This window comes from Lonchura striata, chromosome 19 (assembly GCF_050655825.1).
Source record: "Lonchura striata isolate lonStrDom1 chromosome 19, ASM5065582v1, whole genome shotgun sequence".
NCBI lineage: Eukaryota > Metazoa > Chordata > Aves > Passeriformes > Estrildidae > Lonchura > Lonchura striata.
Window position 1 is genome coordinate 5,548,629 of NC_140721.1, and position 122,062 is coordinate 5,670,690.

Sequence of the window (122,062 nt, forward strand, 5' to 3'; positions counted from 1 at the left end):
TTGTCAGGGCAGCCATCCCAAGGGTCCAGCGACGCCAGGCACACAAAAGCCTGTCCTGAGCCCCAGCAATCCCTGGCTGCCGGGGCTCCTTCCTGCCGCCCCTCAGCCCCAGCACGGCACCTCGCAGCCGCTGTCCTTGTCGCCAGGGCTCCTGGCAGCCTCCAGCTGTGCCAGCCTGGGAGGAGATGCCGGGCCCGGCCTGGGGGCTCCCCTCACCCCGCACTCCTCAAATGGGCGATGCCTGAGGGGAGGGATTCTCCTCGGTGACAATCTGCGTCCCCTCCGCGCACGGGATGCGGCTGGTGTCACCCTGGCGCTGGCAGAGCATCCTCGCGGCAGCGGCGTTCCCTGCTGGGAGCAATCCCGTGATTCAGGAAAGATTCCTACAAACCATTTTATGCACGCACGATGGAGTGCCATAAATAATTACAGGAGCTTGCCTCGCTCCCCGACAGCAGCAGCTGTCTCCAAAGCGAAGGGAGGAAGGAGTTTCATCACAGCCGGGAATCGCGGGGATTGTGGATTTAAATAAAGGAGGGGGAGTGGGGAAGTTCAAATCGCCCGAAGAAAAATTAATTCTCGTTGCATTCAGGGCAATGTTGGGTACCTGAGCTGGGTTTTGGTCGGGAAAAGATGAAGTCTTGCTGCCAGCAGGGATCTGAGCCACCATGGTGGAATCAGCACCTTTCTACCCCAATATAAGTGCTGACATTAATTCTGTGCTTGGCAGCCAGAAGCAGCACCAGACCTGGGAGCTGAGCTTCACGGCTGTCACAACAGAGAAAAGCAAATCCTCTGGAATTTCTCCTTTAACCGATGGCAGGAAAAGTTTTGTCTGATTGCTTTGACCTTTGTGCTCACCAGGCTGGGCTTCCAAGGGGGGATCCACAAACCCAGTTTATTCCTTGCAAGTTTCCTGCTCTTCCCTTTCCCTGCCTGGAAACAAGACACGAGGAAAACAACCTCACTCCTCACACTTCCCCCAGGCAGCTGCAGATGTGAAATATTTGTAATTAAGAATTGATCCATGGCCTGGGATGCTGAATCGAGATGGGGATGAAGGGACAAGGAATTTTGTCAGGGAGGTGTTTTGGTGTCCTGCTGTGCTGGGAGGATGTCGGGGGCACGGTGGGGAGCACACGGCCGCATTCCCGATGCCCTGAACCCGCAGGTGAACTGGGAGTGCCTCTCCCATGGGACAACCCAGGAAAAACCTCACTTGTCAGTTCTCAGTGCACAGAACCCGGGCGCTGCCAAAGCCGGACATCACCCGGAGCCAGAGACCCCCGGGGAGCACCGGGATGGGAAAACGCTGCGGTTCCAGCGCTTTTCCATCCCCTCCGAAAGGAATCCGGCCCCGCTCGGGGAAAGGACGGGATCGTGCCGCCACCCAGCGGTGTCCGGCGGGGACACCGGGAACAGCGGGCAGGGACACCGGGAACAGCGGGAAGAGACACCGGGAACAGCGGGCGGGGACACCCGCACAGGGACACTGCACAGACACCGGGAACACCCGCACAGGGACACCGCAGAGGGACACCCCATTACGGACCCCCTCCGGACCCTTTGTTCGCCAGGATCCCCGCTCCAGGATCCCCCTCCATCCCCTCCATCCTCAGGGATCCCCTCAGGAATCCCCACTCCAAGATCCCCTTCCTATTCCCTCCATTCTCAAGGATCCCCTCAAGAATCGCCGCTCCACGTTCCCCCTCAAGAATCCCCGCTCCAGGATCTCCCTCCACCCTCTCCATCCTCAGGGATCCCCCTCAGGATCCCCCTCCATCCTCAGGGATGCCCCTCAGGAATCGCCACTCCAGGATCCCCCTCCACCCTCTCCATCCCCAGGGATCCCGCTCAGGAATCCCCGCTCCAGGATCCCCCTCCACCCCCTCCATTCTCAAGGATCCCCTCAGGAATCGCCGCTCCAGGATCTCCCTCCACCCTCTCCATACTCAAGGATCCCCCTCAGGATCCCCCTCCATCCTCAGGGATCCCCCTCAGGAATCGCCGCTCCAGGATCTCCCTCCACCCTCTCCATTCTCAAGGATCCCCTCAGGAATCGCCGCTCCAGGATCCCCCTCCACCCTCTCCATTCTCAGGGATGCCCCTCAGGAATCGCCGCTCCAGGATCCCCCTCCATCCTCAGGGATCCCCCTCACGAATCGCCGCTCCAGGATCCCCTCCACCCTCTCCATTCTCAGGGATGCCCCTCAGGAATCGCCGCTCCAGGATCCCCTCCACCCTCTCCATTCTCAGGGATGCTCCTCAGGAATCCCCGCTCCAGGATCCCCCTCCACCCTCTCCATTCTCAGGGATGCCCCTCAGGAATCCCCGCTCCAGGATCTCCCTCCACCCTCTCCATCCTCAGGGATCCCCCTCAGGAATCGCCGCTCCAGGATCTCCCTCCATCCCCTCCATCCCCCGCGCTCCCCGCTCACGGTTCTCCTTCCAGCCTCTGCATCCTCAGGATTCCCCCTCAGGAATTCCCGCTCCGAGATCCCCCTCCACCGCCGCCTCCACCCCCTCCTTTCTCAGGAATCCCAGGATTTCCCCTCCACACCCTCATCCCAAGGGATTCCCTTTCCGGCTCCTCCATCCGCAGCGATCCTCCCTTCAGGTTCTTCCCGCAGCCCCTGTGTCTGCAGGGATCCCCTGCTGCGGGACCCATTTCAGACCCTCCATCCACAGGAATTCCCCTCCGGGATCCTCGTTCCAGCCCCTCCATCCTCCCCGAGCCCCCTCTGGATTTCCCCTCCATCCCCTGGGATCCCACTCCAGCCCCAAGTCCCCTCAGTCCCCCTCCCCCTTTCCCACTGACATGCCTCAGTTTACCTCATCCTACATTCCCTGCAGGAATTCCAGGCTTCTCCCCCTGACCCAGGTCCACGTTTGCTTTCTTCTCTTTTCCAGGCACTTTCAGGTCCCCTGCATTGCCTGGGATCTCAGGGACGGTTTCCTTTTGGAAATGTGCATTTTTAAGCTGTTTTCCCCCATTTCCTGAGCTTTAAGGAACACAACCAAGCTTTCACAAGGGCGAGGCTCAAATTTAGGGGCACATCCATTGCTCCGAGCCCCACTGCAATCCCTTACCCCCCAAAATCATCTTTTTTAGCCATTTTTCCCTTCTAGGTGACAATTTTGTTTACACAGGGTCCAAGGACACCTGTTTTTCAGTCCCTCACCTGAGCTGCAACTGGGCTCTCATCCTTTCCCCACTAAAAAACCAAATCCTTGGTGTGATTATCCCATAATTAAAATAATTCCCACAGGGAATATTTTACCACCCTTCTCACTATAAAACCCCTTCTCCTGGAATATTACCAGCAGGGATCCTTTCAAAAGACAAATGACACGCAAATGTGACATTTTTTGATTCACAAACATTTTAAAAATCTGCTTTCTGCCTTGCCTTACTCTTTTTGTCACTACAGGTTGAATCTTACTGCAATTTATTCCATCGAGGTGCCCGAATCCTATTGCAAGGAGCCAAAAAAAAAAAAAACCAAAAAAACCCAAAACAAAGTCACTGAGCTCTTCCCAGCCCCGGCTCACAGACACTCAAGGTCAGGCCTCAGACTGCACCCAAAAATTTGGCAAAAGCTGAGAGAAAGGACCCACAATGGAACCTTTGTGTGTGCAGCTCCTGAGCATCTCCCAGGACAGGGCTGGAGCTCAGGAATCCAAATTTCAGTGACAAGTCCCAGGAGTTAAACAGAAACAGGCTGCTACCTTCAAATTGATTTTCTCCCTGCCAGGCAATTCATCACCAGCAAGGTTTTGATGAGTGCTGGAGGGGAAAAGAGAATTTACAACCCAAATTCAATTTCATTTTGCTGCAGATTTTTCCCTGATTTCCTCCTGTGCTCCAGATAATTTTGGTTGATTTATAAAACCTCTGCAGCTACTAGCCTGTGGAAAAAAAAGACAGCAAGGATAAACTTCATAGTTTTTATTCTGCAAAGCAATATGCACATCTTACAAACACAAAAATTAATCTAGGAGAGAAATGTCATTTCCAAATCAGCTATTAACCATCATGCAACAAGACAAGTGAAATGTAAGAACAAAACAAAAACCAAAAAACAGCCATCTCAAACCCTACAATCACCTGCAGAGGGTTGAAACCAAGGCTCAGATTTTCTATGTAATGCCAAAGAAAATGCAAAAAAAAAAAAAAAAAAAAAAAAAGAAGAAAATGGCAGCTTTCTAAGAACAAGAAAACACATACAAATAGAATCAAAACTGATTCAAGTCATAGTTAAAAAGAAAAAAGAAAACAAAAAAAGGAAAGATCAATATGATCTGAACTTTAATATTAAGTTTTAACTCTTCTGTTTGGCTGCATTTAACTTTGTACATCGCCTGGGAACAATCCAATATTCTTCAGCATTCCAGCACTTTGGCCTGCTGGGACACCCTGCACCTCCCTGCTGCAGTGCAGGGGGCAAAAGGATGAACTAAAGCCAAAAAATCCAACTCTCCAACGTTCTCCCTTTTGCATCTGTGGGTGACAATCTTTAATATTCCGGGGGGGTGCAACAAGTGGGGCAGAAGTTGCCAAGCAGGCTCCTTTCATTCCCAAATGGTTCCCCTGACTGCCCAAATTCTAGCTGGGACATTTGGGGTTGGAATTTGGTGAAGGAAGGAGGATTTGCTTTGCTCTCCTGGAGGAGTCAGGTGACATTGGGTGGTTTTTGGGTATTTCCAAGATTCCTCTCTCCCAATCCATCTCCTATTCCTGCCTTTGGTCCCCAGATCAAGCCACCCTCTGAGGCAACTCCTGGAGTGAGGATTAGCAAAGAAGGCTGGGCTTGTGTCATTTAGGAACAGCTCAGGCTGGGATTTAGGAACAGCTCAGGAGAAACTCTGGGCCTGTTTCACTCCCCCGCCTCATCCCAGGGAAGCAGCAGCAGCCCACAGCAGCATCAGGAGAAAACTGGAAGCTTCTTTTTATCCCTAAACTTCAAACCAGGCCATCTCTAAAGCTTTGCCTAAACGTTCCCTGGAGGAAAATGTCAGGTAAATCCCACTTGGGGAACTGAAACTGTGGGAGGAAACGTGTTCTGAAGGAAACCGTGACTGCTCAAACACCCTTAACACTCGTGAACTTACTGAAGTCCCAACACACACAGACCTGGAGTGGTGTCTGGAGGGAACAAACTGGGAATTTTCTGCCAGCATCACTGAGACTACGAGATTCTCACTTGGCTCTTTTCTTCTGTGGAGTTTGGAGCAAAAGGAGGAGGAATAAAAGCCTGTTGGGAGCAATGAATGAATGAATTTTGGGAGAAAAGTAAAATAGTCAATTAAGGCAACCAGTGAGATTTAAAAGCAGTGGTGGAAATGTCTGCAGGAAGAGCCTAAACCTTGAAATTAAGGAGGCTGCTCAAGGAACCAGGAAGAAAAAACAGCAAAAGGCAGAATGGAGAAAGGAGAAATGCACAGACTCAAATCTCTGACTGAAGAATGCACAGAGAACAGAAGGGATTTCACTGTGTGGTTTCTATGACCTTCCTCACAAGAGCCCCACTTTTGTGGCCATTTCCCCCTGAGTGGACAGCAGAAAATGGCAATTTAATGAATTTAATGCCAGAGCTCAGCAGTGCCAGTGGCAGCTGCCCCTCAGAGCTGCAGGCACAGTCCCAGAGTGAAGCTCTGGAACAAACTGGGATCTCTTTTCCTTTCACTCTGCACTTGCCCAAGGCTGTGCAGAGCCCCAGCAGGCTGTTAACACAATATATCTTTTTATTAAGTTTCACTTCCTAGAAAGAAAAGGAAAAAAAAAAAAGGGAAAAAAGTGTACAGACAGCTGCTCTGCAGCAGAGACACACAATCCTGGCTGGAGGGCTGGGGATGGAAGGCCAAGTGGAAAAGTTTTCCAGATAGTCTCTGTGCTGACTGGGTCTCTGGCATTCAGCAAGCCAAATGAAATACCAAAAAAACAAACCAAAAAAACAAACCAAAACAAAAAAATCGAACAGTTCTTTTCAGTAAGTAACAGTTTAAAATGGGACTTCACTTCTTAATTTTTTTACTATGAATAAAAGCACAAGTTTGTCCTAAATACAGCACTATTAAAATGTGAATATGTATTTTTTTTTTCTTCCAAAAGAGAAAAAAAATCTAAAACGTTGATATCTTTTCTTGCAAGCAAGGAGCAAATGGAATAAAGTATTAGGCCACACAAACACACATTGAATTAATGTTGTAGATTGGTGGCTCTGGAAATGCAGGATTATATCAAAGGTGCATACTTGGTTCAAACACACTGTACAGATTGGGCAAAAAACCAAACATCTCTTGGTTGGTTTGAGACACTTGCAAAGGCATCTTCACCTGCCCAGGTGCAGCTAGACAAAAATCTCTGCCTCTGTGGAGCCTTTTCACTGGAGTTATCTACACCAACGTGGGGCTGTCCCAGGGCAGGGCCGGAGCATCCCGACCGCGCCACGGGACAAGCACATCTGCTCAGAATTACTCTGGATATTCTGCTTTTATAAATATGTACAAATCAATTACAGGCACTTTGAAATGTCTTTGGTTGGAATAAACCAACATTGCAAGGTAATGGATTCACAGAGTGTTAAGACCCAGGCTGGGTTCAGCAGGCAATGGTTTCGGTCGTTCTCAGGAGGAGAGGGGGGGTTTTATGCTTCTGACAAAGCAACCTGGAAAAGAAAAAAGGAAAATAAAATATTTAATTAAAGGCAAATTCTTAATCCTGTAATAGTGATATGATTTATCTCTGTGAGCTGGCAGAGCTGTCCTTGACTTTTCAAAGCAAGCCTGGAAAGTCTGACTTGAAAAGGAAATCAAAGTGAGTCTGAAGGAGTTTTGTACTTTGCAAAAATCAATAGAATAAAAGCTCCAAACCACTCAAAACCAAAAAAAAACAAAACAAAAAAAAAAAACCAAAAAAAAAAACAACAACCCACACAAAAACCACCCCAAACTACAAAATATCATTAAGATCAAAAGGTGACAACACTGGCTTCCTACTCCTCAATTAAATATATTCATATTTAATCCTTCAGGCAAACTGTAGGTCCCCAAGGTAATACTGAACAATGATTCTTTCAGTAGCTTTGTTACTGTTTTTAACTTAAGTCTAATTAACAACCAATGACTCTTTCAACAGCTTTGTTTTTAACTTAATTCTGATGAACAACCCTTAGAATGATGTATCATGTTTTACTCAAGGTTTTGAGTCTGTTGTGGTAAAAGATAATGAATAAATGAAGATTTAATGCCACTATTCATTGCTTCACCAAAACAGTTCAAGCAACACCAGAACGATCATAGAAGAGTCACAGCCCAGCACTTCCTGAACTGCAATAATCCATTTCTGGGGGACGGAAATCTCATTTTGAGGATTTCCAAAGCACTTGTGTGGATTTTATAACCCCTACCTGCACTGTCCACAGTAAAAGGCAATTAAATCCCCATCTCCAGAGACAAGAAAAACCAGTCTGTCCTCTGCCCAACAGGAGCTTTTCTCTGTTTCCTTATCAGAGTCAGGATTTTGTTACCACACACTCACCTTTTCAGAGCAGAATTCTGTGTTGCTTTGCCTCAGTTTGCTTGGTCTGCCTTTAATGACTGCATAGCAGAACATTGTGATCACCATCACAAAGAGGAAGTAACTGGTGTGCATGAGGTGCAGGTTTATTAGAGAGCGATCATCCTGCACACAGAAAAGCAAATTAGAACCATTTACTGACTTAGCACTTGGCATTAAAGCAATAATTACCAAATCAACCCAGAAATTACTTCATTAATCAACTTTCTCCCTTTTACACAGCGATGGGAGTGATTCTGAATTGTGGCACAAAATGTTTCTTGTGATAAAGATCTGTGTTAGGGATATTTTTCCAAATATTGGCAGAGGCTTTTGTGAAATGCTTTCAAAGCATAAATGGTGGTTATTAAGAGCTGTGAGGCACGTGGATGAAGATCATCAAATCCATTAGGGTGGAGCATTTTCAGCCCCCACACCACACAATAAACCAGCAGCAAAACCTGAAAATTTTAGGAACCATATCCAATGAAACCAGAGCTAAGCATTTACTGAAAACACGAGAGGAACAGCACAGCACTTACATCTGGAACTATAACAGTTAGTTTGGGATTTAAAGCATGGTAGACTTTGCCAATTGCTCCCTTGTAACACCAGAAGGGGTTGTAATCCTGGGCATATTTTGTGTTCGAGTCCCTGGCCGTGGTGAAGATCTTGTACCACAGAGTGGCATTGCTGTAGGTTTCAGGAACACAATGTGGTGGCTGACTGCAAGAAAACAGAAATAATCAGCACCCTGAAATTTATTTTCCATGTTCAACCAGGACAACTTTGCTTCTCAAAACATGGTTTTAGTTTGGGCTTTCCAAAGCAACAGTAAAACCCCAAAGTTTAAGTTAAAAACCCCCAAAAGCCACATGATTGCTATGCTAAAATCAGAATTTAACTGCACGTTGTTGCACTAAGCCAACATCCCACAGCTTAATTGGAAAAACACTGGTTTTCCTAAGGCTTCCCACAGCCTGGGCTTCTCCAGGCTGGATGGAACAGTGTCAGGGAATCCAGAGAAGACAGAGGGAAGATATTTTGATGAAGGCAAAGCAGCCTTTGCCTTGTGCTGATCTCTCAGCAGGGAAGAGGGTGAGAACCTCAGTGTCAAATCTCATCTCTGAAACTCAATTATGAGCTAAATCCCTTAAATTTCCACGGATTCTCTTGCTCCCAGTGACGTTTAAATCACAGCTGAAAGGCAGGCATGGGCCAAAAAATCTCTAAGACATCAGAGGTTTTGTGACAAATGTTTCACCATGGGGGAAGGAGCGCAAGGCCATAATTTCCATGATTAACAGGAATTTTCATGAGGAAGTAAGGAGTCAGAGGAATGAATGAGGCAGGAAGCAGCCCCTGGGGCAGAGCTGCACTTACACTGTGACTGGGAACACGCTGCTGGCTGCTGTCACAGTCATGCAGGTGGTGAACACGACCTGCTCGCAGTGGCCGTGCAGGACACAGTCATCAGAATTCCAGGCAGCTGGCAGGGTGAAGGTGATGTTTATCTCCTCGTGGGATTCTCTGCCTTTGAGAAAGAGACAAGGAAAGTTGGGGTTTGGGTCACAAAAGTATCTGAGCAACAATTGCTGGGAGAAGGAGAACACACAAATGATTCAGGCAGGAAGTATCACCCTTTGGAGTCATCCCGGATCTTTGCAGGCAACAAAGAGAGCAAAAAGAAAAGTTAAAACCCAAAACAAACCACAAAATCCCCCAGCTGCTGCTCTTTCTAATCTCTCCCACCTCAGAACTGGGATCATCAGGCTGCTTTCAGAAATTAAAAACTCCTTTTAAGTGAATTCATGCATGTTCACAGACCTTTATTAGAAAAGCCTTTCTCCTGCTAAGAACTTTGTTCCACATCTGTTTTTTCTGATGCTCACTTTTCAAACTGGAGATATTTGTGCAGAGAAAAAGGTGTCAGCAGATACTGAACTGCACATTAAGTCCTGTATGATAACTCCACACGGAGAAATTCAGATTGAAAACAAATCCAGGCTGCTGCAAATGGAACTTGCATTTGGTAGCTCTCAAAGCAGCAACAAAATAACAACAGAAAACCCAGTAATGCACATTTGCAGCTGCTGGCAATGTCTCTCCACAGGTTCAAGACCTTCAACATTATTTAAAATGTAGTTCTGGCTGAAAGCTAAAATACAGTGAGGTTCTATTATCAATTTCTATTAATTCTCTATGAACTCCTGTCAAAGCTTCCTGGCAGGCAGCCAGAGAGCAGATTGGTCTCTGCACACCACAGAAGCCATAATCATCTTATCTGGTGATGTTTGTGATATTAAAGCTGATTCACTTATGCATTTTAGATAAACTAGAATTTTTTAGGCAACATAATACTCTCTACTGCATCTATGTCACATTTGAAATGTCAGCTGAGGACTTGATGGATCAAGACAAAACTGAAGAGAGTCACTGTTTGGAATTTTGCTGGCTTAAAAATGACCTTCCATTGTCATTAGGTTTAATCATTTCAAACTGCCAAGCCTGATCTTGGCATGCCTGCAGGTTCTTTTCCATTCTGAATGCAGGGAAAAGTTCTTCTAACAAACAAGAGAAGGGCTCCTTACAGGAATAAACTCAGAATAAATCTGAGTGTTCTCAGAACACATCTGTGTTCTGTGCATAAGAGTTATCTCACCCATAATAAGCTGGTAAATTTTTATTTGATTATATAGTTATTAAAATCATACAATTATTTGGAATCATAGAATGGTTTGGATTGGAGGGGGGCCCGGAAACAATCTTATTTCACTCCCCTGGCATGGCCAGGGACACCTTCCACTAGCCCAGGTTGCTCCAAGCCCTGTCCAACCTGGCCTTGGGCACTTCCAGGGATGGGGCAGCCAGAGTTTCTGAGTACTTGTAACTCTCACAATAAAGAATTTCTTCCTAAGATTTAATCTAAACCTATAGTTTCAGTTAGAAGCCAATCCCCCTGTGAAAGGTTAGAAAAAAAAAAACCTCTAAAAGCCAACTGTAACCTGGATTTTTAAAGGTCCAGCCTTGCCTACCTGAAAGCCCAATCTGGTGCCCAAAAATGGTGGAGCTGAGGTGTGTGACATTGCGAGAGTATCCCCCAAAAGGTCTGAGAGGGTCCAGGGTCAGCGTGATGGTGACAGAGATGTTGATGGGACCAGAGTCCTCGAGGGTCTGTGGGGACTGCGTGGAAGACCGGGCCTGCCCGCTGGTCACGGTGCTCTCTGGAGTTGTGGTGTCGTTCAGGAGGTGCTTCAAGGTTTCATTCTCAGATATACAGAAGTCCAAATCATTAAACCTCAGCAGGAAAGTATTCCAATCCTTAAAACAAAAGGGGACATTTCAAGCCCATGAGGGAGCTCACGCCTCGCTCGGTCCCGTCCCGGTTCCAGGCCATTGAACAAAAATCACACGGCTCACAGAGCAACACAAACACCAGCAGGGCTGGCTCAACTACAGCAAAGTTGTTTGTAGAAGTCAGATGGGTTCAGTCCCAGCTTCCTCCCCTGAGCCAGAAAGGAAAGTCAGTCTGCTCACAGAATTCCCAGAATCAACAGGTTGGAAGAGACCTTCAAGATCATGGAGTCCAACGCAGCCCCGGCACCTCAACTAAACCCTGGCACTGAGTGCCACATCCAGGCTTTGTTAAACACACCCAGGGATGGGGACTCCACCACCTCCCCGGGTAGTCATTCCAGAACTTTATCATTCTTTCCATGAAAAGCTTTTTTCTAATATCCAACCTATATTTCCCTTGGTGCAGCTTGAGGCTGTGTGCTCTGGTTCTGTCAGTGCTGCCTGGAGAAAGAGCCCAACCCCACCTGCCCACAGCCACCTTTCAGGAGCTGTAGAGTGATAAGGTCACCTCTGAGTCTCCTTTTCTCCAGGCTAAACACCCCCAGCTCCCTCAGCTGTTCCTCACAGGACTTGCGCTCCAAGCCCCTCACCACGCTCTGGGGTGAGTGGTTTCTGCCCAGGTTTCCCTCATTACAGGACAGTGCTGAGGGAAGAAGTTCCCCAAACCAGCAAAATAAACAGAGTAACACCTAAATAATAAACTGAAAGGTTCCTAGCCACAGCAGGGAAGATCTATGACAGATGATTTGGGCCTCATCATTGATATAAAACAACTAACAAACACTCACCCCAACAGCCCTTCTGAAAGTAAAATGGAGACACCCCCATACAACACTGTGCTCTCTAGGAGGGGAAAAAAATTAACTTCAGGAATGTTTTCCAAATGAACATAATTTCTGCACGTACCTCTGTCATTTCTGGGGATTTGATCTCCTTGATTTTGAAGAAGTAGCCCAGTGTCAGGAAGGCGATGGCCATGGCGCTCACGCTGATCATAAAGACCACGAGCGGAGGGCGGCTGCTGATATAAACCTTCAGGTTCTCCAAGAGGTTTATGTAGAACATTATTCTGATTGTTCACCTGAGGGGAAAGAGTGTTCCAACAGTCACTGGACTGTGTGTTACAGCTGAGGGGTGGTGGATCACAGACAGAAAGAGAGAAATGGGTTTGTTACACAGAATGGAGATTCGATTCCAGGGCTGTTCACGGAGCACAGAGCGTGTGCCTGAAACACAGCAGTGATCAGAACAGGCTCCACATCACCTTCCCAGGGCTCAAAGTGCCAGCTGGGAATGGGTGTTAAGGAATGAGGGCTGCCAGCACAGCCCAGCATCTCTGATAAATAATAAAGGCAGTTCTTGCCTTTCTCCAGGCAGGGTGTCACTGCCACATTGTAATGCCAGTAATGTCTGAATGCACCAAGGTACAAATCAAACTTTACACATCCTTTGAAAACCGAGGCTGGAGCCTTAAGGATCCCTCTTTACCCCATCCCAAATGCCTCTATTTTCAAAGCAGGATCTGAGAAACAGCCCTACGTTATTTAAGGCTTTTGCACCAAGAATCCTATGGGCAGAAACACCCAAAAAACTACATTAAGGTGGAGGCTGGAAAACTCCTGGCCTTTATTTAATTCTTGCAGGATCTAGAACTTTTTGTTCTGTCTGTAAGCATAGCCAGGGAAACTATGCTTCCTTACAAGCTGAGGAAATGTCCCAGGTCATTAATTTTTGCCCCAGATATAATATTTTGTATGAGTCCCCTCCTAAATTTTCATCTGCAGAGCCAAAAGACCCAAATTCTTGTATCAACTTCCCCATCTCCACACCCAGGGAAAAACAAACAGCCAGGTGTTAAAGGGCAGCCTTGTGACAACTCCTTCAGAAGCTCTGCAAGAAGGAACTCCAAGCCAACCCTTATCTTTGTCCTACCTAAAACCCTGGCTGAAAAGGATTTTAACCCCAGCTAAACCACCAAGGCAGGAGCTGCTCCTAGCAATGTGCTGCTGATCTCCAAAATTCTGAGGGAAAGGCAAAAAGAATTTTGTACTGCAAGGGTTAAAGCTGGAACATCCAATAGAGATCTGGTAACATTTAATTAAGGCAGGGACTGCTCCTGACTCCCAGCATTGTCATTTACAATGCAGGTGTAGCAGGGCTGAAAAGTGGCAGCTCAGAGGAGGAGAGAGGCACAGGGCAAGGCAGGGAGGGATATGTGATGTGATCTATTGATTTAAGAGAAAACAAAAGAAGGGTAAAGGACAAGCAGGAAGACAAAGCCCTTTTCAGAGCCCGCAGAGTACAATGATCCCAACTTCCTTGTGTATACTCAGGATTTTACTGGCAGGGATGCTTCAGCAGTTCCTGCTAGCAGAAGAAATATTGACAGAACCTGCAGAAGTGTCCCAGAGAGGGGAAAACCCAGCTCGGGGAGAAGAGACACAGGTACAGTGCCAACAACACAACCCTGGGCTGTGCCTGCTGACTCCCCACTCGCCCTCCTGGCCGAAACCTGCTGAGACAGAGCTCTCCAGAGCTCAAGATCTCATCCTGACTTTATTATTTTGCACCATCAACCCCTTTCCATCCACCCTGCAATGGCCAGGAAGCTTTTCTCAGCGAGAAGCGGGTGCTGCGAACATCTCTACAAACCCAGGGTGAAAAGCAGGGAAAGGAGAGGGATGAGAGGTGATGAGAAATGTGCACCTTACCAGAACTTTGTCCCAGAGCAGCTGTGGCACAGCCAGGCAGGCCAGGGAAGGTGGCAGAAGGCAGAGGGACAGGGAAGGGAGAGCTGGGGCTGGCAGGGATCGTGCTGGGAATGATCCGCCCTTCTGCACGTTCTGCCTATCTCGTCCCTGGCAGCAAATTCCTTAAAAGAGCCCGAGTTAAAAACCCCAAACGCTCCATCCAGAAGCAAAATCCCAAACACTCCGTCTGGAAAAGTGGGAGACACATGGGGAGATGGAAAACCTAAACCAAAAGCAGACTTGTAGGCAGTGTCCCTCCTGAATTTCCTTTAGGAAATAACACAGATGCAGAGTTTATTGCAGTTTTTAATCAGGGCTGAGTGTCCCCCACAGCACATCCACGGCTGGGATTCTTTTTTTAAAGGGGTTTCCAACAGCTCCATTACAATCTGTTTGCCACAGGGTCTAAACCAGCCATAAAAAACCCAGGATGTGCTGAAAATCCTAAACAGGGAAATATTTGGGCTAATATTTTTATGTAAGAGATCACCAGCTTTTAAGTGCCAGTTGTTTAATATGCTGCCATAACTCACTGGCTTTGAAAGCAATTAGAAAATGCCATAAGCTGCAATTTCCGAGGAGTAATGTGCCTTTGGAGCATTTGGGAGGGAAAAGGGAACAACTGTGGATTTCAGGACTGGAGCTGACATGAAAATAGCAATGGGGGAAAGCAGAAGGATGAATGTTTCCATGCTGCTGCCTGAAGAATTACTGATTTTTAAATCATAGTACTTAAGTAAGTTTAATTGTCACGGAATTTGTGATCCAGATCAGTGCATTACATCAAAGTGGCTACGGACTTTCAAGCTTACTTGAACTCCTCTCTGTTAGAATCACATTGAATCACAACTCTTCTGCCAGCTCTAGTAACTAACTTCCTCCTCTGTGTAAATGAGTAACTTCAAGAATATAATTTAAACTTTTATTTCTTGTTCACAGAGTTAAAAAAAAAAAACCAACAACAAAACAAAACAATGCTTTTACCTCCTGGCAGGTCAGGCAAGCAAGATCAGATTTCACTTTTTAGCCAAATAAATAATTTAGTGAGTGGCTCTAATGACTGCTGCTGCCTCTCTCCACTCCAGCAAAGCCTTTTAATACTCGGTGCAATAAAAATCTCCCCAGTCAGACTAAACAAGGAGCTCAAGAATGAAAACTGCCAGGCTGGAACATTGGCCAGCAGCTCCAAGGTAATTGCTGGGTAGTGAGGGATGTTCAGCAGCAGTTACAGCTGCTGGAACTCGCCAGGAAACCCTGGAGATGTTGTGCTCTTAAATCAGCATCTACAAACCCAGGCATCGAAAAAGATTAAAATGGTAAAGGGGGGAAATACAACAGTTTAATCTGTCAGAGTGCCAGAGAAACACAGAATTGAGCAGCCAACTCAAAAGCAAGAAGATATTGTACAATTTGGGGAGATTTCTTCCAAAACAGCTCCTGACAGCAACCTCAAAGGAGCAGCATTGTGAATTCCTCTTTCTCTGTGTATGAAAGAGTGTGGAAAAGGAAGCTGCTGAAATAGACTGGTGAGTTTTTCAAGGCTAAATTGCAAACAAGGAAAATCTGGAAGTCTATTGCAAAGACTGAAAAGTCAATGCAATGAGTCACAGCTGAAGTATTAAATTCCCATTTGGAGGCTTAATATCAAAGGAGCTGAATTCCTAAGAACAATAAAAAACCCATATGCTGCACTAAAGCAGGTATTGAAAGCAAAACTGCAGTTGGCAAAGTGAAAAGAAACCAAAACCAAAGATTAACTTTAAAGAGATCAAAGACATTTGACATTTTTGTCAATAATGTCAACTACCACCCTGCCACTAGAAAGCTTAAAATTATGGAATTTCCTCACAGATATTTCCCCTTCTTGTTGTGCAGGCAAGGTAATCATTCTAGAGGAAGGGTTTAAATGTAAAATCACCACTGAAATATCCTAAAGAGGAAAAGGGCAGGAGGCAGCACTGCCTATCCCAGCATTTCTCCTTTAGGATCTCACAAGTTCTTCCATTCTCAAGATCTCATTGCACAGAACAGTGTTCAAATTGAGCTGTGCAGCTCAAAAAAATATATCAATTGTGTTTTCAAAGGTGTCCCACTACCAGGAGAGCAAAGGGGTTAGAAAATGGGTCAGCTCAGGGTTAACCATTTTAAATGAAAATTATGTCATGTGCCAAAGGAATATTTACAAACACAAATCAAACAGGCCATGGGAAAACAGCCAAAAATAAATGCAAACAATGCAGTGGTTCTCATCAACACCTTCAACAACAATAAACAGCAGCAGGCACCAAAAATCATCTTTCATTTGCATTTCTTCTCTTCAAATTTGAGTGAAAATAAAGCAAACTGGAAATGAGAGTTGTATGAGCTGGGGATGCCGATGGGGCTGGTGCTGTTTGAGGGTGACAGGGACATGGGGACAAGGCTGGCAGTGACACCAAGCTGTGTGGGAAGGATCTGGACAGGCTGCAGAGGTGGCTCTGAGACAACTTGATGAGGTTCAAGACCAAGTGTAAGGAAGGGTAACTTCATCCTTACATCTGGGAAAAATAGAGGTGTAAGGATCTACAGCAGCTTCAGATGATATTTTTTAGGAAGTGGGATGAAATTTCACAGCCTAAAACCTTCCCCAGCAGCAGCAGGGCAGGCAGGAAGGAGGAATTCATCCCGGAGGAATCCTCCAGGGCACAGCACTACCTCTGTCCAGCCGAGCCTCCTCCCCTCCTTCAGCGAGAACAAAAGAAACCAAAAGGAACAACTCCTAGGAAATGCCAGCAGGTTTCTCCTCAGCACACAGGGAGGGAAGCAATCAGGGCGTGTGGAGGAGGAAACTGCACAGAAACATCACCTTGGCTCCTTGAATCCAGCCCAATCTAACCCCAGGATCAGCAGATGTGCACAAACACATCTGCTCCAGTGGCAGATAAGGGGAATTGGCTCCAGCCAGAACTGGCTTATCAGTTTGCTGAGCTATTTTATTCACAAATATGTTTACTGATAAAAAAAAAAATCCATATTTTCCTGGAACCTGGAAGCTGAAAATGGCAGGCAAATGGCTTTGCACATGAACTGCACAGGGCAGGAGGGAACCAGCGCCTGGAAATGTGGGAAAGGACATTCCTTCCTCCTGGAATCCTGATAAAGGATCAGGATGCAGAATATGAACAAAAAGCAGGGACTTGCACAAATAGAAAGAAGCGTTAAATGTTTCTTTCCACCTCTCAAAACACTTTTCAAAGCTTAATTAATCATTTCAGCATCCCCAAGAGGGGCACCAGCAGCAAACAAAGCCAAGGAAGGGAAGCAATTTGGTGAGTGACAGAAAATTTTAAAGATCAAATTTAGACTGAATTTCAAACGCCCAAATTCCTGACTTTCAACTCTCTATAAAGACAGAACACTTGAAAAAAAAGGTCAATGATGTAAAGAACAAAAAGGAAAACAAACATTACTCAATCTGTGTGTGACAGCCCCTCCCAACAGACTTGTGTTGCTCAAAAAGTCTGGTGGAATCACCACAAGCACCTGAACTTCGTGCCAGCTGATACTCTGGGGACAGCAAAGTTGATTTCCATTTCCCACTGAAAGAAAAATTCGTGCAGAAACAGACAAATCCAAACAAGTTCCAAGTATTTTTTGTATGTTCTCAGTTCTTAAAAATGATGAATGAGAAAAGGCAAGGAAAGTTAAAAGTCAGGAAGCAGCAATAGAGTGAGGAAGCTTTTTTCCCCTGGTTCAATGAACCCTGAATTCTGACTTTTGTTAGAAGTGAAAAACATAATTTAAAACATACCCAGCTGTAAAATCAAAGTGAACTCAACCTCTGGTAGAAAATGAGACATTTTGATGCCAAACTTGAAGCAGGCATCTCTGTCTGCCAAGAGCCTGTGCCATGGGAATGAATCCCCTTCCATCTAAAAGAGCTCATGGGCATTTTGAAACCTTCCAGCTTTTCCAGGTCCAAGTCACGACTTCCAACGTGAGTTACCATAACCCAAATCACCCAGACTGCAATGAAACACACAATAATAGATGAAGGACTTTGAATTTGTATTAAAAATGCTATTCTGGTTACTGCTGCTTAGCATGAGAACCTGGGAGAGGGAAGGAAAAGTAAAATTATTCCATTTTACGGGACCTTTGAAGATCCACTAGAAATCAAAAAATGCAGGATGGCTTTACTGAGGAACTGTGAAAATTCTCAGTAACTCTCTAATAATCACAAACTGGTTGAATGACCAGTTCAAGGTTAATTGTTGACTTCATTAAAGCTACTCATTAAGGAGTGTGGGACCCAATTCAGCAGTGAAAGTGCAGAGAAATGCCAGGAAAAGGCTCTTCAGTCTGTAATGAGAACTGTGAGGAGACAGGGATGCAGACAGATACACAGCTTGAATCACAAGCAGAAAAAATGACTGACAAGCTGAGGAAATGGCAGCTTTGGGGAATGGCAAATTCAGAGTTTGGGTGTGGAAAGAAGGGAGAGAAGCAGCAAAACAGCCAGTGGCCACTGATGGAAATAGAAACAGCAGCAAAACCAACTGAAATGAGGGAGCTGGGACACAGCTGAGATATCAAAGCTATGGCTGGAATATTCTCACGTCTGTGTGCTTCACCCCCACTGCTCAAAGCAAACAGCACCTCAGCTTGCTCAGCCCCAGCTGGCTGAGTTCACTCTCCATTTCACAGATTAACAAACCCCCAAATGCCAGCACACACACAGGTTTTCACCCGAAACAAAACCTGGGAGTTCTGAGCCCTGCTTTATTCACAGGTCAGGACAGTCTTGGAAAGAAAATGAATTCCTAGCCAGCCACGCTTTGGGTAAGGGGAGGTTTGGGAAGAGCAACACAATCCTGACACCAGCAAGTTTCATTAACAGTTTAGATTGCTAAAACAGCTTCATTTCTACAAAGCCTGTGCTGCTATTTAATAAAAAAGATGATCCCAGCTGCCAGACCCACAGAATGAGCTCAGGGGGTGCTCCAGGAGGGGTCTGGATGTGCCAGGCTTTGTCCCTCTGTCCCCAGCTGACAAAGGACAGCCAGCTCTGTGCCCTGCCCTCAGCTGGGCACTCTCAGAGCACAGGGACTATTTTGTTTTCTCAGGTGGCCTTTCAAGCTCTTGTCTTTCAAGTAGAAAAGAAGAATCACATTCCAGCAGAGCCACTCCTCAAATCAGGGCAGGTAACAAAGCCACCCTGGGCTTAATCCTGCCTGATGGGCTGGGCTCAGGGAGTGATTTCCAGGCACAATTCAGAATTATCCGTGCTGGGGCTGCCACAGAAGTTCTCTCGGGGCTGTGCACACCTGCTGGGCAGGAGCTGGAGCGCAGCCACCACCGGGATTACTCCCGGGCACGGGCAGGTGCAGGGCAGCAGCTCCCCGGTGAAACCCGAGCCGCTGTGTCCTGCCCAGAGGCACAAGGATTCATCGGGGAGCGTTTCCTGCAACTCAGCCCTCGGAAAAAAAAACCCGCAATCATCATTTACCACAACTGCCAGGCCCAGGTTTCCTTCCCCACCACGCTGCTCCAGCGGGCAAACTTCGGGGAAGTTCAGCGAGGATGTGGAGAGAAACCTCAATTAATGAATCCTTATCTGTGCTCCAGGTGTGCCTGCCAGGGTAATAATTCCCCCTCCTGAGCTAATCCTGGAAATAAACTTCCCCAAAGACAAATCCTAAAGCACAAAAAAAGGGAAAAATAAGATCCCAGCCGTGTTTAATGTGTTTTTTCCCAGGGTGATTCGGATCCACGCTTTGGATGCACCGGCAGGGATGGAGCAGCCATGTTCCAGGCATGATGCACCAGCAATTTTAGTATTAAAACCATCATTAGTCAAGTTAAACTCCCCTCAAAAAAAAAGTGAAATAGGATGAAATATAGAAAATTGGGGAGAACATCCCAAAACAACCACACACAAAAAAAAAAAAAAAAAAAAAAAAAAAAAAAAAAAAAAAGCCCAAGGCAGGAATCACCGTTCAGAGGCTATTTGGAAACACAATTATTTTTAGCGCTACAGAAATTATTATTTTTCATTTTTTTTTTTTTCCGCTACGACGCCACGCACCCAAACTTCAAGCCGACGAGCTTTCCCGACGTAATTTTCATACACAAATAACACAAACACACCGAGGCCGCGGCCCCGCCGCCGAGCCGAACGCCGGCGGGCCGCGGGGCTCGGGGCGGCGGCGCTGCCCGCGGCTCTCCCCGGCGGCTCTCCCGCTGCCGCCCCAGCCCCGGGGCGGCCTCACGGCTGCCTCCTCCCCCCGCTCGCTCCTTACCGGCGTCCGCGGCGGGGCTCAGAGGCGGCGGCGCTGCCGTGCGGCCGGGCTCTGCACCATGGTGGTGCCCTGGCGGGGCTGCGGGCACGGGCGGGCGGGAGAGGCCGCTCCGCGGGCAGCCCCGGGCCGGACGCACGGACAGGCCCCGGTGCCAGGCCCCGGTGCCGGGCCCCGCCTCCGCCAACGCTTCCGGGCCGCAGCCCTGACCCTCCGCCGCCGACGGTGGCGCGGGGCGGACAAGATTGAGGCGGTGCCGGCAGCGCGGGAGGGGCCGCGAGAGGCACCGGGAACGGCACCGGGAACGGCACCGGGAATTGAACCGGGAACGGCACCGGGAACGGCACCGGGAATTGAACCGGGAATGGAACCGGGAACGGCACCGGGAACGGAACCGGGAACGGAACCGGGAATTGAACCGGCAATGGAACCGGGAACGGAACCGGGAACGGCGCCGGGAACGGCACCGGGAATTGAACCGGGAACGGCACCGGGAATTGAACCGGGAATGGAACCGGGAACGGCACCGGGAACGGAACCGGGAATTGAACCGGCAATGGAACCGGGAACGGCACCGGGAACGGAACCGGGAATTGAACCGGCAATGGAACCGGGAATTGAACCGGCAATGGAACCGGGAACGGAACCGGGAACGGCGCCGGGAACGGCACCGGGAACGGCACCGGGAACGGAACCGGGAATTGAACCGGCAATGGAACCGGGAACGGCACCGGGAACGGCACCGGGAATTGAACCGGCAATGGAACCGGGAACGGCACCGGGAATTGAACCGGGAATTGAACCGGCAATGGAACCGGGAACGGCACCGGGAATTGAACCGGGAATTGAACCGGGAATTGAACCGGCAATGGAACCGGGAACGGCACCGGGCCCTCACCGCGTTCCCTCCCGGCCCGGCCGCCGCGCCCCCGCTCCAGCCGCCCTCAGGATGTTCCCGCCATCGCCCTCCCCTTTCCCTCCAAAAACCATCCCCGAACATCTTTTCTGTCATGTTTCCTGACATAAATACCTATTTATAATAATAATAAATATCATAATAAATCCCAATACCTGTTCCGATACCCTCTAAGGATTTAACCCTATTCAGGGTTCAATCCCTAAAGCAAACAAACCTTCACTTACATTTATCGTGATAAATAATATCATTGGTTTATATCGCATTCTTATTATATATGACTATTATTAAAATCAGTACTATTAATTGATGACGTTTAGTATTACTCCTACAAACATCCCCAAACATCTTTTCTGTCATGTTTCCTGACATAAATACCTAATTCATAATAATAATAAACTCCAATACCTATTCCAATAGCCTCTAAGAATTTAACCCTATTCAGGGTTCAATCCCTAAAGCAAACAAACCTTCACTTACATTTATCGTGATAAATAATATCATTGGTTTATATCGCATTCTTATTATATATTACTATTATTAAAATCAGTACTATTAATTGATGACGTTTAGTATTACTCCTACAAACATCCCCAAACATCTTTTCTGTCATGTTTCCTGACATAAATACCTATTTATAATAATAATAAACCCCAATACCTATTCCAATAGCCTCTAAGGATTTAACCCTATTCAGGGTTCAATCCCTAAAGCAAACAAACCTTCACTTACATTTATAGTGATAAATAATATCATTGGTTTATATCGCATTCTTATAATTATTATATATTACTATTATTAAAATCAGTACTATTAATTGATGACGTTGAGTATTACTCCTACAAAATTAGTATTCTTAATCGATTAATATGATGACCTTTCCACGAGGATAATGTGAGGTCTGGTGGAGCTGTTTACTGTCCCAGACAGCTGAACAAGCTGGGAGAAAACCTTCCCTAAATATTCTGCATTAAAAGAAATTAATTATAAAAAATAAATTAATACTTCTGCATTAAAATATTTGGGTGAAAAATATTCCCTAAAAATGCTTTGGGGAGGTAAAACTCCAGCAGTCCCATGGGGATCTGAAAGGTCAGAAACCCAAAGATGACAGCACTGAATTAATGAGCGACAGTCACAATTAATAACTCCAACATTTCCTCTAAAATATCCTCCTAACCAAAGGAAATAAACTCAGGAGTTCCCATGCAAAGAAATATTTTACAATAGAAAGATCCAACCTGAGGAGCTGCAGAATCTTTGTTTTCAGTGAAACTGAGCTCTTAGCAGGAAAAATAAAGCTAATTTCTGACACTGATTGTAGGCACAGCACAGCACCTGTATTTTAAATAACTTTAAGGAATGATATTTCCATTTAAATCACTTTAAGGGATGATATTTCCATTGAAGCCTCTGCTTTGCTATTTTTTGGGGGTCTCACCCAAACTTTGTGAGCACCTCTGTGTTCCAGCCCTGTTCAGGGATTACTCCAGGTGTGGAAATCCACCTTTCCTGACTAATTTAGTCAAATTTTGAGTAAATTTTTCATATTTACCCAAATCAAGTTCATCAAATATACTCAAATCCACCTTTCCTAATTTACTCCAAACACCCCCTTCTGTGGTGCCTTGATTACAAGATGGCACGTGAAAAAAAAAAAAAGAGATATTTTAGTTAAAAACTCCTTCCCAAATGCTTCATCACCCCAAGGACTTCTCAGCAGAGAAAATAAAAATAAACATTGGTACCCAGCCTGGAACTCGAAGGGCACTTGAGAATTGATGAAAATAGAAAGAGAATTTTGAAATTGATGGAAATAGAAGTAGATTCTCCCGACTCAGAGGGTGCAGGAGCAGCCATGAATCATTACTGGAATAACAAAAGGTGAGGAGGGGTTTAGGGCAGAGCTTTTATTTGAACACTCTCATTTACACAAAAGCTGCAAGTTGGCTTCCCCCACCCCTCCCTCGGGACAAACCTGGAGATGAGATTTATTTAGCACCTAAATAAATGAAATAAATCCCAGGATTATTGACCAAAGCGATTTGGGGTGTGGCGACACACGGAATAATTGGATTTTTTTGTTTTGTTTTGTTGTGAGCATCCCAGGGGTGGTGCATAGTTCATAAAAAGGCAAAAAGCTGCCAGAAAAAAAGGGACAAATCACAGTCGTGGTCTGAAGTTATTGCAGTGCAAATTTAATAGGAGCAGTGCTTCAGTGAAGTGGGAATGGAGCACAGGCAGGTGCTCTCCTCCTCACGGCAAGAATTAAACTTGGTTGAAAAGCAGTTCCAGCTTTGTTTTTGAGATCTCAGGTCAGGGCTGCACGGAGCTGGAAGAGATTTCAAAATGACACAGAAAAAGTTGCAAAGTTCTGTTGTAAGAGGTTGCTCCTCTTTTTCACCCCAATCTGAATTTTAGTGACTTTGAGTGACACAAAAAGCCATTTTTAGCTCGCTGTTCAAGGCGCTGAAGGGGTCACTGAAGAGCAGAACGTTGATGTTAAATGGAAATAAAGTGCATTTTTCTGCTCCTTCTAAAAAGCAACCTCAAATGATATGAATTTATTTCTTCATTTATTTCTCAGGATTGTCAAAAAAGCAACCAAAATTGATCCCACTGATGGAAGTGACCTGGAGAGAGAGACACTTCTGGAACAACACTTTCATGGTTGTTCTCCCTTTTTTCTTCCACATTATGCAGTTTTTAATACAAGTATTTCTTCCAATCCCTGAAATATTTTTGATTTCTGGCCCCACATTCCCTCCCAAAGCAGTAAAATCAGCACTTTTGTGCACCACTCAAGGCTACCAGGTGTTCTGACAGAGCATTTAAATGAAGAAATGGCATCTTTTAAATAAATTGTTTTAAACAAAACAGATTATTAAGATGATTTTTCAAGTTTGCAAATCACTCCAACTTCTCCCCTCCAGGTTATCCAAACTCCAACAGCATTTTTGCCTTTTTACTGCAAAATGATGGAACTGAAAGGTGCCAAAATGAGTATTTTGAGATAATTTTCACTCACACACGAGCTCATGCACAGTTGGAACATTAGATTTGAAATCTATTTACAATTTTACATATTTTACAATATATAATTCATCTTTACAGCTACACAATAAGTTCAGACTAACATTGGTACCTTTTTTTTTCTGCTGGAACTTGGCTTCAAGTTAAACTAATTATTAAAAACAATTAAGTGCATGCTTAGAAGGAAGCTTTCAGGAGAGATGTCAATGGACTAGTGTTGCTTAAAAATTACACCAGTTCACGTAGAAAATCGAAATTCAGTTCAAAAAACCCACCAAAGCCTAATAGAAATCTACTGGACTAAAATAAATACAATTTATTACACTTAACCAAAAAAAAAAAACCAAATCCAAAAAACCAAATGTACCTTTAAAAATGTACTGATTTAAGCTCTTTTTTTTTTTTTTTAAGCCTTAAATTTCCTTCCTTTCCCAACTGACTGAGGATAATTATCCTGCATAAACCTGAGGCTGCAGTGGTGGGGGCAGCTTGTCATTCTCCACGTTTTCAGAGTCAATGGCTGCTAAGGCTTGACTTTTTGGTTTGATTTCTAAAGGATATTTCTCCACAATATCCTCCACCTCCTTGGTGATGCCATCAGTCCAATCAATGAGGTCTTTCTCCAGCTTCTTGGCTTCACTGACAATTCTTTCCTGTCTCTCATTCAACTGAGAGAGGAGATCTAAGCTTTTGCACATCTGCTTCACCCCCAGGCACACATCAGGGGAGAAACTGTCAGATTCCTGCTTTTTTGGGGAGGTCTGGCCCGTCATGAAACGATCAAAATCTTCCTGGCTCAGATTTAAAGACTGAGCATCCAGTTTTTCAATGAAGGCCACAGCACAGCACTGCAAACAAAGCAGAGAGAGCATCACTGCAAGACTGCAATCACCACACACTGCAATGCACCCATTTTCTATTCCTTACCCTCTTCTTACACCAGCAACTGATTTTTTAATGTTTTTTTTTTTTTTAATGCCCTAAATGAGCTTTTCCAGAAGTTAATTTTATCAGACACTTCGTACAACTCTTTCCTCTCCCCAGAAGTTTGAAGAGATCAAAAACTGAGCTGCCAAGGTACATTCCAGACCTCAGGGTCTGCGTGTTTGGGAGGTGAGGGAACAGCAGGTACATGCCAAGGAGACAGGAGCAGTGTATTAAGATTTAATTATCTGATCAGCAGAGATCTGCCATGCAGATTAATTAATTAATTTTCTGAAGGAATGTCAAAGCCCAGCTCACTTGGTGGATGCTCTGCTCCTACTGAAATGAACTTTTAACATTCCAAGTGTTTCATTCAACTCTGTAATTTCCCTCCAGGATACTTTATGATAAAATGCAAAGCACACCAAGAAATGCCTCTTGGAGAAGCTGTAAAAAACCTGTTTACCTCCACACATGAATGGCCTTCAAAAACCTCTCAGAGGGGACTTTGCATCTGGAACATCTGCACAGCCCAAACTCTGAGGAGCAGAAAGCCCTGCTCTTGCAGGATAAAAACACACCCAAATCTTAGCACGAGGCTTTTCAAATAAAGGGTTGAAAGTTATAAAATAAGAAAGCAAAGCTCTGATTTGGACAGCAGAGATGGAAGAGAGAGGAGACAAAACTGAGGTTACATAAGTAACCTCAACCACCGTTTGAAGATGAATTTTAATTTTTGTTTATTAATTTTGATTTAATTTTAATTTATGCCCTTTGCTGGCAATTCCTACCTCGAAAAGCAAGCCAAGCCTTGCTGCCCAAGCCCACCTTTCCTGCTGCACTCACCAGGTTGGTAAAATAATATCCATCCTCCCCAGTCATCAGCCTGCTGGGGTTGCAGAAGCGAGTGATGTACTGGATGTTGGACTGCAGGCGTGGGGGGTTCCCCTTCAGCACGATGTAAATCAGGGTGGGCAGGAAATCATCAGCAGAGGCTGGCTCATTTTTGGTGATTTTGATGGCATTGAAGATGTGCTTGCTGCATTTGGTGATGCAGGCCAGTTTATCCCGAGGGACACGCTTGGAGTCCATCTCGATGATGTCTGGAGAGGGGGGGGGAAAAAAAGTCCTGGAATCATTCAAATTGTATTAATCAGGCACTGAATAAGCAGGGTTTGCTGGGTAATATTCATGGAAATAAAGTGCATTTTTCTGCTCCTGCTCCTTCGAAAAAGCAGCCTCAAATTACATGAATATATTCCAAAACCGGGTGGATTTTATTCCAAAACCGTGTGGATTTTAGTCCAAAACCATGTAAATTTTATTCCAAAACCATGTAAATTTTATTCCAAAACCAGGTGAATTTTATTCCAAAACCGGGTGGATTTTATTCCAAAACCGGGTGGATTTTATTCCAAAACCGGGTGATTTTATTTAAACAATATAATTTAAAATAAAATTATATGAACTTAAAAAAAAAATCATTTAATGCATCATTTATTGCATCATTTCTGTCTGTGGGGAAGTGTTTCAAGTAGCTCAGTTAAGCCTAAGCACTTCAGTGTAGAAAATTATCCCTGCTCCACAGATGAAATTCCAAATTCCTGCATTTTTAACAGCCTGGACTCACTTTGTGATGACAGCAAAAATCACCTCAATAAGCAAGAGAAGTGAAATTGAAAGCTGTAAAAGCAGAATTCATCACTCACAAACCTGTAATTGCCTTCACAACCATGTCAGAGACTTCTGGGATTTCCTCACTGACAGGAACACACAACATCTGGGGAGTCACCCAGTGCAAAGCCCTGGGACAGGAGAAAAAGGGTTAAAAACTCTAAAATCTCAGTGCCATGCAGGTGTGTGAAACCAGCTGCCTCCTGAACTCAGGGCAAAGGAATGCTTCCTGTGAATGAGGCATTATTCCAGCCATAAACCAGCTTATTCCACTGATGTAATTTATTTTCAGAGAAAGCACTTACTTTTTTTTTTTTAATTTTTTTTTTTGGCTGTAATTTAACAAAAGCCAATTTTCCCTGTGTAGTGGTTGTCATTATCCCAGCTATTAAGTCTTTCAGTATTTTAAATAAAATGGTTTGAACCCTTAACAAGCCATTTTTCTGTGCACACCACAAGGTTTTTAACATGGTTGATTCAGACCTCATTTAGAGAATTAGGGATTACTCAATTATTTTTCCTTTCAAGCCTTACCTGATCCTCTTTTGGACAGCAAGGTCTTTCTTCTCATCATCAGTTGTCTCAGGGCAAAAAACATATTTATACTGGCGAGTCATGATGTATTTCTCAACCTCATCCATTGCCTTCTCCACTTTTTCAGGGGGCACTGAAAGGGACAAATCCCACAAATTAAATATTCCAGGAGTCATTGGAAGGTTTAATCCCATAATCAGCAAATTAAGATTACTCATTCAAGACAATTTGAGACCATAAATGGATATAATATATCCATTATAATATACATATATAAGAAATATCTATTTATCCTATAAATAGAATGAAAGTTTTTAAAATACCTCTCAGTTACCCCATCTCTGGGTCAGAAGAGGGTTTAATATAACAGAACTCCACTGAGAATTCAAAAGAAAGTAAAAATATTTGTAAAAAACATTTAGACAGCAAAACTTCCTAGAGGGAACAATTCTAACTCTGGTACCAGAACCTGCTCCCAGCATTTCTGAAAGCTGGGAACGCTTTGCTGGAACTGAAAATTCAGTTTTACATCATTGCTTTTGGAAGAGGAAGATGGAAGACAAGAACTTGGTACCTTTCCAACGTGTCTGCAGCCTGTCTGCTACATTTTGGTAGAAGTCCTGGGCACATTCAGATTGTTCCTCAATGCTTAAATCCTGCAAGGGAACAAGGATTAAGTGTGAAGGGCTGGCAGCAACACCTCGGGTTTTGTTTTGGTTTAAGGCGAGTGCCCAGCTGCAGTAACAGTCTGAGAATGCAGAGGTGTCATCAGAGGTGTTTATAGTGGCTCAATTTGAGTTAAAAATAGGAGAAGCCAACACTGGCTCTTTTAATGTGTGAAATATTTGTATTTATTTGCTGAATAAATGGATATTAGCACAGGTGCTATGGCTTTTTCCCCTGAGGAGCACTGACAAAATAATTCAGACTAAGCCAAATGTTCGTCCTTATTTAACCTCTGATTTTTTTATAAGACAATTTATAGTCTATAAAAACCCCAAGAACATAAGTTATTTAAAGGAATATCTCTACAGGAGATATTTCTGATTATAAAGTTACTGTGAAATATATTCACAGTGCAATTTGTGAAACAACACTGCTTTTTCTCACTGAGCTCTTGAAGAACACAACAGAAGTTTCAAGGTTTAAAATTAACTTAATTAAGGCAATTTTTATCATTAAATGAAACTATACATTAAAAAAAGTGTGGAGAGAATTTGATTTCTGAATTCTCTAAGGCAAAAAAAATGACATTTTCCTGAACACAAGTCTCAGCTCTTGCTGAAACTGGATTTCAGGCCAGGTTTATGTGTAGTAAAAAACTCCCATGTTTTGAGAAGGCTGAAATAGGAAATGAGAACACCTTCAGTGCTTGAAGCCAAAATTAAACCCACACTGTTCTCACAAACTCTGTGCTCAGAATGAACAGATCCTAAAGAAAAGAAATCAAAGAAGATTTCAAAGTAGAGTGAATGTCAGATTCCATGAGAACTCATGAGGAGATAATTTGAGGAACTAAATAGGAAAGGGAGAAGAGGGGGGGAAAAAGCTGTGCTGAATTCTGACTCATTCCAACCATAGGTGGCACCATAGACTAATATTTCAAGAATTTTTTTTTTTTTTTAGTGCAAAATAAAGATAACACTTCATATTAGAAAAAAGCAGCACAGTCAAGTTTCCATTCCCCAATAAAAGGAGAAAAATTCACTAGGTGATATCTTATATAATTTCCACAAGTAGATGTAGAATAATAATTAATGTAGAATATTGCTGAACAGACTCATTTATGGGGGATTTAGTCTGGATTGATTTATCTGGGCTGCTCTGGGGTTAGCAGGATCCTTTGGTACCAAACTACCAAAAAAAAAAAAAGGCACTTAGATCTTATTTTGATTAATTCAATCATCTGAAGGCTCCTGCCACATTCCAGAAAATCCAAACTGCTGGAAGAAGTGCAGCACTTCCTCCCTCTCTCCCCAATCTTCCCATTTTATTGAGACAAGAGGCATTCAGAGCTCACCCTTTTATGACTCATGGTGTCCAAGAAGAGCTTGCACTGCTTGTAGATATCCTGGCCAGGCTTCTGGTATGTCCTGATGAATTCTATGAACTCCTTGGACACTCTGTCTGTCTCAATGCTGGCCTGCCTGTGGATGGAAGGACTGGGAGCTTTGGCCTCCTGGATCTCTGCTGGCAAAAATCAGGGCACATCAGCTCAATTTTTTACACCGATGGATGATTACAGAAAGGTTTTATCATTTCCAATCACTGGTTTTCTTTTTCCAGCTTTTTTTTTTTTTTCAATTTTTCAGTGCAAATTGGTCATTTGTAACTGTGTAAATGTAAATTGTAAATGAGCAGTTGTGTAAATTGTGTTTCTCAAGCTTTGCCAGGGGAGTGCTGGATATTATTAAACACAGCAATAATTATTAAACACAACTCCAGGAAAACTGAGTATCCCACTGAAGTGGAACATTTAGAACCACAGCCCCACTCACCCAAATGGCCTTTTTACATTGGAAGTGACTGCAACGTAGGGCTGCTTTTGGGTTTTACAGTCACTCCCAGGTCAGACATCTCCATTTAAGGTTTCCAGCTGGGATCCTGCAGATTCCTAAAGATAATGGGGTGGTTTTCCCTCTGTCCCTGACCTCCACACTCCCTGCACCAACACAAGAGGCTCCCCAGCAGCTCAGGGCAGTTCTGCTCAAGGAACACACGCTGCAAGATGCCAGAGCTGCATCCACGGGGGGTTTTCCCACAAAACCATCTGATTTTCCAAGTTCCAAGTGAACTGTGCTGCTCCAATACCTTCACCCACCTTTCAGCTTGCCAGCCAACGCTGTTGGAAATGGAGGGATTGAACAGAGGTGGTGGAAATGAACGTGGTGAGAGGCAAGCAGCAGAGAGACAGAAAACATGAAAATATTCATGGTCAGCAAGAGACAAACACGGCTTTCAACCTGAAAACACTTCCCATGCACAGAAACCCTGCTTTCAACAAGCATGCACAACTCCAAAGGGAAAAGAAAGAAATGGGATTAATATGTTTCAGTTGGTTTTATTTGGATTTGAGGGTGCTTAGTGGGGTTTTTTTTTGGTTATTTGTTTTTGAAGAGATCAAGCATTACAGAAAATCCAAAGTTGTGTCACCCAGTGAGTACCAAACTCTGCTCCTCTGACCAGAGCTCCACGTTGCAGAGAATAACTTGGCCAGGCACCATCAGAGCACCTCTGGTACTCCAGTGCCCAGAACAGAAAAGGTCATGCAAATATTTAAATTCCAACTGCAGCAATTGAGATAGAGAGTGCAAACCCAACTCCTTTTTAGTTACTCAGGGACACTCTTCCAGAGGGGATTTCCTTCCACTGCCTTTATACCCAAGATTCACTCACTGCATGAACACCAAATCCTACACAGGATTCCAGCTGAAGGGTGGCCATTAATGAAATTTGTCATTAGAGAAGCAGAGAGCTTACTTGGAAATAATAAACAAAGAAGGCAGAATTATCAGCTATTTCTTCCATGATTAGTCACTGATCTCATTTCACAGTACAGCTGAAGGTCTATTTAGTTACTTCAACAATGAGTTCACTCTTTTATAAAAATAATAAGCCTCATTTTACTAGTTGACCTTAAGGAATGTGATTATTACTTTTTCAGTCACAAATTCAAACTAGATTGTTTAGTTACTAGAGAGACGTAGTCAACTGAGGCAGATTAATATTAAGTATTAAAAAGTGAATATTAGTTAGAATGAACTGTCTTTCAATGAGTTACACCAAGAATTACTTGTTGTAATTAATTAGTTGTAGTTGCAACTTCACTAACCTCTGAGCTGAAATCCTGATTTAAGGAAAATTAATCTGTTCTGATTACCAAGGACAGGAACAAACGAACTTCCAGCAATAAAATATCCTCAGGTTTGCCCTGTGTTCTCAGAGAATCCAGTCTAACTAAAAAGAAGCTGATCACAGCCAAGAATTTCCAAAAAGTTAAAGAGAGCCCAGCAGAGGAAAATGCCAAAACGCCAGGAGCGAGCATGGGAAGAGTGAAGGAAGGCTCAGCTTCACAAAGAATAAACATAATTAATATTTCAATCTTTCTACAGGAAAGCCACTTGTCACAGCAGAACAGGAGCACTCCAGGGATTCACTATGGTTGTGCCATGGCCACGGAGCCAGTCCAAGCATGGAATGTGAAACAGGGTTTGTCCCCAGCTCTGTCACACACAGCCCTCATCACCTTCCTGTGATAATTTAATAAACATCTGCACATTTCTTTAGCCAGCAGAACAAGTCAGGATGGCAAACAATTAATGGAGGATGAGCTCTTAAAGCTGTTTGCATCAAGGGGTTTGGTGTCCTTTTGGTTTAAATGAAAGCAGTGTCTCCTCTTGATGGGAAATTTTCTTCTTGAATTATATAATAAACATCTGGAGATGTTTTGAGAATGCCAGAGTTCTTGAAGTGGTTTCAACTCACAATAATCAGATTTGTAACAGCAACCTGGAAATTGTTTTTTTTTAAAAACACAAAGCAGCACAAGATCCAGCTAATTCTTACAAAATTAATTTTTTAAATCCTAATCCTGAAATGGAGCTAAAAGAAGCTTCAGCTTTACTCCTGTGACTCCCTGCTAAAAAGCAAAGGATTGGTTTAGAGATTCCACATCACCTCAGGATGCTGGACTTGCTTTTTAGCCACCTTCATGTTGAAGACCACGGGTTACAACTGGCACAACCCTAGTTTGTGTTCAGCAAAGCCCAACTAAGAGCCAAGCTTACTAAAACCAGGCAGACAGCTTGCCCAGGCTGTGCTGCATTACCTTCAGAAGGGGAAGACAGTTCCCAGGAGGGAGTAAAAATCTCCTTCAAATCCCTGAGAATGTTATCAGCATTTCTCTCCCTCCCAAGCTGTCCTTGCTTAGGGGTTTTCTCTTCAGCTGCTGAAATAAAAAGGCCAAAGCAAGCAGGGCACCAAGAGCAGGAGCATGGCAGGACAGGTTGGTGAAGGGATAAAAAAACAGAAAAGATGGAAAGTGAGAAGAATGAACATTAACAAAAGAAGGTTTAATGCAGGTGAATGAATGCCTCGTGTCACCAGCTGCTGCCATGCACCAGGACAACTCTAACCACAAAAATGTTGAATTTCAAATAAAGGAAATGCATTGTCTCTAAGGTTAAGACAGATCAATGTTGCTTTTCCTCCTGGAATTCCTCCTCCACAGCCCAGCATTTCCCAGCTTTGCCCGTGTGAGCTATTGCTATGCCAAGCCAGCAGTGCCATTCATCACTCCTGCTTGTAACACATTCTGCAGAGCAAACACCCAGCCAGCCACAAACTCCATTTTCCCAGCCCACACAAACACTGCCAGCCTCACATTTATGTGCAGCTCAAGGCACCCTGCTCACACATCCCATTTCTTCCTGTCAAAGTGAGGCTCTCTGGCAGCACCAGCTGATATTTTCTCTCACTGGGAGGGTGATATTTCTCTCACACTCACACACAGCAGTTTGTTGAGGTGACTGACAGCCAGCACCTTCTCTGCTGCTCCCTCCAGGAGGAATTCCCCTTCCAGCCCTAAATCCTGGTGTGACACCATGGCTGACTCGGGAGTTTCTTTGGAATGTGTGCCAGAGGAACAGGGAATTTCCCCTCAGCAGTGCAGTGCCACCACCAGGAACACTTGTCTGCTGTTCTGTGTAAAATCACATATAAACACAGGTTTAGCAGTCCTATTTAACAGATTGTTTGGCATCACTCACATTTTTCTGTGTTTTTGGTAGCAATCACTCTCCAGAAGCATCACTATTCCAACTTTTAAAAGTCAAAGCACAGAGCGTTAATCTGCCTTTTAGAACAAAAACTTTTCATTTTAAAATGCACAGAAGCATGAAAAGCAAAGGAGAGTTACCCTTCTTAGCTCCTGCTCTGGAGGAAGCAGTGAAGAACTTCTTCACAGTAGTGACCTTTCTTGTTTTTTCATTGGTTTTCTTCTCTTCAAACTTTGAGAAGGTCAGGGACTGTGCCCCTTGGGTGCTCTGGCTGCTGGCATAGGCTTCCTCCTCCTCACGCTGGAGCCTGGAGTTGGAAAAACACAGGTCTGATTTAAAGGCTTAGAAACAAGGCAAAGGAACTGATTTCTAAGCATGGTCACCTTCCCCTCCTGTCACACTCTGAGTTCTCTAAAGGCACAGGGAAGGATTTCCAGCACCAGATTCATTTAATTGCTTTCCTCCCTGCCTCACACCAAGTTCCCCAAGCTGTTGCCTCAGGCAGTCCTTCCCCATCTTACAAAAGCAAAATACCCTGTCCCAGTCTCAGGAATATTTTGGGAAATAGATCATTGTTGTCATAATCTGCTTTGGTGATCAATATCTGCTTGAATGGGTGAGTCAAAGACCAAGTTTTTGATTTAAAGTAGGGGAGGGCAAACTCACCAACCCTGCACCCTTTCAAATAGGTAATATTCTATCACCCTTCAGGATGCTGAGCAATTGTCTTTAAACATCCCTCCAGCTCAGGATGGACCATAAATAGTCTGGGATCTGCAATCTCTTGAGGAAGAAATTGTATCTTATCAGTGCTGACAAACCTGTCTGTTCACTGCAACAAACAATCACAGCTTATCTGTGCCTTTAGCATCTCCCAGCTATTCATTAAAGAATTCCTTAAATACCCCACTTTGTTTTAGAGATGATCCAAGACTGGCAGTGTAAATATTTGCCCTAATAATAAAGTTTTTATTAACTGTTTAAGACATTTAGGGCAGATGACCTCTGTGCTGCTACTTCTGAAAACACATCTTCCATTTTCAGGGTCAAGCATTTATCACATGAGGAAAATAGATTGGTTCACAGAAAATAAGTGATTGAACAATTACCTAAATTAGCAAAACTAAAGCTTTGGTGTTCTTGGGCTTAAGCCTGCAGTTTATAAGAATGACCACAGACAAGACTAAAATCAGTTTTTAATCAGCAGCTGGAATGTAAAACCATGGTGCTGTCTATACCCAAGAAAATAACTGCCATCTCCGAGGATATTTAATCAAAATTGTCCCTATAACCCTTTTAACTGCTAGGTAGAAATACAGATTTGCATATGCAAATTAGCTCAAAGTATTCATTGGGAGATTGGGCTGTGTTTACATTTTCTTTTCAAACCTCTTATAGCAGAATGTCATAAACATCCATCTTTGCATCAAAAGGAAGGTTTGAATTCCTGCTGAAAAAGGTCAAATTGGGGAATTCGTGATGCACCTGAGCAAGGAGGACTAGGAAAGAGGAGGCAAGAAGAGAATTTGGTGCAGTCACCCTGAAGGAAGAAAAGAAGGTTCTTTACCGCTCTGCCAGCTCCCAGTCCTCCTGGATCTGCTTCTGCCTGGCCTTGTGGTATTCCTCCCTCCAGCACTTGGAGCAAAAGCCCTGCCAGGCAGGATTGCCATAGTAACCACAGCCCTTCTTGCACAGCAGCTCCGACTGGTCCACGTGGATCCCCCTGCGCTCCGATTTCAGGTTCATCTTCCTCCTGCAGGAACAGGAGAAGGGTTAAAAACACAAACGTGGCACCAGCCGGCCAGAAATCATTTCTTAGGAGGGTTTGCCTTTGGAAAGGAGTCACCTGCTTGAATTATTTAACAGCTCCATAGCAACTGAGTGAGTGCCACAGGAGGAAGGGCACAGTTACATAACCAGGAGCCCCAAAGCCAGGGACACACAGCACATCTTTGTAGGGCTGGGACCCTCACACAGCCCCAGAAAGCGACAGGGAAACAGTGACAGTCCCACACCAAGGGGACAAAGTCCCAAAACACATCTTTGTAGGGCTGGGACCCTCATACAGTTCCAGAGTGCTCCAAGGAACCAGTGACAGTCCCACAGCCAGGGACAAAGTCCCAAAGCACATCTTTGTAGGGTTGTGACCCTCATACAGTTCCAGAGTGCTCCAAGGAACCAGTGACAGTCCCACAGCCAGGGGACAAAGTGCCAAGGCACGTCTTTGTAGAGCTGTGACACAGGTCACAGCCCTACAAACCCTCACACAGATCCAGAAAATGGCCTAGGGCAGAAGTGACAGTCCCACACCAAGGGGACAAAGGCCCAAAGCACATCTTTGTAGGGTTGTGACCCTCACAAAGGTTCAGAAAATGGCCCAGGGCAGAAGTGACAGTCCCACACCAAGGGGACAAATTGCCAAGGCATGTCCTTGTAGGGCTGTGACCCTCACACAGCCCCAGAAAGCGACAGGGAAACAGTGACAGCCCCACAGCCAGGGGACAAATTGCCAAGGCATGTCCTTGTAGGGTTGTGACCCTCACAAAGGTCCAGAAAATGGCCCAGGGCAGAAGTGACAGTCCCACACCAAGGGGACAAATTGCCAAGGCATGTCCTTGTAGGTCTGAGACCCTCACACAGCCCCAGAAAGTGACAGGGAACCAGTGACAGTCCCACAGCCAGGGACAAAGTCCCAAAGCACATCTTTGTAGGGCTGTGACCCTCACACAGCCCCAGAAAGCGACAGGGAACCAGTGACAGTCCCACACCAAGGGGACAAAGTCCCAAAGCACATCTTTGTAGGGTTGTGACCCTCACAAAGGTCCAGAACATGGCCCAGGGCAGAAGTGACAGTCCCACAGGCAGGGACAAAGTCCCAAAGCACATCTTTGTAGGGTTGTGTCCCTCACAAAGGTCCAGAACATGGCCCAGGGCAGAAGTGACAGTCCCACACCAAGGGGACAAAGGCCCAAGGCCCTGCTCCCACCAGCACCTTGTTCTGCCAGCTAGCAGCACAAAGCAATGGGGGAAAAAATGAAATAAAGTTCCAAAAGCCAACAAGGGAGCACACAGAACATACTGTGCTCTGAGACTGGGCCCGCACAGAGCCCCACGGGTGAGGCTTTGGGGTGTGTGGCCTCCGAAGGGGCCAGGGGGAATCACAGCCCAGCCCCATTTCCTCCGAGTTCTGCCAGGGTTAAACTGCCTGCACGCAGCCCTGGGGTTTCCATTTAGTGACTGCAACTAAATAGATTCTCCTGCCCACACCAGCAGCGTGGCAAGGCTGCCTTGGAGCATCCAGTGAGCATCCAGCCTCCTCTTCCTTTCCTGGCAGAAACCACCCCACATCCCAGCTCCCTGCTTCCAGGGGGAAATGCTGATCCAGGAGAAAAGCAGCACAACATCACCTGCAGCAGCAAGGGTAAGGTGTGTCTATTAAAATATTGATTTTTTTTTTTTTTCCCCCCAATATTGACAAACAGGGACAGCAGAAATAGCACAGCAAGGTTTTGTCCAGTAAATGCAGCCCCTTTTCCTTCCTGCCATTCCAGAGGTGCCACGTATGGAAAGCAAGAGGAGAAGGGATTTTCTCAAACTGAACAGCACCAGTAACTGGCTCAGAGTTATCCTCTTTTCCCCTGAAATTCCACTCCAAACTCTCCTCTGGATCATCCAGCAAAAATAAAAATATGCACAATTGTCAGTGAGAGGTTTCTACTACAGGAAATTCCAGCTGTTTTCTTCCAAGCTCAGTTATCCATTTTAAAAGACTGATAATGTTGAACATTTCCCACTAATGTAATCAAGTTATTTTGAGCAAAGTAACAGGAAACACACAATTTTCTCTGAGGGGGGAAGAAATTAAATATTCCATCTTATCTACGTAAGTATTAAGATTTCTTCCACTTTTCTATTTTTGAAAGAAATAATGAGTTTCTAAAAATAACCTAAAAATAGTTTCATTGTAGAGACATGCACATTAAGGGAATCAATTTCTTAATGACATAATTTATAGCTACGTGATCTCGTTTTTATAGATAGGAGAGCAGCTGAATATTTTCTTTTTCTTTCCCACTGAAAAGTCTGACAAACAATATTGTGCTGCTGCAGAGCAAAAAAAAAGACATTTTAAATATTTGAGAGCTTTACTTCATTCCCATATGCAGAAATATCTGAGAAACATAAATACATTGCTTTCACAAAAATTTTTTAGTTTCATTTGCTGATTTTTCAGGGAAGGGCTATGTGGGAGCTCCTGGCTGCCAACACCCGAGAGCTCAGAAATGAAACTTTCAGTGTGTGTCAGCTGCACAGCCTGGGCAGGAATTGCATTTTGGCAGCATTTGCACACTCGGGCCATTCCCAGAACATCACTGATGTCCTTGAGCAACAATTCTGAAAAGAAAGGGGAAGCAAAAGCCTGAAACTCTTCACTGATTCAGTTTCCAGAGCACTTCCTAAAAGCAGAAGCTGCAGCAGCATTTTGGTCAGAGAGCTCTATTGCAGGTGCCTGTCCTAGAAAAAAACGCCATAAAAATGCATCAAATGTTTAATTGCCATTGATGTGAAGGTGATCAGTCAATGTTTTCACTGGAAACCACAAAGACACAATAAACAAAATATTCTCATATCATAAAGCTCCCAGAAATGTTACAGGGATCTCTGTCAGGAAACAAAACCCTATAAAATCCTGTCACCCACCAGGCCAGTTACAACTCTGGAACTGCAATGATTCCAAAAGTTCTGCTCTTATTCCAAAGCACCATATTCCAGGCTCTGATTTGAAAATTAAAGGAATGAAATCAACCCCCTGACCCTGCTTGTGCCACCCCAACACCCCTTGGGCACTTCCACCCTGCAGAGGGGCACAAAAATCCCCTTTGTGCCCACGGAGCTTCACCCCACAGCTCCCTCTGGCACCCCCTGGGCACGTGAAAATAAAATTAAAGTTCTGTTCAGAGTGCAGAGAGCAAAGCAGGGCTGCAAGGAGCTGCAGAGGCAGAGCCCTGCCCTCCCTGGGGTGTTTGCACTGGGGACAAAGGAGTCACCCTGAGCCACAGGGAGGAGTCACATGCTGCTCACACAGCTGAAACTTTCACCTCCCTGCACACCCAAAAAGTCCTTGCAAACAAAAAAACAAAAAAAGTTTCCCAGCTGATTTCTGCAGGTCAGCATTAATATTTGAATGAGGAAATCAGCTCGGGTTTTGAGAAAATGCATGTGGAAAAATAACCTCTCAAATTAATTTTCGGTAAGTAAATCACTGCCAAATCTTAAATAATAAAATAATTATAATATCACATAATTATTTATATTCATAACAAAATAGATTGTTCATTATTACATTAATAATACTTATATAATATATTGCATCGGTAATACAATATAAACAATATAATACACTATATAAAATACAATAAAATAATATAATTTTAATATAACTATATACTATATATACTATACTATATATTATATACTATACATAACATTATATAATATACATAATATAGTATATAAAATAATCTATTTTTATAGATTTATAATTATAATCTTACATAATAAAAATGTTTTGTGGGAACTGTAGAGTATTCAAAATGCTTTTTTTCCCTTCCTCTGTTCCCTTCTCTCCCTCCCGCTCCAGCTAAAGGTGATCATTCCCTACCCAGCAATCACCTCCTCAGTGTTTGCACAGTCACACCACACAATTTGCATGGTCAGATCTCTTATTTTCACTCCTGCTCTGAATGCATGGCAATGCAAAGCTCACTTCTAGCACAACTGAAAGGAAAAAAAACAAATTTGTTGTTTTTCTGGAGCTGGAGAGCAGACAACTCCAAACACCTTTATACCACCTGTAACAAATTTCCACATTAAAAAAAGGAAAAATCGAATCCAGAAGAACAATAAAATGCCAGAAAATCATAAATAACATTAACAAGTACAATTTTGGAGAGGTGCTTTGCACCAAACATCCTTCTTGCACCTCCTCTATCCCAGTTAAAGCACTTCAAGAAGCACATCTCCCTCCCAGGAGCAAAAATTTGATGTAATTTAAAATATCTTCATCCACAGTTTTGCTTAGTGAGTGTTTCAAAACATTGTGAATTCATCAGGGAAGGCAAGAATTCCACCTCACAATTACCACAGGACAAAATCTTCTTTTGAGCATTTCTGTGCCAGGACCAGACCTCATCACACTTCATATCTGTGTTAATTAGCAACACCCCTTCAAAGAGTTTAGAGAAACAATGGGCTCTCACGCTTAATTATTAACTTATTAAATGCCTTTACTTAATTAATTGCAAGTAAAAGCTTCTGGTTTCCCCTTTTCCACTGAAATGGAAAACCAGAAATCACCCAACTCTCGTCTATGATTTTTGAGGTGCACCTCACACACTGTGGGTGCTCCTGAGTGATTGATTTGGGATAATCCCAGCCTGGAGAGGTGTCCCACTGCTGGCTGTGGACACCAAAATGCTCCCTGCCCTGCTGCCATGAGAATTCCCACTTTGAACCTCCTTCTTCTGCATGCCCAGCTTTATTTTTGCAAATTCTACTGAAATCAAAAGGAAATGAGGCCTGTGATTCACACGGAATCAGATCTGTCTGCAGGGCTGCACATCAAAGGTCTCCAGTGACAGATCTGAGCTGTTCCAGCTTTTTTAAACCATCTCACAGTAATTTTGTTGTGATGGGAAAAAAAAATATCACCAAATCACTGTGGTTTAATTCAAAACCAGCTTTCTACTGGCTTTAATGCAACTTATCCTGAAGCTTTCAAATACATCTTCCTATCAACATATTTTTCTTGCTGCATCCACACTTAGATAATTTTTTTCCTTTTTATTCACCCACTTAGAGCAAACACCTTTTAAGAAGGGCAATACCAACTCAGACCCTTCTCATCCTTGCTCAACCTCTCAAATTTTTCATCCAAAAGAACCTCCAATAAATCACAGCTCTCCCTTCAGAAAATGGGGACTCGCAGACTATTTTTCAGGAAGGACAAAAGAACTGCCTGCCCTCTGTGGCTCTGTAAAGTTGAAATGAGAACATGTGTGCAATCACTGCAGGGTTTCAGTCACCACCACCAGGAACCCAAACCAGCAAAACCAAATTTCCTGCAAAATATTCTGCCTGAGAGCCGCTCCACTTACCCCGTCACACACTTTGAACCACATTTGAGACAACACAGAGAGAGTTAGACACAGGAAACACCAATTTTCTTCCAAGCCCATAAATCCCAAGGCCATTTTTGCCAGTGATCCATAAAGGGGACTGAAGGAGCAGCAATCATTCCTCCAGTCAGTAACAGCAAAATAATAAATTCTAATTTTCACACAGACCAAGTTATGAAACAACCAGCAAAATTCCTGTTAAATGTATTAAACCAGGTATCAATCACAGCAAAGAGCAGATGTATCCTCAGCTTTTGGACAGGGAAAAAGAGCTCCTCCAACCCAAACTGGATCCGATTTAATGCACACATGAAAGACTAAATTCATGTAACACCTTTTCAGCAAGAATCACAATTCTCACAGGACAAGCACTGCAGACACAGCTTTGGCTTGGGAAAAAGGGGGTGAAAGATGCTTTAGGAGCAGCACGGATTTACCACAGGCTCCAACACCCCCAAGTTGTTCTTCTGGTTCTTTTCCACCTCCCTGCCTCGCCAGGATGGAGCAGGCAAAAGGATCTGAACCTTTATTAGCAGGGCAGCCTGTGAGGAGATCCCAGCTGGCTCATAAACTATTTATTGGTGCTGGATTGCTGAGGTCACCTTTAGAGAGCTGGCTGGAAAAGCTCTTATTCAGGGCTGAACAGAAAGGGTCTTGCTGAATCAATCAATAAACACCTTCAGTAAGAGCTAATTGCAATCAATTTATAATTATTACAAGCTGTGAAGAAGCTAGTCCACAAACTAATGCTGGAAACTAAAGGAGTAGCTTTAATTCTATAATTGAAGTTCTATAAATGAGTTTTAGCATTGGTAACAACTTAATTAAATGTATCTAAAACCAGCAAAACACAGACTGGGCACAGGCAGGTTTGCTTTGGGTTGTGGGTATGTTTTGGGTTTGTTTGGTTTTTTTTGTTGTTGTTGTTGGTTTGTTTTTTTTTTCTTCCCTCCCTAAAATTAAGTTTTCTCAAAAAAAAAAAAAAAAAAAAAAAAATTGGCAGAAGCATTAGCAACAACCCCCAGCAGTCTTTCCACTGGGCCGAAGCAAACGTGATTCAGCTCTTCAAAAGTCACTCCAGCACTTAATGAACAACCTGAATTCTTCTAATTCAAAAATATCAAAGTGCCCCAAAGAGTGTTCACAATGAGCTCACTGCAACTCTCTGGTCATTAATGGCCGTTCCCAGAAATGGAATTTTAAAGCAGAAAAAAAAGAAGAAAAAAAACCAGGGAGGCCTCCAAACACACAATTCTTACAGGAACTGCTGTTGGTTCACGTTTTACTAGTGCCTGTATACTCCATCAAAATTCAGAACAAGACAACTTTAATTACTAAAAATAGATTTAGAAGGTAGGTTAGAAAGTGCATCAAAACTGAGGGGTGGAAGGATGAAGTCAAGGTGCATTTTGCCAATGGAAAAGTGCCCTTAAAATGTATTTATTGCAAAGAACCACTGACGCAAACGCCCCAAAATTCTGAAAAGCAGCAACCTACGTGTTGAAAGAGTCGTGATTCAGGTGGAACCCCAAACACTGAGGCTTGTAATTAGCAGCAGGGTAATTAACCATGAGCTAATTTCCTCCCAAGGAAAGGGTGGGGCAGGATGAGCTCAGGCTGGAGAACAGCAAATACAAAAGCCATTAGACAAGTCAGGAATTAGGCAAGAAACCCGGTGTTATCTCTGCAGTGCTCACACTTTTAATGTGAAATCTTCCCTGCAATTACAGAATTTCAGCTACAGCAGCTGTAGGATAAACAGTGCAGGCTGCTAAAAAAACAGTCTCAAGAAAAGAAACAGTCTGCTGAGCACCACTACAAACAAAACCACAGAGCTGGCATTTGGAGAGGTAACTGCAGCCACAGCTTCCAACCTCCAAAATCCTGATGGCCACAAGGCTGCAGCTCTCCAATTGCTCAGCTTGGAGTTGTGTTTTCCCTTCAAATGTCAGCCCAGGCCCGGGGGTACAGGTTTGGTTGGTCCCCATGACCAGGCTGTGTCTCACCATCTCTCCATGTGACCCACAACTGTGCTTCCAACGAAATCACAGGAAACATCTGAAAACTCTTTGTGCTGCTCGACTGGGAGCTCAGGTTGCAGTAAAAAGATTAGCTTAAACTGCTAAAATCTCCTCAGCCACATCAGCAACAGGCTCCTACACACTACTGCCTGCCAACCACACTCACCTGGACACAGATGGAAATTAAGTTGCCTAAAACCTCAGAGAAAAACTTCAAAACATTTTATACCCTTTGTACCTGACTTGTTACAAGTGGCACTTTAGCAGGACTTCACCAACAAGACTTCTATGTCTGGTTTTAGATCACAAGTAGTTAATTATCAGGGAAAAAATGCCCCAGGTATAATTGGGGATTACACAGCAAGGGAAGAAGGAGCTGAGAAAGGCTGTTCTAGCTTAAATAACACCACAGAACAAAATTAAATACCAGAATCACGGACTATCTTCAAGCTTATGATCTGTTTGTTGTGTAAAGCAGTCTTAGGAATTGGCATAACTGGCTTTATATCCTATTCCCCCTTTCTACTATGTGTTGTTCTGGGCTTTTTCTTGGTCAGCAAAACATTCCACTGAATTACAGTTCTCTTCCTAATCCTCCCTGCTGCAAAAACCACTTGTGTAACCCTGTCCAGAAGGCCAGCACATCCAATTCCTGAATAAAGCACTGCTCCTGGAAAACAACTTGCCCTTCTCCACTGGCCTGGTTTGCTCACTGGTCTCAAAAAAGTGTTGGGTAACTGGAAAACCAAAGGCAGGTCAGTACAGTTCCCAAAGTCCTGGGGTGAGGAATCAAAAGTCGTTTCAAATGAGCCCAAACAACAAAAGTGTGGCAAGTCAATCATGGATTTAAATCACAGCCTCCACAATGCCACCTTTTCCCCCCAAACCATTCAGTGCTGCTAATTCCCAGCCAAGCAAAAAACAATTTAATTTTGCCTGTAACACCTTCTCAATCAACCCAGCAGCCCATCCTAGCCTCTGCCACAGAGCAGCAGGATTTCAGACAGCACTGAGCCACCCCGAGAGAATTTATTTGGTAATTCAAGCACATCATTCATCCCTCAACATCTCACACCCTCTCTGAGCCACTCCCTGCTTCAAGGGAACAACCTGAACTCTGCAAGCAGCGACGAACACCCACAAGAGCATCCAAAAAGCTCTGCTCAGCATCTTAAGTGTCCTCCTTCACCTGGCTGACTTTAAAGGACTTTGATCCTCGGCTGTGCAGGGGGAAGCCAGGCAGGGACGATACTTACAGGAAAAAAGCCAAAAACTCATTGATCCGCGAGGAACTCATCAGGGAAACAGGCTGGGGTGGGGGACTATTGGTAAAGCCATCAGTGACACCTGCACCCTGTTAACTACAGGCACAGACCCATGGAATTAATTAAACACAGAGATAATAAAAATTAGCTTTAGGAGCTGCACATGGAGGACGGCAAACACCCACAACAGCACTCAAAACGCATTTAAAAAAATTCTCCAAACTTCCCCCCCCCGGCTTGAGTTTTTAAAGGACTTTAATCCTCAGCCGGGCAGCAGCAATACTTACAAAAAAAAAGCCAAAAACTCCTTGACCCACAAGGAGCTCATGAGGAAAAGAGGCTGGGGGGACATGGTGGCAAAGCTGTCAGAGCCACCTGCCCAGACCCACGGAACAGACACATACATGCACATCGAATAAAAAATCAGGCGGAGGAGGAAGGCGGCTTGCCAAGCTCCCGGGGTTGGTTTATCCCGGGGTTGGTTTATCCCGCCCTGCGGAGCCCCGGGACCCCTCGTCCAGGCCCACGGCGGCAGCGGGGGCGGCGCGCAGCCCCCGGCGGGGCGGACACCGAGCCCCGATGCTCCGGACGGGCGATACCGGGGGGATACGGGGGATACCCGGGGGGACAGGGGGGATACCGGGGGGATACGGGCGATACCGGGGGTACCCGGGCGATACCCGGCGGACCGGGGCGATACCCGGGGGGACACGGGCGATACCCGGCGGACACGGGCGATACCCGGCAGACCCGGGTGATATCCGGGCGATACCCGGGGGCACCCGGGCGATACCCGGCGGACCCGGGCGGGACACGGGCGATACCCGGGGGCACCCGGGCGATACCCGGCGGACCCGGGCGGGACACGGGCGATACCCGGGGGCACCCGGGCGATACCCGGCGGACCCGGGTGATACCCGGGGGCACCCGGGGGTACCCGGGCGATACCCGGCAGACCGGGGCGATACCCGGAGGTACCCGGGGGTACCCGGGCGATACCCGGCAGACCCGGGCGATACCCGGGCGATACCCGGGGGTACCCGGGGGTACCCGGCCGATACCCGGCAGACCCGGGCGATACCCGGGCGATACCCGGGGGTACCCGGGGGTACCCGGCCGATACCCGGCAGACCCGGGCGATACCCGGCAGACCCGGGCGATACCCGGGCGATACCCGGGGGTGCCCGGCGGACCCGGGGGTGCCCGGGCGATACCCGGCGGACCCGGGCGATACCCGGGGGTGCCCGGGCGATACCCGGCAGACCTGGGCGATACCCGGGCGATACCCGGCGGACCCGGCCGCCCCGCTGTCCCCACCCCAGCTGCCCGTGCCGCGGCTCTCACCGGCTGCCCCGCGAGCCGGGCCGGGCTCCGCTGCGCCGCCGCTCACGGCCCCGGCGCTGCCCGGGCCCTGCCTCGGTGCCTCCGAGCCTCCCGGAAGGGCGGGCGGCACCTCCGGGGCGGGACCGAGCCCGGAAGGAAGCGGGGCCGGTGGGGGAGCGGCTCGGGGCCGCTCTGCCCCGCGGCTGCGGCGCGTCGCTCCCGGCGTGCCGAGTTCCCGGCCCGTCCCTGCCCCGCAGCCGCTCCTCAGCGCTCCGCGGCCCGGCCCGGCCCCACGCGAGCGCCCCGGAGCTGTCCGGGGAAATATCAAAATACCCAACTCCCGCTGCTAGTTCCAGCTCCTCTTCCCGTGCTCACTTACACAGTGTTGCGTGCTGGTTTTCATAGATTTTTCCCCCCCCTCTTTTTTTTTTTTTTTTTCCTCAGTACGGACATCCCACTGTGAGAGCTTCAGCAGGGCAGATGGACAGCAAGGAAATGACTTCAGAACAAAGGGAAAATTCCTCTGAGCAGAGGCAGAAAGGTTCTTTTTGGGCACTGCAGGAGCAGGGGCGGCTGCTGGGCTGGCACAGGAAGGGGCGGGTGGGTATCGAGGATGGGATCAGTCATTGCAATGAGCACACGCTGCACCAGTGCCTCTGTTCCTGGGGATAAACACCGAAATGCCATTAAAACATTGCCCGGGACAGAGATTCCTGCCTTAATTTTCATTTGCACTCAGGCAAAGCACACTCAAATTCCAGGGAAAGTGAGGAAAAACACTGCAGTGGCTGCAGACCAGATGAGCCAGAATTCCAAGTTTTCACTATCATAATCTTTTATTGCACAACAGAGCCTTTATATCTGCATTTTCTTCTATGTGTTTTAAATAAAAACCATACAGACTATATATTACCCGAACTGAAAAGTCAAAAGTATTAAGAAATAATACCACTGCAGTACTCACAGTATTGAACACCACGCATCAACATAATTATTAACAAAACACATTTGGAGATAATTCCAAACCCTGATCGTTAGCATCCAGGCTGGATTTTCAAAGGCATTACGGGTTACAATGCATAGACACATACAATTTATAATTCAGCAAAACAAAATCCACTTATAAAAGTCACAGTGAAAGTGGAGGTAAACTTATATTAAGCTTGTGTAAGTAAAATGACTATGAACTGCTGTTCTGGAAAGTGATTTCCAGTTAGAGAATTATATACAGGAGATAATAACAGAACAGAATTATCCTTTGAAATCAGCTTATTTGCAGAAAGATAATGAAAGACTGGAAGTTGTTGGGCTTTTTTTTGTCATAGCCCAAAATTAACAACCATCTTGGGTCCTCTGCGCCGTGTGTAAAAACCTAAAAACATCTTCAGGGCTCAGTAACGCCAACCACAACTTAAAGCCAGTGGGGTCTATAAGTTGTCCAGGATAAAGCAGTCATTAAAAGAAGTGAAAAAAATGAAAGAAGTAAAAGAAGTGAAAGAGTATCCCAGAGTTTAGAATGAGTTAAGGGATCATTTTGTTGCAGTGTCTGCCCTGAAATCTGCCCTTACCTGCCAGGCAGTTGTGTCCCAAGTGACCACCCTGCTTTGCCAGGCAGAAAAGAAAGATCCATCGAGGTGCTATAAATGAGATTCAAGCCGTGTGACCCTGCAAGACTCTCCTGTCCCTGCTGCAATCCACAGCCACTGGCTTTTCTCACCCTTGGATCTCCCAGAACCACGACTCGATGGCTTTACACAGTGGAGGGCTCACAGAAATGGGTGGATGTTCTGTGCCTCACCCAGCACAAGAGCTGAAACCACACACCAAGAACAGCTCTGCAATGGGAGCAAGCGGCTGTGACAGGAATTTTTTCCCTGCTGCCACTTCCATCATCCCCCTCATCATGTCCCAACAATGAGCAGTGAGGATAAACCTGGCAATGAGGGCTTGCAAATGCCAAATGAAGCTACAAAACCTTTAATTATAATGAAATAATTAGCTTTTTTAGGGAAAAAGAAAACAACCAAACTGATCCATCATTATAGGTTAAAATACAAATTAAAAATCCAGCCCATGCCCCACAAGGACCACAGAGGATCTGTATGGCACAAAGGCTTCCCAGACCAAAGCTGGCAGCACCTTCACTTTCCTCTGAGGAGGATGGAAGGTCAGCAAGGAATATTTCAGATTCCTGTGCAGAATATTGGGTATTCAAGTTAAAAGTCTACACCAAGTCCAAAATTACTTTTAGATATTTTTTTAAATTCTTAAGCTCAGCAGCCATTAAGTGGCTGCTGTACATAAACACCTTTTCATGTCATTTTTCAGTGCTTCAAAATGGTTATTGTTTTTTTATTTTCCTATTATTATTTTCTTTTTTTCCCCTTTCTATTTCACAAGCATAAAACAGATGCAGAAACATTTCATGTGCTGTGGAATTGGCCAGCTCACTCCATATGAGAGCTCCCTTTGATCCCTGTTAACAACCACTCCACGATGGATATAAAGGGAATGTTAAAAACATTGGTATTGTCATGTTTTTTGTTCACACACAGCAATGTAAAAAATATTTAACAATTCTAATTTTAAATACACATCCCTCAACTGCCCCACCATTCCTCCAATATTCAAATTGACAGGAGACCATTTACTGCTCACAAACACAGGGATTTGGGAGTGTGAGAATGGAAAAATGGCTTTGTAGATGATAAAGTGGCAAAAAAAGCTAAGGGAGCACAGAAAAATATGCATTAGCAAAAAAAAACCTTGTCTAATATCATCTGACTTTAAGTCTAAAATAAAGTTTAATATCACAGAATGTAAAAAGAGTCAGTAATAAAATAATATACACTAAATATTCTCTTACTCCTGTTAATAGGAACAGACAGGGTTTTCTTATTTACCAAAAGCCTTTGTAAATGACCTGATTCTAAAGAGCTTTTTTCTTTTGTAGATATTGTAAACATTTAAAATTTCTAAGGCTAAAAACAGGCACAAGTCTTCCATGAACAGTTATTATTCCTAAAAGCATTAAGGAATATATTCCAGATCTATTCCTTTTGATAACAACAGAAATAATTGAAGTACAACATTATAATTCACAACGTTGATTCTTAATTAAAAAAGAAATACAGCTTAACCCTGACAACAATTAATAATATATAAGGAATATTCTTTTTTTTTTTTAAAGTACCTAGTACATCAAAATGACATTTCCAGAATCTTTGTGCTGGGTGTGACTCAAACTTTATAAAGCTGAAAGAGGAACTAAAATATTTCTAAGAGGGTAAAACTGAAACGTCAGCTTTAGTAGCACCCCAGATTCCCAAAAATGCAGGAAAAATCTGCAATTCCATCCTGGAGCCACGTGGTTGGTGGCACCTTTTAGCAGATGTTCAGCCACTCCCCTCCATCCTTTGCATGAGGTGATTTTGTTTTGTGCCTCGTTAAGGTACCTGAGCCAACAGTCTGATTTCAGGCTGCTTTTCAAGTTTCCAGAGGTTTTCCCAACCCCTGCCAGCAGGCTGATCCCAAGGAATGTGAGCAGCAAGGCAACTGCCAAGAAGTGTCCTTTTAGTGCCACCACACTCACCACCAGGTGAGATCCTGAAAGAACATTTGTCCTCTGGAAGTTCTTTCATCACTTTGCTGAGCCACAGCTCATCACCAGGTGAGTTCTTGAGAGATCTTGAAAGAACATTTGTCCTCTAGAAGTCATCTAACCCCTTGATGTGCCACCACAAGGTGATCTTGAAAGAACATTTGTCCTCTGGGAGTCCTTTCATCACTTTGCTCAGCCAGAACTCACCACCATTGTGACATTGAAAGAACATTTGTCCTCTAGAAGTCCTTTCATCCCGTAGCTCAGCCCTAACTCACCACCAGGTTATCTTGAAAGAACATTTGTCCTCTGGGAGTCCTTTCATCACTTTGCTGAGCCACAACTCATCACCAGGTGAGCTCTTGAAAGATCTTGAAAGAACATTTCAAGATCTCACCAGGTGAGATCTCTAGAAGTCATCTCACCCCTCGATGTGCGACCACAAGGCGATCTTGAAAGAACATTTGTCCTCTAGAAGTCCTTTCATCCCGTAGCTCAGCCCTAACTCACCACCAGGTTATCTTGAAAGAACATTTGTCCTCTAGAAGTCCTTTCATTCCGTAGCTCAGCCCTAACTCACCACCAGGTTATCTTGAAAGAACATTTGTCCTCTGGGAGTCATTTCATCACTTTGCTCAGCCACAACTCACCACCAGGTGACACTGAAAGAACATCTGTCCTCTAGAAGTCCTCTCACCCCTCGATGTGCCACCACAAGGCGAGCTTGAAAGAACACATGTCCTCTAGAAGTCCCTTCATCCCTTAGCTCAGCCACAACTCCCCACCGGGCGACCTTGATAGCACGTTTGTCCTCTGGGATCCTTTGACGCTTTTCTCAGGCCAGCCTCACCACCAGGTGATCTTGAACTCGTAGATGGGCCGCTTGCAGTAGTAGTGGTTGATGAGGTGCTTGTCGCAGACGCCGATGCACTGGTGGTCCACGGTGATGCCGCGGGCCGACAGGTCGGTGACGATGCAGTGCAGGAGGTCGTAGACGTCGGCCACGGCCTCCCAGGGCCCGAAGGACACGTCCACCTCGCAGTGGTGCTCGAAGAGCTTGGCCTCGCTCTCGCTGCGCTCGAAGCGCAGCGAGTTGAAGTGCGGGCACTCGTAGGGAGTGATGGGCATCTCCTCCTTGAACACGCACACCTTGAGCTTGGCAAACCTGGCCTTCCTCTGCATGGCCCGCAGCTTGGCTATCTCGATGATCCGCTCCAAGTGGTCTGGAAGAGAGAAAGACTTGAGGGTCCCGACGGGTGGCCGAGGAAAAGAATCAAAAGCAATTATTTTGTGTCAAATGGTTCACTGCAGTTGTTCTCAGCATATTAGCAGCATGTAGCAAATCAATCTCGGTTATCTGGTGAGCTTGGTGGCCTTATTATATCAAAAATACATATTTTAACATATTACATAATTATATAATTTAAATGGTATGTATTTATAGTCTATAATTACATATCATAATTATATATACTAAAATTATATATAATATAATCTATTATATAACATATATATTAAAATAAAGCATAATCAAATCAATCTCAGTTATCTAGTGAGCTTGGTGGCCTTATTGCATAAAAAATATAAATTAATATATTACATTATTATATAAATTATATATATTATATGATACACACTATATAATTACATAAAATACAGAATAATCAAATCAATGTTGGTTATCTGGTAAGCTTGGTGGCCTTATTATATAAAGTATATAAATTAAATATTACATATATTAAATATTTTATTAAATATTTATTTACTATTTACATACTAAATATAAAATATATAAATTTATATATAATATAATATAAATATAATATTATAAAATTATATAAAATTTAGAATAATCAAATAGATCTCAGTTATCTGGTGAGCTTGGTAGCCTTATTATATAAAAAGATATATAAATTTATTATATAATGATATTATCCATTATCTGTATAATGTTATTATATAAAATACGGAATAATCAAATCAATCTTGGTTATCTGGTAAGCTCAGTGGCTTTATGATATGCCCAAATTATCTGGAATCACTGCAAGGCCAAGTTTATTCACTTGCAATCCTGACAGAACAAATGCAGACAAACCCTCTCATTTAATAACATTACAGCCTCATCTTGCTCCCTTTTAAGCACAGAAATCCCCACCCTGGGATGCAGCAGGATGTGGAGACCTCAAAGATCCAAACAGCATAAAAAATACAGAATAAACTTCCCAGCTGCAATGGGATCAGCCTGGGAGCTGAGAGCAGACTGAAAGGTTTAACACCGGAATCCCACTAGAAGAAACAGTCAGTGCTATTTGTTTATTTACCTTTGTAATATGGCATTAGGCCCAGGAAAGCTTGTCTAACTTTTTCTCCTTTAAGAGGCTGGATATCCTCTAGATTGTCTAGCAAGGGTCCTATGGAATAATACTGAGCTTCCTTGTACACTGACCTCACTCGCTCTCGGGGGGGCAGGTCACCAGATCGTAGGAAGTTTAGTATGTCTCTAAAAAAAAGAAAAGGGGGCAAAAATATCATTAACAAACACATTTCTGCCAAAAGTGCTGCAGGTGGGAAAGGACAGGAAATGCTGGATATTCATTGTTTGCTCTATTGAGACAGTAAATGAAATAAATGGGCCATATTCCCAACATTTGTTTGTAAAACTGTTTGCCACATTCGGGTTTCCAAGCCATTATTTCACATTTTGCCTCAGCTGATGTCAAAACTCATTTGAAAAAATATCAGTGGATTTTAAACCAAACATTCAATGTGGAGGAAACCATTTATAACACAGAAGAAGCCAGAGTGTTTCATGGGAAACAAATTGTGGTCACTGCATTTCAAATTTAGGTCTGGGACAAAATAAACTTTTGCATTTTCCCAGAGAATCATTTTCATGGACATTTTATTCCACACATATCCAGCTGAATGGATGGGACATCTGCCAGCAAGGTTTCTCATCACAGATCAGGGCCAGTTACAGAATAATAATCAGATTTTTTTAAAAAGTGAGAGAACATTTCCTCATAGTTCTGAAACACTGTTCAGCAACAGGATTTTTTGACAGGGAAATAAATCACTTTATAAGTATTAACCAACAAAACCCTTATCAAATAAACAAAAAAATCACTTTATAAGTGTTAACCAAGAAAACCTTATCAAATGAAAGAAGCATTACTGCAATCTTAGAATGACAACAAATACAGCACGTGCTAACCTGGCCCTCTGTTCCAGCTGTATTTTCAACTGAGGTTGATAATATCACAAATTAATTGATTTTTCAATTGCCTCATGTAAAGACAATTATTTTAGAATAAACACAGTGGCTTGATCTATCTCTGTCCCAGATTATGGTACAATGCAAAAGCGCTTTGAAAATAATTCAATGCTCCTCTGTTAAAGGCAATAAGGAAATGTCTATAAAGGGACAACAAGAAACTTGGGATAAATTGCAATGTGTTCTTTGGGCAAAGACCTGAACCCATGAATACTGATCACTTTTTTTAGCAATCTCACCCCAATTCAAACATAGCATTAGTAGTCATGGTTAGTGTAAATAAAAATAAAATAAAAGCTGAACAATTAGGAAGGAATCCTGGAGGTGAAGGAATACAGTACTACCAACAAAAATAATTTAGAAAAAGAAATTCTTTAAAGGCCTGTGCTTTATTTTAGCAGTTATATCCTGTTTAAAGATTGAAACGTCATATTTTCAACTGTGCAAGAATCCTAGATTTATCCCTTCCATTCCCTCTTCCTTACAGATACTGAATATCAATTAAAACCCAGTGCTGTGCAAAGGAGTTTCCTATTTCCAAACGCTTCTTTAAACCATCAAAACAACTTGATACCTTGAAAGGAGATACTCTAGGGGAGACAATGCACAAATTCAAGGAGATACTCTAGGGGAGACAATGCACAAATTCAAGGAGATACTCTAGGGGAGACAATGCACAGATTCAAAGCATTTCTTGTTTTTCCTTTCCCATTGCACAACCAACAAAGAATTTTTAGTTGCAGTTACTCCTGTGATGCTTTGAAGGCATGCAATGTTAAATGCTGTGTTTTAAGCAGGGAAAAAGCCTGTTAAAAACAAGTTTAACACTAAGTTTTCAGTAAGAGCTTCCCAAGCTTGCCCTGAGATCGGTACATACCCGAAGTAGGTGCCATCCCGGTCGATGAAGTACCTGCCCTCGGCGTCCGTGGGGATGTAGTGCCTGCCACTGAACATGGCTGCCAGCATGGTGTCCTCGTACCTGCGCAGCGTGGACAGTCTGGTGGTGAAAAACATCCCCCCCACGTTCAGTGGGACAACTTCTGGGAACTGCAAAAGCAACCAGGACATCAGAAAGGAGCTGCCAGTCCTCCGCAGGTGACAACGGGCACAGCTCCCAAAACGCGCTGCAGTTTGCCACCGGGACAAAGGTGTGGTTACTGACCCACTGCCACGGGTCAGGGAGCTCTGAGGAGGAAAAATGTGGATGCTTTGGCTGCTGGGAGGAATCGGGGAGTGGTTTAATTGTAGCTGGGAATCTGAAACAGCAGAAATCACTCAGCTGGAATGGCAGATATTTGAGATATTAATGCCTCCTCTTGGCTCTTTTGGGGAAAAGGAAAGAACAAAACAAAACCTTTTCCCCAGCCTTACACAGAGAGAAAAAATAAGGGAAGAAATCTTAGGTCAGCCTTGGGATTTGCTCTCTGCTGCTCCCTTTACACAACCAGATTCTATTATACACTGAAAAAAATTGCATTTGTTTACATCAGGCCTAAAATCTTACTATCACACTCAGACTGCCTTAAGTACCAGAATAAACACTTTAATTGCATGTCTCAAGTCCAAACCTGGATGGAACTTGTACGTGAAGCTGCCGAGCTACTCAAATGCATTTAAGAGAGAGAGTTTTATTCAAACGTGTTAAGCGAGCTGAAGGAAATCCTGAATTCTTCAGCACCGGAGCAGTCTGTGCTGCCGCCATCACCCCCGGCCCAGGTGAGCTCTTACCTGCTGAGGCAGCAGAGGCAGCGCTTGCGCTGCCTGGGTGGCGGTGGGAGTGGCCGGCTCTTGGAAATCATCCTCTGCATCCGAGCTCGACATGGCATCATCCGGGGTGGCACTCACTTTGTTCTGCCCCGTGACTACCACCATCCCTCTGGCTCTGGGGAGCAGCTCTGCTGGGTAGGAGGCCGTGGCAGTGCTGAAGGGAGACCCAAATTAATCGCCCAAATCACCCCAATCCCCGGCGCGCTCCCCGCAGCGGCCGCGTCACCCCGAGCGCTCCCAGCGGCAGCGTTATTCCCGGGAGGAGGAGGAGGAGGAGCAGGGATGCCAGGCACCCCGGAGAGGGCTGCGGGCAGGAGCGCCGCTGGCACAGCTGCTCCAAGGCCCTCCAGCCGCGGAGCCGCTGGCAGGGGCTGGAAGAGCCCGGCATCCATTGGCTGCACGGTGCAGGGAGCGATTGGCTCCGGCGCGGCTCCGCAGGAAAATGTCATTTGCTGGGAGAATTTGGGTGGCCGCTGTCGCAGCCTGTCCCCCGCCAGGGGCGGGATGCAGGAACACGGCGCTGCCAGGGGCGGGATGCAGGGACGCGTCTCTGCCACATTGGCGGCACCCGGCCCCGTCTGTCACCTTCAGCCGCTCGCCGGCAGCGGGGAGGGCTCGGCTGGGCTCTGGAATTCCCTGGGAAATGGGAAAACCGGGATTTCTCAGCAGCCAGGGAAAGCAGGCGTTTCCCTGCCCGCTGCATCACATCACACCACGCACGGACGCGCACGTGAGACACGAGTATTGAACTCTCCTCAGCACGCTGCTAATTAATTATCGATTGGATTTAACACCTCCAAGGCTTCTCGGTCCATCCTCAACGGGAGAATGGGATGCGCTGAGACACTGCATGATAAAAATAATAATTGAAAGAGCCGACTAGCAAAGAGAAGCCCGCTGCTCTCCTTACACTGCATTATGTAAAATCCCTGTTCCCAGGGTGTCTCCAGCAGCATCGCAACTCCCTAACAAAGACATTCCATCACCAGAGGCTCTACCCACCTCCAAACCTTCTTTCAAATCACTATAAAATATAGAAAGACGATTATTTGCAAAACCACATCTGGCATATTTATTTATTAACTAAAGGATGCTTCCCCTCAAAATCAGCAAGAAAAAATGATATAAAATTTTTTAAATCTGCCTTAATAATTCTGCTAACAGACATTGTGCACACCATTAGATCTCAGCTCTTAAAAGAAATATTGAGTTCAGAGTGAACCCAGAGACAGAGCTGGGATACTCCTGAGCAAAACAGGTACTTTGCACAGACCTGATCAGACCAAAATCTCCAATTCTGTGGGAGTGTCCACAGCCTTCTTTCCCCAAAATTCGGAGATGAAATCTAGATCCTGTTTAACACCCTAATAAACATAGATAAGAAGCTACTGTGAAGTTCTAAACATTTTTGTTTAAGCTGCAGCTCATTAATAGGGTTGGCTCAGCTCAGAGAGGGATTTAATTTCTCTACAGTTCATAATCATTTTTCCACCCCAGTCCAGTGCACAAGCAGATAAATAAGGATGGAAGTGCTTCTGAAGAGCCACACCCTATTAACAATTTTAATATTTGTCCTATAACAATCATCATTAGTTACCATACAACTCAACTATGCCTCACAAATAAAGAATAGACACAATATAAATAAAGGAGTATTTTGCTAGGGATTCCTTTAAGGAGGTAAACAAATTATCAGCCAGACAGAGGTTGCAGAACAGAATTTATAAGATGCACAGTCAAAAATTGAGGGTGAGCCTGTATTTCCTGTGAATGCGTTATTTATAAAGCTGCCACCTGACACCAGTGCTTTGGCTGCTATTTCTAGGTTTCTTTAAAGTGCTCAAAAAGAACACAAGATTGACCAAAAATGTGTTGTCTGCATTTTTTCAAGGATGTCCCAGAGATTTCACTTAAATGAAGTGTAGTGTGAATAAACACTCACTCTATTAACTATATCAGCATTATTGACCACAGAATGGGTTTTTGGGGTAACTTCATCCATTTGGCACTGCACCAAAAAGGGCCTCTTTCCTAACAGAGCTAAAGGCTGAGAAAAAGAGATTTTTCTCCCTCTTTCATAATCTCCTTCAATATGACACCAGGGTTTAAGAAAAAAAGCCATGAGACAGCATTAATTATGTTCTGCTCAGGATTACCAACCTTCTCTGCCATTGGAACAACCCCTCAATAATGAGGTTTAGACTATCATGAGACCAGGAATTTGAAAACAAGCTTAGTGGCAATAAAAAGATCAATGACTGACAAGTTGAACCTGTTTTGTGACGTTCATTAAAAGGTGAGTGAAGTCCCTCTCTAGGCTGGCTTCACCTGTTCACCCAGGGAGCAGTGAAACAGAGCTGTGCTGCCAGGAGCAGAGTCCTCCTGAAAGAAAAGCAGAAGTTAATCTCTGCATTTCATGAAGAAAACACATCCATCTGAATCCCAGAGTAGTTTGGATTGAACTGGACCTGAAGGATCATCCAGTTCCACTCCCTGCCACGTCCACAGACCAGGTTGCTCTAAGCCCCATCCAAACCTGGGCTGATCCTTTTCTTTGCACTTAAAGCACATGCAATAATTATTTTTAACTATGTGCAGAAATGTTCCCTTGTTAAATCTGTCATTAAATTTACGGAATTTATTTATTTAAACTAAACAAATGCCTCTATTTCACTTTCAAATACATCTAGGTCTAGATCAATAGTTAATGGGAAAACACCACCAATAAACACAATTATAATTAAGTCAAATATCACATCAGCAGCATCCAACTCTATCGGAAATGCCTCCTTCCAGTTCTTCCACCTGTTGTCTAAAAGCAGGGATTGCTTCCTGGAGCTTTGTTGGGGACAGCTCAGATATTGTTCCACACACAGCAGAAAACCTCAGTAAATGAGCTGGCCCTGCCAGTTTGGCTTCATTCCCCAGAGAATGACAGCAACCCTTGAATTGGGCTTGATGCTAAGATTTATAAAAGCTTTCCAAGGTTCTGCTGTTCTCTCAACTTCTCCATATTGGTTTCAACAACTTTTTCTTAAATACCTTCTGAAGTTGCACCAGTATTGGCAAAGTTACAAACCCCAAAGTTACAACCCCCCCAAAAAAGTTACATAGCAATAAAAAAAATGACATAATTGTTCTACAGTCAAAAGGCTTTTTAATCAAGGTTCTGATGTATCAACCCATCACAGGAGTCCCAGACAAACTCCTGGTCAAAGGTAACTCTCTGGGATGTGCTTTTTTTGGGAAGATACCAACTGGATTATTAGAAGGCTCCCCCTTTTTAAAGAGAAACTGGGGTAGAATGAGACCTGATTTAGCAGTGTCTGCATCACCAACTTCAAGAGACACAGATGACTGAAAGGTTTGTGTGAACACGGAGGGAAAAGACAACATCCAGTAAATTCCAGTGAATCTGTGTTAGAACAGCGAAGAAACATTCAGGAAGAAGGGCAATAAATCGTGTGCTCGGAGCCAGCTCCGAGCAGCGGGGGCATCACCCACAGCGGCTGCACGGGGCACCACGAGTCGGGCAAATAACCAGCAGTTCATTAGTAACTAATTACAAATCAACTCGTAGCTCTCACCTGGCCAGGGTGACACTGCTGGCGAGTGGCTCCCCTCGCCCCTCCAGCCCCGCGGCCTCCCCGCCGCTCCCTCACCTGCCGCGGGGCGGAAGCGGCGCCGCGGCCGCGGGGAAAGGCCCGCCGGGGGTGGAGGGAGGGATGAGGGAGGGGTGAGGGAGCGATGAGGGAGCGATGAGGGAGCGATGAGGGGAGCGGGGCCGGCCGTCCCCGCCCGCGCTCACCTGGTGCCCGCCCGCGGCCGCGGCTCCGCTCGGGCCCCGCCTCACGCACCCATCCGGGTCCCGGCGGGAGGAGCCGCCCGGGCGGCCCGGGGCTGCCCTCAGCCGGCTCCGGGGGAAAGCCCCGGTGCTATGAGGGTGAATGAGCGGGCCCGGCCCCGTGGCTGCCCTCAGCCGGCTCCGAGGGAAAGCCCCGGTGCTATGAGGGTCTATGAGCGGGTCTGGCTCCGAGGGAAAGCCCCGGTGCTATGAGGGTCCATGAGCGGCCCCGAGGGAAAGCCCCGGTGCTAACGAGGGTGAATGAGCGGGTCTGGCTCCGAGGGAAAGCCCCGCTGCTATGAGGGTCAATGAGCGGCCCGGGGCTGCTCTCAGCCGGCTCCGAGGGAAAGCCCCGGTGCTATGAGGGTCCATGAGCGGGTCTGGCTCCGAGGGAAAGCCCCGGTGCTATGAGGGTGAATGAGCGGGTCTGGCTCCGGGGGAAAGCCCCGGTGCTATGAGGGTGAATGATCAGCCCCGGGGCTGCCCTCAGCCGGCTCCGAGAGAAAGCCCCGGTGCTATGAGGGTCCATGAGCGGGTCTGGCTCCGGGGGAAAGCCCCGGTGCTATGAGGGTCAATGATCAGCCCCGGGGCTGCCCTCAGCCGGCTCCGGGGGAAAGCCCCGGTGCTATGAGGGTCCATGAGCGGGTCTGGCTCCGGGGGAAAGCCCCGGTGCTATGAGGGTCAATGAGCGGGTCTGGCTCCGAGGGAAAGCCCCGGTGCTATGAGGGTCAATGATCAGCCCCGGGGCTGCCCTCAGCCGCCCGCCCCGCGCCTTCGGCGTCGCCCTCACGGAGCCACGGAGCGGGGGCACAACTCCGGCGCGTCCACGGGCCGAGGAAATAGAAATATTTTGGCAACAACTCCTCTCCAAACCGGCTCCCCTTGAATCACCGAGGGGAGCAGAAATTGAGCCACAGCAACCGTCCCAAAAATCCCTTATGGAAATAATAATGTTCCACATGGTATCCTAAAGATCGAAGCTTTAGGAGACAACTCACAGCAGCGGTTTTCCCCCAGCAGAGAGTCTCTGAAAAAATTGTTTTTAAGGAACAAATTTAAGAGTCCAAAATTACCTACTACCTGCAGTAAACAAATCTCATGTTATACCTTTCAGTGGGACACTCAAATTTACTATTTCTTCATCAAGCAGCTATTAAAAGAAACCAAAAAGCATTTAACTATAAACCTTAAAATAACATCCAAACCCAGGACACGAGATCATATCTTCCCTCACATCAATATATTGAATTATAACTAACACATCAATATCTTGAATTATTTAAATCTTAAGTTGGTAGCAAGACCATTAATTAAGAAACAAACAAAAATCACATTTAAAGCATTTATTTTGAAAAATAAAATACAAAAGATCATTGAATTGTAATTGTACATGTAATTTATCAACTTTTTTTTTAAATAAAAGATATTTAACATTTTTCACATATGAATAAAACAAACAACTTTTCCACCAAGAATCTTTCAGGACAAGCACAGACCACTCTTGAAAGCTTTGTACATTTAAAACCGAACTGCTATAAGAAGCAAAAAGAAAAAAAATCTTTGAAGATGGAGCCCTGTAATTAAAACAGAGGAGCAATTTCAGAGACAGGCATTGCTTTTGCATTTTTAAAAACCTTAAAAAAATAGTTGTGCGAACGTAATGCAGTTCTACATGAACATCAGTGATTTTTTTTGTTGTTTTTTAACAGGTTTACATGCGCTCACAACAGCAAACTTTGAAATAAAAACAGGATGAAAGAAAGAGGAGAGAACATTCTGAAGAGAGCAGGCCATGAGCAGCACACCTCTGATCCCAGGGGAACAGGCCTGAGGGATCACTCCCATGGAAAACGCAGCAGCTGATCTTCTAAGGAAAAAGAAATAAAGTTATTTTGGAGCTTTCTTGGTAATAGTCAGCTTTTTATACTGAAGACCATTTAGGATTTACAAATAATGCAGAATTAAGAGCAGCCACTGTTGTCTCAGCAGGTGGAAAATCACTGCCAAGACAAATCCCATTCCTGTAAGGAATGGGGCTGCTTTGTCCATCCTTTATCACTGAGAGACTGCTTGCAGCACAGTGCAAAAAAATGTATCTGTTGATTTTCCACTTACATCCCAAACCTTTGTGACCCAGTGGGAAGTTATGCTGGGAAGTTCCCAGTTTGGTTTCTCAGAAAATGGGGAGCAGCTTCAGGCAGAAATATTGCAGGTTGGAGTCCATTTTTCAGAGCTAAGTGGCAAAATGAGGTTGATGCTTTAGTTATTTTAAATTGACTGTGTGAAGAGATGATGGTTTCTCTATTGATTTCACAGTGAAGGTCTGTAATTCATCTCTGGGAAGATTTTAGAGCCATTATTTCTACAGAGAGCAGTGCTTTTGGCTATATTTAGGGTGTTTATATTTATGGCCACGTAAGGATCTATTTTGGGGATATTTGTAGGGCACATTGCTTTGGGCTATTTTTAAATTGGATTTAAATTTTGGCATCTTTTGTTGTCAGGTCAGAAGATCTGACAGCAGAAAAATCCTGGATTAACACAGGAAATCTTGTATCACTCATTCCTTAACTGGTCTGGAATTTACTCAGCTCCCCGAAAATTTTGTGACTGTTTATACAATGACTGAAATGCAGCTTTTTGAAAATACTGGTATGAGATGTTAAATCAAATATCACAAACCAGCCCACCTTTAGCAGTTTCCTTTAAAAAATATAATCTTCATATTTATCTTACCCATAGAATTACAGAAGTTAAACAAAAATCATCTTGAATTAAGAACAACAAATGAGCACAGAACTGTAATGCTCTTTTATTACCTTCTGTGCAAGAAATGTCCATTTTATCTTCTATTCCATAGGTTCAGTCTGTCAAAAAAATAATTAAAATTAAATTAGCTATTTTACATTAGAGGACAAAAATATCAGTACCAATGTCTGTTCTCCAAACTTTTGAACTGTTTGGTTAAATTATGTTAATACTAAAGGAGAACACTATCAGCATCAATTTGATCAGGTTTTTATGGTTTAAGGAATATTCTTTTACTCTTCCACAGTGCTTATTTTTGTCTTTTAGAAAACCTGTCTTTGCTGTGGACAAATCTGTTCAGATTTTGGTAAATACTGTATTTAAACCAAGCTAATTGTATAAATTCACCTCCTGGAATTTAGCAGGAACTTCCCTATCCTATGGAGCAAAGAAGGAATTTATCAGTCAGAGTGGCCCAGGTTCTTTTGGGTATCCCAGGATAATTGAACAAACAGCACAATTTAACTGATACTGTATGCAAACAAGGACTTAAAGGATTTAATGCAGGATTTATTCAAAATCAAGGATATATTTTGCTAGCACAAAAAATCAAGGCTATTTTTTGCCAGCACACCATCTCTACAGAGTGTGCTCAATTCGGAAGGATCTCCCTGCATTTTCCATAAATCCTGTCAGCAGTATTTCCCCTCCTGGCAAGGCACACCCTATTCCTGGAGCTTTCTTGTGGCTAATCCTGCAACCCCACCAGCAATCCCACGTGGCAGTGACCCCAGCAGGCTCCTGTGAATTCAGCAGCACACGTGGAGCAGACACTCAGTGACAGGGACAATGCTGGCAGCAACAGGGCTGGGATGGCTCTCCAGAGCTGAGCAAAGCAGGAGCACTGAGTGATCCAAGCAGGCAAACAGGCAGGAAACAGCCAAGCCCACGTTAGAGATCACACAAAGGCTGCTCAGAAAGATTTGGTGGCCACAGCAGGGTTATTTTCTGAGAACATGAAACACACACTACAGCTATGCCACTTTACTGATCCACGTTCATTTTATCTTGCCACGAGACTTCCTTTCTACTGTCTTCTTCGGCTGGAACAAAAGAAATCAGTTTTCCTTTTTAATCAAATCATTTTTATTTGAACAAACTGAGAAGTCAAAATGCTTTGTCTGTGGTAGATTCCAGGATATTTTAACCTGCCCCATCCCTGGAAGTGTCCAAAGCCAGGGAGGACAGGGCTTGGAGCAACCTGGGATAGTGGAAGGTGTCCTTTCCAATGGCAGGGGGTGGAAAAAAATTAATTTTAAGGTCTCTTCAACCCAAACCATTCTGGTATTTTGCAATTCTGTGATATCCACAAGATCTGTCAGTTTGACAGCTTCACAATAAGGCTCTTTTTTTTTTTTTTTTTTTTTTTTGCATGTCTCTCAGGGAGCTGATGACAAAGAACAGCATTTGAGGGATACCAGATTGTGAATTTTCAGTAAAACCTGAAGTTCCATAGCACACTTGACTATTAAATCAACACCACCCCTATCCATGGCTGGGTTTGTTGACTTTGATAACATCTCTATTTATTTTTAAAATCTTTCAGTATTTATAACCTTGCGCTCTGGACTAGAATTGCTTTAAATCAAGATAACAAAACGATAAAGCTCTTCTACAAGTAATAAACTTTGCAGTTTAGTCCAAAAAGAGGGTCAGTTTTTCCTTCCATTTCACAGCAATATTCAGGCAGCTCAGGGTGACAAACACCACTCTTAACTCTGGAGTTACACAAGGATTCAGGAGAGGTTTGGGATGCTGAGTTCAAGATTCCACCTCATGAATAATCAGCAAATCTCACCATCAATCAGAAAATCAAGCTCATGGAGAAGTGGTTTATAAAGGCTGTTTGATATCCTTTACCCACAAAAAGATAATTAATTCAATACTGTACCTGTGGCACTTCTTTGAGGAAGTCAGGAAGCTGAAATTCACCTTTATAGACCTGGAAAAACAAACAAAAATTTATACTACTCAAAGCCCTCATTCACTATTGTTTGAAATGCTGAAGAGCTTGTTAAGGGAAAAGGAAAAAAAAAAAGAAAATAAGAATAAGGGTTTTTTTTGTATTGTTAGCATTCAGTAATGTTAGAACATTAAATATTCTGGCAACATATTGTCTTCTCTCTAGAGGATAATTTTTAAAAGCTCTTTGCTTATGAAAATAAACATTCCAAAGGGCAAAAAAAAAAAAATCCTGTTTTTTTTGTTTTCCAAACCAGAAGTATACTTTAAGAGTTTTACCATCCTGTCTATTGAAGCATGAAGACTGATCATCCCAATGTCATGACTGTGCTCTTGTGTAATCATTTCAAAATAAAAATTAAAAAAGGGCACAAACCTATTTGGAAAAATTCCCTAATGCCAGGAAATGGGAATGGGGCTCCTCCAAAGCCTTGCTCTGAGCTGCCCTCCCTGGTTTGCGTCACAGGAAGGAGCTCCAGGAAGTCAGGGGATGTTTATTACAATTTTCTCTGCTCTCCTACGTGCACACGACCAGAGCACAAAGCCATGCCCAGCTCATCAATATTCTGCAGTGGCCTGGGACTGCAGCTGAGCCAGTTCTGAATTTCCTGCCCTGTTTCAGGATTGAATTCCCAATCCATCCCTGGGATCCAAACCACCAGGGTTCACTGAGAGCAGGAATTACTCCACACCCACATGGTGGCACTATGATATTCCATGGTTTAGATAAAATAGGAACAGTTCTCATCTGTATTCAGCCAGGGGCCACTGGCATTCCCATGGGAACATTAAGGAAAGTCACCCTGGACAGAAATTCAGTGTGTGGCTATTGCAGCCTTGCTCCACTATAAATATTTATAAATCAAGGAGAGGATTTCTCATTTTCTGCTTTTATCCAACTATTAAAATGCAGCTTGTGTCCCAGAGAACAGGAATGGAAGTTACAAAACAACACTGTCACAGCAAAAATTTTACAGAATAACCTCAGCAAGAGTCCATGATAAATCAGGACTTTGTGTTAGGTGCTACTCTCATTGGAAGGAACAGACAGGAACCTTCACCTTTTCTGGGAATTCTTAAAACCAATTAATGCTGATGCTGTCAGCACTTTGTGACTGATTCAGAACTAGAAGGACCACAGCAGAATCCTCCTGCAATTATGACTCAGTCTAATTTTTATATTACACATCTCGATTTGTATCTGCTCCAAAAACTTCACCTTTGCAGGAACAGCATTTACCCCAGTAAACACCTGACAGCAGATAGCCAAGATCAGCAATATTAAGAAGAATAATGGCACTGGAAAGCAAATGTTGTGAGGGTATTTTATATTATATTCACATGAAAATAGCAGCACTCACAGAGCACAATTTACCAAGACAAATCCAAGCAGTGGCAGGCCCAAGATTAGGTTTAACACAAATTTTGGTTCAGAAATGACATTACCTAAGGGCTGGTTTTGTCAAGAGGAGACTGCATAAAAACTGGTTTAAAGTAGTTCCAAAAACATAAATGGTCCCTTTTGAATCAAAACCCAGGGATCAACAACAATCCAGAAATTCTAAAAACAATTACTCCATCTGCAGCCAAAGAAATTAAAGAGGCTTCAGATTCCAAACTCTGTTCTGACCAATTTGTAAGTGTAGAACACATCACTCACAGTGGCATTAGAGAGACAGAAGCAGGATATTGGAATTATTTCCAGTCTAAGTAAGAATTCAGTAAAATTGAGGAGAAATGGGGTTTACCATCTCTAAGGGAATTATTTTGCAAGTCCAAATGGAATTCCAGAAGAGGAGGATCTGAAGCCTGTGTCAATTTGTTGTTCAGTGTTGGCAGTATTCAAGCTGTTCTATTAAAAAACCAAAACACATTCTTATAGCCAAACTGAATGGATATTATTCTCAAAAAGAGATCAGAAAACAAGTTTCACATCCAGTTGCCTGATAAAAACCCTTTAAACACACAGGGAGAACTTCAAACCAGAAGTGTAACCTATAATTCTTTTTTATAGAAGATTAAAGCATATTTTTTTCACCCACTTTCCTGCCTGCTTTGGAAAGAGTCCCATTATATTTGGTCAGTTCCAGTACACAAAAATAATGGGTTTTTTTGTGTAAAAGTCACCCTACAACCAAGTGTGCTTGGGCTTGCTAAACTTTGAAATATCCAAGTTGCAGAGTAGAAGGCTGTTGATGTTTAATGGTAAAAGGAAAAAAAAAAAAATAAAGAACACTGGCAAAACCAGAGCTGAGCCCCTTTCTAGAACCACCCCACAGCACATGGAGTGCTCATCTTTCAGATTTTCCTGAACTTTTAAGGCAGCTTTAAAGGTTTACACAATTCTTCACCTCTGTTGGACCTGCCAAGGAAGGGCCATGTGAGATGTAAATGTTTACCCAGGAGAGACAACACAAGAGCAGGATCTTACACAGGCCCAGCAACGTCTGCCAAAAGGCAGCTTGCAACCACACCTCAGTTTGCATTTTGGTTGGTAATAACTCTCTTTATGCATTATTAATCATTTATTCAGAGTTAAGGGCTTTGGGGTTTTGTTTTTGTTGTAAAACCGAGATAACAGCACCTCTGGAGAGAAATTATCCAGTTGGGAATCCACATGTTGGAAGAAACACCCATTAAAGGGAATATTAAACAAATTTCAAGGACACTGAGAAAGTCTGTGCTGTTGTGGTCACATGGAAGATGGAATTAACCCCACATTTTTATTTTAAGTATCAGAGAAAACACCCACAAAGCCAAATTCCTTTATGATCAGGTTAATCAGTGAAAATGGAGATGCAGGGCCCTGAGCAGCTCAGCATCCAAAGACCTCTGACAGCAAAATTATCCTCATCCCTTAGGATAAGTGCACTTTTTACCTTTATCAGAGATTGCTGCTGCCCTTAAAACCTCAAAAAGAAACTTCTGAAATCCTGGCTGTCATGGATGTTTTGACTCTGTACAGGAGATGGTTCCTCACAATGTAAAGCAGGCATGAGACTGGAGTGAGTAAACTGTTTTTATCTCTAGGTGTTGCCATCAGCTGAACACAAAACACCTTTAGCTGGACACAAACCAGAGCTGGAGAAGAGCTCTGGGCTGTATTTGAACAGATCTGGTGAAAACCAAGGCCCCTTCTCTGGAATTCTGTAACTTCCACCTCTGCATCTCTCCAGGACAGGGAGCACAACTCCATGAAGAAGTTAAAAGAACTTACTGGAGTGCATACTCCAAGCATCCAAATTTATTTAGTGGGAAGGATGTGCCAAAGAAAATCTGGTGTAATTCATTACAGATGGGAGAGGAAACCACTGTGCCAACCATAACACAACAAAGCAGCTTCTCCTGGGCTGGAGGCAGAGCTCTGCAGCTGGGAGCTGCTCTCTCTCCTCTTGTGCTGGGTTCTGGCAAGCTGAAATGCATTTTTACACCACCTCACAGTGCTGATAAAGGACATATCACACACTGTTCTAATGAGGAGGGAAGCACTTTTGTATTTCACCCCATAGAGATTGGGCTACCAGCTCACACACAGCTACATTATTTGCATTTTCTGCATAATTTGCAGATGAAAACTTCATTTATTTCAGGATGTTGATTTCCTTTCTGCTCAGGATGGAGAAATTGTTAAAACTCTAGGGGGGAACAACAAGTAATTATGTATCTAGAAGGAAGGAACCCTTGCAGTGATAAATTAACAGATCAGCAACAGGATTACAAGAGAACCACAACACATTCAGTGAAGGCAAAATCACCTCCTTGGAGAGGTCGCACGCAGAGAACACAACCCTGGCCAGACCTTGCTCTCTCTGCTCTGCATTCCTTAACTGAGACAAGATAAACTGTCAGAAAACATAATATTGCCAGGCTTAACAGAAAACAGAACAACAAAAAGTTAATGGCTTTGTTAGTGAAAACATCAGAAAAATCTGCTGAACTCGTGGCTGGCCCAGTGCAGATCCTGTCAGAGATGTTTTATTTCCTAGCACAGCACTGGGAGAGCAACACAAGAAGAGATGAAGCTCCCTTCATGCTCTGTTAGTTCCTCAAACAAAAGCAGAGATGTCAAAGTACAAATCCAGGTTGTTTCTTGTTATTTTTGTGCTGTGCTGCAGGAGCACAGACACCAAACCTCAGCATTTTGGTGTCCTCCACAGGTAACAGGCAAGTGAAAAATCCGTATTTAGCAGAGAGCATTGCTTCCCTTGCATTACCTACAAGGAGATAGCATTTCTAATTTAAGCACTGTCCTTTAGCTGGAGAAAATCATAATTTTGTCTCCAGACTGAAGAATAATACTTTTTAAAAATTATATTTAAGCTGTACCTATGGAAGTCACCAGCAGGGGACAGGAAAGGAGAAAAGAGGAATAATGAACAGCACTTGAGTGTTCAGAAAGCTTAGGAAAACTAATATTTTGCACCACACCAGCCATCTCTTTCCAGTTTTCTCCAGTATCAGCCCTTGGTTTAGGAATTTTTACACTGCTGGTTCTCACTTCCATGATTAAAAGCAGCAGCTCTAAATTGCTGAGCATCATTTTCACTGTTAAGTGTAATTTGTGGTCTTTTCCAAGAAGGGACAGATTTTGCTCAGCTTTAGAAGCCTAAACTTTATCTGTTTTCAATGAATACAATTAAAGTTCTGTGTTCACTTTCAAGTCTTGGAGACCACAAATATAAATATAAATATAAAAGAGCTGCTTCCAAACACAAAATAAGCCGATAAATGCTTACGAACAACATCCAGATATTCTTACTATGCACTGAAAAGCAATTCTGGAAAGATTTGCTTTGGCCAGCTTCATCCATATTCAAGATATCCAGTACAAAACTCTGTGAAAGGCTATCCCAGGTGAAGAAATTCAAAGAAAGCAAGAGCAAAAGAAGTGCTCCAGTGATTTATAAATTCACCAGCTCAGAGTACACAGGAACACATTTAACTTGCCAAGTGCCAGCTCCAAAAGGCTGGAAAAACCCAGATTTATTTATTTTATCAATTTAAATAAATGCTTTTTTCTCCAGGCTGCGGCAGCAAGGAATAAATTAGCACAGGTTCCTGGAGGAGAAAGGAAACCCCACAAGAGCTGCCCCTGATGGCTCAAACTCACACACCAGAGTCTGAAACAGTTTGAAATCTTTATGTTGATTGATTTTTAGATAAATATCCTAAGTTTTGAAGATTAAACATCTTGAACTCTCTTGCTTTTAGCATTCATTCAGAACACCTCCCTCATTTTATCTGTACAAACCACATATACACAAGGAATTTTGGCAAAGAATAAGTGGCTAGAAAAATACATACTGGGTACTATAATAAACAACAGAATTAAAATGCTGTCTGGGGCTGTAAGTAAAGCTATTAAATTAAAATAGCAGCCAAAATATTAATGACTATTCCATATGTCTGCAATATTTAGATCAGCTTCAGTTTTTAACAGCTGCTCCTAGTATGAGTAAACAAACAAATTTGCCTGCAAAGCAAACTTGGAAAAAGCATCAGTAAAACCTCAGCCTTTGAAATTAGGTTTTCATTTCTTTACAGTTGCTCCTGGCTTTGTTAATTGCCTGAATTCCTCTCTTGTATTTTGAAATCAAATGCATTTCAAGAAGAGACAGAAATCCAGACAATTTTTGCAGCTTGGCCTGAACTTGCTCCACACAGGTGGAGGCCTCAGACAGGTCAGCAGGCTGCAAAAGCTTCTGTCAATTTTATCACTGAGACACAATCAACAAAATTTGCAATTTCTAGTACTGAACACTTATTTTAACTGAGTGCAGACAACTTCATTTGTTTGTGAGCCTTTTAAAACAGGGAACTTACAAACTGTAACCAAAAAGAGTGGGTTACTTTTTCCATGCTGAGCTATCAGCTGTGAATTTTAAGAAAAATCAACCTGGCAACCTTTAGTACACTGATTATTGATTAATGACATTTTTTCTAAAAAGAAATAATGCAAGAGTGTTTAGGGACTTCACAAACCCCAATTCCTTTTTCATTCCTATGTATCCCATCAGTATCCCAAGCAGGTTTTCAGGATCAGAAGGCTGATGGAAGACAGTCCTTTTAAATTGTTTAATTTTTTTTTCCCCTGATTATTCTGCTGCAGCAGAAAAAGTCACCTTCTTTTAATAAACTATGTCCAAAAAGAACAGAAGTTAAGTTATTAATTCTATTTCCAACAATGGTAATGAGCTTTTCAACGGATACCTCCAGGGATAAACAGCACTAATAGCCCAACTACTCAAATTCCAACAACATTAAATTCAGACTCAAATCCTTAAGTTTAGGTTAATCAGCACCAGACCTTCCTCCATCTTCGGGCTGCTCTACAAAGAATTGGAAAATCAGACATTTTGATCATCGTGGGCTGTTTACTATGGGTCATTTTTCAAACCCTACTGAGTATTTGGGGTGTAATTTTGTGACAGAGCTTCTGCCAAACCTCATATATTAAAAGCTGAGCTCATCCATCAAGTTTGAAACCAGACAAAAAAGCTTTTCCCACTGTTAATTATGACTCAGTCTAATTTTTATATTACACATCTCAATTTGTGTCTGCTCCAAAAACTTCACCTTTGCAGGAACAGCATTTACCCCAGTAAACACCTGACAGCAGATAGCCAAGATCAGCAATATTAAGAAGAATGGCACTGGAAAGCAAATGTTGTGAGGGTATTTTATATTATATTCACATGAAAATAGCAGCACTCACAGAGCACAATTTACCAAGGCAAATCCAAGCAGTGGCAGGCCCAAGATTAGGTTTAACACAAATTTTGGTTCAGAAATGACATCAGCAGTTCCCCAATTTTCTGGGCAGCTCTCAGGAGGTTCAGCTCCACACACCAAGGAGCAAAGCTCAAGGCCCCAAAGGATTCCTTCATTTTCCTCCAAAGAAAACACTTTGTGAAGCAGCAAAAAGTGTCAGGAACAGACTCCAAATCCCCAGACTAAACACAAGGCTCCTGCTCTAGAGGTCAAATCCATTCAGTCAATAATTAAACCCACAAAAGCCTTACCCTCCTTGTGTTTTCCACCACTTTCTGATCTGGCTTCCCATAATTGGGGGGGTTGGCATAGGGGTCATAGCCCAGTTTGGCCAGCATGGGGGCAATCACTGGCATGTCCTGCAGGACATCAGCTGGGATCTTCCCAACCCACTTGGACAGGGCTTCCACATTCACTGGCTTGATCACTTGGTCAGTAGATCTTTCAACCCTGGGGAAGGAGAAAAAAATTATATTTTCAATTTAAATCAATTATTCTTCACGAGCATTGTTTTGTTTGGTTTTTTTCTCTCCCATTTTTCTTTTTTCCCTCTCAAAATTTCATGTTTTCTACAGAGCTGATGGGAAGTGAAGTTTTAATGAGAATAATTTGCAGATGCTGTCAGGTTTAGGCCCTCACACTGTGCTGAAACAATTTCTTTATTCCATAAAAGCAGCAGAGAAAGCCCAGGAACTTTAAGTGAAAAGTAAACCCACATCTACATATAAATCTGTTTTTCCACTGGCACATTCCCAAATTTGCTGTTTAATTGTCTAGGATGCATTAAAAGTTGTATTCTGAATTCCAAGCCATGTGCTACTTCTTATCACAACCATTCTGTGGTTCATTTTTTTTAAACTTGTTTTATAAAAGAGAGACCTGAGGTGACAGAAAGCTACAAACTACAGAACTATTTTTCATAACCATTCCTTTGATTGTTTGGTCTTTACACAGATCTTAAAGGCAAGTGCACAGTCAGTGTCATATTTAGAAAATCACTTATTTCTTATTCATTTAAGCAACAGTCCTAATGTAATTTTTATTTCTGCTCTACTTTTGTGGCAGGTTTTATTTTCCCAGGGAAGAAATTTGGCACTGCTTTCTGCTGCCTTCATGATTGTAAGACACACAACTTCTTTACTGTGCTTATTCCTGGAACAGAACTCAGGTTGAATAATTGAAAACTCCCTGAGTTTTTACTCTAAATAATTTAAAACTTTTTTCCTGACCTCAGAAAGAGTTTGGATGCTGTTGGATATATAAAAGGAATATTTCTGTCTGCCTCACAGCTGATGCTGAGCACACAGCAGAGTTCACCTTGTTCCTCTTTTTCACTCCTCAGCAGAGCTAAAATCCTCCCAGGGCAGAAAAAGGAAATCAGTCATCCAATGCTGGAAGGTCAGTAAGGTGAAATAATTTAAATACAATCAACAAAGAACAAACAAGACGGGGAAATGCTCATAAGGAAACTGTCTTGGCAAGCAGGGCCTTCAGACTGGTGTTTCATGGAAGCTGAAAAGGAGCTGACAAACAAAAAATCCTCTACAACAAGCTCAGCATTTTCAGCTTTATCCTCCTCAAGCATCAGCAGAGACTCAAACCAAAGGCAGGATCTCAGAAGGGGTTTTTGGGACCAGGGAGTTGTGACTAAATTTCAACATTCTGAGGGTTGCTGGACTGAGCTCCTAAGTCTGGATGGAAAATTTAAAAGTTTAGGCAATGTTTTTTGTGATCTTTCTAATTAGAAGATGAGCATCTGACTCCACATTAAATTAGCATGAAAAGAGCTGCTAAAAATTGAGATTCAGAAGTTCAAAGCACCACAAGAGGAGTCCAGAGCTGGACTGGGACACTCAGGAAAAAAATTATCACAAGGTGTTTGAAAAAGTAAGATTTATGGTCCTTAGAGCTAACCAAGCCTAAAACCTCCTCACCAAAACTAAAAATTGATTTGAGCATTTAAAATCAGGATGATACTGGGAGAAGCAGGTAGTGAGCCTGGCTAAGAACTTGCTGGACCCCCCAAAAATGGGTGTTACAGATCAATTTGAGCCTCAGTTTGTCACATATGGATTCCCCACCCTGATATCAAATTTTAAATGTGTCTTTTGTCCCTCTGTCATTTTAATCTTTGCTAACAATGCCCTCAGCATGAGAGATTTCCTGGTGATTGATAGCAAGGACTACATTTAGCTGCTCCCAAGGACTGATAAAAAATCCACTGCTCCACATTTGGTCTGGTTAAATCCTTCTCTGTGCTTTCAGTTAAGGTGGGAAGGAAAATAAAACCATTTGTGGGAAGGGAAAAAACCCAGTTTGTGGGAAAGATTCCTCAGATAAAGAGCTTATGAGGACTGTGAGGGAAGACAGACTGGGGGCAGGAGGAAAGAAAAATGTTAAAATCCAAACAGAAAAACAAGGGAACACCAATTCTTGGGAAAATTGATTATATGGCAGTGATTCCAGTTCTAGGAAGAGTTTCAGCTTTGGGAAGCACACAGGACTAACCCCAAATAATTCTGCATCTGTACCAGAATCAAACGAGAGCTATGTACTAAATATAGTAAATTCTGAAGTAATTCTGCCTAGACAGCTATTTCCATAATAAAACTAATAAAAATTGCTCTAGAGGGGTTGACATTTCTTTACATCAGTGGTCAGCACAGCTGCTTTCACTTAGGCAAATGCCAGAGCTCAATTAACAATCCTGGTTAGAGCATGGAGTCCATAACGAATTCCTTCAACAGCCACGTTGGCAGGGACTTCAAACCACAGAAAATTCCCACTCCTACAAATCCTGCACTGCACATCCCTACAGCCCTTGCAGTGTTCCTGGATAAAAACCAAAATAAGGGGTAAGAAATAAATTCTAAACATTTTTTTAGCAGGTAATAACATGGTTATAAAGATGTTTTATAGACACTGTGATCTTGTTCTCAAAATGTTTTTTAATATCTCAAGATGACAAAAAACTTGCCAGATTTCTTTTCAAAAAATACCTACAACAATTGAAATATCTTCAGGCATCTCAGGCTGGACCTGAGGCAGCAGCAGGAATCTGAAGTGGATGCTGGGCCCATCTCTGAGATCTGGAGATCTTTCAGGTGAGTGAGAGATGATTAAAGCAGGGGGCTCTGCTTGTTTCCAGAAGTTTTTACACAAAATCACAGCTGGGAATGCCAAACCCAGCAGGTTTGCACTGGAACAAGGGCATCAGACTGGGAAATCTCAAAGTCTCCCTGCACAATTTCAACTGGAACCCCATAAACACACAACACAGGCATTTAAGGTTTTGATATTCACTGGGGGTTCTGCAGCCCTTGGAAGTCTGAGTCACTGAAATCATTATCAAATCCTACAACTGAAAACCAAATTTCACCACCTACTGCAAGGGTATTTGATTAGATAAACCCACCCCAGGCATAACACCCATTTCCCTTTTGCCAGAGCCTCCTGAAATCAGAAATTGCTTCCCCAGATCATCTCCTGAGAGATAACAAAGGCATAAAGAACTCGGGGACCAGACTGAATCGAGGGTCACAAGAACATGTCCACACTCTTTTGTCTTAAATGTGAAGGTTTTACTAAAAAAAATGAACACATTTGACTTTGTTTAAGCCATTTACTTAATTTTTAGAAACAAATATTCTCAACTACTCACACCCTATTCCACCAGATTTAATAATAAATTTTAGTAAGAATTCAGTAAGGTTATTGAGTTTTATAGCATAAAGGTCCATCAATTTTTAAAAACAGCAATCTGGAAGCTGTAAGGCGGTAATATTTTACTAGAAATGGGATTATACAGTTATTTTTTACAAGACACTTAAAGCTTGGCAACCACCAAAAGAAAAAAAAAAAAAGTAAAAATAAGTTACCTCCACTCAGGTGCTGCAGAAGCAGCAACAAACCCCAGGAATTAGGGAGAAGTTCCCATGTGGATCAGGTTCCAGGGAGGTATCACAGCCCTGCTTCAGGTTAACATTTCCACATTTTCAACCTGCTACTGAACAGCACTGCCAAAAAAAGGGAGGAGATGCCTTCCTGATAACCCTGGGAACAGTGGAGGCTGTTTCTTCAGTGGAAATGGTGATGTGAAACCTCCACAGGGCAAATATCTAATTGTTACCCAAGTTTAAAGTCCTCTTTGTAATCACTGAGAATCGTTTTATATTTGTTTTAAATCAAATGCCCTTACAATATGTTAGAAAATCCACAGCTGTGTTCCTAGGCATTAAATAAAGGAAATATCCCTGTTTTTATTTATCAAAACTGGAGTTTCAATAAATAGGATTTCTGTAACAGCCTGTGTGTGCTTGCTGTGCAGACTTCCTCTCACTCAGAAGCATTTGCCAGTGCTGAATATTCCAAATCCAGGAGCTGAGTAATTTAACTGGGCAGGCCTTGCTGCTGGAATAGGGCTTCTAGTTCAGGATTTTAAAAATTAATCTGGTGGATTCAAAAATAGAAGGAGTGTCAAAAATTGACATTTTTCTCTCTCAATGTAAAGATGAAAGAGCTTCTGTGTTTCAGCTGTTCAGCTGTGAACAGTGGTAAAGAAACCAGAGCAGTTTAACCAGAGAATAAATCAGATCATCTCTTAACACCACCCATCTAGTTTCCTAAGCAGAGCTGAATTTTGGATTCTGAAAGCAGCTGAATCAGGTGCACAGATGGCCCAACAAAATAGTGAAAGATCTGCTTACAACAAGGTTACTTTCCATCAAAATGCCTGTCATTTTGGGAGCACATGCCAGGAGAAAAGCAGCCAGCTCTGCTTTCTATTCTCTTGGAGCAGTTTCTCCAGTTTCCTGGAAGAGGATGTTCTTGGCAAACTCAGCTCCAAGGCCATTCTCGCACTGACAACAATATTGTTGCTGAAATCAAATGGGTGATGTGGCTAGGATGGGTGACACCACTCTAGATAAAACAGCTCAGGTTTATTTAGGGGCACAGAGAAAAGCAAAGTTGATACCAGATATTCAAATTCAACTTAGCCTTGACCTTTAAAAGTTTGTTCACGTTACACACATAACCAATCAGAGACTGCAAACTTTTAATTAGCAATGACTTATTTTCAAGGTGCTGTGATTTTTATATACCAAATGCACTAGTTTAGAACAGCACAAGGTGAAGGATGAAGTCATACTCACTTGGAAAGAGAAACCCCCCCTGCTTTTCCAATCATCTCCTCATGGTGCAGCACTGCCTGGTTCCATGGGATGTGCAGGAACTTGAGGAGAGTCCTCATCCACCTCTCGGGGTGCAGCACCAGCTGCTCATAGTGCACCAGCATGCACCTCTGGAAGCCCACCTCCATGCACTGGTTGTACATGGTTTCGATGGCCCTGTTCCACTTGCTCAGGCAGTCCCTGTAGCTGTTCAGGTCAAAGCCAGCTATGGTCACCTTCCTGGAGATCATGGAGTGCACGGACGCGCGGCCGTCCCGCACCATCAGCAGGAATTTGGCGTTGGGGAAAATCCTGGCGAGGTAAGTTAAGGATTTCAAAGCAAAGGGATCCTTGTTACACAGGTAGGGAGCGGGCTCGCCGTGCTTGACGATGATCTCCAGCAGAAACGCCTGCATGGCCGAATCCAGCACCTCGTCCGTCACCCCCGCCTCGTCCAGGCGGATTTTCTCCTTGCTGGACCTGGCCCACATCTGCTTCACAGCCAGGATCCTGGGGATCACCCGGGTCTCCTCCCCGCAGCGGATATCGGGGTGCGCGTCCAGCATGGCGCGCATCAGCGTGGTGCCGCTGCGGGGCACGCCCCCGATGAAGATCAGGGGCATGTCCTTGCTGTAGGGCAGGCTCCCGTTGGCACTGCCACCGGGGGATGTCCCCAGCGTGGCCCTGGCGCTGTCCCCCCGCGGGGGCTGCCCCGCGCGCTCCTCCATGCGGTGGTGGCACTCCATGGCGTGCTGGCCCAGGTAGAACACGGTCACCGAGCTGATCACCAGGCACGCCAGCAGCAGGTTCTGCTTCAGCTTCCCGACCATCTTGGGCAGCGAAAAAGAACACCTCCTACTCCAAAGTATCCTCTAGTTCACGTGCCATGGGAATCCTAATCCCAAATAAATTAAGGTCTGGCAAGAGGAGAAAAAAGAAAAAAAATTAGAATTTTTTTTTTTTACAAGAAGTTACTCTTCCAAGAGATGACACAAGAAATTTCTCAATAAATTACTTTTCTAAGAGCTGAAACAAGACTCAGTCTGGAGCCCCAAAACAAAATCAAGGTTTCTCCTTATTTCTTTTTCAGTTCAGCTTCATAAAATTGCATTATTCAAAAGTAACCTTCATTTCTACAGATGAGAAGAAAAAAAAATTCAGATGATTTCTAGACATGCGTAAGTGTCTGAACAAAACTTTAAGATAGAAAACTGTTTCAAAATCTGTCTGTTGAGTTTCATTTCCAAGAAGGACTAAGAACAAGCCATGTTTTATAGGGAATATCAGAGATTATATCAAAAATTGGCTTTGAGAAATCTTTGCTGCTGGATCTTTATTTTTCCCTTTTCTAACAGCTAATGTAGAGACAATCATTTACCCGTGTTCTGCATTTCACCTACTTTGGGTTTTCAGATCAGGTGGGCTGAAAACTGACTATTCTTCCCAAAACTCCAATGAAATTAGTACTCTACTGGAATTTTAAGGAAGATCTGGCTGTTCAGGGCAGGAATAGTTCACTGAGCACTCAGAATCACAGATGCTTTTAATTGGGAGGAGCCCCAAGCACAGAGGAAGTGCCAACATTTTAAATGATTGCCTTCCTCCAGGCTTTTCCATCTCTGGCAGCACTGCAGGACCATCCCTGAGTGCACAGGATCCTTCTGCCTGCTCCCTGTTTCCCTCCAAAGCATAATCCACTTCACCTTTTCCTCCTAAAATCCAGCTGTTAACTCAGAAAAGGCTGATTTGAGGAGGCTCTCCAGCCCTGTGCCTGTTGAATGGGAAGGTGCAGGCAGAGGACAGAATTCCCATCAGCAGTGGGGAAAAGCAGGGAATTCCTCCTGCAGGAATCTGTCACAGCAGGGTTTTTCTCTGCCAGGGCATCCAAGAGAAGGTTTTGCCCTTCACATTAACAAAGCTCATTCCAATCAACAGCTGTCACAATACTCCACTCAAAGTTCAGCTTTTAGTCTCTCTTACCAAAATTAAACTCAAATATAACTAAAAGATTAATTCCCTTCTTTTTCTGCAAAGTGGCCAACACTCTCTGGCCAGAACACCACTCACAGAACAATTCATCCTCTGTGAAAAGTTTCATCCTACTCACATACCTCTCCTTGCTTTAACTGGACCTTAAATATCTGAACATTAAAAAAAATACCCCTCAAATTCCCAGAAATTTAAGCTGAGGTCATCTGAACAGTGTTCAAAAAGTAAGGAAAATAAATAATGCAGTTCATATTTCCATAGCACCAAAAATCAAAGTTTCTCTTCTGAAAGATTCAGCATGCAGACCTAACTTGAAATTAGGGAAGGGGAAATTGTTCTGCTTAAAACTAACAAATAATACAGAATCTTTTTAAATTCTTTAGATACAGTACCCACTGGAGAGAAGAGTTAACACAAATGAAAGAGCATTTTAGTACAGAGCAAACAAGCCCTACAAATATTTACACTTCCTCCAATCCCTACCATTACTCAGTCTGAGTAAATGCCACAAAACTAATTTCCTCAGGAAGGAAAAAAAAAATCCTCCACAAAAACCTTCATCTTCCAAACTAAAACCTACTTGTTGAAGATACACCAAATGCAGAAGTTAGGTAGGTGAACACTGGAGAAAAGCATATCAAGATCAAATTGAAGATTTATATTAGAATATCAGTTCAGCCAAAATAAAATAAACCCAGCTTTAACAACAAAGCTGAAGAACACTCAGTATTGGAGGAAAGCTGGTGATTGAAAGCTGAAATCTTTAATTTAATTTTAAACAAGTGATGACTGTCTCTGGGCACAATTCCAGCTGTGAATTCCATTAATGCTGCAGACTGTGAGGAAGTTTCCTAAATTTCTGTGAGTACTGACTCACCTACACCACCAAAATCCCAGCCATGTGACAAAAACCCCACATCAGTCACCCACAAACACTTTCATTTGATGCAGTTCAAACTTTGGGACATTCAAAGTTGCCAAAGGCTGCAAGACCATAAAGAATCAGGATTTAACTGTCCTACAACCTTCTGTCCTGGTTTTTTACCTGGAACATGCACTGCCATAAAGACCAGGGCTTTGTGTGTCAGAAAACCCAGAGAGGAGCAGTCAGGAACAGCTCCTCTCACAAAATTCATTTCTTCTCCAAGCCAACAAACTCCTTTCTGTGCCTGAAGTTCCAAGGAAAGCTCTTTGGGATAAAGATGACATATGAAAGTTGCTGCCCTTCTGCAAACAAACCCCACCTTCCCTCCTCCCCATGAGTAAGTGCTCTGGAGCACATCTGTCAGCCCGAAGGGTTATAAAAGTTATTATTGCTCTGCTGTTAACAGGAATTAAATTGACAGCCTTTCAAAATCACAGCAGGGCAATCAGCAAGCCCTCTGAGCTTTGAAATGTTGTGGGGTTTTTACCTGAGAAGAGCAAAGTGCCACACCCAAGCAGAGAGAGATTTTATTTAAAAAATTCCAAAACAAACCCCACAATCACCCAAACACAGCCCTCTCACACAAAACATGAGCTGAGCAAGTCCTAGAAGACTACAATGGTAGAGAAGCCTTTGGCAGCAAGTTTCAAGTGCCAGGGTAAAAAAAACAACTCCCAGAAAAATTTATGTGGAACTCCAAAAAAAAAAAAAAAAAAAAAAAGAATATCTACAAGTTTCATCACAAGACAGTGCAGCCAGCAGAATTGTCTGTAAGTGAATTTTCTGCCCAGAAAAGTCAGGCCTATGAGTCAGCCTCAGATGATGTTAGCACAGCAGAACTCACTGCACTGCTTTGTTTCCTTCTCCTGCACACAATTCATCCTCCTGCCCTCCCCTCCACGCAGCAGGTCAAGACCTTTTTCCTCAAGTTCATCCAAAAAATGCTGAAAATTTTTATCTTAGTCAAGAGGCAAGTCATCCATTTGTATTTCATGCTAGTTTGGGGTTTGTTGGTGTTTCAAACATCCCCTGCAGAGGAATAAAAGCTGTTCCATTCCCTCTGGAGCTCCAGAGCTCAGCCTTCCACTGTGGAGCTGCAAAGGGAGCACCTCCCTTCTCCTGTTCAAGCTGAGCTTTCCCAGGGTTAAACTGAGAGGGCAGTGACAGTGGCATCATCCATCCCAAAATAAAACACAACCCCAGATATATATATATATATATATATATAGCACTTTTCAGTGATTAACTTGTCCTCTGCTTCCATGGCCTGAACTCCTGGCTCACATTCTGACCATCAGATCTTCTAGGAAGAGCACAACTTAGATTTTATGGGATTTTTTTTTTTAAATGGGATTTGTTCCTGATTTGTTCCAAGTGCAGTGAGCAACTCGCCCTTACAGTTCCCACTGCAGGAAGCACAGAAATGTTTTCACACATTTGCATTCCCTTGAACTTAGGCTTTTCTGATTTAACTTTGATAAATGATTTGGTTTAAATGTAAAGCTCTGAAAAATGTAAAGGGCCAGAGTTTGAGCTCAGCTCTTCTGGAGAATTCTGCTGGGAGGAAAGGTCACACTCAGCTCTGTGTCAACAGGGCATGAGGCTCCACAGGCATCCTCTAAACAAAAAGCCAATAAAAAAGGAGTTTTTGTGCCAGAAAGTAGGAGCAAGAGAGAGGCAGGGGAAAAGCTGATACCATTGGAAAGTCGTCTTTCCCCTCATGCCTTCCTACCATGCTCCTATGATTCCTTTTCCTCTTCAGGAGAGCTGCTCAATCCCTGATTCTCTGGAGCTGTGACAACACCCCCTCCCCACCCCAGGCTTTATGGAGCAGGCTCCAACATCCAACCCTGCAGAAACAGAAGATGCTGATGCACAGCCTGACTACTAAACCCTAAACTACAAAATAAATTAATTTTACAGTGGCTAAATTGAATAGGAAAATATCCCAAAGTGCTGTTATCCATAGTCATTCTCCTGGAGGAGGAGAAATTAAAATGCTGTTAGGATTTAAAGAAGTAAATGTCAACTCTATCAATTTCTTCCCTGCCTCTTCCTGCACCTTTTACTTTATCTCTCTTAAAATAAATACTGGAAATGCAGCAGATACTCAGAATCACCCTCCAAATAATACACATTTAGAAACTGAAGAGATATTTCTTAGAGGAACATCTACCCTCTAAGCTCTTTCAGCATCCCTAAATGAAAGCTTCAGGAAGCAATCCCATCAAAGTTTCCCTTCAAGGAGCTGTTTGAGTGTGCTCACCACCGATGATTGCACTGAAATATCCCCAGAGCACCACTGCCACAGCCACCCAAACCATCAGCAGCCTGTTCCCAACACAATCTGAATATTCAGGAAGCATTTTTATCCCTCTGCACAATCACCTTAATGAATCCCCCAAAACTGGATCAGAATCTGCACAAGGAAGCAAATCCCAAGCAAAAAATCAAACTCAAGAAGTCTTGAGCTGCAAATCCATCTTCAGCTATTTAAGCCCTCATGGCCTTCAAACCCTGCTGCTGTTTGCCCCAGATTTCTCCTCCCATTAATCCTAGAGTAAAAAAAAAAAGGATGATAAAATAGAAGGAGTAATTTTTATTCACCTCCACAAAGAAACAAGGAGTCCACAAATAAATAAGGTGTAAATCACCTGGCATAAAAACATCTGGAAGGAAAGACAGCCAACTCCTAGAATGACAGAACAAAATTGGACAGGATTAATATCAGGGAATGCAGATGTGAGAAAAACTCTCCCTTACAGCCCACACTGCAGGAACCACAGAAAGTGTTGGTCACACATCTGCATTCCTTGAACCTACATTTTTTGGCTTTTCTTTTTTTTTTTTTTTTTTAAATCTAAAGCCCTGAAAAATTGAAAACACCAAATTAACCTTCACTGCCACAGACTGAATAATGTGAAGTTTTCCATAGCAACTATATAATAATTTCATTATTTCTGTTACAACCACATTATACAGAGTAAGAAAATTATATGCTCATACTTATGCATTTCAGTTTTGTTACCCAAGCACTCAAAAATCAACACTAAGGTTTAGGTTTTTCAACATCTAAGGCCTCTAAAATTACTTTAAAAATCACATAATTAAAAAGTTCTGCTTCAAATAAAAGGAAGTATCTTTATCCATTCTGCTCTACTTACATCTCTAACATATACAGCAAATTATCAGGATTTGCATAGAAAATGGTCAAAAAAATAGTTACCAACATGCAAAAACAAACAGTATTTATTAATTTCTACAGCTCCTGCTGGAGAACAATTCGACCAAAGGAATTTTAGTGGCGACACACAGAGGCTTTGAGCTCTTTAAAGTTACACATAAAGGAAGAAAAAAGGGGGGAAAACAGAGAGAAAATATGACACGGAGAAAGGGGGGAAACAGAGAAAATATGACACTGAGAGCAGATGAGCTCCTGCTCTGTGCTCAGAGGGATTTCAGCGCTCCGTTCTACACTGAGGTACTGCGGAGAATCAAACTCCTCAGTAACACCAAAACCACCCAGACCCACAAAAATCCGCACAAAACCAAAACGCAAATCGCAACGGCGGCAGCAAACCCACTTCCAGCGAAGCGACGGATCCAACCTCCTGCTGTAACACGATCAAACTGTGAGACAACCAAACTGATGGGGCTCGCAACAAGCCGCTCTAGGGAAGGCGTCGCTGCCCAGCCGAGCCATTCCTCACCTGTCCGCAGGTACAAACCCAGCACCGTCCCCGCTGCCCCACCGCGGGCACTCCCGGCCCTCCAAAGCACCGGGAGCCGCTGCCGCGACTTCCCCCGCCCGCGGGGAAACTTTGGGAATGCCCCGGGCGGGCAGCAGCGCGCCCGGCGCTCCGAGCATCGCCGGCGGCACCGGGGGCTGCCCGGCCCGGCGGGGAGCGACACGGCGGGGAGCGAGCGAGCCGCTCCTGCCGCCGCCTCAGGCCGCGGCCGCCAGCGCGGAGCGCGGCGGGGCCGGCGGGGCCGGGCGGGGCCGGGCGGAGCGCGGCGGGGCCGGCGGGGCCGGGCGGGGCCGGGCTCGCCCCGGGCTCGCCTCAGGTGCGCGGCGGGCGCGGCCCCTCACCTGCGCTGCTGCTGCTGCTGCCGCCGCGCCGGGCCGGAGCCGCGCAGCAGCGGCACGGCCGCCCCTCCGCCGCCGCCGCGGCTCCGCTCGGGCACCATGGCAGTGGGCGGGGAGCGGGACGGGGAGCGGGACGAGGAGCGGGACGGGGAGCGGGACGGGGAACGGGACGAGGAACGGGACGAGGAACGGGAGCGGCCCCGCCGCCGCCTCCCCTCAGCCGCGCGGCTGCGGCGGCTGCCATGGAAATCACAACCACGCCCTGATTGGTCCAGAGCCTCGATGTGTCGCGGGCCGCCATTGGGTGGCCGCGGGTGATTGACAGCGGGAGGAGGCGCGGCCACGCCCCTCCCCGCACAGCTGGAGCGCGGGCCCCACGTGCGCCAGCGGCCGGCCAGATGTGCCGGGCAGATGTTGGCGGCTGGGAGGCCGGCACAGCTCACGCGCCCCCTCCGCTCACCAAAAATGAATGCTGAATTAACAAATACAGCCCGAAGTCCGTCCGGATTCGGCCCCCGGGCTTGGCTCTCGGCGCTGAGAGCGCCCAAAGCAGCGCGGCTGCTCTGGGTAAGCGGCTGCAGTGCAGCGCTCCGGCTGTCCCGTGAAACGCCGAAGGCTTTCAGAGGCACTGAGCGGTGCTGACAGCCCGGCTCAGGTGTCTCCTGGGCTCACACACCTGCTCTGCCACGTGCCCACCACGTGTGCGACTGGGAAAACATCTGGAACAGCTGGAGCACGAGCCAGAGCCTGAGCCAGCTGCTGGCACAAACCCCAGCTCTGCCCCACAGCTGGGTGAAGCGGCCAGGAAAGGAGTGAGGGTGACTCCCTGCCCCTGGAGGTGCAGCTTTGTAAGGAAATGCACATCTCCAGATGAACTCACCTCTCAAAAAGCGTGGCCTGAGCCCGTCCTGACCCCTTCCTTCCCGGTGCTCCGTGTGGAAATCCAGGTTCAGCTCCTCCCCAGCAGGAAAACGCCTCGAGTTGGACTTGCTAAGGTTAACACAGCGATATGCAGAAGCTAAATGCAACTGAAACCACATTTCTCCTTCGCAAATAGAAGCCCAGCTGCAGCCAGCCAGCCTGCAGAGATGTCAGTGCTGCTGCAGGGTCAGAGCAAAGGGAACAATCCCACAGGACGTTCCCTGGATTTGTGATGCCTGCCAAGTGGTACAACAGCCAAAGGGATTCACCATCCCAAAATTCAGTCTGGGAAAAGCCACAGTGAGAGAGCATTTCTGTCCAGAGGTGATTGTGGCTCAGCTCAGGTGCATTTTATTTGCTAAGAAAATCAATATTTCCCATGCAAGCAGATCTATGTCCATAGGACAATTATTTTAATTCTCTGGAAAGCTCTGCTCTGGAAGTTCTGAATTTCCAGAATACCCAGCACATGAAAAGCTTTTAAATGTGCTCAGAGAGCTGCTGGGAGCCCAGAGAAACCCCCAATTCCTTTCAAAAGTGGCAAAATCCCTTTCAAATCTCTTTTCCCTGACAACTATTGATGAGGAATAAATGTCCCTTGCTCCCAAATGCAGATGGATTTGAAGCAACGATTTCAAGATGAAACAATCTGTCTCCTGTTTCCAGTAAGTTTGCCTCGATCCATTAAACAGCACTTTTCAGATGGCTTTATTGGTTTTTCTTTTATGGCTTTCAGTGTGACTCACACTGATTGTCCCTTTTAAAGCCTTCCAATCAAACGGTGCCTCGGGGGTGGGGGAAACGCCGTTCTCCGAGGGAAAAGGGGAAAACAGCGCTGCTGGATGGAGCAGATGGAAATCCAGGATGCACAGGGTGCCCCACGCTGGGCTCTGCTTTAATCAGTGCTCACCCGGCAGCCACAGATCAAATAACCCGGCAAACATTGCACAAATATTGCAGCCGGTTCACATAAACACCCCGAGAAGGGCAGGGGCAGCGGGAATGGCTCAGCTGGGACATTTCCATGGGTTCCAGGAAGTTGGGAATGGTTCCCCTCGCTGGGCTCAGCAGGGATGAAGGATGAGCCCAGGGGCAACGGTGCTGCAGGGTCACAATCTGGGTTTTGCTGGGCTCTGAGAGGAGCAGAAGTGGCTGTTTTCCCGTTTCCCCCTGGTTTTCCCGTTTCCCCCTGGTTTCCCCCTGTTTTTCCCTTTTTTCCCCATCACTGTCACAGCTTATAGTCATTGCCACTCTCACTTCCAGCTGTGTCTGGGATTGCTGGTGGGAGGAGGAAGAAGGAGCATCCCTGAGTTCTGGTGCTATCTAGGAGCTTAAATTATGCTTTTTTTTTTTTTCTCATTTCCAGATGTGAGCCACAGCACCCACCAGACTTTTTGCCCACATGGCAGAGCCCAGCTGGGCAGTGCAGGAGCCAGGCACAGCCTGGGCAGCTCAGAGTGTCCCAGCCCCAGCAGCAGGGACACATTTTGCTGCCTGGCACCACCCCAGGGCTCTCCTGGGGAGCAGCATCTCTGCTGCCACATCACCCCAGCTGCTGAGCCAGCAAAGGCCCAGCACTGCTGCCCTGACCTCTGCTAGCTGGAGTCTGGCACATTCACAACCCAAAATGAGGCTTTTTTTCCCTCCCTGGACTCCCAACCCAATGCTCTTCCTGCAACCAACTCCACTCCACAAGTATTCCTGAATTCAAGTCCAGTGATATTTAACAGCTTGCTACTCCAGATAGCCTGGCCCTCATCCAGGAGCATTTCACCTTAATTCCACCTCCCAGACCCAAGAATGCAAAGAATTTCCCCCTGGCTCTGTCCAGCTCATTCCAGGAGCCCTGAGCAGGGTGAGCTGTTCTTACCAGAACTGTTAAATATCATTTTTTTCCCTCGAATCCCTCAGCAGCAATGGCACAACCCCATTCTGTGTCTCACATGAGAAGGATCTCTGATCTCTCCTTCATGGAGAAGCAGCTGGAGGAGGTTCAGTGCTTGTGGTTTTCATGTCTGAAGTCACTAAAGGGAGTCTGGAAAGGCAGGGAGGGGTGAGGGGCTCAAAAAAATCTCTGTTAGCTCAGTTGTAGAAGTTTGGAGCCTTCACAGAAGGAACTGAAGGGAGGGATTTGCAGGATATGATAAAGCACACACAAAGGAGCAGGGTTGGATTTCAGCTTGTCCTCTGGAAATTCATTTGGCCTTTGGGTAACGTTCCAAATTCCCAAGCCCCATGTGCCCTTCCCTGTCCCTGCAGCCCTCAGAGCTTCCTTGGCTCTGTGGCAGGGATGTGCTGAGTCCATCCTGGTATCTGGGCATTTATGGATGGGAACGAAACCACGGGAAAAATAATGGGATTGGCACCGTCCTGCCAAAGGGAACTGCAAATTATTCCATCAGCACAGCCCTGAAACCCTCAGTGGTGCCTTGCAGGATCCCAGGGCAGGATCCCTGTCCACATGCCAGCTCTGAGACACCCTTGGGGTGAGGGTGATCCCAGACACCTCAACAGGGACAGGGAATGGGAATAACCCACTGCTGGCTGCAGCTGGCACCCAGCACCACAGATAAACCCCAGCAGTGTCTGCGAGGGCAGGCTGAGCCAAAAAAAACCCCAACCTGGACATTCAGGGAAGACTTAAAATTCCCAGAGGAGGAGAAAATCCAAGAACTGTGTCCACAAGCCTTTGAGTTTAGGGAAAACAGGCGCCACAAGACATGAAGCTGATGACATTTTGCTGCATCCCAGGAGAATCAGATGTTCCTGCACCCAGATCCTGCCTTGAGCCTCACACAGATGATTTTAGGAGCAGAGCAAACCTGTCAGCCACACACCCAGCCAGGGCAGTGGTTAACTTGGAAGGATGTTCATGTCTGGCTCAGCTTTTCCCAGAGGAACACTCATTTTTATTGCATTTCCTTGCTACTGAGATTTTTCTGGCCTTTGTGCAGCAATGGCAGTGCCCGTGCAGAGCTTGTCCTTGGCAGGGCAAGGTTTGCTCAAAGCCACCCAAACCAAGCCATGGGAATCCCTGTGGGAGCAGAAATGCCATTCCCAGTGTTTGTCAGCACAGGGATCCCCCAAAACTACAGGTTTGCATCACCCTCGTGCAAACCTGCCTGCATGTCCACCTCCAGCTTTCCCCTGGATTGCCTGGCAGGGATCCCTGGCTCCTGCAGGGTTTGGACTCATCCTGCTCCAGCACCAAGCAGGGTTTTCCTGCTGCAAGCACATTTCAGGAGGATTTGAACTGCAGTTATCCAAGTCAGAACACAAATTTCATTTTTACAACCTGACCTTCACCTGCTCATGGCTCAGAGAGGATCAAGGTGATTTTTGCTCCAACTCCAAAAAGCAGCATTTTCTGATAAACAGCTCCATATTCCCCATCTCTGCCTGATCCCTCTGGCTCCTAGATGGGACAGCCATGAACTGACCTTGCCACATATCTGGAGAAATAATTCTGGGGGCAGGGACATCTCCATGCTGCCCTCATCACAGGCATTTTAGGCATCACACGGATTTATTTCACAGGAAGACTTTCCCCCCCAGCTGCAGGAGCCCCTGGAGGTGCAGATCTTTGGGATTTTCCAGCTGCTAGGAAGTCCAATAAATACAGAAGGAGCTGTTTTTCCAGCCATAGGCATCTCCCCAGTCCTTGGCTTGCAGACAGCTGCTGATGTGGCACGAGGACGTGTGCGGGAGGAGAGCTCATCTCCGGCACGGGGACATCCCAGAATAACCCATTGCCTAATTCCTTCCCCTTCTTTAGGTTTTCCTGAAATAAAAAAAAAAAAAACTAAAAAAACCCAAATCAATATAGAGACTGGCTAAGCTGGAATTTTTATAGTCTCTACTGAAGGCTTTGGGTGATGTATGATGCTGTCAGTTGACCCTTAAGAAAAGAGATTTCGTATTTCTTATTTTTTGTTTCTTATTTCTTGTCCCATGAGGTTTAAATGGCTGAAAATTCCCTGTTGTTGGCCAGATTAAAGCCTGAGTTTGTAAAGCTTTAGCACACTGGCCTCCTAATGAGATAAATATCTACCAGCTCATTAATAAAGAGATCAAAAGAAATGATCTCATCTGCACCTGGAAAATGGCACAAGGCAGTGAAAGCAGCTCACAAACTCTGAAAAAATAAAATAAAAAACCCCATTGCCAATGACACAGGATCAAAACTCTGAAGGAATTTCATTAATGCTGCTGATGGGATGGTGCAGCCCTTCTCTGTGAGGTTCTTAGGAGGGGAGTTCAAATTCCCACAGTTAAAGACGAGACAAGGCAGAAATAAAATCCCATCCCCATCGTGGCTCTTCTTTATAAAAATAATAAAAAAAAAATCTGCCCCAGCCTGTGGTGGTGCCCACCCAGCCCCCCTCACTCCCCTCCTCAACAGGACAGCAAGGAAGATAAACTGAAAATGAAGATCAGGGGTCAAGAGAAACTCAGGAGCCACCCAGAGCCACCAAAACTGGCTGGAGGAGGAGCAGGCACAACCCCTCCACCACCTGCCCCACAATTAAAACTAAAAAATTTTCCCAAAACTCCAAAATTGTCCCAAAAGCATCTTTTGGAGCCTCGTCCAGGACACAGCTCCTGCAGGGGCTGAGAAAATGTGACTGTGGGATCAACCCTCATGAATGCATTTGGGGAACCCTGCCAGTGCCTGCATCTCATTTTTTGCCTCAGCTCCAGCCAGCTTTAATGCAACATCAGCTTGGAAGCTGTAAAACATCAGACAAACAATGTAAACCAATGCAAGCAGCAAGATTTAACAGGAAACAGGCTGTGCTCTTCCTTTGCTGGATGGGAGAGCAGCTGGCTGGGGCAGGGATGATCCCATCCAGAACTCCTCACACCCATTTGCTGATTTGCAAGGAGAAAAAAGGGGGCTGAAGGCTGATTTCATGAGGGGGTTGCTGTAAATCATCTATTGTGGCTTCAAATGGGACAAAAGGCAGAAAAGTCATAAAAAGAGACAGATAAAATGTTATTAAACTTAAAAAAAATAAGAGTAGCAGGAGGAATGGGATGCCTGGAGATGTTGGGATTTCCTGCTTTTGGCAGGATTGGCAGTGGCATCGGAAGGAATAAATGTCTGTGCCCTGGAGCTGGAAATAACTGCACTTAACACCTCTTTGGGGGATTTGAAGGCTGGCAGAAAGCTCCAGGAGGAATCTTCTCCTGCCAGCCGTGGCCAATGCTGAGTTCACCAATGGCACCCGGATCCCGCGAGGCTCCGAACAACATCAGGGATAGAGCCAAAACCTGCTGGGAAGGCTGGGAGCCAAGGGATGAGTGTGCAGGGCAGGCCCTGAGATGGCCATTGGGGTCAGCCCAGCTGATCTAATCCCTAAATGCACTAAAATCCATTCCCACCCCTTTCCTCACCTCCCTGCTCCTCCTGCAAGGCCCCACAGCGGCACCTGCTCCAGGGTTACCTGTCAGGGTAACGCTGCTGAACCCTCACTGCTCCCAAAAATCAGCCCCACCTGGGCTTCCACTGCCATGGATCCCACCTCCTCCCATGCTCCTGGAAGAGCATCCCAATTCCCCCCCAAAATCTGACCCAAACCCACAGCACTGCTGGATTTCACTGCTGGAGGCTCCACCAGGTGATTCCAGGCAGATCCTGTCCTTCCCACTACATCCACTGACCCCACAGATGCTGGAGAAGGGCTCAGCCTGATTTCCAGCAGCTCAGGAGGATCTCTGCACACACCTTGGGATTTTGGGGATCTCTTCCCACCAGCTCCTTTTCCATGGAGCCCACTCAGATCCTGGAAGAGCATCCCAAAGTCCAACCCAACTCACAGCACTGGAGGATTTCATCTTTTGAGGCTCCACCAGGTGATCCCAGGCAGATCCTGCCCTTCCCACCACATCCACTGACCCCACAGCTGCTGGAGAAGGGCTCAGCCTGATTTCCAGCAGCTCAGGAGGATCTCTGCCCAAGCAAAGGCAGCTCAGGAGCTTTGGGATTTTGGGGATCTCTTCCCACCAGTTGCTTTTCCATGGATCCCACTCAACTCCTGGAAAAGCATCCCAATCTCCCCCCAAAATCCAACCCAACTCACAGCACTTGCCCTTCCCACCACATCCACTGACCCCACAGATGCTGGGAGAGGGTTCATCAGCCTCATTTCCAGCAGCTCAGAAGGATCTTTGCCCAAGCAAAGGCAGCTCAAGACATGCTTTGGGATTTTGGGGATCTCCTCCCACCAGCTGCTCCTTCCATGGATCCCACCCAACTCCTGGAAGAGCATCCAAATCTCCCCCAAAAGCTGACCTCAACTCACAGCACTGGAGGATTTCATCTTTTGAGGCTCCACCAGGTGATTGCAGGCAGATCCAGCCCTTCCCACTGACCCCACAGCTGCTGGGAGAGGGCTCAGCCTGATTTGCAGCAGCTCAGGAGGATCTTTGCCCAAGCAAAGGCAGCTCAGGACATGCTTTGGGATTTTGGGGATCTCTTCCCACCAGCTGCTTTTCCTTCCCCACCCGCTTTTATAGGAGCCTGCTGGCTCCCATTGGCTCGGGACACCCTTTTTATAGCAACCACTCTGCCCCATTTCAATTGCATTCAATAATTCCTCAGCTCATTGTCCTGCAGAGATTAGTTGCACATAAGCATATTTGAATGATTAACTCCTGGGCTCTGCTGAGGCCCCAGCAGAAAATGCTGAATCCAAAGACTCCCTCTGACTCTCTCTGCCTCACCACTACTCCTAAAATATTGTGGTTTTCCTTGGAGCCTTTGCTCCTGGCCTGCTCCAACCAACTCAGCTGGCATTGGAGAGAAGATTTTGGCTCCAGAGCAGCGGAAAAGCAGGGAGAAAAGGTCGGGAAAAACTCAAAACCCAAAGAGGAAGAGCAGCATTCGGAGAGTCAGTCACAGTTTAGGGTGAAAACCTGCACATTCCATCTCATCCCACTAAACCTGGAGGCTTCCAAGGGTGACAACCCCAGCAGAACAGGGATGGGAACCCATGGGAACCCTCCAGCAGCTTTTGGGAGCACGAGGAGGATTTAGGGCCATTTCCAGTGGTTTGAGTTGCTTTTCCCTGTGGCTTCAACTGCTGAGTCTCACCTGAGGTGGTGACACAGGACAGGGGGTCCTGTCCCTCTTGGAGCAGCCCATGGGAATGAGAAAGAGATAACTTCCTGCTGAGCCCATGCCTGGAGGCAGGATGCTGAAGAGGGAAAGGGACAATGTTTAAATTGGCCTGGATTAGCCCATTTCCATCCCCCAGTCCCCTCACCCAGCGTGGTAGCAGCAGCTTTTGGGGGGTTTTCTGGGTGATGAACAGCAAACCTGCAGGAAGAGCTGCATCCCATCAGGATTTGTGTGGGTGTTTCCAGTCCTCCCTCCCTCCTGGCTGCTGCACCCCGGAGTCAGGGCTTTGTGTCAGGAAATCCAGGAACCACACAAAAGGGAAAATGCAGATGATTTTGGAGAGTATTAAAAAACCAGCAGATGATAGAGGGGATTGAGATTTAACACTGCAGCTGTTGAGGCTGGAAGAGCTCCAGAGCTGCTTGGGCTCAGCCAAGCCACAGGAAGGTGAGTCCTGTCCCACTTTCCCCACAGGGTAAGGGACACCAGTGCACCAAGACAGGGACTGGGATGATGCCTGCAGAGTCCAAGGTGCCTGCTGTGCACATTTCTCCATATCTCACCTGCCTTTTGTCCACCCCAGACATTTCAGAGCTCAGCCTGTGTTGCTCATCCCTGTCCTGTCCTAGGGCAGTCAGAAAACTGAAAACATCAAATTAATAAAAAAAATCCAGCAATTTTTTAGAACCCTCTCAACCCTGTACAAGAGCAGATACTTGACCCACAGCTGCCAATAAAAGCCCTCAGCTTCCTCTCCCTCCTTCACAGGCAAAAGACTTGGGAGATCCTTTTACACCTGGCAAAAATCTCTCTAGTCCACATTTAGAGCCTTCAGCACATCCCCAGGGGTAAAATTCCACTCTGGTTATGGGTAGCAATAAAAGAAAAAAATAGGAAAAGCCTGATACTGGCCAGGCTGAAGTGCACAAAGCCTTTCCTGACTCCTCTCTGCCAAAACCCAAAGTGTGTCACAAGTTTAGGTCCCAGCTGAGGCTGCTGCTTCCCAAGCCTGTGGAGCACAGGGAAGTGGAAGGCAGGCAATTTCTGGGATGCAGAACGTGCTGTCTGCACATTGCCCTGGCACAGCTGCCACCCCAGGGCAGGCAGAAGCAATAAAAAATTTCATCAGAGAAAATGCAGCACAGAAAAATATCTCTGTGTGTGTGCATGTGTGTGTTTCAAAAGCAGGATCCAGAATAATCCCAGTTTGAACTGGAGGGGCCCAGCACAGCCAGGGTGCACCTGGGAAGGGAATGGTTCTGGACTGGGCCAAATTTAAGGCAGTGGAGAGGCACTGTGGAGTAATTTTGACCAAATGGAGAAAAATTCAAGAGAAAACTGTGGTTAAGATCACCCTGAAAGTCCACTCATCCCTCACACCAGAGCAGCCTCTTCTGGAACAGCCTCAGCTGCCCACAAACCCCAATTCCAGCCCCAAGGAAGTGCTGACACCAAATCCTGCTGCAAGCACTGCCAGCCTGCTCCCTTCCCTCTGTCCACATCCCAGAAATGAAGGATTTGCACTGTGCCAGCCAGGCTCCCACCTGCCAAGGGACCAGGGGAAGGGAGACAGGGAGCAAATCCCAGATTTCTGCATGCCAGCCCTCAATGAGAGCAGCCTGAAGGAGCTGAAACCCTGAATCCATGGCTGGAGGAAGGGAAAGCACTGACAGAAAGGGGGGAGCTCAGGAGATCACAGAGTCCAATCCCCAGCTCCAGCAGGGTCAAGCAAATCCTCCCCCTCCAACCATCAACCAGGAAAAACACAAATTTCCAACGGGGTGGAGAGCAAAGTGTGAATTCATCAGGTGTGAGCCATTTCAGTGCTGTTTGAAGTCAATCTGCTTCCAAAAAAAAACCCCCAAAGCTCCAGATTCTGTGGGTTTGCTTTTCCTGCCTCAGGCTGCTCACCTTTAGCTAATGAACACTCACACAAGCCAAATGGATTTTGCTCCCTGCTTGTCCCATTCTGCACTCAGTGGTGGGCACATGTTGGAACCCTGCTGCTGAGGATTTCAGACTTTGTGTGCTGACAGGCACTGACCCCCGAGAGAACACTGCCTTTCACCTGAGGCTGTGGAGAAAGCTTCCAAAATTGAATGACAAAACTGGGATTCTAAGTGTGTACTCTGAATAGAAGTGACTAATATCACATGGTAGAAAACTTAAAAGTTTCAGAATATAATAACATATTAAAAATATAAAAATATATAATAAAAGATACATTTTAAAGTAGTATGTAAAAAGCTTGATAAGACAGAAGTTTTAGGGCAGCCTGGTCCTTCTTCACCTTCTTGAGTTTAGGTTGTATTGTGTAATTAGATAAAAACAGGATAAAAATGGTCTGCATTGCAGGCCATGAGTAATTAGTTACTAAGTTAAAAGTAAAAATAATTTAAGTATCATTTCTTAATTAGGCAGTTTATCCTTAAAAAAACCTTGTAAACAGAAAGATACAGCTCTATTTTTAGTTTGTTAGAATGAAGTACTGTAGAATTCACAGTACAAGACTATAATATAGATAAGAACTAATAAACATCTAAGTCCAAACAAGAAATACAATCTCACACATTTAATCCTGACCTTAAAAAAAAAAAAAAAACCTTAAAAAAAACTTAAAAAAAACCCAAAAACAAACAAAAAACACCCACAGGCACAGCCTCACACACAGCCCTGAGCTCCACCAAAGCTGCTCAGCTCAGCAGGAAGGATTTCCTGGATCTTCCTCAAAATTCCCTGTGCACATCTGGTTCCAGCAGATCCATTCCCCTTGCCCAGCACCAGAGCACAGCCAGGCAGGAGCAGCAGCTCCTTCTCCTTCCATAAAATGAAGCTTCTTCTAATGAAACTACTCCAGCAGGGACTGCCAAAGAATCCTCAAGAAATCTGAATTGATGAGAAGAGAAAGCCCAGGTGTTTTGAAGTATCAGATCAGGAATTCTGGCAGCTCATTCCCCTTTCTCAGCACAGGAGCAGCCCTGAGCAGAGCCAAAAACCCACACAACAGGGAAAAAAAGTGAGGGAGAGATAAGAAAAGAGAAAAATAAAAGTAATATCCACTTCTTAAATATTCAGGAAATGCTCCGTTTCTTCTCAGAACACACATTTACCTTTCTTGCACACCCAGAGCCACTCAGTGCCACTTTCTCTGTTCCAAGAATTAGGAGGGTCCATCTCCTGTGGTGAGGAATGGTTAATTAAGAGGATAATTAAGGGAATAAAAAGAAATATGGGATACTGGCAGATCTTCTGTGTGATATTCAGGACACTGGGAAATGGTGTCACATCAGCAAGGTGGTATCTGCATAAATCATTTCTGATCTGGGGGTTCTGACACAGAAAAGATCAAACAACACAACTCAAACCTGTCCTCAGAGTAAATCCTCACCCGAATTTACAGGCAGCAGGTTTAAAACTCATTTCTTGATGTCATGCACATGCCACAAGCCCAGAGCCTTTCAAATGTTGCTCAGCATTGGATTTTTAGGAGAATTATTGTTTACAAGCCATTGATGGATTTACAGAGGGCTAACAGCTGTTAACATCTGGAACTGATACTGATAGAAAGGTTCACTCCAGCAGCAAGTGAGGAGTTCCTGCATCCTGTACAGCACCCCCAGAACCACACAGCTGCTGGCAAAAATCCAGCCCAGCAACAAATCAATTCCCAGGATGGAACACCCAACTTCAGGGATCTGGTGAGTTGTTCTTGTTGGCTGAAGATATTTTACAGTCTGCTTCCAGCTGCTTTTGATATGTTCAGAACAAATCTCAATAATTTCATTTTAGGAAAGGGCAGATCAAAATGTAAACACTTGCAGCCCAAGGCTGCAGGTTGTCAAACAACATAAGGGGCTGCTGTGAATAAAAATGTTGATTTTAATATTAATTGAGTGTCTTTCCATGCTATGATCCACTTATCTCTTGTTTTCTTTCCCTTTTGGAGAGAAAAATATACATTGATGCATCACAAACCCATCAAGGATTTTCCCCCTTCAACACTAAACAAATCCAGTCTAAATGTACCTTTAGTCTCCAGCCTTGGAAGGCATTTAATGCATGATAAATTAAGAGGCAACAAATACATTTTTCCAATAATTTTCTTTCCTCTCCAAACATCAAAGAAGCTTAAATACCATGGAAACAAATATGACAAATCCCCCAGACACTGGAATTTATCAGTCCCTTTCATACACTGCACAACTGAAGCTCAGAAAGCACAAATTCCCTGCATAAAAACACAGAATAAACCCATGACAGAGTTGAGGGGAAAAAAAAAAAGTCAGATATTGTGATTTGATCTCGTCTGTAAGTCACAAAACTCCCAGGATGTACTTAAAATTTTATTTCTATTTCCAGTACATCTTAATAATTATAAACGAATGGTCTGCAGCCACAACTTAAACCAGTGGCTGGCTTTGTATGGATATTCATACACAAATGATTTATTATAATCACAAAGGCTTTCAACATTAAATACTTGATCCTGAAATCCATCAGACAAAAAAGCTCAGGAAATTCTGCTTCATCCAGGCCTGACTCTCATTTTTCCAAGCCAGATCAAGAGCTCAGTGTTGCCTCATTTATTCCTCCATCACAGGAGTGCCTTGTCTGTGTAAATATTGCAATAAATGTTCAGAGGGCACAGAGACACCTCAGTATTCTGCTGTTTGGGCACTCACAGCTTTGATTTCACAGCTTCACCCCCTCCAGCTCCCTGGTTTCAGTGCAATTTGCTGAATCTGGATCTCTTTCATTTATTTCCATGATGCCAAGATTTGGGAGTGCCTGGCCAGACCCCAAGGAGCTCCTGTACATCCCTGGCCATGTCTTGCTCTGCAAACAGCCCCAAAATTGGCTTTTCACTGCTCTGGAAGCCACTTGGGCAACTGCAAAGCTTCTGAAAGAATTCTCATTGCAGCACTGCTGTGCTGATTCCGTGGGGAATGGAAAAATCCCAGAAGATGCTGAGCCCCAGCACTCCTCAGGCTGCTCCACTGCAAACCCTGGCACTGCCAGCCCCGTTTATGACAAAACACCCAAACAATAGTGTCCTTTTCCCTGCTTCTTTATGAACAATTGGTTCCCTCATCACCTCCAAATCATAAAAATGTGAATGTATTTTACAGTTATGTCCAGTACAGGATTGAACTGGTAGGAAACCCAGACTAACAGCAGCTGGTTCTCTTCTGGAAGTGCTGCCTGCTATGCCTGGTCACCTTTGTCTTCTGTTGCCATTGCTGAGTCCCTCTGCTGTTCCTCTGGATCCCCTGGCAGGATGTTGGTGACTGTCTGCAGGAGGGACTCGATCTGCTCTTCTGTCAGCCTCTCCTCGCTTTCTTCCACCATCTGCAGGTCAAAAAAAAACCCCATTGGCATCATCAAATCCACACTTCCTCCCTCAGGGAGAAGGACTCAGCTCAGCAGGGAAGACTTTGTCAAGACACAGCCTGAGCTCATCACAAAAGCATTTTACAAAGCAGAACTCTTGGAATATTTTGAGGGGAAAAAAAAAAAAAAAAAAAAAAAAGAACTCCATTGTTCACCACAACAATTGGCACTGTGTAATGAGATCCTGCTTTCCTTACAGCAAGGAAAACACCACCCTGGGAACAGCCAGGCTTATCCTAAAGCCTCTGTCAACCTCCACATCCTTGTCCTGAGCCAGGCTTTTCCTTTAGCCCAGATGCAGCCCCACCTTCCTGACCTTTTTCCCAAGTTTCTGTGTTTTCATGGAATATCCTGACAGGGATTCCCTGGACCTTGGCATCTCATCCAGTAGCTGCAGGAAATAATCAGCCTATAAAAGAAACCACCTCATCCTCCAGCAGCTGTACTCCACTGGAATTTGCTTGGACTGGGAGACTCCTGGATATAAAGACATTTAAAAGCTCTGAGCAACATCAAAAACACTGTCATGACTCAACTCCATGAGTCCATGAGATTAATTAGGGACCTACTCCCACTGTGGAGCTGTGGCAGCTTTTATATCACTGCTACCAGTAAAACAACTGCCCTAATTTATAGGCAGCTGTTAAAAGGAAAAAACAGCTTGTCAGAGGACTGGAAAAGCAAGTAAGAAGTCTTCAAACACAAATGAAACCCATTAGGATTGTGGGGTTTGAGTTTTCTTCTTTTTACAGCACGGCCTTGAAAATGGCCTTTGAAGAGGAGTGATTTATAGTAATGATGGTTGCAAGTCAATGCAGGTTTAATCAGCTCTAGCTGTAAACTGCCAGCTCTTCAGCTGCCTCCTGAAAAGCAGAGTGGGGCTTCAACTCATTTTTGTTTTTCTTCAGAGCCCTCTTTGCACAATCTGATCATCTTTCATCAGAATCATCCACAGATCTGCACACACACAGAGAATTCACTCCTCAGCAAAAGGCAGACACTGAGATTCCATTTGTTAATGACTTACTGGGGACTATCCCCATCAAAGGATGAAAATCCCTGTGGAGTGGCTTTCCAAGCTCAACAACTACTGTAGGACACTGACTTGAACAGCAGCCCTGGCTCTGTTTCCCAGCAGCTGCTCCTCTGCACAGCCTGTGCTCACACACACTCAAATCCTCCTGCCCTGGCTGGGAGAGCTCCTGGCAGCTGATTCCTGCCAGCAATTCCCACAGGGAATCATCTCAGCACACCTTGGGGCATCAGCACCACACCAGGAAGTGTGCAAGTGGAAGATGTCCTGGAACTAAATGCTCTTTCAGGTCTCTCCCAGCCCAAATTATTCTGGGATGGTGATTCCATGATCCAGTCTGCTCCACCCACTCCTTGGTGCCAGTGCTGCTGACAAATCACTCCTCTCAACATGACCTTTGTTGTTAAATCTCACAGAGGATTATCAGCCTGCCTTTCAGACTGGATTATGGGGTTTTTCATTAGTGTTACACTCAATTTTCAAGGTGGGGTGGGTGCTGGAGGAGCAGGAGCTGCACAAAGAACCATCCCTGGATCACTCCAGGTAGGATGACTGAACCAATGTCTCCCAGATTCGTTACCATCCCTTAGAAAAACAGCACTTGGCCTTGTTTAGATTTGATTTATTGCATGACATAAAGTCCAACCCTCTTCCCATTTTAATTTTATCTATATCTGTATCTCCTCTCCCTTTTTCCCCCTCCACTTTCTCCTTTGGGTGCTTGCTCTGATGAAATCAAAACTTAAACAAAAACCAGGGATTTCTGCTCAGCTCTTACCAACTCCTGATTTTAAGGCAGAACATGTGAATTCTATTCCCTGTTTTCCTCCCTGCTCCCCAGTGACTCCAGATGAGTAATGGAGTCTGTGTATCCCAACTCCCAGTATGAACAACCCCACTGATGTCATTTTTACTGGCACAGCACGAGGCTGACAGACTGCAGGGACAGACACAGCAGCTCTGGGGGTTGCTCTGGCAGCCCCAGAAATCCCAGCTGAGCACAAAGCTGATGAAAGAAAGTCATCTCTGGTGTTTCAGATGCTCTGGTGCTCTAAGTGATGTCTCACTAAAATGTTGTGCAAAGCAATTTTAGAGATGCCAGACCCTGCACTGAAGAGGGGGTGGAGCTCCCAAATTCCCTTCTGCTGACAGATCCAGAGGGAAGTGGGAATTCCTTCAACTGCTGCAGCAAAATTCACCTCTTGGTGCCTCTCCAGCAGCTCCCAGGAATCACCAACACACACAAATCAACATTTAGCAGGATGGACAGACAGCTTCTTAGTCAAGTTGATGCTTCAGCCTTATTTTGTTGTGATATTATTTGAGATTTCAAAGGATCAAAAGCACAAACTGTGAAAATCAATTTTTTTCACTCAGGAAGTGAAAAAAACCAGCCTGAGATGATTTATAGAAACATAAGCAGTGAGGAAGCAGCAAAGCAACAAGCCAAAAGGAAAAATTCAAAAATTAAGCACAGACAGCACGCAGATAAAGAGGCAAATGAAACTGCCCTAAAAGAAAACAGATCTCAGGGGGAACAGGAGGTCACTCATTCTACATTCAGCAGATGTTCTCACAGCCTTCTGATTTACAGCTGCAAGACAAAATACCTTTGATGCTGAGAGCACTAAAAAATATGGTGCTGAGAAGAGAAATGAGATGTAAGAAGCAGCCTAAGAGGCAAAAAACTCCAGCTAGATTCAGGGATCTCCTTTTCCAGCAGCAATTTTACCAATGCTGGGAGAAAATCTTCAGCCAAAAGCCCAGCACTGGCTGAAATGCTCAAGAGCCAGACTGAGCCCATAAGCAGCCAGGAATGTAAAGTTTATAGCAAAGAAAACAAAAATGCAAATGTTTGAAGGGAGGGGATGAGCTCAGATGTTGATGTTGGCAGTGCCACCCAGCCCTAATGGGAACAGTTTCCCCTCTCAGAGGATGCCATGTGAAAACTTTGGGGTATTTCTGACCAAAGTTGGGTATTTCTGGCCAGTGCTGCTGGCCTCAATATCTGGACATTTGGGTGAGGAGTAGAAGTGGGGAGTGTGACAGAAATGTTGTTTCTGTATTAAAAGCCCCCTGATATCATAAATATTTCTCACTGCTGCTTTTCAGCATTCAAGGCTGTGATGCCCCAAAATAACTCCAGGGGTTTAGGAAAATTTGCTGCAGCACATCCATGTCATTCATAACCACACCCAGTGTGTGTTACCTGTGAAATGTGATTATTCACTCAGGTCAGAACTCACTAATAATTTCTGTCTTACCCAAATTAGAGCAGTTTGTTACTCAATTTCCATTGCAAAATATTCATAAAGTCAGCAGTGCTCCCATTTCGTTTCCACAATGCTCTACAGCTAATCAAAGAGGAAAACTTTATAAATTAATTGGCATCAAATTCTCCCAGCTCAAACTAAAAGTAGCACGTTCCTCCTGCAGCTCAAATTTAATTCTCAGAAATTCACAGCCAGCCCATGAAGATAATTCCAGGGATTAAAGTGTTTATTCATAAATTAAGGTGTAAATCTATGGTCACAGTGCCACGGACAAATAGAAGCACAAAATCACTCAGGACTGTCTAAATTCCTTTTTTTTTTACTCAGTGAAACAAGGACAAACATCCTTAATTCAAACCATACCTATCTTTTGTGCTTACCCAAATAAAAGTAGAATTTAAGAGGCTTCATCCTCCTCCCTGTGCTGCTTTCAGTGCTAATGTTTACTTGGTTTAGTCTCCTGAGACATAACAATAAATCAAGAATGAAGAATAAATAAAGCCACACTGATGGACCCCAAAAAATCCTGAAAGAATCGAGAAATTCTCTCAGCATTTGGTCAACAAACCTCAGCATCAAAGAACAACCTGTGGGTTAAAGGCTATTGTTTATTGGAATAATAAGCTAAGAATTAGATTTTAAAATAATCAGTAAAGTACAGTAATAAAGGAAATAGGAACTCTGATCATTTCCAAAGCAATCAAGCACATAATTTAACTCCAGTGGGGGAGGGAAATGTTTGATGAGAAAATCACAGTTATTTCCTCCTTTGAGCAGTGATTTGAAACCGCTCGGCACCACATCAATAGGAAAAAACACATTAAAAAAAGAAATAAAGTAAAAGACTGAATGATTGAATTAATGTCCCTCAGAGATAATTAACTAAAGGCAAAATACACTGCTGAAAAAAACAAACTGTTTAAACCCCCTTAAGATCTTTCATTTTTCAAAATATTTGTCATTATTATTTTTCAGTATAAAAGACAATGCGCCAGCCTGGTTATGCACATAAACACGAAATTCTCCAAGGTAGAAATACATTTTTAAAAAGCACAAAAATTAAAATCTGCTTTTCTACTCAGAGAGAAAAACATGGAGCAATTTGTTCCTTAAAAAAGATGATTCTTCATCTCCACCACTCTCATGGTGAGCTGAACATCCCTGACTTTTTTATTTCCTCCTTTTGGGAATCACTGAGCCAGGACCAACATATGTTAAAGATTAAAACAGGAGGTCAAGATAGCTGCAATGTGTACAGTGTTTTACTCTGTGGGGTAAGAATTTGAATTTCATGCTCCTTTTGTTGCTGGAAAATAAATCCTGGCACAGAAGCTGGAAAAGGCAAAGATGGACAATGGCAGCAATTTATGCACTAAGGTTTACAAAAGATCACAACAGAAATTTGCTTTTAGCTGCAAAATAATTTTATCAAAATGGATTTATTGTTTGCATACAGCTAAAAATCAGGAATTTTGTAGAGGGAGAGTAAAATACTAAAAAGCTGGAAAGGCAAAAAGCAGCAATAATGATAAATATCCTGTCCCATGAGCCTGCCAGGTAAATCAGACCCCATTCCATGGTCAGGCTGCACTGACTAAAAGTCTGAGACATAAAGCTGAGCAAGTGAGAGCCAGCTTGGAACAGGCTGGCATTTTGTTTAAAGCTTTCTGAAGAATAAGATTGATGTGCCCCCATTCCAGGAGCTGCTCAGAAGCTCTCCCCAGCATTTATTTCTGATTCAGGAGCAAGTTCAGTGAGGGGAGAATCAAGGCTCTTGATTCAGGATCAAGGCTCTCAACCTAAAATCAAATTTTAGGACCAGAATTCACCTCTCAGCAGGTTGTATCTCATCCAGCACTGCAGGGAATGGATTTTCCTGCAGGAACCTGTGCATGGGTGACCTCTGTGTGATTTTATACCCAGAAAAGGCAGATTTTGTGTGTTCAGTGACTGCTGCAGCCTCTGTCCTCATCAAAACCGGGATCCAAGCCAGCAACTGAACAGCAACATCATCTCCTTGCTTCTCCCAGCTCTGGGTGTCAGGAGCACCAAGCTGCAGCTCCCCAGCAGCCCCTGAGCTGCAAAGGCTTTGATGGAGACACTTGCAACGTGCTGCAGCTCTGGGGAGCACAGGGTTAACAAGGCAGGACACTCACACCCTGCAGGGCTGGTCTGGGGAAGGAAATGGGCCCTGGCAGGGCAGGGGAACCACAGTGGAACAGCAGCAACTGCTCCCCAAAACTTCCAGGGGGATGCAAACCCAGGCTAAGCCCCAGTGCACAGACATGAAACTCCTCACAAGCTGCTTCTGACCACTGGAGAAGGCTTTGGATCAATGAAGAACTGACAACTCAAATCCTCTGGCTGTGTTCTCTGCGTTTCAACACGTTTTATTTAACTTTGACATATCTAAATTAACTTGGAGTATCTAAAATATGGAATATCTAAAACAACTCTACAGAAAGCTGACTTCTAATAGAAAGGCCCAAAATTCTTATTTTCTTCAAACATGACACAGGAGAAGACTATTTTCAATATTTTACATATTATATGTTAATAATATATTTTTTGTATTATATATTATTTTATATGATATTTAGATATTATATATTATATATTATTTATTTAAATTTACTTTAGATATTTATTTATAAAATATAGTTATATATTTATTATATATATTTATATATTATACACTATTTATAATATTATATATTATACATACTATATTACATAATATACATATGTATTTATTTATACAATATTTAGTTTGTTGTTTATATAAAATAAACATAACTTAATATTTATATTTTGTATTATGTATAATTTATTAATTATAGTTATGTGTTTGTATATTTATTTATACATTTATTTTATATTTATAATTATATCTAAATATATATTTATATTTTATTTTTAATATAATATTTTATGGGTAGGCAGGGTATCAATGAAGCAGGTGGGACAGGAGAGAAGAGACAAACAAAGCCATGCAGTTACCTGAGAGCCCCAAAAGATGACTGCATTTAAAGAAAGGAAGAAAAGCCTGCAGATGGCAATAAAATAAATAAGGTGTGAGACAGGCCCCAAATTTTGGTTTCTGATGGACTTAAAGCTCCTGCTGGACACTGATCTCAGGCCCAGAACTCAGCATTAATTCCTCAGCTGGAATCATTCTTCTGAGAAGCCTTCAACATTTTCATCCTGGTGACAGAAGAAAAATGGTCCTACTGGTCCCTCTTTAATCCTTCCCCTTTTTCTGCAGCAAAATATGATCCTGTTCCCCCTCAGCTTGGTTCCAGGGGAAGATTGCAAACAGATGTTCTTAATGCAAGAGATCTTTATTGAAATAATATCCTGATTGTAACAATCTCTTTATTACCACAGGGGTTTGTACCCCTGAGGAGATGTTTGAGAGAACAGAAGCATCTATTTCTATTTAGTGACAATCCCTCTTTAACAGCTGAATTATTCTTAAGACTGACAATGGCTACTTTCCATCAGAAAGTTTATACCCATTTCTTATCCTGCATTACTGCTCATTTATTTTTAAAATTTTGGATTTTAGTGTGAAAAAAATAATTTAAATATGCCATTAAAACAACCAGGGAAGATGTAAAAAAAATAAAGTATTCCATCAGAGAGCTGCACAGGAAAAATATTCCTATTTGGAATACTTTCATAAATCATCTTTAATGACTGCATTGGCTATTTTAAATGTGCCACTAAAACAAACAGAGGTGGAGAATCTGTCTGAGAGGGCTCTGGCAGGAAGCTGAGTGGATTTGAAGCCGTGGATGTAAAATGTGCATAAAATAAAGGGATACATTCAATCAGTGGCCCATGAGAAAGCAATTATTCAATTGATCTCCAAGGTTAAAGCTGCTTCCAGTTAAACTTTGAACAGGCCCAGGCATTGTTACTCACCAGCTGGATCTCCACTGCACTCACAGGCCTGTGGTTCAGCAGCTGCAGCTTTTCTGCCCTGGTAAAAGCAGAGTGGAAAAAAATCCACATTACTGGGTGGTTTGAGGATCCCCTCAATGGCTGCAGTGATGCAAACACATTCCTGATAACCCAGAGAAGAAATGTCACTGCCAGGAATCATCCTGGCTGGGTTTGCAGTGTGGCTGAAGGGTCACAATTTGGGTATTTTAATGATTTGGGGACTTTCCAGTGTTCAGCCATGCTGCTGTTGGCCCAAGGTGGCAAGCAGGGACCCTCAGATCATTACTGTGCAGGTATTAATTAACTGATGCTTTGTTAAAGCTCTGCAGAAATGTTAAACAACTCACCAGACATCCAAAACTTCTGCCAAGAACACACAACCACAAGAACAATTTTCATACCTAAGGAGTTACTCCCCCATCAAATGGCAGCAAATTTCTTTATTTAAACTTAAAGCAGTCTATTCTTTTAGCTCATTGCAAATACAAAGTTCCAGCAGGAAACTACAGTTTGGAAAACTAAATCTTGGCATTTATTACCTTCTCCAAGGTTTACATTTCTAAAAAGCACAAAACTAAAATCTGTTTTTCCATTCAGAGAGAAAAATGTGGAGCAATTTGTTCCTTAAAAAAGATGATGCTTCATATATTCAGCATTAAGTAAAGCTGAACCATTGTCATGGTGAGCTGAACATCCTGCATTTTTTATTATAGGGCATCTTTAAAGCACATTTAAATGGATCCTGGAGGGTTTAACGCATATTTAAACTATTTCTTGGAGGGTTAAAACATATTTAATCTGGTTCTTGACGGTTTTCCCCTGGGGGATTTTAGAAAGGAAACCTCACAGCTTTTAAGAGAACACAGATCACTCCACGTTTACAACCAACAATTTCTGTGTGTCTGGAGATACCTCAGAGATATAATTTCATTTCAAAAGGCCTCTGTCACTGGCTACTGGATGATCCAGCTAAAATGTCCATTTTCACCATCACTTTCAGCTTCAGAAGCTTGTAAATTTTAAATTTTCAATGCAGCATTTGTGAGATATTAACAATCCCTATCAGAAAGCTCCAGGAAAACCTTCTTTTTATTTATCATCAGTTTGCTTTGCTTTTGGAGAGCCAAAATATGTTTTCACTGGTGATGGGAAGCAGGGAATCCACCTCCTTTGTTTTCCATGTTATCACTCAAACATATTTGGTGTTTCTAACAGGAGGCTGTGGAGAGCATGGCTGGATTTTGCTCTGAACTCAGAGCACTTTACAGGCAGAAAGATGAGGTGTTTATAACTGCTGCCATCTACAACAGTCATAAAAACCAGGAATAAAACCCCAATAATGACAGGAGATGAGCACTCAAATCCTTTACATGGAAAGAAGGTGATTTAGGGAATCAATCAGAGATAACACTCACTTGTGTAAAAGCAAAGCTAAAGGCAGCACTGCCATGCAGAGCTGGGAAAAGTATATCAAATAATACCTTTATTCTATAAAAATGTGGTCAATTCAGCTGGATTTTTGAAAGATTTTTCCTCCAGAGCTGGGAATTCTCTGCTTTGGTGCCTGATGGAGGCAGAGCTGGTGCTTTCAGTGCTCTCTGCTTTGCTTCCTGGCTAAGCAAATATTGGTGCCTCAGTTTCCAGAGCTCTCTAAGAGCTCCTGTGAGGATCCTCCTTGTAAAAACCTCCCTCCTCCTCCTCCAGCCCTATTTACAGGGACAGACTGTGATGAATTCATATTTTACCCAAGTTTCTCTCACATGATACTTCAGAGCCTTCTCCAACAACTCTTTCTTCTCTTTTGCAGCAAGAAACATTCCAATCCTCCAGCTCCACCACACAAAGCACATTATCTGACTTTTATTCACTCATCTTCTTTTCAAAGTAATATCCTTGAAATATAAACTCCAGAGCCTAAGAAAGAGGATCAAATGGCAAAAGCCATTTTATGCCTGAGCTGAAGAATTCAAAACTGATTTACTCAGAGTTATTTTCAAGCAGGTAGAGCTGTGTTTATCACAGGAAAATTACTGGCACAGCAGCAAGCAGAAATAAATTAACACCAATTACACATCATGACTAAAACAATCAATTAGTGCTACTGCTGATGTTTCCTGAAGAAATAGAGGGCACAACAAAAAAAGGTCACCTCTCCAAGAGTTTTTGCTTATAAGCCATGAACAGCACTCCAACTCATTAGGGATAGACAGAAATTTTACAATCAGGCCAAACAGATCCTAAAAGCATCATTTCAGGGTATTTGCAGTTTTTATAAATGTGTACAGAAGAATGAGAGAGAACTTGCAGTGATTAACACATTCAGATGTGTAATCTGAAGGGTTTCATGGCTGGTTTTGATCAGCAAAGATCCCTACTGGAAAATGATGCAAAACAACACAAAGGAACAAGCAGCAGGGTGCAAAACAAAAAACCAAAAGAAATCCCAAAAGCTGTATAAATGCCATATTTCATCTAGAACTGCTTGTGCAGCATAAGCACTAATTAACACCCCGACATAACGATCTTTAGACATGGTAATATGTAATTATGAGGGAAGCAATGAAACAAACACTCCCAAAATGTCTCTAAATTGTATTTAGTAGGGAACTGGATTGCTCAGCCCTCAGCAGCAGCAGAAGGCAGAGGTTTGAGTTGGAGCTCAGTACCCACTGCACCTTTTCAACACTGATCCCAAAAATTGACTGCTGGGACCAGGCTCTGGGTCTGATCCCAAAAACTGACTGCTAGGGTCAGGCTCTCTGTGTACCTGGAATTTCCTGACAGCACACACACAAATTAAAACGTGAATAACCACAATTTCATCAGAGATTAGATTTAAGTAAGGCAACCACCATGTGTTAGGATCAGCCCTGACTGCAGCGTTTGGCTTGGGCACAGACCTAAGCCTGAATTTAGTTCATGCTCCATTAAATCTAAAAAGTAAAGTTAATTTTTCCATCTCCCATGAATTCATCTTTACACTTCCTACAGCACTCATGGCACGCTGGTGCTTGTTAAATAAAAAGAGGAACTGTCTCATTCATTCAAACAGAAGGTGAAGAACATTTTCAGCTTCACTGCCCCCAAAATTCAGCATCTGCATTTTCCCTGCTCTGCCTGGATTTTAGTACCAGTTTGGAACACGAAAGCTGCTCACTCAAGAGGAGAATCCATACAAAAGATGAGTGACAGAAAAAGCAATTTTCTAACATAAAAGCAAGATCCCACTAATCAGAGTTAATGGGCCGTGCTGCAGAGCTGTGCAGGACCTGCCTGCTGAGAAATCCCAACATGGCAATTCCTGCTGTGGGGCTGAGCCTCAGCCCACATCCTGCAGCCAGGAGCAGCTTTTCCAGGATGGAAAAATGCTCTGGAGTGGGTCTGGAGACACACACAAAGCTCAGGCTGCAGGGGACAAAAACCTGTGCAGTTATGGGGAGGAAAAGGGGTCTGAGGTCTGTGTGAGGGGAGAGTGCTGGAGGAGGTGAAGATGCTGAGTTCCAACCTAAAAATCCTAAAAAACCATTTATACAGGACAAAAACCACCTCTGAGTCATGTTCAAGATCACAGACAGAACAGACAGCACATTCCTACATTGGTGCATCCATTCTAAAAAATAATACAAATACTTGCATGCTCTTGTGGAAATTATGACAAAATGCATCATTTTCTGTCAGCACTAAGCAAACTTTTGCAGTTTGTATTTTAACCAAAATCTCCCCCTTTTTTAATCTGCTGAACTCCCAGAGTGTTTTTCCAGCAAGAGGTCTGGGTAAGGAGAGAAGAGTGCCAAGATCCAGCACAGAGAGCTAAAAAAACACTTCAAACATCTGTGCCTCAGCAGAAGCAAATTTATCCTCGGAAATGGATGTTTGAGGGTTACTAAGAAAACCATGAAGTAACAGCTGGACACACAACCAGGGGTTTGATTCCTGCTGGAAATATAAATCCCATGGTCCTGAATCAGCCATGGCAACTTTTAATGCCTGAGTCCTGAGCACGGGGTCTGGCTAAGGGAGGATTTCCCCAAAATGGGAAATCACAACCCCAGTGGGTGCTGTGATTGTCCACGAGGATTCCCACTGGAAAAGCTGAGAATAATCTTCTTAAAGTCTCTTAAATGATGCTCTTGTTCAATGAGCATGATGCTGACTTGCTGTTGAATATTCATTTTGTAAGCTCTGGAGGAGACAAAAATTACAAAGCAAATCCCTCAACCTTTAATATTGCAGAGGTTTGTATCTGTTGTAGGTTTTGGCAGTCATGAAGGAAAATATTTTCTAAAAGTACTGAAGATTTTCAGCTCAACACTTCTTCGACTGTGTTGATTTAAAGACAAAAAGGGCAATGTTCCTGACCAGTTGTTTTTTTAATTATAATAACATGCAATGATTGGAAATTTGGTTATCCCAGAATTAGATGCAAGATAGGCTATCAGTGGCAGGAAGAAGCACAAGTGAAGCCAGTTTTCACTGAACCATAATTACAGAGTTCCAGCTTAATAAATGTTCTTTTCATACAATGCAATTCACTATACCTTAAAAATATGAAGCCATTCCAGCACTAAGACTGGAAAACGAGCTGCTAGTGGCAAACTCTATTTCCAAGTACAACATGGCTCACTGAACTGGAGCTTCAGCCAAAGCCTGAGGCCTCAACAAGGTAATAATAAAATTCATTATGTGGGTTCAGTTTCAGTTTTTAAAAAAACTCAGTTCTACAGTTTGAATTTTACCAAAGTAATGATTAAAAACGATGGTAAAAACTGTTTTACCACACCTTAACTATATCAGTGAAATATCTGGCTTTGAATTTGCCCCATTCAGCAAGGCAGCTTTCTGAAATGACTCTGGAATATTTGTTTGCAGACATTGGTGTTTATTTTTAAAATCTGCCTTTTAGGAAGCGATTTTTTGTGTCTGTAACACTAATGAGATAAACCCATCACAAAATGGATGCTGGTCTCTTAACCTGGTCTTTTGAATAGCAAAAATCAGTGATAACAGAAGGATTTGAGGTGATTTTCCAGGAACTGCAGAATTTGCCAGAATTATGTTACCAGTTCTCTCACTGAAGCAGAGACATCACATGCAGCCTGACATCCTGCAGGGCTGTGGAAGGAAAAGTAAGAATTCCCTTGATTCAAAGCTCTGCTGTGCCTCAGTTGCTGCTGTTTCCCTGGCTGCTCTCTCTTCCCAGCTGGGGATTCTCCATCCACGAGCACAGCCTAGTGCTGAGGGCAGCAATCACAGCCTGAGCAGGGAATGGCACAGCCCAAGGCAGGGCTGCAAATCCTGGTCTCTAAAGTCCTAGTATTAGCAAATAGGCTGAGCCTAATTAATAGCATGAACACGCTGCTTAATTGGTTCCCTCTGATTAGAGGTGGAGTCATGACAGGAATGTAAAGGGCAGGGAAGCAGTCTGGGGTGATGGGGTGTTGCTGACCCTTTAACCAGACTGAATTGTCTGAGGACAGACCCCAATTAACACAAATTAATCTCATCAGCCACTGCAGAGAGCTGTTAGCAGCACAGACAGTGTCTGAGCAGCTCAGAGAGCACATTTTGGGGTGCCTTACCCAGAAAGGAAGCAGCAAAGAGAGTCTGGAGCTCATTCCTCTTGGTGGGAAGAAAGGTCGTTACAGGGATCACCCAAACAAGGTCCTGGAAGAGCAAACACTGCAGGCCTTTCCTCTCCAAGGGAAGGAAGCTCTCTGGCACACAGCTGGAATGAAATCCCTAAACACCACCTCCATCCCACAGAATGGAAACCATCAAAGCCTTTTTATTTAACAAGAGAAGCAGTGTTGAAATGACCTTGGTTAGGAACCAAAGGGTATTTCCAAATTGCCTTGGAGGTATCACTGCTTTAAGTGGTTTAACATAAAGTGCCCTAAAGAGTAATTGCACCCCTTGTGCTCTCTGTGGTTTGGGGTGAAGGGGCTGCCAGGTGGACCCTGACAATGGAAAAGATCAGAAAAAAAGAAGTGCCAGGATCACACAAAACAATTCTGGGTTTTATTCTGTAAAGGACGTGGCACAGTTGGGAAGTTCTTTACCAGATAAAAGTTGTACAGGATGCTCACAAAAAAAAATCTGAATTCTCACAGAGTAAATCTGTCACCTACACCACTGTCTGGCTCTTCACTCTCATCTTGCTGCCACCATTCTCAACAAGAAATTATTTAGGAATAATTCCCTTGCTTCAGGAAAAGGACACACAGGATGATACCCAACCCCAAAGGCACCTTGGAGCATCCATAAAAAATTGAACACTCCAAAAGCTCATTTAAAGTTTGTAACTATTCCAACCTTTCCAGCTCACTGACCAAGCAGCTGTGGGAAGGTGAATATTTCGGTAGATCTTCTACAAAAGTGCTCAGCACTGTGGGAGACAGAAAATCTGTAGCTGGAAGTTTCGCTTTTATAACTTAAATTGTTTAGTGTTTCACCCTTGGAGATCCTATCCAGGGGAGCAGTTGCAGTGAAGGTACCTAAAGTAGTAACACTAAGAGTTAACTCTTAGGTCCTGGTCAAATTCTACCTGAAAGAAGTTTAGAAATGAGCTTTAAATAAAAATAAACACTTTGATTTTTAATGGGAGTTTTACACCAACATCATTTTGTTTGTTTTACTCTGCTGGTTCTTCCTAAACTGCTGCCCTGCATTGACAACAAAGCTTATTTCTCTTTAAAAAGAGCTGGTTTGCATTACCAGAAGGGAATGATGCTCACTACTACTCAAGAAATATTTACTGCCAATTTTAAGACCTCTCAGTGCCATATTACCACCTCTTTACACCTCTGGTATTTTTATTGCAGAGTTATTTTCTCCATGCTTCAGTACCTCCAGAAAATAATTAGGATACATCAATGACTATCCTGCTGGATAAAATGAGCTACAGGAGGGTTAAACACTGATTTACTGACCTGGCAAAGAAAGCACTGCAAGCACAATTCCAAGCCAGAATTCCCAAGGAGCAGCATCCCTTTGTGCAGAGCTGCTGCAGTGCTGGATGTGCCTGTCTGTAGAGAGGGGGCAGTGAAACTCTAACAAAAAGCTGCCAATCTGCTTTCCCTGCTCTGGACAGCCTAAAAACCTGCCCTGCAGCACTCCAGGGCTCTCACTGTGCAGTCTGTGGCACAGCCAAATGAATGAAAAGCCTCTTTCCCAGAGGATGAACTCCTTGGGAGTCCTCCCAGCAGGGAATAAAAACACACTCAGTATCTGAAAAACTCCTCCCCTGAAGTGGAGTCATTTAGAAGCAGCTAAATATTGATTTTTTTCTGCTTTAGAAGTCAGAAGTGATCAGAGCTATCCAAACAAGTGGCCAGCTGATTCCATTTCTATTTACATCAGGCTTCACTCCCACTCTGCAGAGCTCCAAGAGGATTATGTGGCTCAAGAACAGGCACTCACAGAGGGGAAAAAAGCCCTTGGAGTCTTGGAACTGCAACGGAAATTTTTCTTTTCCAGGCAGAACTTACCAAAATAACAACTGCATGTTCAGCTTCACAGGAAACTGCTGTGGGAGGAGGGAGGTTGATTGATACAATATTTAAATAACTGAAATGTAGATCTCAGAGATCCTGGACAAAAAGTACATAAAGAGAAGATGGAAATACTCAGCCACGAGTGACGGAAAAGATATCTGGCTCAGCACTTAAATAATGGCAGAAAATACTTAAAATCCATTAATCAGATCATCACACTGTCCACAGGGATCAGTTTTTCAGCAGTAATTGAGTTTTTACTCCTGTTCAAATGCACAATTTCACTTACTTGGTTAATTTATGGTCTTTCATTGCTACCAGGAACTCCCTGACAGTCTCAGGACTCTGGTACCTGCAGGGTGTTTTTGAAATGTACTTCAGTGTCTGCAAGGGACAGAAAGAAAAGATGTATTATTTAATACATATTTAACACTTGTTTAATAACATATTTAATTACTTATTAGTTAATTAATATTTAATTACTTAATACTTGTTTTACTATTTGTGTATGGAACAAGTACTCTGAAAAGTCTCGAGAAAAACTGGAAAATCAATTCAGGTTTGGAAATCAACTTATCTGAGTTGTTCAAAGCACAAAATTGCAAATTGAGGAATACAGGAAAGGACTGAGTTTCAGCTCTGCTTGCTAAAAAAACACTCTTGCTGTATGTGAGATATTTGCTACCTTGTTTAGTTTTTGTCTTTCAAAAGCACAAAGGAAAGTTGAATTAGTCCTTCAACCCAAGTTTTCATGTGCTTTGTGCCAGGAATATTCCCACTGCCAGCCCAGAAATCCCTGTTTAAGATCTCTAATCTATCCTTGTTTTTATCCTTCACCTGCATTTTTGGCAATTTAAAGTTTATAGAAGCAGATTATGTGGCTTGTTATGAAATCTACAAGGATATTTTGCTATTAAAAATTAATTGAGACAATTAAACTTTGATCAATTTTTTCATGTAACACCTACTAACCTTAATTTTGACAGTACATGTTCCATTTATTTGCTTTATTTACAATAACAACATTGAGCAGGTGGATAATGGAATTACATTACACAAAGTAATCTTAACCGAGTAAATAACCTCACCAAAATTCCAGTTCACAGATGACTTTTCACTGGAAATGACTTAAAATCTTCCTAAATATTTATTGTTGCTTGAATCAAACCCCAAAATAAAGAGTTGGAAATAATTATAAGGTTTTTTTCCTTTTTTTAAGTCCTGACATTTCCAGATAAAATGAAGCTGTTATTCACCAGTGATTGAAATGAAATTATTATATTGTCATGTAATTATTTCACAAGACTAATTTCTCTTCCAGGTTCATCTTTTTTTGACAATTTCAAATCAATGAAAAAGCCAAAAGTACAGAAAAACAAAGCTCCTTTCTTGGAGTCTGTAGGGAGCTTGTGAAGAAATCCAAAGACAATCCTATAGAATCAAATTATGCTTTTCTTTCAGTCAAACATAGAAAACACATCCAGAATTGACACCAGCTACACCCCCAAGTACCCTATAGGTATTTAACATATAGAATAACAAAGCAATTCAAGATTTCAGGTGCATCCTGATAAAATTCACTTACAGGATCTTCCTCAGCTGTTTCCCAGAGGTGCAGGAAGAGACTGTCAGTCTCCATGAAGATTTAATTCCCATTTTTGGTAAGCCCCTACTTTGTTGAATGCAAGGCTTAGGAATTACAACCTCTGTACCTTTTTCAAACAAAGCCAGAACTAAAACAAAACCAAAGCCTAGGCCAGATCTTATCCAGATGAGTCGTGTCAGGGCTCAACAGAATTACTCATGCAAGCAAAGGCAAAGTGCTTTCAGCTGCCTGTCAGTCATGGTGCTGCTCATGCAATTCTCCAGCACACACACAACGGGTCTCACTGCAAGGCTCTGGGAAGTTGCTAATTTATTTTAAATGTTGGTATTTGTATTATAAGATTTTAGAATTCCTTCCCAGCAAGGGATGAAATGTTTATTCCCCAGCTGGCATCCAAGTGATGTTATCTGAATGTGGGGTTTAGCTGTTCTTTGGATCAAAAATCAATTTAGATTATCTGTTTTGGCTGGGAATTATTGACTTAATTCTGTTAATAAAAAAATACATGTAATCTGTGCCTCAGCTTTGAAATCATAATCTTAATTATCACATTAGGTAATATCACAAATTCATCAGATGATAGCGAGCTCTGCCCTGTGTCTTAAAAGGATGGAATTTTTAGAATTTAAAAAATCCTAACAAACCTTAACAGTTGAAAACCAGGTTTGAAATGTTGAAGTTCTTTTATAGATTTTAAGAACAGCAGCTGCCTAACTTTGCCCTGACAACACCCTTACCACCACAGAAAAGTGGCAGATAAAACATTTTATTATGGTTTGAATTAGGGGAACTTTGATACCAAATTATTAATACACAACCCCAAAGGTGTGAATTTTTGCAGCTTGAGCTAAATGGTAAATGGATTTTCGCAGTGCTGCTCACCTCATACATGATTGTGTTCAGATTCTGCTGCCCAGAGCTTTGCTTGGTTTTGCCACTCTCTTTACGCTGCTGCTTAAGATCAGTAAGTAACTGGTACACCTAAAGATAAAAAATAAAGTCATTTAGAGCATCTGAGAGCATTTTACCTAAAAATATTACAGCAGGAAATCATAAATTAACAGGAAATTACTATCAGCCAAACAACAAAAAATGTGTGGTTGTTCTGGTGGATGGACCAACAACTGGAATGAGAAATGTTTTGGCCCCAGAGTGATGAATAAGGATGTAAATTGTTTTTTAAAAGCTATGACTATTTTTAACAAATTAATGGAACTTTTTCAGATGTTTTGCTTCAGGCTTTGCAGTACATCCAGAGTCCATACCCAGAGCAAAGCAACAGAGCACTTCTCACTGTTCATCCCCTCATTTTTACCTGGCTTCACTCAAGATCCAGCATGGAGAATTTATAAACTGACAAGTCCAGAGAAATAAGAAACCAAACATTTCCAGACAGTGAGAAATAGAATATCATCAGCTACAAACCCTCAATTTCTTCACACCTCTATGGAAAAGGAGCACCTGCAATGCTGAAATCAAACTCAGGCTGTGAACTTGGATAGCAAACACAAAAGGACAACAAAAGCTCACAGGAATGTGCAGGGATGGAACTTTGTGTGCAAAGCATCACCTGGATCTACGGGGAGAGGAGCAAATGGAAAGGGATCAGTAGTTGGAGGGAATCAGTACTTTTAAAAATCATATTTGCCTTGTTTTCCACATGATTTCAACAGCCAGGCACTGAACACAGGGTATCATCTGTTTCTCAGAGGAAATTTAGGAGAGTTCTTTCCAGATGCCTCATTAACACTCATCAGGTGCCTGCTCTGCTGTTTGCAGACAGATGCAGCTCAGGATAAAACACTTCAACACTCATTTCAGAACAGAATGAAATAGCTGCAATAGAAAGCATCTTCAGCAATACAGCAACACAGACGAAACCATTTGGGTTATTAAAACTGTTCCAAAAATTAAATTAATCAGCAAAGCAAAATATTTCCATTAGCTGGCTTAAATTAAACCAACAAGGACATGACATTTCTTTCTATCCCCCTAATATGAGAAAAATACCCACTTCAGAAAAATCTCAAGACCAAACAAACACTACAGTACCCATTACTAGCAAAACCATTCCCAAATCTTCTTTAAAAATAAGATTTATTTTTCTTGAAAACAAACCAAATTCCAAGGAAGAGTCAATCCCCTGCAGGTTTTGCTGATTGCTACTGCCAGATTTCAGCTTCCAAAGGACTGATGACAGCTTGAAATTGCTGCTTTAAAAGCAGAATGAAGGCAAACTTACCTCAAAGTTACTCAACAATGCAGCATTTGCATCTTTTCTAAAAGGAAAAATAAAAAAAAATAATTATGTTCCAAATGAAATTGTTTGAAGCTTTTCTTTGCCCACAGACACTAAAAGAACTTAAAAAAAAAAAAAAAAAGCTCCAAGACATCTTATTTTGGTGATTCTATAGTTGCCATCACTGGAAAATATTTACCATGCTGTCAGTAAAATTAGGTCAAAAATATTGAGTATATTTTGCACAGTTTGCCCCAAAAATCATAACACACTTGTACAACACACTCCTTTCACTCAGTCACCCTATTTTACTCACTCACCCAATTTCACGCACTCAAACCACATTGCTTTGCTTCTTCCTTAGAAAAAATGCCTTGGATTTTATTCAAATAAAGAATGATGGGGAAAAAGAATTCAGATTTACAAGCACTATTTTCATTATCAGTCAAGAGCACCCGGAGTATTTTAGTACCAAGGACACGTGTGTGTGTATAGACACAAAGAGAGCTTTAATTTTTTGTGTTGTACTGAGTGGAAAAAACACCAGTTTATTATTGCATTTCCTCTTTATTTATTCTTCCCATCTTTATGTGCCTGTTCCCATATTAGAAGGGCAAGGCTGAATTTCCCATTTTCCACTTCCTCAGTCCCCATTAAGCAAGAATCCTTATCCAAGGCTGGCAAAGGCAAGCACATCGTGCCTTTATTCCTCCTGGATATTGTAAATTTCTATATTTAAAGTAAAAAGAGGGAGAAAAACTACCCCAGAACATCCTCTATTCTTTGAACAACACATTCTGCTGAGCAGTCAGTAGCCACAACAACAGAAAGTTTCCATACAAAAGGAAAAAAAGGCCTTTCTCAGGTCTGTGCAGGCAGCTTAGGAAAAAGCAAAATAAAACCAACAAAAAAGGTACAATGTGTTGTTAAGCACCGAGAATGGCCTGAATAGAACTGTCACGTTCATCACTTTCAAATGGTAAATGCATCCACAAACTTCCACAGGTTCTAGCATTGTTTTTAAATGAAAAGGACCTCCTGAAATACGCTGAGATGAACTTCAACTTCCATTTCGCTGACCCGAGTGAAACTTCAGCAAGTGAGCTCAGGCACGCATTAGGTTTTCATTCATGTTTTACAAACCATATATAGCTTTTGTTGGGAGGTAAATGCAAGTCTTCAGAATGTTTGCATTCAGCCGGGCCCTACAGAAATCCCCGCGGATCAAAGACATTCTATAGGGAGAATTACATATGGAATTCCTCGGCTGAGAGAGGATGAAATAAATACATGGCCACGCAAATGAGGCTGTGGAATCAAAGATTAAGAATGAAATTATTTAAGACAACTGCTTTTCCTTTTTCATTCCAATCTGCTTTGCCACTCAGAAATTCATTTTTCCTTTTTTCACTTCAACGGCTCCGAAATGCCGAAATTATAAATTGATCAGCATTTGCAATAGAAATGAAATTTCCTTCTGTCCTGACTCGCAGCTCCCAATTTCACAGTCAAGAAACAAAGAAATCTAAGTAATGGATTCTAATGTGTATTTTTAAGCAGTCAGCTCAATACTTTGCTTAATTTTTATGTGATTAAGACTTAAGCAGAAAGGTGAAAATTTTCATGGTAACAGCAAAAATATAAACACTTTTTAGAGTCTTTAAAGAGCTCGTATTTGCCCAAATTTTAGCCTAAACCAAAATACTCTTGAGTAGGGCTGAATATATCAAAAAATACCTTGGTAAAGGGCATCACATCTTTACAAAAATCACTGACATCCATATTTTAAGTCTGCTGTTTCCCATGTGTTGTATATTTAAACCACACTGTTTTCTGAGAGTTCTTTTCTCTAATAACAGATAATTCTGGTAAGAAATACAGAATAATTCTGGTAAGAAAAATCCACAGTAAGAACTTAGAGAATTGCAAAGCTTCCCTTCCAAATCAGGCAGGAGGCAAAAGAAGATTAATAAAAACTCAGTGGATGTGTAAGAAGCATCACAGATTTTTTTATAAATGGTAAAAGCATTTTTCTTAGTGTACAACAGCCAGAACAGATCATTTCTCTGCAGGCTGCTACTCACATTAAGACTGCACTTCACTGTACTTCAGCAGATGTTTCATATTCTTTATCAACTTTTGATTTTCATGTTCACAGTAGAGAAGATTTCATGATAATAAAGCATCCCTGGACTACAGGGCTGCAGAAGCTCAGTGATTTTGGGGGACATCCCATTAATGCCCCCACCCATTAGAGAAATTAAAATTAAATGAAAACTAGAAATTTAACCAGCTCCACAGAACTCGTGAGATTTTAAGTGTCAAAATAGGTCAAATCCTATTGTTTTGTACCTGAAACACACGGTAAGAAGGCCTGAAAGAGCCACCAGCCAAAATTCTGACTCTCTTATTGTGCTTGCAGTGGCTGGCACAAACCCCGCAGGTTTTATCCTTCTCCAGCATTTCCAGCTCCTACACAAAGCTCATGGGAATAATGAAAAAATCTCATTTTGCCTCTTGCAGGGCAGAGGGAGGAGACAGGAGGCGAAAAGAGCAAGCCAGGCTGAGCCACACCACCTTTCACCCCAACAGCTTGTCCAGCAGGAGTTTTAATAAAATAAACCCCTCTGACATTGAGCAGAACACCTGAACTTATTGCTGGGAGCTGTACCCTCACACCCCTCACGTGTGAAAAATGCATATTTTATGATTGGCTTTCTGCAAATGAATATTATATGTGTAATGTTAGAAAGTTATGCTGTATTAATTCTCTTAAGTAGTGTGCTAAATGTAGTTTTAGCTTACAACATAATGTTAAAATAGAAACTCTGTGATATAGGATTTGTTACAATCTCAAGCAGGAAGATCAGATAATCAATAAACTCATCACACAGAGATGTCAGCGAAGGGGGCCCATAAAAAGTTACCACCTCCTTATCAGAAAAGACAAAAATTCTTCCACCTTCTCTCCATCTTTGTGGAACCAACTGGATTAAGGAGAAGAAGTTAACAAAACCAAAAAGTTTTAATTTACGAAGAATTTATGTATCTCATGTATGAGATATATGAATATGCATCAGGCTGTTGCTTTTAAGGTTATTCCTTTCTTCACAAGGGATGCTTTTCATGACTTAGCGTCCAAGAGCATCTGGACGTCTGTAATTCTTTGCTTTTTATTGCCTTGTAATTGTCCTAACTCTAAATTTTATTACTCTAATTATATTACTATTTTTATAACCATTTTATTATTATTAAACTTTCAAAATTTTAAAAACCAAGTGATTGGTGTTTTTCACATCACAGATTCACAGTACCCTCACACCCCTCACGGATTTGAAATGTAAATTTTAAGGAATTTAGAGATTTTAGAGGAGCTAAGATTTTAGTTAGAGATAAGCCTTACTAGAGTTAATTAAATAGATTAATAGAAGTTAAAGAGTTAGTAGTTAATAATTGATTGCTTGTCAGCACAATGTTTAGTTAGCTGGTTTATAATGAAGAATATAAATTGACAAATAGCTTTTAGGAACATAAGACAATTGTGGCCCACTCTGTTCTGAAACCAATTGAAGACAAGGAATGGGAGTTCTACCAAGAGTTCATTTGTCATATTTGCATTGAAAAGGCAGAAAGGTCAGAACGAGGAAGATGAAGACTTCATTTACTTCCTCATTTTGGGACCCCTCCCCATGGAAGGGACACCGACCCATTTCAGGGAACAAACCAAGCATGCTGAATGGCTTTTGAAATTATTAGCATAGGAAGAGAGGAATGGGATGTACCAAAATGATTAATATGGATTTGTATTTTGGGTATTCAATACGGATAAAAGGGCGCTGTAATCACTTGGAAGCTGCGGTGTGTATCTGGGAGCAATCCCGCACACAATAAACACACACTTTCTAACTTTAAACTGTTAGAGAGTGTTTGTCCATCACAGCTGGACATCGGTACTAGATCAATATCCATATTTTTTAATAAATCATACAGATGTGCCCACACACACCCCACTCCCATGGAGATGCAGCCGCACGGAGATTTTTCCCCACACAAACCCCACTGAGGTGCCCCGCAGCCCTGCTGTCCTCCCCTCACGCCCTTCCTTACAGCTCCACCTTGTCCTCCCCTCAGGCCGGTCCTTACACCTCCATTTGTCCTCCCCTGTGCCCCCTCACGCCCGTCCTTACACCTCCATCTTGTCCTCCCCTCATGCCTTTCCTTACAGCTCCACCCTGTCCTCCCCCGTGCCCCCCTCAGGCCCGTTGTTACACCTCCATTTGTCCTCCCCGTGCCCCCCTCAGGACCTTCCTTACACCTCCATCTCGTCCTCCCCTGTGCCCCCCTCACGCCCGTTCTTCACCTCCATCTTGTCCTCCCCTGTGCCCCCCTCAGGCCGGTCCTTACACCTCCATTTGTCCTCCCCTCAGGCCGGTCCTTACACCTCCATTTGTCCTCCCCTCAGGCCCGTCCTTACACCTCCATTTGTCCTCCCCTCAGGCCCGTCCTTACACCTCCATCTCGTCCTCCCCTCAGGCCCTTCCTTACAGCTCCACCCTGTCCTCCCCCGTGCCCCCCTCAGGCCGGTCCTTACAGCTCCACCTTGTCCTCCCCTCAGGCCCGTCCTTACACCTCCATTTGTCCTCCCCCGTGCCCCCCTCAGGCCGGTCCTTACACCTCCATTTGTCCTCCCCTCAGGCCGGTCCTTACACCTCCATCTCGTCCTCCCCTGTGCCCCCCTCACGCCCGTTCTTCACCTCCACCCTGTCCTCCCCTGTGCCCCCCTCAGGCCCGTTGTTACACCTCCATTTGTCCTCCCCTCAGGCCCGTCCTTACACCTCCATTTGTCCTCCCCCGTGCCCCCCTCAGGCCCGTCCTTACACCTCCATTTGTCCTCCCCTCAGGCCCGTCCTTACACCTCCATTTGTCCTCCCCTCAGGCCGGTCCTTACACCTCCATCTCGTCCTCCCGGCGCGGCCTCCCCGAGGATCCTCCCGCTCCCCCGGGCAGCCGCAGCCCGGCGGGGCACGGCGGGGGAGCACCCGGCCGAGGCCCCGCGGAGCTGAAGGAGGATTTGGCGGCCGACACGGAAGCGGAAAGAGAAATAAGGAACTTCAAAAAAATAAATAAATAAAACAAGAAAAACCGGAAAAAGTCAGCTGCATTGGCCGGGAATCGAACCCGGGCCTCCCGCGTGGCAGGCGAGAATTCTACCACTGAACCACCAATGCCGGTGATGAGAGACGTCTTTTTATCACGGCTTTTGTGCATACATCAGTCAGAAAATTGTCATTTGTCTCCGAAATTACTCAAATTGACAATTAGCCGCTGTTAACTGTGACCAAGGCAAAACAGTAACGCGAAAATATTTTTAATCAAATCTTTAGCCATGTGCTGCAGGGCTGAAGTGGTTTTGCAATACTCCTGTTGTTTTTCGATGCATCCATCCAATTTATCAGCACCGTGCCTTCCCCAGCTGTCACCGTGACTCTTTCCCGTCTTAACCATTTTCCAAGAGCCCTTTTCATCCTCAGTAAAACCATCTTCATTTCAATGAGTGCAAACAGCTAAAAAACCGCAAGGAAAATTACCTGGCCAGGGAAATAGAATTCCTTAATTTTGATATTATCTCTCAGGGAAAATTTTATATCCAGATGCAGCACCTCTAACTCCCTAAGGAGTGTCATACAGATGTATTTGCTTGCTTGCAGCTGGGATTTAAGGGACTTTTAGGGATTTAGGGAACTGAATGGGTCAGCCTTGTGCCTGCAACCTCTGCCTTGCAATTCCAGCACAAAACCCACCAGCCACTGTTTTCTCCACGACCAAACCAGACAAAATTAAGGCTTTTCCTCTCCTTGGGGTGTTGCAAATCCTAAACCAATTCAGAGTAACACGAGCAAACTGTGGTGCTTTAGGAACAGTCTGCAGTGCCAGGACAGCTGGAAAGGAGCAGCTCCCAGTTTTCCAGGAATTTCCATCACCAATATAAAAGTGCTGGACAAAATTTAAAAGCCAACTGCAAAGGCTTTTCAGCCCTTTTAATTTGAAAACGCCTAAAAAAAGTTTTGGTGGGCATGTGCGCCCCACCACACACGGATAGGAATTTATTTATACTTCAAAATAATTTATTGTGGAGTCCTGTGGAATAAAAAAAGAGCCAGGAGAGAAGTCTGAGAGCTGCTGTGTGATTCAGAGCACAGGATGTGATGGATGATGCCCTTTTTCATGTCAGGATTAACTGGCCTTGTAAGTTGGCCAAAACTGGCACAGTAAAAATTCTGTGGCTGCTCTGCCATGTCCCAAACCCTCCACGTGCTGCTGCCTGAAAGAAGGGAAAAGATGGCAGGTTTCATGTGAAAATACTGTATTTCCAGACAATCAAATTTCAGGGTTTCATTCCAGAAATCTGTCAATCCTTGTCTGCCTCTCACCACCCTCAGCAGCTAAAGGTTCAGAACCTTCAGCACAATTATCTTAATTCTCCTTTACATCTCTTTACATCTCTCCCCCAGCAGCAAATTATTGTATTTATTTCCACCATTTCCCCAAAATTTCACTTTCCTGACACATTTTTCCCACCCTTTCCACAAAATTTCACTTCCCTGACACGTTTTTCAACCCTTTCCCCAAAAAATTCACTTTCCTGACGTTTTTTTCCACCATTTCCCCAAAATTTCACTTTCCTTACACATTTTTCCAATCTTTCCCCAAAATTTCACTTCCCTGATACATTTTTCCACACTTTCCTCAAAATTTCACTTTCCTGACACATTTTTCCACTCCTTCCCCAAAATTTCACTTTCCTGACACGTTTTTTGACCCTTTCCCCAAAATTTCACTTTCCTGACATGTTTTTCCCATCCATTCCACAAAATTTCACTTTCCTGACACGTTTTTTCCACCTTTTCCTCAAAATTTTGCTTTCCTGACATGTTTTTTCCACCCTTCCCCAAAATTTTGATTTCCTGACACATTTCTTTCCACCCCTTCCCCAAAATTTCACTTTCCTGACATATTTTTCCAATCAGTGCTGCATTTTACAACCCACCTGGGGATGAGGGAGCACGACACCTCTTCCAACAGCGTTTTTTTTTCCCTAATAGAGATTTCCTAAACATTTCCCAGCGGAGACAGGAAGCCTGCCAGGCTGTAAATACAAATATGGCTCAGCTCCACCATGAAAGGGAATATCAAGAGAGAACCAGCGGGGCAGGGGGTGAGGTGAGAAGGTCACTTTGGTTTTAATTGCTGCTCTTTAGGTGTTAGACAGTGATGCTACACCATCCATAGGGAATGCAGACATGGGTTTTTTTCCCAAATGTGCTTAGCATGTCAACATTTTAACATTGTGATTGTTACCAGCAAGGCTTGGGCAGAGAGGGGCCTCAGTATTAACTGTTGAAAGCAGGGGGCCCAGGACTTGCTATTGCCAGCAGATCTGCAGGGTATTTGTGTTCTTTGTCATGAAAGATGTTTACTGTGTTCAGCATTTTGCTCAGCACCCTACGGTTTCTATTTTTTTCTTTTTTTTTTCCACCTTTTTTTTTTTTCCTTTTTTCATTGAAAAATGAGTTAAAAACAAAGGTAGGGTTTTTTTGAACAAAAATATGTCAGCAGGGCTCCGTGTCAGGTGAGCTGACAGTGCGTTTGCATGGCACGTTCAGCCCATGGAGCTGTTTTCTTTCTCCAAAGCAAAAGACAGCTGAAAAAAATAATGTTTTTAAAAGAAGGTGCACTGTAGCTGTTTCAGCTATCCTTTTCCTTCACAGTCCTGTTGTGAAAAGTGGATTTCCAGAGTCACCAAAGCTCCTTTGGAGCTGCACTCCTTCAGCATTGCACTCTTTCAGCAAAAAAAGTGAAATAGTAGAGAGAGACTGATGGACTACAGAAGTACAAATAAAGTTCAGATATTTGAGAACATCCAAATATATTTAATTAAACTTCTCTGTTCTGCAGAATTGGCAATTTACCCTCCAGTACTTATTTTCACCTTGAAAAGGGTGGAGCTGGGAATATTGATGTAGGAATGATTTGCCATGCCCTGTGCCAGAAAGGAAAATAAGAGAGAGACTTTTCCTTCAGAACCTCCCCAGTATTAACTGTGGGATGGGGATTTTGAAGTTAATCTTTCTGTTTCAAATAAATCACTGAGAGGCAGTGATGGGAAGTGGAGAGACATCCAAAACAGAGCAAATGGAGAAGACAGTAATGAGAATGCAATTCAGTTTGCATTAGAAAGTATATTTTGCATTGCTATTTTACTGTTTTCCCCTCAACAAAGTTCAACTCTCCAACTCTAAGCATCCTTAAGAAATCCTATTTCTTCAATGTTCATTTTTAAGTTGAGGAATTCTGCTTTTATTTTGTTTTAATTCCACACTCATTATGAATATATTAATCTACATCCTACATTGCTTGTTATACAGAAAACATAATTATTGCCTGTTTGATCTAAAAATAAAGAGAGAATTCATCATTTCCTAGATACACACTGGGACAGGAGCTGTGCAGAGCACTCCAAACCAACTAATCCCTGGGAAGTTTGCTAAATCCACAGTGGCATTGCTGACAGATCCCATGTGGATGGAATATCCCCTGTCACATGTAATATCAGACACAGGCTAGCAAAATCTTATTTACACCCACTCACTCTAGTTATAAACCCAGTGCTTAATGTTTTCACAGCATATTGGCGATCTCCTGTCAAAGCCCAGAGTAAGGAAAGGACATTTTGAAAAGGTGGAAAAGACAAGAAAGGTGGTAAAAACGAGGGATTTCACAAGAGGAAGGAATAGGACTGCAAAAGAATCGAGAACTGTTTCAGTTTCCCAGTGGAAAAAGGAAAAGGGGATAAGTTGTAGAACTGAGAGAACAGTAGAAAACAAACAAGAGGGTCAGTTTAAGGGAGGAAAATGCAACAAAAACCGTGGATGAGAAAGCTGGAATATGTTTCCTAAACTCTGTGAGGGGTTTGGACAATGTACATGGAAAAATATTGCACTGCAGGAGCTCACTTGGAGAAAGTAGCAAAATATTCAACTATCTGTGGAGGGGCTGCAGTAAATGCTCTGTCTGAGGAGTTAATGAGAAATTTATGCAGAGCCACAGCTTTGCTACTCTAAAAGGTCTCTCGTCCTTTCCATCAGTCACTTCATTCCATGATATTTAGGGTGTGATGAGTTTAGGATAGAGGTTATTGCCATAACTCCAAGCCCCACAGCCACTGCCCGAGGCTCTCAGGTGGCCCC

At 43.8% G+C, this 122,062-nt stretch overlaps 5 protein-coding genes and 1 long non-coding RNA gene across 42 annotated transcripts; all 6 read right to left on the bottom strand.

Moving 5' to 3' along the window:
* Window positions 1-3,934: 3,934 nt before the first annotated feature.
* TMEM248 (transmembrane protein 248) lies at window positions 3,935-20,125 on the bottom strand. 2 transcript variants are annotated; one of them, XM_021550920.3, is made up of 7 exons: window positions 19,947-20,125; window positions 11,822-11,996; window positions 10,594-10,879; window positions 8,942-9,092; window positions 8,101-8,284; window positions 7,541-7,684; window positions 3,935-6,668 (listed from the first exon to the last, which is right to left on the bottom strand). In XM_021550920.3, the coding sequence occupies exons 2-7, from the start codon at window positions 11,978-11,980 to the stop codon at window positions 6,648-6,650; spliced, it is 945 nt and encodes a 314-aa protein (XP_021406595.1). In that variant the 5' UTR covers window positions 11,981-11,996; window positions 19,947-20,125; the 3' UTR covers window positions 3,935-6,647. The 2 variants fall into 2 exon arrangements, with proteins under 2 accessions (XP_021406595.1, XP_021406597.1); XM_021550922.4 differs by lacking the exon at window positions 19,947-20,125 and adding an exon at window positions 13,627-14,227.
* A 2,629-nt stretch (window positions 20,126-22,754) lies between these two features.
* On the bottom strand, window positions 22,755-44,700 carry RABGEF1 (RAB guanine nucleotide exchange factor 1). Of its 7 annotated transcripts, XM_085557424.1 has the most exons (11): window positions 44,610-44,700; window positions 34,369-34,554; window positions 32,942-33,108; window positions 31,853-31,972; window positions 29,846-29,866; window positions 29,045-29,214; window positions 27,599-27,680; window positions 27,025-27,157; window positions 26,530-26,621; window positions 25,663-25,919; window positions 22,755-24,740 (listed from the first exon to the last, which is right to left on the bottom strand). In XM_085557424.1, exons 2-11 carry the CDS (start codon window positions 34,545-34,547, stop codon window positions 24,342-24,344), a joined length of 1,620 nt encoding a protein of 539 aa, XP_085413550.1. In that variant the 5' UTR covers window positions 34,548-34,554; window positions 44,610-44,700; the 3' UTR covers window positions 22,755-24,341. The 7 variants fall into 7 exon arrangements, with proteins under 7 accessions (XP_085413550.1, XP_085413549.1, XP_031362283.2 ...); XM_085557423.1 differs by lacking the exon at window positions 44,610-44,700 and having other exon boundaries at window positions 31,853-31,969; XM_031506423.3 differs by lacking the exon at window positions 44,610-44,700 and having other exon boundaries at window positions 29,045-29,211.
* A 705-nt stretch (window positions 44,701-45,405) lies between these two features.
* KCTD7 (potassium channel tetramerization domain containing 7) lies at window positions 45,406-57,099 on the bottom strand. 4 transcript variants are annotated; one of them, XM_085557427.1, is made up of 7 exons: window positions 56,818-57,007; window positions 55,503-55,612; window positions 54,504-54,594; window positions 53,192-53,384; window positions 52,341-52,510; window positions 50,511-50,689; window positions 45,406-49,412 (listed from the first exon to the last, which is right to left on the bottom strand). In XM_085557427.1, the coding sequence occupies exons 4-7, from the start codon at window positions 53,333-53,335 to the stop codon at window positions 49,036-49,038; spliced, it is 870 nt and encodes a 289-aa protein (XP_085413553.1). In that variant the 5' UTR covers window positions 53,336-53,384; window positions 54,504-54,594; window positions 55,503-55,612; window positions 56,818-57,007; the 3' UTR covers window positions 45,406-49,035. The 4 variants fall into 4 exon arrangements, with proteins under 4 accessions (XP_085413553.1, XP_077643626.1, XP_085413552.1 ...); XM_077787500.2 differs by lacking the exons at window positions 54,504-54,594; window positions 56,818-57,007 and adding an exon at window positions 57,039-57,099; XM_085557426.1 differs by lacking the exon at window positions 56,818-57,007 and adding an exon at window positions 57,039-57,098 and having other exon boundaries at window positions 53,192-54,594.
* Window positions 57,100-58,402: 1,303 nt separating this feature from the next.
* Window positions 58,403-82,442, bottom strand: TPST1 (tyrosylprotein sulfotransferase 1). Of its 21 annotated transcripts, none has more exons than XM_085557429.1 (8): window positions 80,791-81,019; window positions 79,308-79,392; window positions 73,769-74,703; window positions 68,867-69,065; window positions 61,774-61,824; window positions 60,850-60,925; window positions 59,894-59,941; window positions 58,849-58,941 (listed from the first exon to the last, which is right to left on the bottom strand). In XM_085557429.1, the coding sequence occupies exons 3-6, from the start codon at window positions 74,614-74,616 to the stop codon at window positions 60,881-60,883; spliced, it is 1,143 nt and encodes a 380-aa protein (XP_085413555.1). In that variant the 5' UTR covers window positions 74,617-74,703; window positions 79,308-79,392; window positions 80,791-81,019; the 3' UTR covers window positions 58,849-58,941; window positions 59,894-59,941; window positions 60,850-60,880. The 21 variants fall into 21 exon arrangements, with proteins under 21 accessions (XP_085413573.1, XP_085413565.1, XP_085413566.1 ...); XM_085557430.1 differs by lacking the exon at window positions 80,791-81,019 and adding an exon at window positions 80,411-80,465; XM_085557447.1 differs by lacking the exon at window positions 60,850-60,925 and having other exon boundaries at window positions 58,403-58,938.
* Window positions 82,443-85,219: 2,777 nt separating this feature from the next.
* LOC146765775 (uncharacterized) lies at window positions 85,220-89,499 on the bottom strand. The gene is made up of 3 exons (XR_014949569.1): window positions 89,395-89,499; window positions 88,805-88,907; window positions 85,220-85,489 (listed from the first exon to the last, which is right to left on the bottom strand). It is a non-coding gene; the product is annotated as an uncharacterized LOC146765775 (long non-coding RNA).
* A 3,355-nt stretch (window positions 89,500-92,854) lies between these two features.
* Window positions 92,855-118,097, bottom strand: CRCP (CGRP receptor component). Of its 7 annotated transcripts, XM_085557451.1 has the most exons (7): window positions 117,765-117,903; window positions 117,442-117,488; window positions 112,818-112,854; window positions 111,458-111,556; window positions 109,259-109,353; window positions 101,456-101,513; window positions 92,855-94,180 (listed from the first exon to the last, which is right to left on the bottom strand). In XM_085557451.1, the coding sequence occupies exons 2-7, from the start codon at window positions 117,447-117,449 to the stop codon at window positions 94,037-94,039; spliced, it is 441 nt and encodes a 146-aa protein (XP_085413577.1). In that variant the 5' UTR covers window positions 117,450-117,488; window positions 117,765-117,903; the 3' UTR covers window positions 92,855-94,036. The 7 variants fall into 7 exon arrangements, with proteins under 7 accessions (XP_085413577.1, XP_021406581.2, XP_085413580.1 ...); XM_021550906.3 differs by lacking the exon at window positions 117,442-117,488 and having other exon boundaries at window positions 117,763-118,097; XM_085557454.1 differs by lacking the exons at window positions 117,442-117,488; window positions 117,765-117,903 and adding an exon at window positions 117,289-117,311.
* Window positions 118,098-122,062: the final 3,965 nt, after the last annotated feature.

Excerpts from the sequence above, each read along its gene's own strand:
- KCTD7 (XM_077787500.2), bottom strand. The coding sequence starts at position 53,335 with ATGGTGGTAGTCACGGGGCAGAACAAAGTGAGTGCCACCCCGGATGAT. Across the intron at positions 50,690-52,340 it reads CGGGATGGCACCTACTTCGG|AGACATACTAAACTTCCTAC; the intron begins GTATGTACCGAT and ends TCTTTTTTTTAG. Across the intron at positions 49,413-50,510 it reads CCTAATGCCATATTACAAAG|ACCACTTGGAGCGGATCATC; the intron begins GTAAATAAACAA and ends TCTCTCTTCCAG.
- RABGEF1 (XM_085557424.1), bottom strand. The coding sequence starts at position 34,547 with ATGAACCTGAAATCGGAGCGCAGGGGGATCCACGTGGACCAGTCGGAG. Across the intron at positions 33,109-34,368 it reads GACTGGGAGCTGGCAGAGCG|GCTCCAGCGTGAGGAGGAGG; the intron begins GTAAAGAACCTT and ends TTCCAACTCCAG. Across the intron at positions 24,741-25,662 it reads GATATTATTTTACCAACCTG|TGCTGTGCTGTGGCCTTCAT; the intron begins GTGAGTGCAGCA and ends CTTTGTTTGCAG.
- TMEM248 (XM_021550920.3), bottom strand. The coding sequence starts at position 11,980 with ATGTTCTACATAAACCTCTTGGAGAACCTGAAGGTTTATATCAGCAGC. Across the intron at positions 8,285-8,941 it reads AGCGTGTTCCCAGTCACAGT|TCAGCCACCACATTGTGTTC; the intron begins GTAAGTGCAGCT and ends GTTTTCTTGCAG. Across the intron at positions 6,669-7,540 it reads CAGAATTCTGCTCTGAAAAG|GTTGCTTTGTCAGAAGCATA; the intron begins GTGAGTGTGTGG and ends TTTCTTTTCCAG.
- TPST1 (XM_085557435.1), bottom strand. The coding sequence starts at position 74,616 with ATGGTCGGGAAGCTGAAGCAGAACCTGCTGCTGGCGTGCCTGGTGATC. Across the intron at positions 69,066-73,768 it reads GGGGGGGTTTCTCTTTCCAA|GGTTGAAAGATCTACTGACC; the intron begins GTGAGTATGACT and ends CTCCTTCCCCAG. Across the intron at positions 60,926-61,773 it reads TCCTCAAAGAAGTGCCACAG|CCGAAGAAGACAGTAGAAAG; the intron begins GTACAGTATTGA and ends CTTTTGTTCCAG.
- CRCP (XM_021550906.3), bottom strand. The coding sequence starts at position 118,082 with ATGCACAAAAGCCGTGATAAAAAGACGTCTCTCATCACCGGCATTGGT. Across the intron at positions 111,557-112,817 it reads CATTGTTGAGTAACTTTGAG|GTGTACCAGTTACTTACTGA; the intron begins GTAAGTTTGCCT and ends TTTTATCTTTAG. Across the intron at positions 101,514-109,258 it reads AAAGACCATAAATTAACCAA|GGCAGAAAAGCTGCAGCTGC; the intron begins GTAAGTGAAATT and ends TGCTTTTACCAG.